The sequence below is a fragment of the Mytilus edulis genome, chromosome 9, assembly GCF_963676685.1.
Source record: "Mytilus edulis chromosome 9, xbMytEdul2.2, whole genome shotgun sequence".
In the NCBI taxonomy this organism is placed as follows: Eukaryota; Metazoa; Mollusca; class Bivalvia; order Mytilida; family Mytilidae; genus Mytilus; species Mytilus edulis.
The window spans coordinates 6848449-6992627 of NC_092352.1; the positions used below are offsets into that span (position 1 = coordinate 6848449).

Here is a 144179-nt window from a genome sequence, read left to right on the forward strand (position 1 = left end):
TGTAGTTCATTATAAGATACAAGGTAGGTCATTTAAATATTTATTGATCACCTGAATTGAAATGTTTACCTGAATCAGGTATAAACATGTTCTAACTAACTTCCTTGTAGGACGACATTTTGAACAACAGTAAAAGTGTCATAAGAACCGAAAGGATTTTTCCTGACACCAAAAGGTATCTAGTTAGTATATATTATTCATTACTAAGAGAAATGTTGGGAATATTGCAATTATGATTTAAAGGGTTGAATGAAACTTGGGTTATATAACAATTATGACTAAAAGGACAAGGTTGGGTATATAGCACATATGATTTAAAAGAAACGTGCAGTATATAGTAATTTTGGCTAACAGAAAATGTGGGGTACATACATGTAGCAACTATGACTAAACAAATGTTTTTAGGTATAAAACAAATGACTAGAACGAAATGTTTATAGCAGTAATGATTCAAAGGAAATGTGAGATATACAGTAATTTTGAATAAAAGGAAACATGGGTATTTAGCAATTATGATTAAACAGAAATGGTATAAAGCAAATGACTAAAAAGAAATGTGGGGTTTATAGCTGTTGAGGCTTAAAAAGAAAAGTGGGGTAAAACAAATGCAAAGAGAACACAACAGCGCGAAAACCAGAAGACATTTCATCAACATATATAGGTTCCGATGAAACAGACACACGCTAGCAAAATCTTGGCAATCAAAATTCTCATAAACTGTTATCACAGAGATATGTCTCGTTTTTTTGTAATTTCAATATGACAAATGTTGAAATTAATGAAATGGCAACGCTTTAATATGTAAGTTTTGCAAATATTCGAAGTCATTGAACCATGACTCAAGGTACAAGGTGAAGTGCCAACCGTTATTGTAAATAGTTGGCAGATATCAATTATAAAGTCCAAAGTTATAAAACTGTTTTAAAGCCAAAACTTTGAATAATCAAGAATAAAACTTGTTTGAATTAAATAAAAGCAGCTTTATTAAAATCTAATATCATTAATCATAGTTATGAATCAATTACAATATATGTGAAAGAATTACAGTGTGTGCTAAAACTGAAAATACCTGAATAGTAAAATCTAGGTCACTTGCTAAAAATCAGCTGTTCTGTCTGGGATCTAATTTGAAACTGACTATACTTTTCTCCAAACGTTTAAAAGATCAAGTTAATCAATACATCTAAAAATAGTACGTGTGTACACAATATGAAAGTAACCAAAAATGGCCATAAAGTTGACAAGTTCTCTTTGGGATAATTCTAACATTATGAAAGGATAAATATGGATTACATAGGATGCATTAATAACTTCTGAATAAGGTAATTATGTTGTAACTTTAGAAAATCATTCCGCATAACAAGCAAGTGTACAAAAGTGAAAGTATGTATGACCTAGTTTCGCGGAAAATACGAATGAATGAAAGTTATTATCAGATTATTAAAAGAATACTGCAAATAATCGTGGCACAACACTGCTCCTCTTAAAGAAAAAATAATTCTGTCCCTAGAATTGACATAAAATAAATGAATATTCAAATTTCAACATAAGAGGTATACATACATGTAAAATGTATTTAAACAGTTAAACAATAATATATATATATATAAATCTCATTCGTTTAAAGTTCAATATGATTACAAAGTTCTTTCCTATTTTCTTGAATTAACAACACAAACGGAACTTCTGATCTTCTTATCGGGATTACATGTAGGTTGAGACTCTGTTAATTTATTTTTAAGTTTTCTGACTTCTTCTTTCAGATCTGTCTTTCTTTTTTCCAGTCGCTCAATAAAATTACCAAAACGAAGGCACTCATATCTATGTTTTTCTTCTAATTCTTTAAGTTGATTTGCATGTGTTGAGCGTAACTCTATTAATTTATTTTCTAATTCTACAATTTGTTCATCGTTTGGATCAACCTTTACTTCTACAATTTCTATCTCTTCTTATTGTATGAATATTTGATAATACATGTTGAGTCCTCAATTTCTGTAATGTCCTCACTTACTATCACCACATAAGGATTACTACTTTTCATACAAATGTGTTCTTTATTAACGTGAGGGTTTTTAGGATCTTTTATGTGTCTTTGCCACTTAGCATTGCTAATTGTCTTAAAATTACATGTTTTGCATAAAAATGGGACTCGGTCATCTGAAGCATGTTTAATAATAAAATTTTGAATGGTGTTTTTCGTATTTCCTCGGAAAGAACACTTGGAACATTGAAACAGTACCATAATTCTGTAAGAATAAAATTAATCAATACTTAATACTTTATAACATTAACAAGTATAAAATATTATTTTTTGTTTTTAAAACAGGAATAAATACATGAAATAAATACATGTATAAAATATTTAGGTTTACTCTTAACATAACATTTATTCTAATTGATTGAGTTTTCTATTAACCCAGTCTGGTATGTCATTTACATACGGTTTTAATTTATCTATATGAACAACTTCAGTTCTAGATTTAAAACAGATTTCATAGACCACTGTGCTCAAAACTTTTGAAATTAAATACCAAGCCATGGGGATTTAAATTTTTGTCTTATAGTTTTGTCAAAATATACAAGATCCCCTTTCTTATATTTATATTTTGTTAGTCTAGTTTCATGATTCTTTTTAAGTCTTTCAGCATTTGTCTTGAAATGTTTCCTGGCAATCTGATATACATTTTGAAGATCTAGAGCATATTCATTTTGCCCTTCATATTTCTTGTCTGGTAGTGGATATATCAATTTTATAGGAATACTTATTTCTCGGCCTAGCATAAGAAAAGAAGCCTGTAGCAGGATGTGGTGTACTACGATAAGCTGCCAATAGTAGATTGATGTTTACATCCCAGTCTGTAGCATTCTTGTTGATGAAACTTTTTATCATCCCTGCTAGGGTTCGATTAAACCTCTCAATAAGTCCATTTGAGGCAGGATGGTAAGGTGTTGTCCGGGTCTTTGTCATTTCAAAAATTCTACAGACAGCCTTAAACAATTCACTCTGGAAATTACTGCCTTGGTCACTTTGCAGTTCTAGAGGTATTCCAAATCTTGTTATAAATTCCATTACAAATTTATGTGCCACAATATCAGCTTTTTGGTGTGGCAAAGGATAAACTTCCATCCATCGGGTGAAATTATCTCCTATTACCAATAAATATTTATTTCTTCTCTGTGTTTGTGGTAAGGGTCCAATTACATCAATACTCACTCTGTCTAAAGGGTAACCCACTCTATAATCAACCAACCCAGCTTTTGACTTTCTACTTTTACTTTTAGTACAAATTACACAATTTTCTATGTGTATTCTGACGTCTTTTGTCATTTGATACCAAGTAAAATAATTTTTCATTTTCTGGACTGATTTCGTTATACCAAAATGACCAGAATATGCAGTACCGTGACAGCTGATTATTATTTCTTTCTTTATAACAGCTGTTACCAGAAGTTGTAAATGATCTAGTTCACTTATAACGTCTCTCCATTTTTGGTAATTTCTCCACCAATACGGACAAGATTACTCCAATTCAGCCAATAATGTCTTACTGCTGGGCTGAAACTGGCACATTTATCTCTATCTGGTGTTTCTCCAGCATCCATCCATTTATGTAAAAAGCTGTAATCTTGGTCTTCTTTCTGGAATGTACTCATTTCTTTTTCTGTGTATTTAGTTAACCAACTGGAACAATTATCATCATTTGACTGTGTTACATTCCTCATCATAGATTTATCAGTTAAATTCTTTACATTATCAACCTTTTTTTCTAAATTCTGACCATTCTTGTTTCCATTCAATGCATTCAGTCCAACTGGAATTAAGATTTCCCTCTTTCAAATGTATACAAAGATCATTTTCATTAGAATTTCTAGACATTGCATTAGCATTAGAATGTTTTGTTCCTGGACGGTGTTGAATGTCAAAATTGTATTGACTAAGACTTTCAATCCATCTTGGTTACTGTCCCTGAGGGTCTTTAAATGCAAATATCCATCGTAATGATCCATGGTCTGTTCTCAGCAAAAATTTTCTTCCAAGCAAAAAGTGTCGAAATTGCTGTATAAATGTGACAACTGCAAGTAATTCTCGTCTTGTGACACTATACCTCTGTTGTACCCTGTCTAGTTTCTTTGGTGCGTACGATATAACCTTTTCTTTGTTTTCCTGGATTTGAGACAGCACAGCGCCAATAGCTATATTAGATGCATCTGTGTCCAATATAAACATTCCGTCTGATAGTGGGTATGCCAATATTGGTGATGTTGTCAGTGCGATTTTTAATTTTTTCAAAAGATTCTTGACAGGGCTGTGTCCATTCAAAAGGTACATCTTTTCTTGTAAGCTGACTGAGTGGAGCTGCAATGTCACTAAATTTGTATTTATAATGCCTGTAATAATTACATAGACCAAGGAATTGTTGTATTTCTTTTGCTGTTGATGGGGCTTTCCAGCTATCTACGGACTGTAATATCTTTGGATTTGGCTTAATTTCCTCTTTACCTACAACATGCCCTAGGTATAGTATAACTACTCTTAATATATCACATTTAGATGGTTTAAGCTTTAATCCTACATTTATAAGTCTTAAAAAAACTTCATCTAGTCTTTTAAGATGTTTTTCTTCATCAGAACTAAAATTTATAATATCATCGAGTATATCAGGAGTGTTTGCCATTGAAGTCCTTTAAATATCAACTCCATGCATCTCTGGAAAGTGCTAGGGTCATTGCAGAGTCCAAAAGGCATCTTTGTATACTCATACAGACCATACTTGGTAATAAATGCTATCTTTGGATGGTCTGATTCTTCTACCATCAACTGCCAATAACCACTTTGAAGATCGGGACATGAAAATATGGACGCTGACACTAAACAATCAAGGCACATATCTATGCGGGGAATAGGGTAGGCATCTGTAATTGTAAGATCGTTGACTCTGCGAAAATCCACAAACCAGCGCATAGAGTTGTATTTCTTCCAAACAAGTACTACTGGTAAATCCCATGCTGATTTTGATGATTTGATAACTCCCGTCTTAAGTTGATCTTGTAAGTTTTCAAATTATTCATTCACAAATCCTATTGGTGTCCTTCTAAGTGGTTGTCTTACTGGTGCTGCACCAGCTGTATCTATTCTATGTTTTATAAAGGGACATGTTCCAACATCAGTTTTAGAATGCCTTGCTGTTCTTGAGGAGCATATCTGCAAGCTTTCGTTTGGTTTCTTCATTTGCTATGTTTATGCTACTTCTTTCAAATAAATCCTTAAGATGATCTGGTAATGCAGGAATTTCGGTCTCATTTCTGCATTTATCATTCATCTCCCAGGAATTTTCTGCTTTACAGTTCTGAATGGTGCTATTCCATTCATCAGGAATACGTACTGGTTCATCTGTAAGGTTTATATTCATCTTCAAATTGTGCAACTTGCAGATATTCTTGGTATTATCATCCAAAGGTTGTATTGTTTTGGATGTCATCAAATTGTGTAATATTTGTAACCGGATGTAATTCTCCTATTAAGTAATTTCTTTTTAACTGTACAGGGTGGTCCTCCATATTCACCAGTCTAAAGGGAATGCCTTTTTAAAAGGGTCAACAAGGATTTGTGCAACCATAATTTTACGATTATCCTCAACCACTGGTTGTAGCATGGTATATCTGGTATCTATAGCATTAGTATTATAACTCCCACCTAATAATATCATCTAAGAATTGGCTGGAACGGTTACATTTTCAGTTACAATCACTCTTGCTATCTTGTCATCCCTCTTCCTCTCAGTGTAACACTCTATCTACTTGCCGTCCACCTGCATTCCCTTCTTGGAGTTTATTGTAATGTCAAGTTCATCTACAATATCACATCCAAGAAGAATTATACTATCACCAATAGGGGCAATATACATATCCCAAGAAAATTCATGGTTCCCAAGTTTAACATTCATCATAGCTATTCCATGGGTCTCTATACTTTTCCCTGACTCAGCTACTACTTAGTTTCTGGTCGCTTTCTTTAATATTGATCTCTTTTCCTCAGGAATCCCAAAATACAGACTGCTATTAAGAACCGTCACTTCCGCTCCTGTATCCATAACAGCTTTGGTCACCTGCCCATTAATACGTATGGGAACTTTAATTGTTGCTGACCTCACTCTGTCTATCTGGATAACACAACTAGATTGCCGTCTGCTGTCCATCTTCTCCGTTTTCATCATAGGAGTCATTACAGATGTCGAGGTACTTTGTTCTGACGTCAACTCAGACATTACCTCTACAATCTTTGTTTCTCATACAGGTGACAAAGGACTTAAATCCTTTTCTTGTTCTTTATTTCCCTTCTGCATCTTGGATTCTTTGAAAAGTATATCAATATTAAAATCTGCTGACTCAGCATCTTCATTTCTCATCTCTAAGGCTGACACTTGGCCGACAGTCCCAGCCTCTACTTGTTTAAATAATTCTCTTCAGTGCTATTCTTATATACTGTTGTTTATCATTTTTTCTTATTTGGGCAGTCCCTGCTGTAATGCCCTGCTTGGTTGCATGAATAGCATTTATTCGAGTTGGGTTTCTGTTGTTTTTCCCTAGGAATCCATTTATTACTTACTGCTCTCTTCTCTGGTGCTTGATTCATTAGCTTTTTATCTATCATTTCTCCAACTGACTTAGTTATATCTTTTGTCATTGACTCTCTCATGTCCCGCCCAAACTGATTAAGTATCTCCTCAGTTATGAACCGCTGGCTGAGCTCCTGCTTTTCTGCAGGTGAGGTCTTCATAGTCATATTCTTCTTCTTCTTCCATTGTCTCCACCTGACGAATCTGAGTTTTGCCTTTCATTCCATTCTTACATGTTAGATGCCAAGTCACCAGGTTTATCGTTTCTTCCATGGTTTTTGGTCGTTTAGTCAAATCATCATATGCCAGACTCTTATCAGGTTATCCAGACAACATATATTCAACACTGATATTATTGAACAGCTGTTTGTGTATTCCGGGGTAAGCCTTTCTAACCATGCCTTCTATCCTAGCAGCATATTCATGGATGCTTTCTTTATATTGTTTCTTGATGGTCAGTAATTCACGTCTGTAGGTCTTTGGAAAATTGTTGTTTTCAAAACGTCTTTCCATTTCTGAATTAAATAGCATAAAGGAAGTGCGAACTTCTGGAGCTAACTCTGTGGCAAAAGTAAGGGCCTCATCCTTAAGGACTAGACGGATTTCTTCTGTTTGCTGTCTTGGACTCCAGTTATTACGTTCTGCAATTATTTGGAACTGTACCATAAAAGTTTTCCAGTCTACTTTACCATTAAAAAAAGGAAGTCTTGACTTGCAAATGATTCTGTTCGATTTCGAATCGGATAGGCTGTCTCACTAAATCTAGTGTCAGGGTAGTATGTGGAATTTTGTTGATTCCATCTATATGGTTGTTGTTCACCGTTACCATGGTTACCATAATTTCTATATTGTGACTGCATACTATGTGCTGAAGGTTGGGACTCTGTAGTCATTGTTTGCCTTGTATTAAATTCTTTCTCTCTTTCAAGTTCTTGTATCCTTCGTCTAAGTTCCATCACCTCATCTGGTTGATGATTCACGTGATATGTTGATTTGTTCAGATTGCTGTCACTCAGAGAAGATATTCTGGGCCGTGATAGGTTTTTCATGGTATTTGTCTGATTTGCAGTCATTGGTCGGGTCAAATTAGCATTACTATTTATTGGATTTGAATAAGTACTTACATTTATACTATTATTACTAATATTTGTATGTAACCCCAAAGTAGGATATGACTGACTGTTTAATCTAGTTCTAGTTGATCTTATAGTATTAAAGTTTGAAATGCTGGGACCTGAAATGCTGGGACCAGACATTGAACTATTAAAATTATTAAAACTTGTAATTGAAGGGTAAGTATCAGAAATAATACCACTAGCCCCTGGTGCACTATTCGAAACAATCTGTGTTTCATTTTCTCTTGTTAAGTCCGAAAAATTGAAATTAACACTACATAAGGCAGCTCTTGGGGACCCTCCCCCTCCATTATTTAAAAACATAGGAAGTGGTAGTTGTCTGTGTCTTAAATTCTTATTTAACATATACCAGCTGACTGACTTAATACTTAATTTCAGTTACCCTTAATGTTATTAAAATATTTTAAGGAAAAGTACACCTTGAGTTTCAATAACTCTTAGTGCTCAATAATTTATTTATGGAAAAAATACACCTTGAATTTCAATAACTCTTGGTGTTCAATAATTTAGTTATGGAAAATACACCTTGAATTTCAATAACTCTTGGTGTTCAATATTTTATTTATGGAAAAATACACCATTGACTTTCAATAACTCTTAGTGCTCAATAATTTATTTATGGAAAATACACCTTGAATTTCAATAACTCTTGGTGTTCAATAATTTATTTATGGAAAATACACCTTGAGTTTCAATAACTCTTGGTGCTCAATAATATCATATGTAAACCACAGTTTGAGTTTCAATATAAGCTTCTTTGTATGTTGTTGTTCTTTTTTGTTATGTATTACTTTTTTCCTTTTTTTTTTTTTAAATGTTCTTTTTACCGCTGCCACCAATTGAAGTGCCAACCGTTATTGTAAATGGTTGGCAGATATTATACAAATATCAATTATAAAGTCCAAAGTTATAAAACTGTTTTGAAGCCCAATCTTTGAATAATCAAGAATAAGATTTGTTTGAATAAAATAAAAGCAGCTTTATTAAAAGCTAATATCATTAATAATAGTTGAATCAATTACAATATATGTGAAAAGAATTGCAGTGTGTGCTAAAACTGAAAATACCTGAATAGTAAAATCTAGGTCACTTGCTAAAAATCAGCTGTTCTGTCTGGGATATAATTTGAAACTGACTATACTTTTCTCCAAACGTTTAAAAGATCAAGTTAATCAATACACCTAAAAATAGTACGTGTGTACACAATATGAAAGTACCCAAAATGGCCATAAAGTTGACCAGTTCTATTTGGGATAATTCTAACATTATAAAAGGATAAATATGGATTACATAGGATGCATTAATAACTTCTGAATAAGGTAATTATGTTGTAACTATAGAAAATCATTCCGCATAACAAGCAAGTGTACAAAAGTGAAAATATGTATGACCTAGTTTCGCGGAAAATATACGCCGGGAAATACGAAGGAATGAAAGTTATTATCAGATTATTAAAAGAATACTGCAAATAATCCTGGCACAACACAAGGCTATACAATCTCCATGGAAATGAGATGATGTTCCTATGCTAATACAACTGCATACCAAATAAAATTGACTTATCATAAGTATATCCCTTTAAGGTGGTACCTAACACTACAGGGAGATAACTCTGTGAAATTAGCAGAACGTTTTAATGACGTTGTGTTCTTAAGGGAATATTAAGCTTCTCAATGATCAAAATGAGTGTTTTTCAAACTGCTATATAACCAGTGTAATTTTTCTGATTAAACGGTTGGTTCAATTTTTTTTAATTTTTTTTATATTTTTGTCAAAGGATCAAAGTAAATACTTTGTCAAAATTTTAATAAAATTAAACGAGCCAAAATAATTTTAGTTCAGGTGTTAGGTACCACCTTAAGCAAACTTAAACACAAGCTTATACATGTAAACTAAGCAACATATCAAAGACAATAGACCATAACTAAGGGGCCGGGGCAAGGTCAATTGATCCCTATGGCAATGAGATGTGCCAATGCTATTACTACTGCATACAAAATATTATTGACCTATAACCAGTGATTCCCGATAAATTAACCGATCACAAACTTATACATGAAAACTAAGCAAAAGTGTCAATGTCAATAGACCATGACATAGGGGGCGGGGTAAAATAATCTCCATGGAAATAAGATATGCTGATGCTTATACAACTTCATACCAACTAGATATCATTGAGATGGGAGCCATCTCTGTGGGCCACCCTGTGAATAATGTGCATTAAAAAATTGTATCTTTACCATAGGACATGGGTTTGTCAACTGAAATCAAAGTTTATGACCTTGACCTTTGACCTAGGAAGTTGTAAATAAATTATGACACACCCTTTGGTGTTGGTTTATGAACATGTCAAGTATAAACTTTGAAATGATAACGGTTATCAAGATATAGAGCGGACACGATCTTTACCATAGGACATGGGGTTGTCAACTGAAACCAAAGTTTTTTTACCTTGACCTTTGACTTAGGAAGTCGTTCATAAATTATGACACACCCTCTGGTGTTGGTTCATATACATGTCAAGTATAAACTTGGACGGACGGACAGACTGATCACTATAGGGCGACCCGCCTAAAGGCGGGGCCCTAATCACCATTAACTCACCACTAGTGGTTCCCCATAAACTGAACTAATCCCAAACTTATACGTGAAGACTAAGAAAATCAAAGTCAATAGACCATGACTGAGGGGGCTGGGCCAAATAATCTCCATGGTAATGAGATGTGCCAATATTTATACAACTGCATACCAAATATCTTTGACTTACCACTACTGGTTCACCATAAACTAAACCTTGTCACATACTAATACATTGTTGAAGGCGAAGCCGAAGCTGGACAGAGCTTACCTTTGTCTCTCTTTTTGACTCCATCAAGCGAGACAATCATAAAAAAATGTGAGAATGAATCAAAACAAGAATCTGAATTCACTGACTGTTTTTAAATTTACAACAACAAAGGTTTTTTGTTATTTTTATATGTAAACATGTAGTTTGTCATTGTTACAGCAATGAAGAGCAATAACTTGTCAATATTGTATGACACCCAATGTTTTCATCAGTACACCTAAGAACCAAATTAAGTTTTAAAAGCGCGCATAACCGTATTGCATATTCTTATATTTATTTGCAGAAAATGTACAAGTTTTCAGATTTGTGCAATAAGCTTATGTAGTATAGGTGATTATATGCAGGTATGAATAATATTACATAATTTATGAAAACATCGAAGGACAAGGTATGATAAGGCCCGTTTTATGGCTGCCCCCTCCGCTATTTTCTCATTTTTTAAAGTCTGGTTCGGAAAGCTACTTATTATGTTAAAATATTCCCTGAAGTTTGTTTGGATGAACTTTAAAACCACTAATATTTGCAACTGGGTGAGGTGAGGTGGGTAAGCTTTCTGTTATTATTCAAATACTGTAATTATTTTTCTCTTTAAAGGTATTCAGTACAAATAATTTAAGTTTTTAAGTGCCTGCGCTAACGTGACCCAGGATTTTTTTTATTCCACAGTCATGAGAACTGTTTATGCTGTCTCAATCGCAATAATTGTCCTCGGGTCATACAGGCGCACGCTATTAAATTTTAAGAAACAATGGCAAAAAATCTCTACTTTTGACGTTTTTGAAGCTCTTTTACCCCCTCCACTCACCCATTTTCTGAAATTAATGGTTTTGAAGTTCATCCAAACAAACTTCAAACTAAGGGATTATTTTAACGTGATAAGTAGCTTTCCAAAACAACATTTTAAAGATGCAAAAAATAGGGGGCCAAAAAACAGGACTTATCGTACCTTGTCCTTTATACTAGTTCCTTCCTACATATTAGATACAATTCTTTACCTTTGTTTTCTCAAGATCATGGCATCCAGTAAACCTATACCATGTGGGCCTTGTCATGAAGGGCAATTAAACACAAAAGCTGAATTCTGGTGTTACAACTGTGATGAAGGATTATGCTCAGTATGTTCTGGTCATCACAAAAGATCTAAATCATCACGTGATCATAAAACCATTGATATTAAAAGGTATAAACCATCCATACAGGCTATTAATACAGTATGTGACAAACATGGTCAACAGTTCAACTTGTATTGCCCCAGTCATTTAATTCCATGCTGTGATGAATGTATTCCTACTAGTCATTCAAAATGTACAGAAATAACAAGTTTATCTAGTGTAGTAGAGCAAACCAAAATGGAAAAATCAAAAGAATCTTTATATAAAGATATAAATTCCATCTTACGCATCTTAAATAGAATAATAACCAACATATCAGGAAATATCAAAAGTGGTGAACAACAACGGGACAGCATCAAGAGCATGATTGAAGAATATCGAAAGAAAATAGATAAACATTTAGACAAACTACAGAAGAAGTTATGCCAAGAAACAGACACCATGTTGAATAAAGAAACATCAAATGCATCAGATTTAATTAATGAAATTGAAGAAGAAAAAGAAAAATTAGATGGAATGAAGGAATATCTCCAAACCGTCACAACATATAGGTCAAAACTACAAGCATTTCTAGGAGTACATCAGATTGAACAACAAGTACACCAATGTCAGCGATATGTTGATGATCTGGATGAAGATGACAGGTGGAAAGAATTTGACATCAAAATGGAGCAAAATGATGAAATAGAAAAGACCATCAACAAATTAAAATCGCTCGAATCCCTAGGAGAAGTGACAGTTGTTAAAACAGAAATCCCTATGAATCGTGAAATAGGTATGAAAAGGGAAGCACAAGTAGAAACTCGAGAAAAAACAAATTTACACAACATGAACATCAAAATTGGCACAAATATAAATATCAACATTGGGAATTGGATAGTAGACACGATTTGTCTGATGGATGGTAGAATCTTAACAGCTAAACAGTATGGCACAGTTAGCAGTCAGAGCTCAGACATAAACAAGTCGATTTTTGTTTTTGACTTAAATAAGTCGAAACATGTATTTATTATAAAAATGTAGTTTCAATTTTAGACTTATCTAAGTCAGAAAATGACAGACTTGTTTAGGTCTATTTATGTTGGTGAAAAAACTTAATGTTACTTTGTGGCCAAACTACACCACCTATGACAGCAAAAACCTGTATGAGAGTTCACAAGGACTTGAGCTATCTATATCTAATAATTTAATTGAACATCCTTACTAAACACAGATGTTTTTCCTCATTAAGTGTGATTCCAGGTGGTTGCATTGTAAGGTTAATTAACATTATCTCCGATTTTTTAGACTCTCATTCATATTTTTCTTTAGAAGACAAAGCATTGGCTTTCAATGTTGTCATTATTTGATTTAGATGCATGACCTCCTTATAAGTATGCGTGGGTCTTGAAGTTAACCAATTTCGATCACTCATCGACTTGTAGGAGTCGATATTTGCAACTTTTTGATTCTGGTCAATTATTTCTTGTTTAACAATATTGGACTTATTCAAGTCGTAATTTGTCTGACATTAAAGGGAGACAAATCCTAAAACTTACAAGTTTAGACCTCTATGAGTTAAAAGCAGATTCAGACTTATTTATGTCTGAGCTCTGACTGGTTAGTCTACTCTCTTTTGATGGCACGCTTAAGAAACATTTTGCAATATCTGGTAAAGCCTGGAATGTCACAGAGATCAACCGGGAAACTATTGCCATAACTTATCCTAAGGAGATGGCCATTAAGATCTTTAATATGGAGAACGAAACAGTTACCAAGGTTATCAAATTAGACAAAACATGCAAGGGTTTGTCATTCTCCAATAATTCGTTAGCTGTAGGTTTGGATACAGCAGAAGTCCGTATCATAGACGTTGAAGGAAATACACTAAAGTCAATACAAGTTAAGAGTAAATCACCACTGGATCACCTTATTTATTGTAATGGCAGAGTAATTTATAGTGACTGGAGAGGTAAAGCAGTATGCTGTGTTGCTGGATCAGGTGAACACATCTGGCAATATACACACGATTTATCAGAACCAAGAGGACATTGTATAGATACGTATGGTAACATTATAGTAGCAGACAGAGCAACAAATAGAATGATAGCAATATCAAAAGATGGACAGAGTAGTAAAGTATTGATTAGTGGAAAAAAGGGTGGACTGGAATTTCCGGAGTGTATTTGTTTTAGTAAGGATAGTGAGTCATCAGGTTTTATTGGTGGTTACTTAGGCAGATACTTAATAGAATTCAGTTTGTCTTATGAATAAGATACACTGAAGAATATTTTGTATCAAATATTTTAATATGACGTCATGGACGTGCTTTTTTCGCTTTGTAAACAACACCGTATGAAAATTCTCGATATATCTATACTTAGCGCAGACTCAGATATACATAATAATGGATGTTACAATATACCTCCCGCGTAAATCCACGTTGAACCTGTTTGCAAACGCTTTGCCGATTTTATTGTATTCGAAATTGTAATAAAACAAGAGCAAAAGAACTATTATTCTTATTTGGATGCATAATAAAAAGAATAAATATACTGGAACTAGTTGTGTTTATTTTTTAAATATATTAACACAGCTTTAGTTTGTTCAATGTCAATTTCATCATGGAATACTTTCTTCACAAGCAGGGGTTCATTAAGAGATGAAAATATTAAGCTTGATATTTGTTACGATTTTAAAAGCATTCAATATACTTATTTAAGTTGCAGAATAAAAACAATATTAAGTCAATGTCACAAAAATAAAAACTTGTTTTGTAACCATCGAAGTTCGTATAATATTGTATTAAAATTAAATTCTGAGGTAGGATTCAACATGGCAGCTCCTTCGTTGCGAAATGTCAATTTTGGATTTGACGGTAGCTTACGAGAAAACATGTAAATTAAAAATCGCAAATATTGGGTTATTTGGGTGAAATGTTTAGTGTATAAGTTTTAATTAAGGCGAAGTGTACGTAATTAAACTACACAATGGATTTTTTTTAAATTTCACATATGAATTCTGCTTGTAAAATTACACCAGAAAATAAAATAAAAAAACGGGTAACCGTTTTCGTTTTTGAGATACGAGCCGTTGAAATTAACAGCATGACACTCCAAAAATACAAAGGATACATAGGGAAAATCATCAAAATTAGCAGATATTTTTACATTATCAAGATTTTCTATTTTTTTGGTCAACAGATTTTTTTTTAAATTGATATACGATTCAAAAATGAAAGACGAATCCATCGGTGCAAAGAAAGTCCTTAGCAACCGTGCTAGTTTTTACGCTACTCCTTGTTAAAGTTTGTTTTTTTGGCCGGCACATTAAAATTATACGGCGACGTCATTGTCTACAGTAACGTCGTCAAAACATCTACGTCGTAACTCTATTATACCGTACAATGTCGTAGCAATGTTGTGCGTGTGTATAATTTATCTTCCTATGTTTTACAAATGATCTAGCGTAATACATTGATAAGGAAATAAACTAACTAATTTTAAAGAATATTTCTGTCGCAAAAGGAAATACAAGTTTGTAAATAAATTTACCGCAAATAAAAGAAATTTACCGTAGACTTTAATTTTATCTTTTCTATATTAGAATGATTTCCAAACCTTTTTTAATGCTTGCATAGATTGTTTAATTCTTTTATGAATCAAATATCGAGTTTGAATTTGTCCCGATTAACACAGTGTTGTCAGAATGAATTTATCGGTTTTAATATTAGGATCGGGTATACACCTCGTTTTCAATCTTACTTCTGCATGTTTGTATTTAAAAAAGTAGAACTATTTTCTGCATATTTTCATGTTCGTCAATTTTGCATGTTGTTAATATGAGGATTTGCACACAATATAGTCTACATTATAAACTTATTTTATAAGTCTTGTTTACACACATGCTCATGACGCATCTCTGCCAAAACATATTTTATTTTACAAAATTTCCCGTCTCGATTACTTTCCCTTTTCTTTAACTAAATGACAAAGAATGATGTAATTTTTACTGAATGAAGTTTCAGTAACATAAGAAAATATTTGTTTGTTCCATGCATTATTTGTTAAAAATCCACATACAAGGATTTAAATTGATTGATTGATTGGTGGGTGCTTAACGTCCAGTGGCAAATATTTCATGCATGTTCAGGACGAGAACAAGTTAACAATAAATAGAATAGGAAGTTTTGTTCATAACAGAGGCCATCTGGGATGATGGTCAGGGACATTTGGTGTGCCACTGGAAAATGAGGGTATATTGGATAGGGACAGAAATTTTGCTATGCAACCCTCAAATTATAGTTGTTGCAATGGTTCTCTACACGAGGCGTCGGATTTAACGTCCCCATTCTTTCCGGACGTGACTGCGATCTTAATACATCCCGCACAGCCAAACGGACGCCCCACTTCGGCAAGTGTTTTACTGCCGGTGGGGAGAAGTCCAAGTGACCATATTTCGTTTCCGCAATGAGGTTAAAAAGAAGGACTCGCTTATGTATACGTTTTAACAAAATAGAAAAGATCAGAGTATTTGGTATAACCTCCCGTCGCAGATATTTCATACATGTATGCAATAAGGACCGGAACATACCCAGTGTTATGCAATAAAATTTGTATAGGGAAATGCTTTAAATAGCAATGTATTTAGTGTAATGCCTTAAATTAACTGGTGTAGTGGCGTACGAATATAGCCTCTGCATAATGCAAATGCATAGCTTTCCTGTTTATATAATATAAAACAATAAGGAGATGTGGTATGGCATCCAATGAGACAACTACCCGCCACTGGTTAAATGAAGTCGATGTAAGTAATAACTTTAAACAACCATACTGGTTTCCACAATTAAAGGGACAAAAGCATAATGTGTAGGCCATAAAATACTCCGACATGAAAAATGCGAAAAATGCGAAAAAAAAGATACGACAGTCCAGGGTTTGCGTTTCTTTTCATGATATCCTTTATAGTGTGTTGCTTCGTGCATTGAAGCTATATTGCAACAGGGGTAAGGTTGAATCAATCCTTTGGAAACTTTTTCAAATTCTGGTTCGGAAAGCTGACATCCTTGCATAAACAGCGACAGAGGAAGCAAGAGAACTACCACCGGAAAATAACGTCATAATACTGCAGGGACACTCCAGAAGAAAATGGTGAGGCATTTCAGGTGCTTTATAGTTGCATGACTCTATGGCGTTGGTTTGGCCTACTCGGTTATTGTAGTAGTTGAGTTCTGTATAGCCAGTTCTTAGTTGGGTGAATATACTGAAATGTCTTTTTTTGGGGAAATTATACATAATTGAGTGTTTCGTAGTTGGTATTTTTTCATAAAGGTCCCTGCCTCTCTCAGATATTTCCCATCTTCTCTGCCATTTATTTCCTGTACTTTTATATGCTGCTTGTTTGACGTCCTGCAGTGTTGACGTTATTTTCCGGTGGTAGTTCTTTTGCTTCCTCTGTCGCTGTTTATGCAAGGATGTCAGCCTCGTCTTTGTCAGCTATGTTGGCATGTCCTGCTGGCCATGATATTATTACATTTAGTTCCTTTTGCCTAAGATGTTCAATGTTTTCTTTTATTTCTCTTATTACGGAGATGTAGCTGTTTGGGGCCCAGTTCAGTGTAAGTAATTCCACGGCGCTTTGACTGTTACAGAAAATTTTGATTTTTTTGTATTGCATTGTTCATATTTTTCTGTAATGCAGTATTCCAGGACCATGAGAATTGCTATGAGTTCCGCCAGAAGGATGGATCCTCTTTGTGCCACAGGTTTAAGTAGTCTTGCAGCAGGTTTAATGTGTTCAGCATAGATAATTTCTCCTGCTCCTCAGGGTCCTGGGTTCCCTAAGCACGATCCATCTGTAAACAATATTGCTTGTTCTTGTGTGCAATCTCCCACGACTTGGTTTATGGTTTCCTGGCAAAGTTCTTGTTGCTCATTTGTCCTTGATTTTGAGTTTCCTAGTCGACTCCAATATAAAGGTTTTGATTGAGTCATTTGAGTTTCTCCCAGGTTTGTAGGTAAACTCTGGTTCTATGAGATAGATGTTAATCTTCGTCTGTTTTTCCCTTTCTGCTGCTTGGCTTAATGCATTGGTGTTGGATACTTGTCATATGTGTCATGTTCTTCATACCTCACAAGTTGCTGTTTGGTGTGTTCCTGTACGTGCAGATTTGGATTTAATCTTTGCTATCTCTTTTATGACTTTTTGTTCTAGCCTCAGGTCTATTGGCATAACTCCTGATTCTATCTCTAGTGCTTCTCTGCCAGATGTTGTAGGCATATCCATGCATAGGATCAGGGTTTTCTCTGTACTCTGTCAAGTTTTTTTTCGGTCTTTTGGTTCTGCTATTTGCCATGCTGGACTACAATATTCCATGACTGATCCAACTAGACTGTAGTATAGTTGTAATAGCTTTTCTGTCCTTAATTTACTAATCTGTCTCACTTCTCTCAGAATAGTTAAATTCCGGTTTGCTTCTCTTAAGTTTGGTTACATGTGACCTAATGGTTTCAGTAGTTCAAAGGTACAGATTCAGAAAAGATTATTTTGACGACGAAATCGTAGGGGTCCTACGACAAAGACGGACGTCAAGTGATAAGAAAAGTCCAAATGGCCTTTTAGGCCAGGTGAATTGAAATTAAAACGATGATGTATTATTGTTGATGAGACAATAAGTAAAAGTTCCATCCAAGACCAAATGATTTTCAAATTACCAACTATAGGTCAATGTAATACTTGAACAATGAACAAAACCCATACTGCATATCAATCTAGCTATAAGAGGATCTGAAATGAAAAATGTAAAAAGATTCATTCTACGGCCTGATTTTCAAAACAATTAAAAAATAACAAATTCAGCAACAAATTCCTTACATTGGACAGACACAAACAGAAAATGGCGGGTTAAAACTTGTTAACTAAACCCTCCCAGTTGACTTTGGCAGTTGTACGGTGTATCAGTGCAACATAAAAACATGTGCCTTGTGTACGATTGAAACCATTAGGAAAAAATAATTGCGGCATATAGGAACTGTTAAACCACGAGGTTATCGGTTCATATCAAGGTCAAACACATAAAGAATGTGACAGGGGCTTCATGATCATGAACAGAGGTGTTCTCCATACACTAAACCACTCCAACAGATCAATGAGAAGAATGGACGTCTGAAATCGACACTAAATAAATATTACGGTCACCATCACACCTGATTTGGTTGGCTGATACGATGTCGGTGTCTTCACATACTAGTCACATATTTTACCTGTCTAAGATCTGAAGGTTCCAGCAGTCGTCTGATCTGTTATTTCACCAATTGTGTTTTGTTCCGGAATTTGCAATTTTGAGAGAAATCGCAAAACAGATGATGCTTGTACAGCTGTCAACACATTCGGTTTGTTAGATTCCCTGTTTATTTTTGTTATCTTGATTTGTCTCTTCTCAATCAATTAACGTGAATTATCATCGGTGAACTACTTAATATGGTTTCATTATTATTCGTGGAACCAATTTGTTCGTGTATTTCGTATACGTATGTATGCGAATCAAATACTAGTATCCACGTAAACGCAAGCTTTTCTCAATCCGAGAAAATTGGCAATTAAAATCAATCAGCAAATATCAAATATTTACAGTGTAAAGACAGTAGTCATAAACAGTCTGCGAAACAGCATGACCATACATGATGCCAAAATATGTATAAAAAAAGTATCAATAGGACACAGGACAAGTTGTTGTCATGGCTGTATAGCAATACATATTATCTCAGAAATACTAAAAGCTAAGGCAAATCTTATATAAATTTACGGAAGATTATCGAAGGAAATTCAATTTAGAATGCTTCGAAATCTAGCTTAAAATAAGGCACTATTGTGATAATGGGTCCTGATATCTAATGAACCATTGAAATAACATTCCTTTTCATTCAATTAAAATGCATGATATTTAGAAACTGGAGGCTCTCAAGAGCCTGTATCGCTCACCTGACTCTAATTGGATTTTTGAAATCATATCAAAAAGATAAGGTTTTGCTACAAAGTACCAACACTTGGTAAGCATCTAATAAGGAACGTTCATTCTATGTTTGGTCTCATTCCATTCTGTGGTTCTCTAAAAAAAAGTCATTTGTATGCATTTCCCATAGGGTCCTTTGTTAAACTAAGTCCCCATCTGGCGGTCATCTTGGTTGATGGATCGGCTACAAAGTAACAACACTTGGTCAGCACCTCATCAGGAACATTCATGCCATGGTTGGTTTCATTCCATTCTGTGGTTCTCTAAAAAAGTCATTTAAATGCATTTCCCGTAGGGTCCTATGTTAAACTTAGTCCCCAGCTGGCGGTGATCTTGGACTTTGGATCGGCAACAAAGTAACAACACTTGGTTAGCATTTCATTATGACTTTCATGCTATGTTTGGTTTCATTCCATTCAGTGGTTCTCTAAAAGAGGACATTTGTATGTATTTTCCATAGGGTCCTATGTTAAAACCAGACCCCCGCTGGTGGCCATCTTCGATGGTGGATCGGCGACAAAGTAACAACACTTGGTCAGCATCCCATAAGGATCATTCATGCTATTTTTGACTTCATTCCATTCAGTGGTTCTCTAAAAGAAGTCATGTGTATGCATGTTCCATAGGGTTCTATGTTAAACTAAGTCCCCCGCTGGCGGTCATCTTGGTTGATGGATCGGCTACAAAGTAGCAGCACTTGGTCAACACCTCATTAGGAACATTCATGCCACGTTTGGTTTCATTCAATTTAGTGGTTCTCTAAAAGAAGTCATTTGTATGCATTTCTCATAGTCCTTCGGGCCAAATGAGCTAAAAATGAAAAGATGCATAAAATTCTGAAGTAAAATTGTCTTTGATTTTTATTAAAAAAAATATTTCTATAAAATCAGAACACATCTGTGGTGGTGTCTAACGTTACACTGGAGTCATCTTGGAACCATATTCAGGTTAATTAAATGTCTCATTGTTGGTCTTCCATGTGGACAATTCTGTAAATAAAATATTTTTTAACAGCCTTGAATTTTGAAGTTACAATTTAGTTTAAATGCATATCAGTATCCAGTATTTATCTTAATATCTTCTATAAATCACCTAAAATTCGTTACATTTCTAACAAGAGTGCACACGCTGAAATGTCTCGCCTTCTTTACTAATCATTGATATTATGTTGATAGTCCTAAATAGAAAGCTTTATTACAACTGTCTCTTAAACTTAACATTAACCAAGAAAACTTAACATTGACCAATGAATCATGAAAATGAGGTCAAAGTCAGATTAACTATGCCAGGCAGGCATTTACAGCTAACAATTCTTCCATACAACAAATATAGTTGTCCTATTTCTTATAGTTTTAGAAAAACAGACCAAAACACAAAACTCAACACTGAGCAATGAACCGTGAAAATGAGGTCAAGGTCGAATAAAACCTGCTCTGCTGACATATAGATCATAAAATATTTCCTTACACCTAATATAGTTGACCTATTACATATAGTATTAGAAATTAAGACAGAAACTTCAAAACTTTGACCACTGAACCATGAAAATGAGGTCAAGGTCGAATGACACCTGCCAGTTAGAAATGTACTCCTTACAATCATTTCATACACCAAAAATAGTAGACCTATTGTATATAGTATAAGAAAAACAGACCAAAACACAAAAACTTAACTATTACCACTGAAAATGAGGTCAAGGTCAGATGACACCTTTCAGTTGGACGTGTACACCTAACAGTCTTCCCATACACCGAATATACTAGACCTATTGCTTATAGTATCTGAGATATGGACCTGACCATCAAAAGTTAACCTTATTCACTGATCCATGCAATGAGGTCGAGGTCAATTGAAAACTGTATGACGGGCATGAGGTGCTTGCAAGGTATACATATAGTCACATACCATATATAGTTATCCTATTACTTATAATAAGAGAGAAGTTAACATTACAAAAAAATTTAACTTTTTTTTTAAGTAGTCACTAGACCATGAAAATGAGGTCAAGGACATTTGACATGTGACGGACGGAAACTTCCTAACATGAGACATTCATTTACAAAGTATGAAGCATCCAGGTCTTCCATGTTTGAAAATATAAAGCTTTTAAGAAGTTAACTAATGCCGCGGCGGCTGTAGCCACCGCCTTCAGATCACTATCCCTATGTCAAGCGTTCTAGGACAAAAAGCAAAGGCTCGACAAAAATGAAAAACACATGTTTACAGTTACTAAAACTTCAATGTGAATCCAGACTTTTGCTTATCCTTAACACTAGAAGTTGCACTAGAGCAATCTTAACCATACTCTACTGTACTGATTTGTATTTGACCCTAAACTTTGTCATTGAAATAAAAGTTTGAACAAGTCCTCGACCAGTCTGAAACGGTCTTAAACTATTCGTGACAAATAATCGACCAGACCTTGACTAATTTTTGTCAGTCTGAACAATACTCAACCAATTTCTACCATCTTTAATCTAATAATTGCTCCATTTGTGTTTTTTTTAAATTTAACTGTTAATATAAGTAAACTATTTTTTTAACTGACGGGTCAACAGTCAAAAAATTTTAAGTTTTATTCAAAGGATTTTACATTCTTACAAATCTATCGTGCAATAATGTGCAATAAATATTTCTTTTAAAAAATTTGGAAATTTTTTTTTAAAATCCCCCCTAACTTTCTGAACCCGTCTTGGAGTAATTACCCCCCCCCCCCACACACACACACACACTTGGTTCCAGCCTTTCCTTTGTAGTATGGAACCTCGTACAATTTCAGAGAGATCCATACACTAAAACACAAGTTATTGTAAGGAAACTAGAAAAATGCTTGTTTTTGGCCCTTTTTTGGCCCCTACTTCCTGCTAGACTGGAAAAATAATCCCCAAACTCAAACCCAGCCTTCCATTTGTGATATAGAACTATATGGTACAATGCCAGAGAGATCCATAATCTTTTTGAAATGACAAACAGGAACGAATACGGTTTAGGAGTTGGTTTCTCAATCTTTTACAAGTTCTCAAAACACACATAAGAGGATGTGAGTGACCCTAGGGACTATCCCTATTTTTCATTTGATTTTTTATATTGTCCCATACATGAATATATATGGTTTAGGGGTGGGGGACCCCAGTGACTTCCCCTATATTTCATTTGATTTGGTATATTGTCCAATATATGAATATATATGGTTGAGGGGTGGGGATCTCATATGTTTCCAAGTTATCAAACATGATTGGGTAGGGTGACCCTTAGGACTCTCCCTATATTTCATTTGATTTGTTCTTTTGTCCCATTCATGAAAATATATGGTTTAATTTAAGGTTAGGATCTCGACTGTTTCGAAGTTGCCAAACAACAGGAGGGGTTGGGTGACCGCAGGGACTTCCCCTATATTTCATTTGATTTGTTATTTAGTCCCATACATGAGTATATATGGTAACGTGGTGAGGATCTCGACTGTTTTCAAGTTCTCAAACATGAGGGTGCAGTGACCCTAGGGACGCCCGCTATAATTCATTTGATTTGTTATATTTTTAAATACATGAATATATATGATTTATGGAGGGGGTCTCAACCGTTTCCATGAGATCAAACAGGAAGGGGTAGCGTGGCCCCACGAACTCCACCTATATTTCGTATGATTTGTTATATTGTCCCATACATGAATACATATGGTTTAGGGGTGGGGATCTCGACCGTTTCCAAGTTCTCAAACAGGAGGGGTGGGATGACCCACAGGGACTCCCCCTATATTTCATTTGATTTATTATATTGTCCAATACATGAATATATATGGTTTAGGAGTGGGGATCTCGACTGTTTCAAAGTTCCCAAACAGGAGTGGTGGATCTCATCCGTTTCAAAGTTATCAAACAGGAGGGGGTAGAGTGCCCCAAAGGACTTCACATACATATAGTTTGCTTACATTCAGGTATCATATAATCTAGTTGCACTATATGTGTAAAATAAGAAACTTCCAGCTATTTTAACTGACCCATCAAAATTGAGAAAAAAATACCTATTTAGTAATATATTTACACTTTAAAAGCATCTAACTTGCTTTACCAACATTTATTACTGATAAAGAAAATTTATACTGTCACCAGGACCATATATATTGTTAGATATACTGTTCCCAGCTGACACAAAGACTCATATTGTTTTGGATTTTGACATTAAAATTTGTCAAAAAGTAATTTTGAGTTTCCTATGGATACCTATGGATCTTCAGAACGCTGGCACTGTTGCAACATTATATTCCGTTCTACTTCATCACCATTGTATTTAATTGTACTTTTCTCACATTTTCAGTACAAAATATTTTCTGTTTTTTTTCATTATTTTACATATATCTTTTGGTTTTCAATTCTAGTGTTTATATTTATTTACCATGCAAAGATGTATTTTGTCATCTGTCTGATTTTTTTAAAAGTTCAAAGATCGCCAAAATCCGGAATTACCCATATCCGCTTCCGGAATCGGATCCGATATTAGAATTTTCTTCTTATGTCAGATATTGATAGGGCCTAGATATTTTTACCTTTTATCGCGTAAATTATTTTATCAGTCCTTAAATATTTTAGATTTTATCCGTGTACAGTGAATTTAAAATTTTTAAGTTGTTTGTGGAAAATATTTAGTGTATAAATTTTAATTAACTCCCGTCTGGATGATATCCGTTCTCAGGAGGTGTTCCATAATTTGAAGGATTTACGTATAGAAGAAGAAGAAGAAGAAGAAGAAGAAGAAGAAGAAGAAGTCAGCCATTTTGTTTTCAATGTTGTTTTTGTCAGATACGATTTCACTCGAATTTACACACTATTTGTCGGCGATTTTCTGTATAAAGCTAGCGGTTGAACAAAATGAACATCGCTGTCATGAATAATAATGCTAAAAACAATTTTTGAGATCGTTTATTAGGAGACTTTGGTAAAAAGGTTTGCAAAGTTATGTTTTTATTTCCTCTGAAGTCGTGCATGTCGAACGTAGCAAGTATCCAAGTCGAAAGTCCGACTGCAAAAGTGGAAGTTTGCAGACCTCGAACAACCGCTAATTGAACCCCTGCCTCCAAATTGAAAAGATACAAAAATTCGTCTTATAATTTAAAATTGCCGCCAACAGCATGAACAGTGGAACTTATTTTAAGACTACTGACGTAGTCGACTACGTATTGACGACAAACAATATTCCTACGACTTTTGCCATTTGAGAAATCTAAACTACTTGTCTTTAGAAATTTTCGGCGATTAAACATTTCATACATTTGTTCTTTGACAGCTTAGCCAAAATCTCAGGGGATAATAAACTACATAAAGATTCCTAATGTGCCCTACTTCCTATGTGCAACTTCAAAACTTTTGGATAAATCGACGATCATTTAAGGTTTTTCTGATCATATTTTTTGTAATCAAGAATTAAAAGTATGAAAAAACTGTCCAATTAGTTATGAATAACATAATATCCAGCTAGATAATAACAATGGCACATATTTCAGCATTTATTGGGTAGAACACAAATCTAGGGTGCTCGCATAAGGCAGCTTAACTGCCTAAAAATGAATCCAAACCGTCTCTTTGAGGTATTTAAAAACATTTTGGTACGATTACAGAGCAATTGCAAAACTAATACACAAGTTATTATCCTCAAGTAGAAAAATGCTTGTTTTGGGCCTCTTTTGAGTCCCTAATTCCTGAAAGGTTGGAACCATGATCCCCAAAATCAATCCCAACCTTCATTTTGTGGTACTGAACCTTATTACTCCATTTCAATGAGATTCATTCACAAGAACTAAAGTTATTGTCCGGAAATCAGTTGTGTCTTCGGACGAAAACAACGACGACACAGACAGCATCATAAAATGTTTGCGGTCATATAAAAACAACATAGGTTTCATGGTAACATACAATGTTTTTTTTTTATAATTATTATTTTAACAGCCAACAAAATCCCTGAAATAGTTAAATTATATCTGATATATATATTTCTATTCTTCTTATTATTTAGTATCTGTATAAATATGTACATATCTTTAAAGGATAACAAATTAAAATAATGCAATGGGAACATGATCATGTATACAAAAACATCATTCAACAGGTTTAACTGAAAACAAAATTTATTACATGCTATTATTTTTTTTATTCCTTTGATTGTCTTGATTTTATTTTTGTTTTAGAGGATTTCTATCAATATTCAAACCTTGGTTCACCATATGTAATAAAATAGATCTTATAAATTTAATATATATATATATTATATAAGAGGGTTTGGCTAGGGGTTTACAGAATAAAGAATAATGGACAAAAAAATTAATAGTGAGTATTGAGGCTCAAAATGTCCTGTACCAAGTCAGGAAAATTGCCATAGTTTGTTTTTGTGTGTGTGACATTCTAGTGTTGTATTTCTGTTGTGTCGTAGTTCTCTTATATTTGATGTGTTTTCCTCAGTTTTAGGGGGTCATTATACCGCATGGTATTTTGAACCCCAGTGTCATATGGTATTTTTTAACCCCATAAAAAGTGAAACCGGGGTAAAAATACGATGCAGTAAAATTACTGCATGGTATTTTGACCTCGGGTTCACTGTTTAGGGGTTCAAATACCATACGACACCGGATTTGTTTTTTCTTTATTTCAATTTATGAATTTCGAACAGCAGTATACTACTGTTGCCTTTATTTAATATATGGAATAATGGTTTTTGGAAATAGAATACAGAATAGGAAATCAATTCAAAGAGCTGATAGCTCTGAGGTGGAAGAAGGTGAATAAAATGTAACCTGAATTACCACAAAAGCAGCCCCACTAACCCAGGCTGCTTTGTTCCATTATCATTATGATGTTTTTTTTTCTTCAAACAAGAAAAGGTCATAAGTACATGGATTTCCCATCCGTACAATCATTTTCTATGTTCAGTGGACTGTGAAAATTAGGTAAAATCTTTAAATTGGCAGTAAAATTAAGAAGATCATATCATAAGGAACACATGTGCACTAAGTTGCAAGTTGATTGGATTTCAACTTCATCAAAAACTACCTCGACCATAAACTTTATAACCAGAAGCAGGACGAACGGACAGACCAGAAAACATAATGCCCATAAATTGAGCATAAAAATAGTAAGGCTTGTTACATACCCGCCAACTTTTGAAAGTTCCCATAGGGGTTTTTAGTGCACAACAACAATTTTAAGGTTACAATTTTAAGCGGAGTATTTTGCACGATCTGGATTGTCTAGAAAAAGTGTCATATTTGTATGATGAACTTACATGTCTTTTTCTTAAGTCTGTTTGCATGATTCTAGTTATTAAATCGGTAGAAGAGATGAAGCTAGCAGATAGGTTGGGAACAACACTCCAAATAAGGGGTAACCTTATTGGAAGAACATTACAACCCACTGTAAAATCAAAGTGCTGGATAGCACCTCTGGAAAGTTTGCAACTGTAGCTGTGTATTATTCCAAAAAGGTTATAGACGTGTATTATTTCAAATATGTATTTCATCACAGCTTTGATGTTTTAAACTAATCCATTGTCTCGTCAGTAATTATCAAAAATCACTTTTTTTATGTTTATCATAAAAAGTTTTGATATTTTCTTATGATTGCAACCTTAAACTGTAGATCTAAAATAATGAAATATACATGCAGAAAGCTCTGTGTTAATTTTTTTAAGTACCCATGCCATGTCAACTTCAAGGGCCTGTGAATTAGTATTTTTCTATTGGTTTAGGGCCTTCATATTTGTTTTTAGTAAATTAACACGCAAGTTTTTTTTGTTTGAATTGTTCCACATGTTTCATATCGGGGCCTTTTAAAGCTTTCTACATGTATATGGTACAAACATTTCTCATTATTGACAACCTTTCATTATGGACTATAGTTATGAATACATTTTCATTCTTTGAACTCTTTTGGATAGCATTGGTTCTTTGCAAACAATACTGCATCCTTACTTATAAATAAGACAGTTACAGTAACTTAAAGCAATACAACTGTAAAGAAAGTGAATTTATATTAAAGGCTTTTATAAAAAAAAAAAATAGGGAACATGTCCATGGGTCTCAAATGATGCCCTCGCTAGCATTAACGTTATAAACTCAAGAACTGTAAATGTGACACTACCAAAATTTAATTTTACTTGATATGAGTAATGGGTTAATAAACATTGTGTATTCATTCTAATTATAAGTGTAGTATTGCGCAATAGAATTGTAAGATCTTGACATTTGTTTTGTGTCAGAAAACAATATGTTATGTCAACAATTTGATCGCAATCCAAAGTCAGAGCTGTATCAAGCTTGAATATTGTGGCCATACTTGTCCCAAATGTTCAGGGTTTCGACTTCTGTGGTCGTATAAAGCTTTGCCCTGCAGAGCATCTGGTTTCATTTGTAACACGGCACAACCCTAGAGCAGTAAAAATAAATCCACCCAAATTCAAACTTGATCAGTGTTTGTGGTAATGAGAATTGTATATAAGTTTCATAACATTTGGTTAAGACAAACTATACTTAGAGAACAGAAACCTAAATTTACAGCAACTTTTCTCTTTGGTAAAGTAGCATTAAACGCTAAAATGGTAAAAGTTACGCAACTAAAATTCAAACTTGACTTGTGAATTGTGGTTATAAGCATTGCGTATCAGTTTCATACAATTTGGTTCAGGCAAACTAAAGTAAGAGAACAGAAACGAATTTTGGGATACATACGGAGGTACTTATAAGTAAGGGAAGAATGTACATACTTACAGAAGAACAAGGATAAAACTCAATACGGTGGGAGCATAACAACAGCAGTATGACCACAGGAATAAAAAGTTTATATACGCTAGATTCATAATTTTTGTTGTTGTAAGCCATTCGTTTGATATATTATGGTAATCATTGCCTCTGTGTTTGGATGACAAAGCAATAACATTTCTATTTAAATAGGGCATACTATGCACGTGTTTGTCTGTAATCTATATAAATTTTGAGGTGAAAATGCAGCCATTTTAGCCAAAGGGTACACATCATCATAATTTCATGAAACTTAATCATTTCTACAGCACTTTTCTTCATATCCTGAGCTATGTTATTCTAAGAAGTAGATGCTGACTCGGTTGTTTTTAATATGGATGCTATATGATACGAATTTGCGAGAATACACCAGAGGTGGTATGATGTAAATTATTGGAAGAAGACTGAAGAAGAATTGACGTTGGGTCAATGTTTTTCTGCTGTCAGTTTGATCCACTTGAGCATGCTGAACGAGCGAAGGCTCTTATATCCACATTGGAATGTATTTAAATAACGGAATTAAAAGTTTTCAAATGATTTTTGCCGGCATCAAAACCTTTCGATCGAAGTTTAGACAAACACAATGTATTTTAAAACTATTTTTTTTTATGAAAGCCCGTACCGTATTTACCTGTACTCGTCTATTACTGAGACATTAGACATATAATTATCGAGTATTTTATATTCTATCACCTGTGTTTTGTTATAACAAACCATTATCACTTGTCAATTATCCGACGGCTTGGTCACTTCATTCCCGATTTTTTCGATACTCTCGGGCTTTTACCACGTTTACGTACGTACATAGTAAACAGGTAAAAGTAGAGCGAAAAATGTTCATTCATGAAATTTTCATGAATGAAACTGACGCAATCTGGCGTAGATTTCTTGTGATTTTCTCTTCAGCGTATGGCAGATCCGCGAAGTAGTGTTTGAGATACTCATTTTCAAAATGAAGTTAAATTCATCTGAATCGTCGGTGAACATTCAATTCTTTTTTATTAAAGCTGTAATCTTTTCAGTCAAATGAAAAGTTACTCAAAATTTTAAAAGAACCTTCCAAGAATCAGAAATCAAACACTAGTACTAGTACTAAATTATCTCGGATCAGAATAAATGGCGATAATCTGTCACCATAAGTTTGAGGCCGATGGCTATGGAAAGTAGCAATAGCAAGCTATAGCAAACTTTCCAAAAATGAGCACATTTTTATTCATATTACTTGATGAAACTTTCCCCCAAGAACTATGCATATATTAAGTACTAAATGGTCAAAATATGTCAAAAGAATTTTCTGTTGTTTCTAAACTTATATCTTCTTTATTAATTTGACCCCTCATTTAGAAAAGTTGTTGCAATTATAAGAATTTTCCGACATTTGAGTTTAATAAAAATCTTTAAAATGTTCTTTCTTTTCTTTTCAACAGTAAAATGAAATGTTATTTCTTTATTTTCAACAGTAAAATGACCCCTTGTTTTAGGAACAGTCCCTTATTTAAGGGACACCACTCATACTTGGGGGAAAAAGGGGGGGGGGGGGGGTCCCAACCTGAATACAAAAATAAAATATGTTACAACCAGTGTCAATAAATTAGTGAAAAAAAATACTTTTTTCTATTTTTATCATGTTTATGGTAGTACAGTAGACTCCGGACAATCGGATACCCAAAATGTCAGCTAAAAATATCCGATTATACGATATATTCAATTAGACGATGAATGTATATTAAATGAATATTCTACAATAATAAGTATATCTATTGCTTAATATGTGAAAGGGCTGGAGGATTGATGGAGTGATTTTTATCAGTTACATCACCACGATGTTTGCGAGAAAAATTATTAGCTGATTATGTAGCTAATGATTAAATTTGTTTCCACTTGCAGTTTTTAAATCCTATATTTATTAAAATCAATCAAATGTCCTGAAATATTTATGTAAATTATTATCTTCCATCCATAGTTTGTCTTTACTTGTTTAGTAAACAAATTATTTACATTTTTACACAGGTAAACTAATTTGGCTATAAATAGATCAAAGCATGTCTGAGTAGAATCTCTAATCTAAAATCGTAATTGTTATAATTTATTTCTTTAAATAATAAAATTTAAAGAGGTAGGGCCAATATGCCGACGATTTTTTTCACAGAAGGGCCAATTTCAAAAAGTGCCAACAGAGTAAAATTTCCTATAAAAACCAAAAAAAAATGCTTTTTGATCAATATCTCGATTTACATATAGTATGATATGTGTGATCAATAGTTAATTTAACCCTAAAAAAGGATGAAAGTCCAATATCCGGATTTTCGGGTGTTTTTATGTGGAAAAAACAGGGAATCCCCCAAGAAGGACATTTCAAACCAAAGAAAAGTTATGCTTTTTATGACTGTTGTTATTCATACTACTTTTTACTTCAAAAATGAAATTGGTTTAGTGTGTCCTTATTACATAAAAAACAACTTTTTAAAGAAAAAATTGTAACATCGATAAATTGTACCAATATAGTTTCTAAATAAGAGTCATAATGATAAGAATCGCCGTAGCTCCACCAGTAGAGCACAGAACTACTCATAAATGACGGTTTTGAAGAAAGGGTTCGAACCTCGCTTAGAACTTTTGCATTTTTTTGTGTTGTTATATTAAATTTTAAAGTTTCTATCATATTTTTTCGGTTGTTTGCTTGATTCATAGAGTCATTTTGGTTCATTTTGACTATTCAGTTAGTGTACTAGTAAATAATTTTACGTGTATCAAAGAAAAAACAATGTATCGCTTATTGTGTGCAATCCTATGACTGTCCATACTCTTGAATTACTTTCTATTCATGTGTTTACGTTATTACATATATCCAAGGGACAACTGCCGTCAAACTGATGTAGGTGCCTGTACATAACCAATAACACGAGAATTAATTCTATAGAAATTAAGCCTACATGTTGCGGGTGTAATATACACATAACTTAAAATAAGGCCATTGTATACAATTTTTATAACAACAAAACACATTTCGTCGAAACCTTTTTTGAACATGGTATTATATGTAACAAATGCAGTCAACAACAATTTTGGCGCCAAATCACAAACTGTAAAGATACTAGTACTGAAATTTTTACCACCGTCTATACACGGGTACATAACTCATCAGAAAAATAAAACAACATAACAGAACAAATCAATTACACTACAAATCGTGATTGTAGGTAAAACATCAAGAAGCTGTTGCATCTGTATCACAACGAAGGGCCGATTTGTTAAAATTACAGAAAAGGCAATACAACATGAAGTAGTAACACAGGGTGATCTATGACCAACTGATGTAAGATGTTCTGCGGTTAAAATACATACATGCACATGTATTTTCTTGTCTAATCTTATAGACGATAAAACCTTTAAAGACCAGGACAAATACTGTGTAACAGATATACATATTCAGAATGAGAAAATCACGATTTGAATTAGTTCGATATCATTTGGCTCCTTGAGAAGTTACATGGTATGGCACCTTGCATAAAGGATGTTAATAATAAAATAAAATCAATATTAAAAAATCAATAGTCATGGCCTTGTTTTTGTAGGAATACCTGTTCAAGGTATGAAAATAAATGATGTGACGTATTTTTATGTACTATAAATAGCATCTATCGGGCTATTTAAAACATTATTTACCTATCTTATCGAATGAAACAAATTGCCGACAAATTGTCCCTACCTCTTTATGAAAATAATCATGATTGATGAATAGTATTGCATAAAGTTTACGCTTTCAGAAACTATTTATGTTTAGGACATGGTTCTAGAGGCTTCTTCACATATTTGTAAACAAACCAATATGGCCGCTACACGTGATTACCTTTGCACATGTGAAAAAATAAATCTGACAAAAGTCAGATTTCTCTTGTCAAAAGGGATTTATATTTATATTGCAATAAATTATTCAGAAGGAGGTACATTCAGTTTCAATTATATTTCTTATTCTATGAGCATTTAGAGTTTAATCAAATTCTCCCAACAGTAACGTACTGCTCTTATCAACTGAGTCTTGAATAATTTTATAAATAGATTCAAACCATTTGAAGTAGAAAGGCATCTAATTCACATGACAAGGAAAACAATGAATAAAGACACCAATTTAATAAGAAATAGATCCTTTTTATTTATTAAAAACAAAATCTTCTTGTCTGCAAGATTGCAAATTCGTAACTTCAAGGGCGAACTTGTAAACGGGGCGAGTTGTCCCGATACCAAATTCACGCATGCGTACTACAAATATCTACAGTAAAAACATCCGGTTACAAGTAAACAAATAACGTTCATTGATTTCATGTGGATGAGATGAAATCTATTAATTTACATAAATAAAAAGGTCATATTTACGATAGTGATTGTTTTTCAATCCTAATTTACAAATTAAATGATTCAGATGCTTAATCATGTGTAAAAATCGGTGTCAGGAATCTTAAGTTGTTATGAAAATCAAATTTTTAGAATTAAAATTTAGTTTTGTAAATTAAATACTCACCTTCATAAATTTAGATACCAGTCCACTCCTTAAAATGCTAGGCACTAAGTGAATGAAGGGGAGGGGGGAGGGACCTCTGATTTATGAAGGTGAGTATTTAATTTACAAAACTAAAATTTAAATCTAAAAATTTGATTTTTATTACATTAAATACCTCACCTTCATAAATTTAGATAACAGAATTTAACAAAGCGCTGAATCCCCATCACTAGGAGGAGGGAAAACAACATGTTGAGCAGCAACTAAAGGCCCTAAAGAATAGAGGTTGTCACAATGAAGAGGCATTGAACGTAAATAATGGTTATAAAAGGCACTATCAGACCTCCAAAAACCAGCTGACATGATTTCCGACATAGAGGAGGAATTAAAAATGTTCAAAGAAGAGGCTAAAGCTCTAACTTCATGTGCTTTAACTTGATGTTTAACTAAAACTTCAGAAGAAGCAGACTTATAAGCCAAAATGACAATATTGCAAATCCAGGTAGAAATGATTTTAGCAGAAATTTCAGAAATTCCTTTTTTATAGGAATGAACAACCTAGAAGAACCAGCAGATCTTAATTTAGCTGAAGAAGCTAGGTAAACAAGCAAGGCTCTCACTGGACACAAAACCTGATTATCCGCCGTGGGAAGTAACGCAGGAATAGTAATTTGACCAGAACCTTTATCAGGTAACTGGTTCTTTGCTAAAAAAGATGGATCAGTGAGAAGAGTAACTGAAAACTTATCAGCCGCAAAGCGTAGACAAGACTCAGAAATTGACAAGGCATGAATCTCACTCCTTCTGCGACCCGTAGCCAAAGCTATCAGAAAACAACATTTATAAGATAAAAATTTCAAGGAAGCTGAATGTAAAGGTTCAAAAGGTGGGAACTGAAGAACCTTCAAAATTAAACCTAAGTCCCAAGAAGGAACCAAACGCCTTTGACGAGGTCTATTAAGGCAAAAGTTTTTTTATCAACAAAGACAAAAACTCATTGTCACCAAAATCAGAGCCTCCTGAAAGTGATATTGTTCTGGCTATGGCAGATCTATATCCCTTTATAATAGAAGGATAATAACCCTTTTCTTCAAAAAGATGAAGGAAAAAATCCGCTAACTGTTGGACAGTAACTGTGATGGGATCAATCTGTTTCGACAGACACCAAGTACAGAAAATTGACCATTTGGAGTCATACACTGCTCCTGTAGATTGTCTGACTGATCCTGAGATACGCTTGGTTGCTCCCTCAGAAAAGCCTCCCTTTCTGAGGGAATTCCTGACAGTAACCAAGCGTGCAGATGGAGATTCTCTAGACCCTGATGCAGTTTTCTTCCTTTGAATTGAGACAGTAGATCCTCTCTTAGAGGAAGACGAAGAGGCTTCGCACAACACAGAAGTAGTAGTTCTGGGAACCAAGACTGTCGTGGCCAAGCCGGAGCAATAAGAATGGTCTTGCAAAGATCCCTCTGAATCTTGTGCAAGATCTTTGGAAGAAGACGAAAAGGAGGGAACATGTAACTGAACATTCCCTTCCAAGATAGGGTCATAGCATCTACTGCCCAGGCTTTCTCGTCTGGAATGGGAGAAACGTAAGTCTCCAACTTGTGATTCAGACTGGTGGCAAAAAGATCTATATGAGGACGATCCCAACAAAGAATGATCTCCTGAAACACTGATGGATGAATTTCCCATTCTGTGTTCACTGGAACACGGGAACGGGAGAGAGCATCCGCCAGAAGATTTTGACTGCCTGGAACATGTCTCACTGACAGAATTATATCGAGACTGACACAGAAGAAGAATTTCCTTGCTCAGATGATTCAGAGAAAAGGAATGGGTCCCTCCTTGATTCTGAAGATAAGTCACTACTGTGGAGTTGTCCGTGGCAACCAGTAGTGACTGACCCTGAACCACAGCCTGAAACTGATGGAGAGAAAGGAACACAGCTCTCATCTCTAGCAGATTGATGTGTTCCTCCAACTGAACACCTGACCAAAGGCCTGATGCTGTCCTGCCCTCCAGATAAGCTCCCAAACCCATCAGACTTGCATCTGTGAACAGAGTTAGGCTGGGGTCTGGAGGATCCAACAAAACTCCCTTCCGAAGATGTTTTTCCTGAAGCCACCATTGAAGATGAGGTAACAACCGAGGAAAAATTGGAACAGGTGCCTCCCACAACTGAGAAATTGGGTGCAAAAACTCCGACAGATACCACTGGATTGGACGAATATGTAGACGTCCTAGTGGAATGACGTCCATGATCGAAATCAAGAAACCAACCAGCTGAAGCAATTGACGAGCTGGGACAGATGAAAACTGAGTCAGAGCATTGACTAACTGACGTACCTTGACTACCTTCTCTTCTGGAGGAAGCACTAGACCCAAATCTGTCCAAAAATGTTCTCCCAGGAAATTGAAACTCTGACTGGGAATTATCTCTGATTTTTCCCATGAAATAAAAAAACCCAGTCTCAGGAGCAAAATGATAGACAAATTGGTGTGTTCCTCCAAAAGAGATCGGCAATGATTCTTGATAAGAGAATCGTCTAGGTAGGAGTGAATGAGTACTGCCTGAGTATGAAGATAAGACACCACCGTCTGAAAAATCCTGGTAAAACTAGGGGTGCAATAGCCAGGCCAAAAGGTATAGCCTTGAAACTGTAAACCTTGTCTGCCCAAACCAGTCTCAGGAAATGACGAAACTTCCTAGATGAATAGTCGACCTGATAGATTCTTTTGAGAATCGTTTGTCACTGACAGATTGATTGGAACAGGAGAAAGAGGAGGCTGTTCCAGAAACTGAAGTTCCAATCCCCTCCGTAAAATCGAAAGTACCCACTTGTCTGAAGTTATCAGAGCCCATTGATCTAGAACGTGGGACAGCCTGCCCCCCACTGGAAGAAGAGGAAGAGGAGAAGTATACTTTTCCTCTTCCAGTGGGGAACGATTCAACGGAGGGGACAACACATCACTTACCCTGCTTCTTTCCCTTAACAACTTTAGCTTTCTTCCCACTAGAATAGTTGGGACGAGAAAAAGCTGGTCTCTTCGTAGGCTGTGAATTCGAAGAAGAAGAGGTAGAAGCCTTGGGTTGATGAGAAGAAGGATTGTTAACCTGAGTGGTCTTGACAAATCTTTTCCCATCAGTGACCTTCACATCCACCTTGACCACAGGAGGGGCCTTATTCAACTCCTCCTGTAACTGCTCTAAGAAAACAGAGAACAACTTGTCCTTAGACAAAGGAGAACTGACAAGTCACTGCTGAAGTGCTTCAGAGACAGTTGATTTATCAAGAATCTCCTGTCTCTTAGCAAGAGTAAAGTTGTCCACAGTACCAAGAAGAAGGAATTGAGACATTCCAAGACTCTTGTCTACCTGAAGCAGCATAGACCTCAAGTCTGAAAATTCCTCCCCTTTGTCCTTTAAAAGAGACCCAGCTGCTGACAAAAAGTGCTCAGCTGTCTCAAGAACAAAAGTTAAACACCTCAGATTATTCTCTGACTTGACATAAGAAGCTTGAGAAAGTCTGAGGCCATCCAAAGGTTTCGAACCAAGTAAACTAGAAAAAGCCCTGTCACAATTAGGAGCCGACATACCCAAGGAAGATCCATGGATCTCAAAGTCCTTAGATCTACATCTCCCTGGGTAAGAGGCAGGTCCGAAACCAGAGAACTTACTACCACCAGTTTTGCTAGTGTTAGCAAGATTCTCAGCCAGAGAAGAGTTTACAAAAGACAAAGCAGTTGTAAAATGCCCCGACTCAGGAAAAGAATAATACCCCTTAGACTCTGGCTTGACTATACCTGAGCAAGCCATGAAATCCGAAGGAGTAGAAGAAACCCTAGGTGGAGACGACATGGGCATATCTGACATATCCCTGCGAATCGAGTAGACCAGACTCCTAAGGCAATCAGAATTGCCTGAAGAAGGCTCCTTAGGAATGAAAGCATCTCCCTCTGTGCTTACTACACTGTCAACATCTGAAATACCACCTTGGTCATCCAAAAAGTTACCCTCCTGACTTCTAGGAGCCAAAGACACCGAGTCGTCTTCCAACAACTGTCTAGGAGGTCTGGGAGGGTCCTGTACAGGATCCTGAGACAGACCCCTAGACTCCATCAGATCAAGCCTGTTACCAAACTCCATAAACTTAGCATTCACAGTAGCTTGAATCTTGTGTATGGACATGGTAAGACTCCTCATCTCATCCTTAAAAGAGGATGACTCTGAAGAGGGTCTACCACCAAACCCCTGACCAGACCAAACTGATTGAGCTGAATACGGGTCAAAGGGCTGGGGATAATGCGGCAAGTTGGGCATACCCATAGGCATGGGAGGGTAGGCAAAATTCATGGACCACCTAGTCCTGGAAAAGGGGTCACTCCTGATGCCAGCTGGTAGAGTCTCCTGCCTGCTTGTCGTGCAAGACACAGGAGACGTTGGTATCTGTGCAGGCCTAGTAACGGTATGTGATACCCTGCTAGGCCTAGATAGCCTCAACTGACTGGCACCGGGAGTGAACGGCAAAGTCCTGACAGGAACATGTTCTGAGTCATGTTCCATACCAACACCTGAAACACCTGGAAATTCCAGACTTCTATCCCAAAAGTCATCAGAATGGGTGGCCGAACGCCAAGGGGACAACAAATTACTGTTGGAAGTGTGTATTTGACTGTCACTTACCTCTTGGGTAGCCGAAGCTGGAATTTTATCCATAATATTCAGATAAAATTATGATAAATTATCTAAATATACTTATAATAAACAAAAATATCAATTTAAATTTCAATATATATAATAAACAACTTGTTTGCAAAAAATAAACTTTTTCCTCCTCCACAAAAGCGTGCAGCATGCGTTGTTGAACCGGAAAAAATGATATAGGTTTAGGAAGCACAGGTGTCAGGTGGGAGAGGTTGTCACGGGGTCATGGTTCTTTTTCTGGCTGGTTTCCGGTTGAATAATGCAGCGAGTGGACTGATATCTAAATTTATGAAGGTGAGGTATTAAATGTAATAAAATTGTAATACACAGAAACGAATGCGGCATACGGAGGCTCGATGAGTTAAAGTCAGTCCCATAGGTCTTCAGAAGACTTGACGTCTTCTTCCACCAAAAATGGCCTCAAGAATTTAATACAGAAATGAAGGACCCTCTCTCCGATCCTAATAAGATGATAATTGTATATTATTTCTGTGAATCTTTTGATTTTGAAAATAGTTCCTAAATTGATGAAATACAATAGATAGATATAGAAACAGGTCTAGGTTGGTCCAGAATAGGTTGATAATGTATCAACTAGATCAAAAGTGGTAGAGAGTTGGTTTAAGTATATGGGTCAGACACATATAAAACGGTTAAGTACTGGTCAAGTAAGGGTTGAGTACAAGTTCAGACTACAGTGGAGTAATAAACCTTAACACCCTCATCAGTTCAGATGAGTAAAGAGATAGGCTGCTTCAGACTTCTACTAGTTGTAGTACATGACCATTCCTGGTACATACATGGTGTGAGAAGATCAATGTTGAATTTTTGAGCAGTGTTTTGAAGACTCATTGTTTTGCTTTAGCCATGGTTTTGTGCGTCATTCTTTTACCTGTTTTACCTTATATGATTAAGAGATGGATCTGTTTGTATTTAGAATCAACAAGTACTAAATTATAAAGTTGAAATTATCAGAGACACTAAGCTTATAATCAATATGAAATAACCGTTTCACAGCTGATATGGTATATGTTCCTTATGTTGAACTACAATCCCGTTCCCTGTTCACAAATGTGACCTACTGAATTAGACTATTTACCAGGTTTGTTATAACACAAGCAACACGAGGGCAGGGTTCTTGGTAAGGCGAGTCCATGAGTCCTGGACACATCAAAATCTGTCTGGACTCACCATTTTCAAAACTGGTGAGTCCACAGATGCATCAAGATTGAAACATTTTGTATAAACTGAACACAGTTAAACACAAATATCATCATTTTATAGCAAATGTTTAAAAGTGATCTGAATTTAATATCATTTCATTGCTCTGTTAGGCCATGGAGACTAAAATATTACATTATATTGTAGACTTGGGGTAATTGTAATTGTAATCATTAATCAGCTGTAATTGATTACAATTTTTCAAGTAATCATTGTAATCATTAATCAGCCAAAAAACTGATTACATGTAATTTAATTTAATCAATTACTTTTCAAAACACCCTGTAATCCTGATTACTTTTAGATTACATTCTGATTACAATGCATTTTTTTAACTGTTTATGGTCAAGAAATGAACCTTTTTGTTATTCTTATTTAATAAATATTAAGCATGTTAAGATAGTTTTGTTTACTTTATAAAGCATGTATATCAATTTGTATACTTCAGTAAAAAAATAAATTGTTACAGCATTAGCCAAAGAAGAGACATATAAATACAATTATGTCTTTCGCCTTAGTAAAAGATATTGTACATATGGACCATAATTTGGTATTCGGCCTTTGGTTTCTTTTTGTATCCTTTTTAATAAGTTCTAAAACTTTAACTTTTATTCTGTGGGTTGTGTTGATGTTAGAATAGTATTAATGGAACAATTGAGTTTTTTAAGAAAAAATTAATACATTTTGATTCACCGTTTACTTGACAGGAAACCAAACAGGAAACCAATCTTTATTTTCTTTATTTTGCACAATATATTTCAAAAGACATAAATGAACACAATTACTAGTGTTACTTGCTTCATGTTAATATTTAAAATCTATTTTCAATGTTAAATTAAAGGGTTTTTTAAACGCGACAGGAAACCATAAGAAACAGAAAGCATTTTTTTAGTTTTATTTTATTGCAAAATCTGCTTAAAATAATCTGAACAGTATACTTTTTCTTAAAATCCATTTTAAATGTAACAGTATTATAAAACTCCTAAATATGTGCTTGTTTTGAAAACAATTAGTACAATTTATTCAGAAATTTCCATATTTTCTTCATTGATACAGGATACCATAATCGTTGTATCTTGATGTTTTAGCCAAAAAAATGTATTTATATTTGGTTTTGAAATTCCAGTTATATACAATTTATTCCAAATCATTGGCAATGTAAAATTCTTTAAATCCAGTAAAGAAAAAAACTTTTAACTTGTAATTAAAACCTTTAAAATAGGCACCATGTGATATTTGTGACATGTACACCATCTACATGGTTTCCACATTTTAACCTACTTTAGTGGGCTAAAATCAATAAAGTACTTCCTTTCAAGTCATGCATGGTAAAAGTTTACTTCTCCTTTGACAAGTTTATTGCATTTCTGAAAAGTGTTTGCAGAACATGAATAAAAAAAAAATAATTAAAAATTATGACAAAGATACCACTTTTGTACATTCCAAGTGTAACGGTATATTAACATGTATTTTTTATTAAATTATCTTTATTCACCTAAAATATCCAGTTATATTTACTGCTGAAGCAAAATCAATCCAACGAGCATCGGCACAATGATAAGAGACGTAATGTCGATTGAATTTTCCAAGGACCCTTTACATCGTTATCGGGAAACGAAGTGTGTTATAACGTCTGTCAAATCTGAAATCGATTTTGTCAAGTCATTGGGCATTTATTTTCAAACAAGATCGTATGTAACATTATGCACATAGGAAAAATAATAGACCCCCGGTGCAATCTCTTTGAAAATTGTATTTTCCTTTTTTAAACAAGACAAAACAAGTCTACAGATTATGTTTGCCAACATCCCGTTGGAAACAAAAACAATGTTTAGACCTAGTATTTCATATATCCGGCCGTAAGGGCGTGATCACATGTTAGTCACATGTTTCACATATGACCGGAAATGATTAAAACTTAACGACAAAAACAATTTTAATAAAAAACAAGAATGTGTCCAAAGTACACGGATGCCCCACTCACACTATCATTTTCCATGTTCAATGGACCATGAAATTGGATAAAAAATATAATTAGGCATTAAAATTAGAAAGATAATATCATAGGGAACATGTGTACTAAGTTTCAAGTTGATTGGACTTCAACTTCATCAAAAACTACCTTGACCAAAAACTTTAACCTGAAACATGCACTTTCATTTTCTATGTTCAGTGGACCGTGAAATTGGGGTCAAAAGTTTAATTTGGCTTTAAAATTAGAAAGATCATATCATAAGGAACATGTGTACTAAGTTTCAAGTTGATTGGACTTCAACTTCATCAAAAACTACCTTGACCAAAAACTTTAACCTGAAAAACTTTAACCTGAAACATGCACTTTCATTTTCTATGTTCAGTGGACCGTGAAATTGGGGTCAAAAGTTTAATTTGGCTTTAAAATTAGAAAGATCATATCATAAGGAACATGTGTACTAAGTTTCAAGTTGATTGGACTTCAACTTCATCAAAAACTACCTTGACCAAAAACTTTAACCTGAAAAACTTTAACCTGAAACATGCACTATCATTTTCTATGTTCAGTGGACCGTGAAATTGGGGTCAAAAGTTTAATTTGGCTTTAAAATTAGAAAGATCATATCATAAGGAACATGTGTACTAAGTTTCAAGTTGATTGGACTTCAACTTCATCAAAAACTACCTTGACCAAAAACTTTAACCTGAAAAACTTTAACCTGAAAAACTTTAACCTGAAACATGCACTATCATTTTCTATGTTCAGTGGACCGTGAAATTGGGGTCAAAAGTTTAATTTGGCTTTAAAATTAGAAAGATCATATCATAAGGAACATGTGTACTAAGTTTCAAGTTGATTGGACTTCAACTTCATCAAAAACTACCTTGACCAAAAACTTTAACCTGAAGCGGGACAGACGGACGAACGGACGAACGAACAGACGAACGAACAGACGGACGAACGGACGCACAGACCAGAAAACATAATGCCCCTACTACTATCGTAGACGGGGCATAAAAAGGAAATAACTGGACTTCTGTTTCGTGTGAAATGTAACGCATAACGATAACGTCATTTTCTAACTTAATTATTACGAAGAACAAAACTAGAATGTAAATCATCTCTGATTTACCTGTTTGAACATCTCGCGGAATTCATATTTGCATATTGTTATAAAGAATTCTATTACAACAAAGCAGATTACATCATCTAAAATTTGCGTTACGAAATCGGAAACCGAAGTAACGCTAGTGTTCTTACACCTGCTACAGAAATACTTATAGTTCTCAGCATTTTCTTCTGACTATTCTTATTGGTCGATGTTCTTTATTATTTGAAAGCAAAAGTTACGAATTTGCTGGTGACGATTATCTATAAATCAGTCAGCGTTATGCACTTCGGAAGCGAAAAGTAACGCGAGAAACAACACAAAAATACGGTCGTATAATCTTTGAAATTTGTTAATTTCAATTTTTTTTTCTAGGGAAGAGTAGCATACACTTGTATGTTGATAAAAATAAAGGCATCTTTAGATGTAGTTACAACTTTTCTTACAGTAATACACATTTTTATCACTTTTCTATCGTTATAGGAAACGAGCCCAATAGCAAATTATGGTCCATATATATATTGACAATTTAAGATGTACATTTATATTTATTTGATAATAACTGTTATATTCTAGTTATTAATTCTCAGTAACCCTGAATTATAATCTCTTGTTAATATTGTGATTTTTGTCAACTTTGAATTGACAGGTAGGAAACCAATTAAGGTTTGTTTTTATTGCAATGACCAATTGAGTATAGCTGTAGGACAAAAAAATCTCTAATTAGCACAAACAAAATTATAAGTTGGAAAAACATTATTTAAAATAAGCAAAATTTTATATGTATTTGGACTGGACATATAAAATGCAATGCATGATGTTTAGTACTTGTGTACAATTTGAATAAACAATTTTATTGAAATTTACATAGATTTTTACTGGCAACTTTATTTCATCCATATTTCAACTTCCATAAACTGCACCTTGAAACACATAAAGTCTGGAACAGGTTAGAAGACAAAGAGCAAACTCTTTATAAAGCTTTGTTCAATTGAAGTCTCAAGGATGACAAAGTGTAATGAATTAAAACCTGTGACACAATGTTCATGTATGTAGTGAACTTTGGTGCTTTATTAAATAGATGAAGTTAAAAGTTATCATTTTATAATATATGAAACATAGTCCTTTCTAAAAATGCTATAATAGTATATAAAACGTTTATTCATTCACTTCATTCAAAATTTTTTGTTTTTAAAATTCATTGTAATCAGATGTAATCATGATTACTTTGCCAATGTAATCATTAATTTAATCAGACACTTTCAGAAATGTGGTAATCATTAATTTAATTTAATCGTACAAATGTCAAAGTAATTGTAATTTAATCAATTACATTGAAAGTAATCGAACCCATCTCTGTTATATTGCAATAAAATATCTTCTTCTTGCTGTTGGACTCACCATGGCCAAAAATGATGAGTCCCTGGACTCGCCTTCAAAAATCCTTAGCGAGAACCCTGGAGGGGTGCCACATGTGGAGCAGGATCTGCTTACCTTTCTGGAGCACTTGAGATCACCCCCAGTTTTTGGTGGGGTTCATGTTGCTTAATCTTTAGTTTTCAATGTTGTGTCTTGTGTACTATTGTTTGTCTGTTTGTCTTTTTCTCTTTTAGCCATGGCGTTGTCAGTTTATTTTCGATCTATGAGTTTGACTGTTCCTCTGGTATAATTTTAGTATTCCAAATTTTTTTTTTAAAGTTAAAAGTGAAAGATTAGATTCCTTGCCAAAAGTCTAAAAATAATTTCATATCAAATATTACCAGTAAAATAATTATTAGTTACTTTAAAACACTTTTTTTTGTCATGAAGAATATTTCATACCATGATTTAGTGTCACTTAATAGTGAAACATAAACTACTATTGTATATCAGAATTCATTCAGAATTAATTATCATACTGAAATTTCAAGTCTTTAATTATTGTCTAAAAATTGGGGTCTATTCCTGAGGAATTGGAAGTTTAAGTCATCCGAATCAATTAAAACTCTTCAAGTATAATCAGCACAAGCCTTTCTTAACAGGGGAATTGAAGAAAAAAATTGAAGTAAATTGATGCAACTTTGGTTTGTTTCAAGTTGTCTGCTGATGTTTTCTTTAATTTGTAGTAATCTACCAGTTAAAGTTTAAAAAACTTTAGCCATGCATTAAAGAAAGTGTATGTGTAATCAATATTCAGTTGCAGTTCAACATGATTTTTTAATGCATTCAAAACATCATTTTATTTAAATTTGAACACCACCAAATTAGATCTAAATTCTCTTTGAGGGCAACATCTGTAATATAATTTTGACAGACTTATCATTTTTGCAGGTTTTAGTTTCTCTCTCTCTATCAGTTCTAATTTGCAAGATTATTTACAACACATGTGTCAAAATTGTCTTTGAATGGCTATAACTCTTATAAAATAATCTAAAAACAAAGTCAGCTATGTTGACTCATTCTGTATATCTTGTCTAGCTGTTCAACTTTGACAGTACTTGCAGTTATCCCATTTTCTATTTATAGCAGGTTTAAAAAGACATGTTTTCTACACTACATAATTCTATAATGAATATAGCAAAGTTCGGTTGCAATCAGCCAACTAAGAGGAGTGATAACTGACAACAGACGTCAATTATTGGCAATAAGTCACACAATCAGTTCGTTCCAGGTGTGATTAAACTATATAAGTTATATATTAAATTCCTTTCCTATGTGAATCCTTTAAAATTCAATCTTATGAGTTGTGTGAAAAAAATTCTTTTTTCTTTCTTTTCAATTTTAAAATTAGAATTGATATGAATGGTACCAAGCATACAAGGACAAATTTGCATATTATACACTTAAGTATGTAGTCGGTGAATAATAAATAATAAAGTTTCTTGATAACAGTTTAAACTTTTATTCATATTTAATTAATGTGCATTACCTCCAGTATATTGTGTTCATTATTATTGTGTTCTCGTCCTGAACATCCATCACATATTTACCACTGGATGTTAAACAATCAACAATCAACCAATCAGTACCTGTGTATTAAAGTTCTGATTTTGATTTGTTTCATTGATGTTTTTGCACAGTGCCTTAATATCATACAGTGTCTAGACATTTGTTTAATAAGCAAACAGCAACAAAGATTAATGTAAACCTACCCATGGTTGGTCAATTTGGCCCATGTGCTCCACTAACTGTAAGATAACAAAAAATAACCAGTTAAAGGTAACACACACACACACAATTGTTTAAAATTTGTGTGTTTTTATAGTGCCAATACATGTGACATTATGGTAAATTTTTAAATGTTTCCTAGGAATTTCCCAATGTAGATTCTTTCCTTCTAAAAAAGTCTTGAGGAAATGAAAACTGGTAAATAATTTTATTTCAACATAATGGTTACAACTTTTTTATCTCTTTTTTGCAATTTTCTAAACGATACACTCTTTATTTAACTTTCTGCTTGAAAGTGTAAAACATAAGAATGTCTAAATAAGGTATAATGTTGCTATGAAACCCACTGTATACAGCAACTATACTTACCTTTTTCATTTCAGCTTTATTCAGTGCTGTACCAATCATTATGGACTTTCTACATGATCTAGAGGCAAACATCTGTCGAACTCTGGATGGACGACACATTACACCCTAAAAACATACATTTAGTATAAGTTTTATCTGTTGCAAAAAGTCTATACATTGTATCTTCAAATTATCATGGGTAGTAAAGATAAGTCATAGTTACAAAGTCTTGTGAATTTAAAAAAAGAACTGCCATTATAACTTAAATTTACATTTATTAATTGATTAGTATTCAATAGGAGTCCATATTGGCTGTATCACTGCATTACAAAACTGGAGACCTCTTAGATTTCTAAGGTTAAAAGAGGGATAAATTTAAGTTTTTATCATTAGATAATTAAAATATAATGGCAGCATATATATAACAATGCATGTTACTGTCATTTGGATAATTCCTAAGCACTTAATTTTCTTCTTTCCTATATAGAAACAATAATCTATCTTAAAATATTTTCCAATTTGATAAACAAATATAGACTAAACATTAAAAGTATGTTATCAAGCTTGTAAAAGACGACAAAACACACTGCAGGATAGTCAAACTAATCAGTCAAAAAACACACTGCATGATAGTCAAACTCATCAGTCAAAACAAACTGACTTTTCTATCATCTATTTTGCATACTGTTATGGTTGTTTGGTTTTTTTTTGCCCTGAAATTGAATGGTACTATATCTAAGGTTTTTTCAACAACAGAATATACATTTGATCAAAGCCATCACAAAGTAAATCAGCCTCTAGTCAACTTCACTGACAGTGGCTTGTACAATTCTCTGGGCAAGAGCAGTTAAACTGCAGTCTGGATCTCCCGAGAAGTGATGGTAAATCTCTTATTGTAGTGAATAGGACATGAATACATGTAGAGCAGGATATGCTTACCCTTCCAGAGAACTCGAGATCATCCCAATTTTTGGTGGGGTTTGTGTTATTTTGTCCATAGTTTCTGTCTTGTGTATTATGTTCTGTTGTTTGTCTGTTTGTCTTTTTCTTTTTTAGCCATGCATGACATGGTCAAGTTTATTTTCAGGTAATGAGTTTGAGTGTCCGTATGGTATCTTTCACCCTTGTTTTCCCTCTTGAATTAATTAATTCTATCTAAATTGAACATATACTCACAGGTGAATCTGTTAACATGAAGATTAGTTCCTCTATATCTGAAAATAAATCAATATCTGTTTATATGTTTTTAATAACAAAACAAATTATAACTAAATCACAAAAATTATCTTTAAAATTAAACACAAAATGTCTGTTCGATTCAACAACATGTGGTCTGTATTGGCTCTAAAGTTAAATAAATAGGGTCAAGCTAATGCTAAACAGTTGAATCCATATATGGTGTTTAATTGTGATAAGTTTTGTTTTATTTATTTGAAACAGTTTCTGAAAAACAGAATTTAAAAAAAAATGGTATTGATTGCAATAACAAATACTGCTAAACATTATGTCATTAAGATACTCACTTAATTATTATTATACTCATTGAATTATTTTTATACTCATTGAATTATTTTTGCAAAACTCTCTAAATAAGACAATAATGGAAAATTATTTGATATTTTTTTTTTTTATCTATAGGCTTTTAAGACTGATGTATGTGTATAAAAAAATATACTCCTGTTAAACCAGATGTCAAATCAACCAAGACTTCTCATTTAAAGTTAAAATACATTGTAGTTACATGATTGTGCTAAAATATATAGAGTTTCCACGTCGTAAGTAGCAACTACATTTCTAAAATTTATCAACGACGACAAATGGGCTGGCCCAAACAAAGCAGCCTCAAAACAAATGGTATTTTCCAATGCTAATTATGCAGACAATTATATGCATTCAGTGAAATCAACATCTTACCGACTGGCCTTACTTTCTTTTTTGTTGTAAAATACTATTTTTGAAGAGAAAACAATATAACAACATGTAATATATTACTGACTAACCATCTTTCCCAAATGTCCAGTTTTTACTGACAGGTGTAGAAATTAACTTGACTCTCTGTGTAGGATCACCTGTCAACAAAATAATATACAAATACTTTTCTTTGTTTAATGATATTAAATAATGTAGTTAATTTTAATGTTACAACACCAATTTCTTTTTCATTCTATATCATGTATATCATTCTATCAACAACAATAATCTCTGCAGGTCCAATATTTCATAATGTCATCACATCAATGCTAATTTCCCTGATGTCAAAGTCTTGGACACTGATGTCAGAATGCCTATTCATTTCATCCTCTTATGAAAGATAACACAAGAAAATTTATTTTTGATTCAACATATATAAAAACTATACAACACAACCTCCAGAGAGCTTTTGACCGAATATAAAAACATAAAGACAACATGAAAACAATAATAAATACATGCATTAAGGTGGTATGGGAGTCTAAAATAAAAATGATAGAATTTGTTCATACTTTGCCAAAACATAGCATCTATTGATATATGTTAAAAGTTTAATAACTAGAGGCTCTCAAGAGCCTGTGTCGCTCACCTTGGTCTATGTGCATATTAAACAATGGACACAGATAAATTCATAACAAAATTGTGTTTTGATGATGGTGATGTGTTTATAGATCTTACTTTACCGAACATTCTTGTTGCTACAATTATCTCTATCTATAATGAACTTGGCCCAGTAATTACAGTGGAAAATATTTTCTAAAAATCTACAAAAATTTATGAAAAATGTAAAAAATTTACTATAAAGGGCAATAACTCCTAAAGGGGTCAACTGACCATATCAATTATCTCTATCTATAACAGTACTTTCTGTGGAAAATGTTATTGAAAATCTTCAAATTTTAACAAAATTGTTAAAAATTGACTATGAAGGGCAATAACTACTTAGGGGGTCAATTGACTATTTTGGTCATAGTGACTTATTTTTAGTTCTTACTTTGCTGTACATTATTGCTGTTTACAGTTTATCTCTATCTATAATAATATTCAAGATAACAAAAAAACAGCAAAATTTCCTCAAAATTACCAATTCAGGGGCGGCAACCTAACAACCGATTATCCGATTCATTTGAAAATTCCAGGGCAGATAGATCGTGACCTGATCAACAATTTTACTTCCTGTCAGATTTGCTCTTAATGCTTTGGTTTTTGAGTTATAAGCCAAAAACTGCATTTTACCCCCATGTTCTATTTTTAGCCATGGTGGCCATCTTGGTTTTTCTAAAAGATTACTAAGATTTACGAAAAATGGTTAAAAATTGACTATAAAGGGCAATAACTCCTAAAGTGGTCAATTGACCATTTTGGTCATGATGACTTATTTGTAGATCTTACTTTGCTGAACATTATTGCTGTTTACAGTTTATCTCTATCTATAATAATATTCAAGATAATAACCAAAAACAGCAAAATTTCCTTAAAATTACCATTTCAGGGGCAGCAACCCAACAATGAAATGTCTGATTCATCTGAAAATTTCAGGGCAGATAGATCTTGACCTGATGAACAATTTTACCCCTTGTCAGATTTTCTCTAACGTAACGGTACCCAAATTGCACCGAGTACCCAAATTGCATCTATTAAGCCAAAATAGTAAAAATAATCTAACAAGATTTCCTAGAGACCGTAAACAATTTGTATTTTTATGATTTGATACTATGCACATCTTTCAACATAGGTAAAACTATTTAGATATGCACAAAACGTTCACAGTATTCATCAACAGGTGAAGTGTTTACTAAAAAAGCAAAATGTACTGAAACGTCGCCATGCGACGTCATCAAAACGTCATCTTTATAAAATGATCAAATACAATATGTTACAAGTATCCATTTAAAAAAAAAATAAAGAGTAAGCATGGACTAACATCCAATTGTTCAAAATATTTGAAGAAATTAAACAAAAGCTCTGTTATTAGAATTTTGACAGTGCGAATTTAAGCATGGATGCAATTTGGGTACTCTTCATTTCAGAATCATTGATGGTTTGGAGGTCAGTTTAAACCCATTTTTCTATGATTCCATATGGATTAAAAATGAAATTGGTGGTCTTCTATAATAAAGAAGGATACGGCTACAAAATAAACACAGAATGGAAATTTTTGTCTTTATCATAAAAAAACGTAGGTGAAAAAACTGTCAGAATAGGTGCAATTTGGGTACCGTCACGTTAAATGCTTTGGTTTTTGAGTTATAAGCCAAAAACTGCATTTTACCCCTATGTTCTATTTTTAGCCATGGTGGCCATCTTGGTTGGTTGGCCGGGTCACCGGACACATTTTTTAAACTAGATACCCAAATGATGATTATGGCCAAGTTTGGTTAAATTTGGCCCAGTAGTTTCAGAGGAGAAGATTTTTCTAAAAGATTACTAAGATTTACGAAAAATTGTTAAAAATTGACTATAAAGGGCAATAACTCCTAAAGTGGTCAACTGACCATTTTGGTCATGTTAACTTATTTGTAGATCTTACTTTGCTGAACATTATTGCTGTTTTCAGTTTATCTCTATCTATAGTAATATTTAAGATAATAACCAAAAAACAGCAGTTTCCTTAAAATTACCAATTCAGGGGCAGTAACCTAACAACGGGTTGTCCGATTCATCTGAAAATTTCAGGGCAGATAGATCGTGACCTGATCAACAATTTTACTTCCTGTCAGATTTGCTCTTAATGCTTTGGTTTTTGAGTTATAAGCCAAAAACTGCATTTTACCCCCATGTTCTATTTTTAGCAATGGTGGCCATCTTGGTTTGTTGGCCGAGTTACCGGACAAATTTTTTTTAACTAGATACCCCAATGATGATTATGGCTAAGTTTGGTTAAATTTGGCCCAGTAGTTTCAGAGGAGAAGATTTTTCTAAAAGATTACTAAGATTTACAAAAAATGGTTAAAAATTGACTATAAAGGGCAATAACTCCTAAAGTGGTCAATTGACCATTTTGGTCATGATGACTTATTTGTAGATCTTACTTTGCTGAACATTATTGTTGTTTACAGTTTATCTCTATCTATAGTAATATTCAAGATAATAACCAAAAAACAGCAGTTTCCTTAAAATTACCAATTCAGGGGCAGTAACCTAACAACGGGTTGTCCGATTCATCTGAAAATTTCAGGGCAGATAGAACTTGACCTGATAAACACTTTTACCCCCATGTCAGATTTGCTCTAAATGCTTTGGTTTTTGAGTTATAAGCCAAAAACTGCATTTTACCCCTATGTTCTATTTTTAGCCATGGTGGCCATCTTGGTTGGTATGCCGGGTCACCGGACACAATTTTTAAACTAGATACCCCAATAATGATTGTGGCCAAGTTTGATTAAGTTTGTCCCAGCAGTTTCGGAGGAGAAGATTTTTCTACAAGATTACTAAGATTTACGAAAAATTGTTAAAAATTGACTATAAAGGGCAATAACTCCTTAGGGGGTCAATTGACCATTTTGGTAATGTTGACTTATTTGTAGATCTCACTTTGCTGAACATTTTTGCTGGTTACAGTTTATCTCTATCTATAATAATATTCAAGATAATAACCAAAAACAGCAAAATTTCCTTAAAATTACCATTTCAGGGGCAGCAACCCAACAACGGAATGTCTGATTCATCTGAAAATTTCAGGGCAGATAGATCTTGACCTGATAAACACTTTTACCCTGTCAGAATTGCTCTAAATGCATTTGTTTTTGAGTTATATGCCAAAAACTGCATTTTACCCCTATGTTCTTTTTTTAGCCGTGGCGGCCATCTTGGTTGGTATGCCGGGTCACCGGACACAATTTGTAAACTAGATGCCCCAATGATGATTGTGACCAAGTTTGGTTAAAATTGGCCCAGTAGTTTCAGAGGAGAAGATTTTTGTAAAAGTTAACGACGGACGACGACGGACGACGGACGCCAAGTGATGAGAAAAGCTCACCTGGCCCTTCGGGCCAGGTGAGCTAAAAATGATAGGTCACCACACATTTTCTCAAACTACAGGTTGTGACAAAATAACATGTTTTGTATAGATTATACAAGGAAAAACACCATTTTGTGATTACAGTAAAACCTGTATAAACCGGCCGGCTACGGGACTATGAAAAAGGGCCGGTTTGGACAGTGAGCCAGTTTATTCAGGTTTCCGTGTTGACCGGAAGTTAATGACTTGTGACGCCCGACATTTTGCATGTAAAAGTTCTCTATGATTGTAAATTATATCTGATTTAAATTAAAATACTTTCAATTTTTTTTTCATTGTTTGCATTTGCATCAAAATGCTCGCGTTGTTTGGATTATGTAGGACGAGAGTTTCAATTTACTCCCATGATCAATAATTTGAAATGTTGGAATGGTCGATTAAAAAGCCAGAATATTTTCAAACGTAATTTCATCACTTTCGAAACTTTGTCGTACAGTGTACAATATCCATTGATTGTTGTCATCCGGATGTTTTTCATTATCAAGGTCATTTGTTTAGGGGTTCACAACAGGGAACCCAGGATTTCGAAATCACGATGTGAATTTCTTACTCCGCGATTTTAATTTGTTTATCTAAGTTAAAACGTAAGTTCAATCCGAGATATATTCGGTGTGTCTTTTCGTTTAATTGACACGTTTATAATGTTTTAATAAATAATGCAGCTCACTACTGTACGATTGTAGGTTCACAGTTTGACACCTAACTAATTAATTGATTATCACGAAAAGCCATGTTGTATAAACAGATATGTTTTGATTGCATATCGATCATTGAAATTAATTAGACAAACCGGTTTTGACAGGTAATAATTAATGTAATTAAGAGTATTGGGACTTCATAATTAGACCGGAATTCGGAATATACAGGGTCCGGTTTACAAAGGGTATTTTAACAAAGATTTTGAATGGAAAAATATGGGACTTTCGTTTTCGGCCGGTATGGACAAGAGACCGGTTTATTCAGGGTCCGGTTTAATCAGGTTTGACTGTATAAATTAAACTAAATGATAGAATTGTGTAATAAATTATGCAAAGATAGCTTTCAGACAATGCTTTGAGAAAATCATTAGAAAAGATAGGGTCACAATACGTTTTTTCCAGCTAAAATATAAAATATGAAAATTTCATGAAGATTCCTTTAGAAAATGCACTGTTTTAGAGTTACATCCCCTTAAAATGCCAATTTAAAAACATCTAAAAACAACCAAAAATAATCTACACATGTAACAATATTAATATGTATTAGTTATATTCTTATTGACTGGTTCTTTTAAATTAATATCTATATTATATATCTGCATTCCTGCATCAAACTTGATGCCAACTACTGAACTTATTTGTAAAGGACTTTTGACCCGAACAAAATATCTCTCAATTCTTTGAATACATCAAAGTAGATACATGTACAAGGTTATATTTTGAGGGTACACTATTTTGTTTTAAATATTATGAAATAAAATTTCTATACTTATGTTTTGCTTAGAAATTATTGACACTAATACAATCAGAACCGAAAAACAGATATTTTGTTTCTTTTAACTTTTCAAATACAGAACACTTTTACCTTTGAAATACATGCCCATCAAAAACTCAGTAGATCATTTCTTTTATATATTTTGGGTTAACGCATGTTAACTGTGAATAAAACATTTTTTTTTTTTTTTATTATTACCTTGTTCATCTACAATGAAATCAAATCCATTCTTTCGGAATACTTCGATACTCTCCATTAGTATAATTTCATTACTGGATGTCAGTTCTAGACTCTGTGGACTACAAGACAAAGAATAGGGTAAATTGTTTGCATACTCTCTTCTTTTTTCAGGAATTTTGTTTTAACATTTTCAATTTATTGTATAAGCACAATTTGATAAAAAAAAATATATAAACTAAAGCACATAGCACATATAAATGCCTAAAATTTCTTGAAAGGAAAAGATGAGTTGGTGCATATATATATAAAAGCAATTGCATAAAAAATTTTAATTGCAATAGAAATAAAAGTAAGGGGTCACCATATGCCTGCCACAAATGGTAAGCAACTTTGTTGCCCTAGTATTCCTGACTTCACTTTACAGAAGCCTCAAGGAAAAGTTTGTTGCACTCGATTTTCAGTTAAATTCCCAATGTCAAAAACAACAGGTCAAGGTCAGATAAAACCTGCTAGTTTGACATGTACACCACACATAACAATCATTCCGTATACCCAATATTTTTGACCTATAAGAGTATCTAAAATACAGAATTGATCACAAAAATTTAATCTTAATCACTGATCCATGATTTGAGGTTGAGGTTAGATGAATCTTGTCTGACAGACATTTAGACCTTTTAATGAACCATATATCAATCCTATTACTCATATGTGAGAATTTCATATGATAAACAAGAATGTGTCCAAAGTACACGGATGCCCCACTCGCACTATCCTTTTCCATGTTCCATGGACCGTGAAATTGGGTAATAATCTAATTTGGGTTGAGTATAGTTGAGATTGGGGTCCAGGAATATTCAGTTATAAAATTCAGACAATTCAGACTAGTCAAGTAAAATTCAGTACAGTCTAGTACTAGTACCAGTACGTACAGCTAAAGGCTATCTCAGACTTTTAATAGTATATGGTGAAGTGTAAAATGTTGTGCTGGAGCCAAATATAAATAACAGTTTCAACTTATGAAAACAGCATATCATGTGACAAAGTTGATGTCACAGGGTCATATTTTTATGTTCAGTGATGAGAAACAAGACATCCTTTTGTTATTGACCATGTACAACCTTGAAATATTTCACATAAAAGACAGAGCTGCTGTTTCTCTTTTAAACCCCCACACCTTTTTTCATAATTTTTACAAAATTGTGTCCGTAATGCAGCTCCACTTAAACATTTCATATTACTTAATAGTTTCAGGTTTTGAATGGCTATGTCTCTGTATAACTACAGTTTTAGTTTCTGAATCTGAATGACTGACTGTATGTCCTCATAACATACCACATCACTTATTGAATCAGTTTCTGAATCTAAATGACTGTTTGTCACTGTAACATTTCACATTACAGTAAAAACTGTATAAACTGGCTAGATATGGGACTATGAACAAGAGCTGGTTTGGACAGTCAGGCGGGTTTTCGTTTTGACCAGAAGTTAATGACTTGTGCATCTAATATTTTACATGTAAAAGTTCTGTCTAACTACATATCCTTTTATGTCAGGTAGACCTTGGTAGCATCAGTCCCTGACTTGTCACTTTCACTTTGTGTTCATTGTTTTCATTTGCATCTAAATCCTCGCGTTGTTTGAATTGTAAAACAACAGTTTTGTTTTACTTTCATCGTTCATTTCAGACATTGGTATAGCTGATTAAAACACCAAATTTTTATCAAACACCATTTCATCAGGATCAAAACATTTTCATACAGTGTATGATACCAAGGATTTGCCTAGTATACAAACACTTGATTATACCCATGAATTGTTGTAATCCAGGTGTTCACAGTGATCTGGAAGGATTTTTTCTCTATGGGCCCAGGGCCCCTCAAAATTAAATTCAAGGGGCCATTTCAAAAAATAATGGGCCATGTTGTAAAATGAATGGGCCATTTGAATTGACTACAGTGAAAAAAGTAATCAAAGAGCTGAAAGCTCTGAAGAAAAATGACGCCACTGTCTCTAATATTGGGATAGTTTTTATGCAAGTCTTGATTTTCACATACCGTAATTAGTTTAACAGTGCAACATGTCTCGTAAGCATATAATTGATATGTGTGTGTGTGAAGTGAAGGTGCCAACTGGCTGGTTTTTTTTTTAAGACAAATGAATAGGTCAAGACTACCTGAATTGTACAAATAAATACCGTAGAAAGGCTTCTATATTTCTCACTGGTACATAGGCTGAATCCGGGTCCGTTCGCGCCCATTCACGTTTGCACCAACTCATGTTCGCCCCCTTTCACTTTCACACCCTACATGTTCGCAACTAATCTTAATTGGTTTTGTGTTTAATAACTCTGTAAGCAAGTGTTTTCTTATAAGTATAATTGTTGTCATTGTCTCAAAATAAAGTGAGACAGCATTTTTTTTTTGTGTTGAATAAATCTTAATCATGTTTTGGATAGCGTATTGTTAAAGATAATAATAATCGTTTCTAAATAAAGTGGTATTTTGTCAACGTTTTATTTAGCGTTGAATAACTCTTAATCATGTTTTGGTTAGTGTATTGCTATACTTTGTTTCATTGACCTCTTTCATAATGAAGTGAGATTCTGACTATTTTTTTTCTGTGTGTTGAATAAATTTTATCATGTTTTGGTTATAATAGTGGATTGCTATATTTTGGTTCCTATATTTTATTGTTTTGTTGTTTCAGATCAAAGGGCTTAAAAACAATTATCTTTTGTGTTTTTCCTTTAAAATCTTCAATGTTTTACTCATACCAAGCTAAAAATACATTCAGTATTTACACCAAAGCAATTTAAAACAACAATCATGATTTTCCAATTATTCAGCTTGAATTTGAATTAAAATTGGGCGCGAATGAGTAGAGTGCGAACGGACCTTGGGTGTGAACGTGCGAGGTGCGAAAGTGTATTGGGCGCAAACAGACCTGATACCACATAGTCTGAACCCCCTTCTCCCACAAAATATGATGTAAATTAAAAACAAATTGTTCAGAGAACAATTGAAGTCTTTCCACTAGAAAAGATCTATTTTTATATTGAAATATGAAAAATCAGTTTAAAATGTTAGTTCCTATGGCTTTATGACGTCCCACAAACCATGGACCTTGAATCAAAATATCCTAGGTCTTTAATATGTTTGGTTAATGAGTACTACCACTTGACGCGTAATTTTAAATGTAAGATGGACAAAAACTCCCTTTTATTGTATGCGAATTGCGCAGCCTTTCAACCAAAATATACAAGTAAGGACATGTCGCAACTAATAATTTATGAAAAATTATTTGTCAAAATGTCATACAGTATTTGAAAAGAAGTGAAAATAAGCCAAAATCAAAATTTATAATATGACCTTGACCTTTGACATTGACCTCATTTTCATTTTTAGTACCAATGACCTCATAAAGACCCTAGGTCTCTATCAGTTATGGTTTACCAGTTGAAAATGCATATCGCTTGAATCAAATGAAAAAGGGGGAATAACTCTCATATGGAGTCCCCATAGAGCTATGGTTCAAACGAATATTCTTATCCTAAATATGTAACGAGCAATTTGGTAAAATAAAAAATAAAATCTTTTACGGTTACGAAGGAGAGGTGGCCACAAGAAAAACAGTGTTTGGGGAGATAACTCTTACAACGTAATGTATTTTGTTATAATTACATTTGATATATGTTTCATTATAATACTTTATTCTGATTGGCTAACTGCACATCACATGTTATTCCTCAAGCAATTGCATCACTCAATAAAACTTTTCATTCATGATAACACGTGGTCCCACAATAAAGTGCACAGATGAATTGAATAAAAAAGTTATAAAATTCGTGTTTTCATGATCCTAGCTAAAAAAAGTAATTATAAGTATTGAATGTTTCTTTTTGTAACCTCATAGGGTTGCAAAAGCGTTGACCGTGTGCACATTTTTAGAATGAAGCGCTTACACGCTTCATACAAAAAGTACTTCGGTCAACGCTTTTACACCTCAATGAATTTACAAAAGAAAGCATTCAATACTTAAATGCAGTTGTAAATTTTTAAAGCAAAAAGAGTTAATACTAACTTTCACTTTTTTGGATGTTCATGTACATTTTGAATGTATTTATTTTTCTCAACTACATGAATTTTTTGGTGTATTTTTAATGATATATATGAGTAGTCCAAATAATTATTACGTCTGGCAAGGCTTTTTAAATTTTATTCTGGGACACCTTCCTATGACCACAAGGCTTATGTTAATTTTTTTCTGGGACGCCTTCTTAGGAAGCCTTCCTACGAACGTCTTAGGAAGGCGTCCCAGAAAAAAATAAAATAGCCTTATTGGATATTTTTATGCATTATTTAACCAGTTAAGTCTTTTACAGGATTGTTTGTTTAATGCTGTTTAAACATTACTGAAAAAAAAACCACCTTAAATTTGCTAATTATTTGGCATGAAAGTTTGATTTATTGAAAGGGACTCATAGTTTTTCATTTAATTTTAATAATTGTCTAATGGTTAAAACAATAGCTTCGTTGTTTACTTTTATACACAACAACATATTCACTTTGGTCTCGTTGTTTACCTAATATTCACTATGTACTTGGTAACAGTTATTAATTAATTGAATAGAAAATATTATAATAAATATTATTGGAAGCCGAATTGACGTCAAATAGGTGCCGATTTGACTAGATGCCAATTTAACCAGGTGCCGACTTGACTTGTACGTTTCAATTCCTCTGCGATCGTTTGCGGTATTTTCTTGAGAAAGCCTATTTTCCATCATCAAAGAGAAGAAGAAACTGCTTGAAATGATTCCCGAACGCTTCGTGATTGTTAAAATAAGTTTAATTCACTCAAAAAACAATTTTAAAACTTGCGATGTTTAAACAGGAAGTTTCAAAAGCACGTGTAAAAGAAGAAATTAACCGGTGAGAGTGGAAATCCGTACATAACATATATCACTATAGTACGACTTTTAAAGCAAAACAGTTTCATCCTTTTGTAAAACAGTCTTTAATATACCTATCACATTAATGTTTGAAGGGTCTTAAGCTTATTCAAACCATATAAGTCGGTATGAAACACCAAAACGGAATGATAATAACCGATTACGTTTTGTAGTTTACAAAATTCTGGACTGGTTCCTGTCAAACTACAACACTTTCTTCGACTGTAGTGGAATACAAACAGAAACCAGTTAGTTTGTAAACTGGTTCCTGGCTGATTACTACACAATGCTCATGCATAATGATAACACAAGCACATTCCTCCAGTTTGTATTGAAATTAGTAAATACGAAACCAAGCGCGGTAGGCAGAGAAATCAGGTCGGCAGTTATGGAACAATGACTGCGTCATTTTCCAAAAAGTGTATATCTCGGCAAAGAGATGGTGGTACTTCCCTTTATGATTTTAAATAATATTATAGATATTGTGCCTGTGATTTTGTTATTTCAATTCAACAAAGAATGTAAAATAATTTCTTCCAAACCAGATAATATTTAAGATATCCTTTATTTACAATGTTTCTACAACTGCTACTGTTGTCTTGTTCATGTGCACGGTTTTTTTAACATTAAATTTGGGTCTTCGTCGATACCATACTTATTCCCGACGTTCCGTATTAGAGGACGTATTAGGCATTTCCTCTGCACTTCTTGTATTATTATTATTTCATCACGATGACAACAATAACAGTAGAGAGTATCATTAATTGATAAAACAAAACAACAATTCGCTGAAGGCATGTTTACAAAATGTTAAAACAAGCCAAAGACCAAAAAATGACAAGGACAGTTAGTCGCCTTTTATGGAGACAAAAACTATATTCATAAAAAGGCTTTGGGGTTTTTCAACGAAAAAGTAGCAAGCTGAACTAAGTTAAAAGATAATAATTAGAGACAAATCTCGTCTGTACTAGCCAAATTTTACAAATTTAAGGTTGTAAAAAATCATATCATGAATGATGGTTAATTACGTTTTTTGGGTAATCAGTTACACCCATGGTTCTATTATTTCCATAGGAAAACACCCGAGACGTCCCAAAAATATATAGGTGCTCCTATCGTTGGAGGAACATTACACAGTTGTGTACACACACATGACAACGGAACACGATCGGAAATTCATTTGACGATATCTAAACGTATCGAAACGAAGTGAAAAATATCGTGCGCCACGTGGGCGCTTACATAAGTCACTCTATGCGCCATTTCTGGTCGATATGCGCTATAGGCGCAGGGCGCTCGACTTTCCCGATCACTGACTGTTCATCATTATCATGGATTTAGGGGTTCACAACAGGGAGCCCAGGATTTCGAAAACACACTGTAAATTTCTTACTCTGCAATTTGAAAAAAAATCATCCAATTTAAAACGCAAGTTCTATCTGAGATACATAATTGACGTATCTTTTAGTTTAATTTACATTGTTATAGTTATTCAATAATAAAGCTCAGTACTGTACTATGTGTAAGTTCACATTTAAACACCTGGTTAAATGATTATCCTGAAAGGCTATCATTTATAAATAAATATGTTTTGATTGCATATCGATCAATACTGTTGTCATTTCAAATTATTTAGACAAAACAGTTTTCACAGGTAACAATTGATGTAAATTTAAAGGAGTGTTGGCACTGCACCATTAGATCAGAATTGGGAACACACAGGGTAAGGTTTACAAACGGTATTTCAACAAAGACATTGAAGAGAAATATATGGGACTTCAATTTTTGGCTTGAATGGACAGAAATCTGCTTTATTCAGTGTTCTGTTTTCTCAGGTTTGACTGTACTTACTGAATCAGTTACGGACTCTGAATGACTGTATGTTGCTGTACTTACTGATTCAGTTACTGACTCTGAATGACTGTATGTTGCTGTACTTACTGATTCAGTTACTGACTCTGAATGACTGTATGTTGCTGTACTTACTGATTCAGTTACTGACTCTGAATGACTGTATGTTGCTGTACTTACTGACTCTGAATGACTGTATGACGCTGTACTAACTGAATCAGTTTCTGGCTCTGAATGACTGTATGTTGCTGTACTTACTGAATCAGTTTCTGACTCTGAATGACTGTATGTTGATGTACTTACTGAATCAGTTTCTGACTCTAAATGACTGTATGTTGCTGTACTTACTGAATCAGTTTCTGACTCTGAATGACTGTATGTCTCTGTAACATTTCAAAGTTATATTTCTCGTCTGTAGCATGCTGATCCACAATAAACAGGTCATCTCTCAACTTGGAGATGATAAATCCTAGGTTGAACTATGAAAAAAATAATCAATATTATATCATATTACATTTTAAAGAAAACAAGAATGTGTCCATAGTAAAGAAAACAAGAATATGTCCATAGTACATGGATGTCCAACTAGAACTATCATGTTCTATGTTCAGTGGATTGTAAAATTGGGGCCAAAACTCTAATTTGGCATTAATCATATCATATGGAACATTTGTACATATATAGTTCCAAGTTAATTGGACTTCAACTTCCTCAAAAACTACCTCAATCAAAAACTTAAAACTATAAAGAGGAACAGACATACAAACTGACGCACAGACCAAAAAAAATAATGAACATAAATGGGCATAAAAAGCGTTATCATATACTTAGAACAAATAACTTATTTTTTTACAGTATGATAATAGCATTAATTTTCAGTGAATTCCACATTTTTCTGAAATGGTGTTTAGCAGGCTGATATGAAATATTTATCACATGTTTCAAATATTATCACATGCTTTTTTGTAACGTTTCAAAACAGTGTGCATTATGTTTTGTTGATTTTTTTTATCGTCAATATAAAAATATATCATGTTGTGGTTCTTTGTCCTGTTGAGGCATAATTTTTTATGATAGATAGATTTCATATTGGATGTACTACATTTGGCATTCGTAAACTTTTCCAAAGCACTTCTATCTAACAACTAAAAAGGATCAATATATTAAACTGTTTCTCTCCATTATTGAAGCATATGATAAAAAGATCATAACATGTCATTTTTCATATCAGGTGTATAATCAGCCCTCGAGTCTATGGCTCTTGGACTGATAATACATCTAAAAATGACATGTAATAATCTGATAACATTGACTAAAACTTTTGGTCTTATTACATAGTTTTATCTAAAAACAACAAATAGATAGTTTTAATTTAAAAGCTTCAATATAAAGTCATTAAAGATAGTCAAAGGATCATTCTTTTGTACATCATAGAATAAAACAAGTAAATACCTGTCCAAGTATTTCCATCTGTTTAAACATATCTTTGCTGTAAAGACAAACACATAACTTGGTATATTGTTTCATATAAATTAAAACAGTTGATCAAGATCTTATGTAGAATTCTCTAGATGTCTTTAATATTTTTTGTGTTGTTAGGTTGCTGTTTCATTGATGCATTCCCAAAATTACTTTGTTTCACTCCTCATTAAAAATATCATCTGGAGACTTCAGTGGATTCAGAATTTGCTCAGCGTTGTAAGCAACACCTCACCTTTGGGCTTTGTAACAAGAAGATATTTTTGACAAGATATCCATCTATTTTGGGGTTGCTTTCCCATAGATGTTTAACACTTATCTAATCAATCCTTTTACAAAAAGAAAAACAATACAGCCAATCTGTTTTTCTTTTCTGTAACTTGTTTGAAATATCAGAATACTTCTCCGGTTTTCAAAAATTATACAAAGTACTGTGGATTAAGTAATTATTAGTGGATACCAAGTTTCATGGATATCATGGAACGATTTTCAAATTTTGAAAAGGGGTGTTTGCAGACTTTACATCGTCTTATCTGGGCCTTTTATAGCTGACTATGCGGTATGGGCATTACTCATTGTTGAAGGCCGTACAGTGACCTATAGTTGTTAATGTCTGTGTCATTTTGGTCTCTTGTGGACAGTTGTCTCATCGGCAGTTATACCACATCTTCTTTTTTATATTTACCAAAATCATGAAATTAAATATCCATGAACATACAATATAGAGCAACTTATCCTTAATTCATGAAAATTGGAATCAAGGAATATAAAGAATCCATAGTAGTGCAATGATGAAAGAGGATATCAAAAGGAAGGCAGAAAGATTACCTATAAATCTATGTGGACATTTGATAAAAAAAAAACCCATTTAAAATGGTAAAAGTTAAGAATGTAAAAGATTGGTTTTGGTTTTTATTGTTGATGGATTGCTGACCCACTGATAATAACCTACCTTAACATTTGATTTAATTTGTATTACCTAATTTCTTTTTGTAATTCCTCTTCGGCAGCTTTGTTATCTGTCGGTGATATCTTGGCTCGGAATGTACGACAAAAACTTTCTTCACTCTTTCCTTAAGTAAAAAATGTAAATCTCAAACATTAAAAAGAACATGTTACAAAGATTTTTGTGTAAGAACTAGGTACTATTGCAAAACAAATAAAATTATCACAAGCAAATAAAATTCGGTAAATTAATAGAATTCTTAGTTGAATTCTCTAAAAGTGATTAGGCCTTTGTTAAATTATCAAAATCAATTGTTCTTACTGTTTTTCCTTTTCTGTACTCGATCTCTAAATCCATGAAAATCAAAGGTAACTGTTCTTTCTGATCTTTTGTGGTCTTGTTTCTCATCCTTAAAATATAAGGTTGTTTGAAATTGATGAAGCAAAGACTTGGTAGATCTATTTCCATCAAAAACATTTAGAATAAACAAATATACACAGTGCTTATTGTTGGTCTATAAAAAAAGCTAAAATCAGTAATTTGCAAAAAGTGTTCCATGTAATAGTATGACTTTTCTGTTTTGCTTTATTTTATTAAGATCGAATATTGAAATGTCTATCTTTTCAAAATCGTGCAGATTGGAAAAATGCAATTAAAGCTACTAACATGACAAAAAAAAAAAAAAATACAAAGATTACTTTATGCAATTTTTCAAGCTTACTTATTCACACAAAAAAACTGTCTAACTAATTAAATGTATTGTTTCCTTGACTAAATAACTTACAAAGCAGGTCACTTGTAAACTTGGTTCTGGTTCTTTATTCATATTAGGACTTAAACAATCTACTTCCAAAATATCTGGATCAGTACACATAGTAGCTTTCAATCTTCCATCAACTTCATCATTAAAACAGTCTTCTTGAACACAACTGGTGGAACTTGAACACAAATAATTTGCCTTAGATTCTATTTTGTCTGATTTAAGGCCTAAGCATTCAACATTATTACTACTGTCTGAATACGGGTCTAACAATATCACCTTTTCTGTTTCCAATCTTCCTGAATGATCTTCACATATTTCCTGAGAGAGATGTTGTACATCACTGTCTGATGATATTGTCACACAGGCTGATGACTGGGAATCTGTCTGGTCCTGTGAACTACTGATTCCTGATTCAGAATCTGTCTGAGTTAATTCCCTTTTCTCATGATTTACTATAAATGAGTTTTGAGATTCACATTGGTTGTCAGTGTGATCAAGTAAAGATTTGTTTGTTTCAAATGTAACAGATAAGTCTTCAGAGTTCTTCAGTTCCGTAGTAATGGTTGGTTTAGTTTCAATAAGAGATTCTTTCAATTCTTCTGTAATGTCTGAAGTTTTTGATTTAATGACAAAAGAATCAAGTCTTCTCTCTATAATAGAAATTTACATTCAAGTTAAATATGTTAAACTATAAAACTTTACTTAGATTTAGGTGTAAGCCAAAATATGATATCTATAGATTCAACTCTTAAATACATTTACCTGAATTATTTTGTTAATCTAGACAAAAAGAATATTTTCACCTCTCTTGATCATATAAATATTCTGCATGGTCAATTTCAATGAATTTGTTTTTACACATTCATTCAAGCATTCAAGAGAACTATCAAGTGCAGAAATTATGACATATGTTAACCGTTATCTGGAGTATGTGTATGTTTTACTTAATACAAAGTGAACATAAATGAGCAGCATTTTAAATTATATGAATTTGTTAAGGTGGCTCGGGACTATTCGACTGCGCATAATTTCACGCATGAATTGCAAAAGTATTTGTCGTAAATTCGACATAATTTTCTAAATATTTTGATTGATTAGAAATGTTAAATCATTGTTGTTATATGACTAAAAGAATATTTTTGTTATTATCCGTATTTTTTAAAGGGTCAAAGTGACATTTCACCCATTTTCACCATTTTTTCGCCGAAATTTGGGTTTTAAGGCAAAATATTTTTTTTTGCTTATCGGTGACCTATGTTTTTTATTGGCTCATTCTTTGAAGCTATATTCCAGCTTTTCATATTGCAGTTTTGGACCAATTGTCATAGAACGTTTTTTTGATATTCCGATAAAAATATGTCAACACCTCCATTTTCCCTATCATTTCATGGAAAAATGATCCCTTTAACATACCTGTTTAAAAGTAAAATTTTGAGCTTAAATGGTCTGTGACCCCCTATTTTTTTTCAACCAATTTGATTCATTTTTTTTAAATAACCAAAAATACGGCACTTCTGATAGAAACTTCGAATAGGCCCGAGCCACCTTAATGCATTAATTAAGGAAGTAATTAAACTGCATCTGAATATCTATAAATTAATCAGTTTATTTTTTATCTGTGAGTTTGACTGTCCATCTGATATATTTGTCCCTCTCTTCTTTTACACATATATATGTATGAAGCTTTTTTGCAAATCTATTATTAAACCTAGTATTTACTTAAACAAAAATGTTCACAGCAATAACTAGATAACATATCATTTTAAATAGAATTCTGTGGATTCAATGTTTAGTTTTGATTTAAAGTGAAAAACAAAATTTACAACTTTTTTCCCTTTTTAGATCAATTTGTATTTCGATTAAAGTAAGAAATTTTGGTTCTTTGACTTGATAGATGTAATCTGCTGATAACTTACGTTTACTCTGTTGCTCTTTAACAGGTGATATTGAACTTTCCTCATCTTTGGTGAAACTGCTACTAAATGTTCTCTTTAAATTATTAAATGCACTGCCAACTGAACGCTTAAAAAAAAAAATAGGTCTTTAAAAATTGTCATCCTGAATTAAACATTATTCTATGCAAAGTTCATAATAATTCAGATAAAACAACAAAAAGGAAGTGTACAATGACAATATATGATGATGTTAATACTTCAATTTTTCAATTTGGGTCCGAGGCTTAGCAGAAAAAGTGTACAGGAATTTGAACTGATTTGGGCGGACATGACAAAGTCCATCTCTTGCCAAACTTAACCTCTCAATCATTTGGATGAAGAAATGAATTAAGAGGTGCAAAAGATTTTTATTAGAGTAAGATTCTGAGGAAACGACTTATATATTAACATATAACTATAAAGTATTATGTAGTTACCTTTGTCAAAACAGGACTTTCAGTATTTAACTCACTACTTTCCCTGAAAAAAAATCAGAAAATAAAGTCAAGCTAACGATTTAAATCTGTCACTTATATGGGAGGTCAAATCTGTCAAGATAATTAAATTTCATCCCTGTATTCTTAAAAAATATTTAAATACTATACAATTTTGAATTAAAAAATCTTATTGTAAATATCATGCCAGTAATCTCCACCTTAGTAGAGCTAGAATGAAGACCATCTTTCCCTTTGGCATGTATGTTGCTATCTTATGAATTTATACCCTATAAATCCTTTTATTCACATTCATAAACAAAACGGAACTCCCATCATGCAATGTTAAGTGAACTACAAAAATGGATTCAACACCATTATTTGGAACAAAACTAAAAATTTATTCAAAATGAACTTGCTTACTAAGGTTCAAGTTAATGTGTGACCAGAATTTCATGAAAACTATGTTATCGAAATTCTTTTACCTGACATGCAACAAAAGAAGGGACAGATGCACAGACCAGAAAACATATAACAATAAACAGATTATTTTCAAGCTACAAACCTTTGTTTAAAGGGACTTGTTTTCACCTTGTTGCCTACAGAGAAAAAGAAAATGTAATATCATTCATAACAACCTCTTAACAAAAGAGAAAAGGAAATCCCTAAAATTTACCATTTATTGTAACAGTTTGTATTATTACAAATTGGGTATACAAAAGATTTGAGCTGAAAAGAAGTCTTATTAAAAGACTGGACATGATATGTCTGATGTTAAATGGTGAAAATATAAGACTGTTGAGCTAGCAACAATATGTCATATAGACAGGAAAACTGAATTTTATAGAATTCTTAGAAATCTCTTATCAATTTTGCTGGGCAGTCTTATACAATATCACAAATTAAAAGTTTAACCCAGCAATATTGATTGTGTTACACAGACATTCATTTTCTATTCACTTGTCATTGTTCCAATTTATATCAGTAATTTTTAATAATTGATATTACATATCTTATATCAATTTCATTTATTTTTTTATTTTCCAATACTTACCAAGGTTTTGTAAAGTGCATGTATTAACATTATATACTGATGCTGTTGGTTCAAACATTTCAATCAAAGATGTCTAAAAAAAAATTAATATAAGATTCGTACACTCATCTACATGTAACTTGCTGTTAATAAAATCATGCTTTCTTATTATTGTTGTAAATTTTATTTCATGATGTCATGTAACATTTTTCACCTGTTTTGAAACACATATAATCTACACATACTTAGTAAGAAAATCAATGGGTGGCAAGGGTATAAAAATATGCTTGTTTTCAAAATTCCAATAGGGAACATACCTTTTATAAATACTTTAATATTTTTAAATATGAAGAAGGCCAATGGCCGAAACGTCTGAACAATTGGTTTATTTATACAATTATAAAAATATGGTTATATGGACTTCCCTTGTGGATATAAGAAATACATGTTTAAGAAGCCACACTCTGTATGTGCCTTTTTCAAGTCAGGAGCCTGTTATTCAGTGGGTTTCCTTAGTTACTGTGTTTCGTATTAGTTTTTCTTTCATTATTGTATATATAAATTAGGCCGTTAGTTTTCTCGCTTGAAATTTTTTGTCATTTTGAGGCGTTTTTATAGCTGAATATGTATGCAGTATGGGCTTTGCTCAGGTTCTTATTATTGAAAGCCTTTCAGTGACATGTAGTTGTTAATTTCTGTGTCATTTGGTCTCTTAAAGAGAGTTGTTTCATTGGCAAGTATACCACATCTTCTTTTCATAGAGATAGGATCGAGTAGGCTGTGTCTATGTCCAAATCACATCAATATATCTGTTCCAAATGGTGATGTTATATTTGACACTTGATGTAGGAGTATCATACTATTAGTATTTTAAAAGAAACCTATCAAACACTGTTCACATATCTTGCAGACAATACCCATTTGATTTGTTAGCAATGATTGTGTCCTGAAAATTCATCAAGTATATATATTGGCCATCAAGCTTTATTTAAGAATTGAATGCTTCTTTTTGTAAATTCATTGGGGTGTAAAAGCGTTGACCGAAGTACATTTAGTATGAAGCGCGGAAGCACTTCATTCTAAAAATGTGCGCACGGTCAACGCTTTTACAACCCTATGAAGTTACAAAAAGAACCATTCAATACTTATAATTACATTTTTTAGCTATGATCAAGAAAACACGAATTTTATATTGTTTTTATTTAATTCACCTGTGCACTTTATTGTGGGACCACATGTTATCATGAATGAAAAGTTTTATTGAGTGATACAATTGCTTACGGAAGAACATGTGATGTGCAGTTAGCCAATCAGAATAAAGTATTATAATGAAACATACATCTAATGTAATTATATGTCAATCAACCTATACATAACTCAACCGCCGGTTACCATATCTATATAAATAGGGTGCAAACATTAATCAATCATTCTGCCTCTGATGATGGTCCTTTTCGGACCAAAACCGGTCAGGCTATAAAACATCACCAGGCGCTGTTAATTATGTGTATTGGTATATATACTATATTTTTATGCTTTTAAATTTTTCTCACTGATACACATAGTTAATATGGCTTCTACTAACGAAAGCTCCATTTGGAGCTAATGTGTTTAGAGACTACTTATGTCAGTACACCTTTCCTATATTGCCAATATATACGTACTTACTTTAATGACAGCTAATAAAATCTTTTCATTTTCTATAAACACTTGTCTTTTATCAGGGGTCACATTCACGTCTACTGATTCTGAAATTCATAAACTTTTAAATATGTTTGTCTTTATCAAAAAAGTTTTACAAGTCAAAGCTACAATAAATGCTACATATTGTTATGATCCATGTTCAATATCAAGTTCATTCTTCTATTTAATCAAAGAGCTGAAAGCTCTGAAGAAAAATGACGCCACTGTTTCTAATATTGGGATAGTTTTTATGCAAGTCTTGATTTTCACATACCGTAATTAGTTTAACAATGCAACATGTATGGTGAGCATATAATTGATATTCGTATATGTGTGTGTGTGTGTGTGAAGTGAAGGTGACAACTGGCTGGTTTTTTAAGACAAATGAATAGGTCAAGACTAGCTGAATTGTACAAATAAATACCGTAGAAAGGCTTGTATATTTCTCACTGGTACATAGTCTGAATCCGGGTCCGTTCGCTTCCATTCATGTTTGCGCCCACTCATTTTCACCCCCTTTCACTTTCACACCCTACATGTTCGCACCCAATCTTAATTGGTTTTGTGTTTAATAACTCTGTAAGCAAGTGTTTTCTTATAAGTATAATTGTTGTCATTGTCTCAAAATAAAGTGAGACAGCAATTTTGTTTTTGTGTTGAATAAATCTTAATCATGTTTTGGATAGGGTATTGCTAAAAATAATAATAATCCTTTCTAAATAAAGTGGTATTTTGTCAACGTTTTATTTTGTGTTGAATAACTCTTAATCATGTTTTGGTAAGTGTATTGCTATAACTTTGTTTCATTGACTTGTTTCAAAATGAAGCGATACTCTGACTATGTTTTTTTCTTTGTGTTGAATAAATTTTATCATGTTTTGGTTATATTAGTGGATTGCTATATTTTGGTTTCTATGTTTTATTGTTTCGTTGTTTCAGATCAAAGGGACCAAGCTGTTAAAAACAATTATCTTTTGTGTTTTTTCCTTTAAAATCTTCAATGTTTTACTCATACCAAGCTATAAATACATTCAGTATTTACACCAAAGCAATTTAAAACAACAACCATGATTTTCCAATTATTCAACTTGAATTTGAATTAAAATTGTCAAAGAATTCTAGTCAAACCGCACCTAGTTAAATTGGCACATGGACAAATCAGCACCTGGTTAAAATCGACACCTGATATAGTCAATTCGTCACCCATGTTAAATATATATTTTTAACAGTATTTTAAGCAATAGGGTAAAAATAAGAAAGGGGTTGCCAGATTTTTTTTCAGTATTTAAGCAAAAAGAGTTAAATACTAACTTTCACATTTTTAGGTGTTCATGTACATTTTGTATATATTTATTTTTCTCAACTAAATGACTTTTTTGGTGTATTTTTAATGATATATATATATATGAGTAGTCCAAATAATTATTACGTCTGGCAAGGCTTTTTTAATTTTATTCTGGAACACCTTCCTATGACCGCAAGGCTATGTTAATTTTTTTCTAGGACGCCTTCCTACGAACGTCGTAGGAAGGCGTCCCAGAAAAATAATAAAATAGCCTTGACAGACGTCATAATTATTTGGACTAATACATGAGATATTGGGTATTTTTCTGCATTATTTTAACCAGTTGAGCATTTTACAGGATTGTTTGTTTAATGCTGTTTAAACTTTACTGAAAAAAAACACCTTAAATTTGCTAATTATTTGGCATGAAAGTTTGATTTATTGAAAGGGACTCATAGTTTTCCATTTTATTTTAATAATACAATTAGACAAATTGTCTTATTGTTAAAACAACAGCTTTGGTAAGGGCTTCGTTGTTTACCTTTATACACTTAACATATTCACTTTCGTTTCGTTGTTTACCAAAATACACAACAACATATTCACTATGTACTTGGTAACAGTAATTAATTAATTGAATAGAAAATATTATAACAAATATTATTGGATGCCGAATTGACGTCGAATAGGTGCCAATTTGACTAGATGCCAATTTAACCAGGTGCCGACTTGACTTGTACGTTTCAATTCCTCTGCGATCGTTTGCGGTATTTTCTTGAGAAAACCTATTTTCCATCATCAAAGAGAAGAAGAAACTGCTTTAAATGATTCTGGAACGCTTCATGATTGTTAAAATAAGTTTAATTCACTCAAAAACAATTTTAAAACTTGCGATGTTTAAACAGGAAGTTTCAAAAGCACGTGTAAAAGAAGAAATTAACCGGTGAGAGTGGAAATCCGTATATGACAGATATCCCTATAGTACGACTTTGAAAGTAAAACAGTTCAATCCTTTTGTAAAACAGTCTTTAATATACCTATCACATTAATGTTTGAAGGGTCTTAAGCTTATTCAAACCATATAAGTCGGTATGAAACACCAAAACGGAATGAACAATAACCGATTACGTTTTGTAGTTTACAAATTCTAAAACTGGTTCCCGTCAAACTACAACACTTTGTTCGAGTGTAGTGGAATACAAGCAGAAACCAGTGTAAACTGGGTCCTGGCTGATTTAATACTACACAATGATGCATAATGATAACACAAGCAGATTCCAGTTTGTATGGAAAATAGTAAATACGAAACCAAGCGCGGTAGGCAGAGAAATGTAATGAAGTTCAGGTCGGCAGTTATGGAACAATGACTGCGTCATTTTCCAAAAATCTTAAATGTAGCTTCATCCTAGTGTAACAGACGGATGGCACATAGAACCAATACTCTCATCAACTGTTTGCTACATCATTTACATTGGAAATGTCATGTGTTCATACCATCCATATTGAGATTTACATATTTGTTACTTTCTATACAATCTTAAAGAGCAAATGCATATAAATAAAGACAAACTGAAATTTTGCTCACAGTTATTATCTGATGGTCATCTTAAGATATATTATTCTTTTATTTAAGGGCATACGATACAGTTTCAGGGGAGGTAATGACGTTGCTAACGCAAAATGTTATTTTCGAGACGTCAAACTATGACATATCGGGAAAAGATGCATTTTTTGACTGATTTTTATCATTCAAACTGATTTAATTTGAAAACGAGTGCATGGACCCCTATTTTTTAAAACAGCAATTTGTTTCATTTTGCAAGGACATTATGTGACCCAAATTTTATAAAACTGTAAATAGAGGATTTTTTTTAATTTTGATAAACATTCAGCAAAAAATGACGTTTGTTCCTCTATTCATGAACATTTGATAAATATGAGTTATTTCTGAATAAAAATTGCATAATTTTTAATGATACTTATAAAATACAGAAATTACCGATTATTTAACAAAAAACCATTTGTGTTTATCTTTTAAAACAAAAAAGTTATGTCTTTCTTTCGAAAAAGAAAATACGGACACAAATCTGAATTTTGAGCAAATATACAAAATTTCGACCTCATTTTACTCAAAAAGTAGCACATGAAGGTATATTTTTTATTACATATTTGATTTAATCAGGTAAAAAATAGCCTATATGCAAATTTTCATCAACTTGTAAATACAGGTTCAAAACTGTATCGTATGCCCTTAATTAACTGAGAAAAAAAATGATAAACAGACACCATTTTCTAAAAATATTTACCTTTCTGTATAGTAATACTGAGGGCCACAAAGGGATACTGATGTCTGTTATACTGATGATAAACTTCATTTACAAGTTTTGATAGCTGGAAAAAAGAGGGATAAAAAGCCCCAAAATAAATGTTTAGTATCCAAAAATTAAGCAAAATAAAATAATTTCAGGAACATTTTGCTGTATAAAGAATTCAACACAAGCATATTTTTCCTCAGTGAAAAAGCAAAAAATAAACTCTTCCTGTAAGAAATGGATTTTTTGCGGCAATGGTTTTTTTCTCTAAACCTTTGTCAAAGATTTCAACTACATTATAACCCGTAATTATATAACTGAAATTTAATGATTTGTATGACCAATTGTAACCCTACTCCACAGGAAAATAAGACAACACTAAAGTACCTTAGAATGATCACATGGTCTTTTGTTAATGAAGTAAAACTGTCTATCTGCACTGCTTCTCCCCTGACCATGTTCACATTTAGATATATGGCCCTCTATCCTAAAACATTACAAAACATTGTAAATATATTGTGTTATGTACAAATATTATACCTGATTCTTTTTAAAACGAAATATGTGGATATTTTGGCTTATATGGTCCAGCAATTATTTTAAAAACTAGTCTACTTAGAAGATAGGTAAATAATTTCAAGTTTATTTCTTTTAAATTAACATTTTGAGTGCCGTTAGCACTGTCTAACAAAATTTTTACCGTCCTGCATAATTTAAAAAATTTAAGAATGTGTCCATGGAACAAAGATTTCCCTGTTTGTAAATATATGGCAAATACTCCAATTTCTCAATCTACAAAGTGACATAACTCAAGAACTACAAATGTGACGCTACCCAAATTCAAACTTGACACATATATATCATAGAACATAATTCTGCTCTTCTATTGAAAGAAAGGCATAAAAATATCAAATGTGGTTTCTTCATCATTGTTAATTATCAAAAATTAAAAAAAAACTATATAAATATTAAAGTAAGAATTTAGTTATCGCTTTTGAACCACATAAACAAACAACTTCTGAACATCAGATTCCTGACTAAGGACAGGTGCAAAGAATTGCAGCGGGATAAAACATTTTAATTGTACCAAACCTTCTCCCTTATCTAAAACACTGCTAATGGAAAAGACCCTTTTTTGCTTAATAGTATGACTATAAGAAAGTTGATAACTGTAATACAACCAACTTGAACAACTGGGTCTGTCCTTCTGTCAGCTTTATTCCATACTCTGTTGATACCTCCTCAGTTGGCTTGTGTTGCTTAAACTCTAATGTACTCAGTGTCTGAAATGTATAATAAATCTTTGAAATGAACAATCGCTAGAACTATTTAAGAAAGGACTAAAGACGCATCTATTCAAAGTTGCATTTGTGGATCGCTCATAGTTAAGACCTGGAACTGAGATTGGTTGTATTTGACTGATGTTGATTTTTAATATTTTGTGCATTTTAGTCTGATTTTATGTGTTTCTGTATATTTTGATATAATGTTGTTTTTTGGTGTTTTTTAACAAGCTGGAGTATTTTAGTAACTTATTTTCAAATACAAAATTCAGCACATTTTAGAAATATTTAGTTAAGATAACAAGTTTTCAAATTTTTACTAATTCATTAATAATTCTTTTAAGTCATTATATGTATTAGAAGTTACTCAGGTATATTAAAAGGGCATTATGCCAATTATTTAGTCTTATTGCCATAGGACCGAAAAGAGCAGATTCCTCCAGAGAAAAAAATACACCAAAGGGTGAAATAATGTCCTTAAAAAAAATCTGCCGTACTGATGACAAGAAATAATGTAATTTTTTTACCAGGCAATAAGTATGCTTCAAATTGGTGTACACAAATAATCATCTTCTGTTAGATTAGCGAAAGCTGCAGAGTCACTACCCATGCTACAATATATGTAGCCTACCTGTTTTGGACCAAATATATTTGAAATATTTTCCTTTACTGTCTGGTTACCTTTACTGGATACTACTGTTGTTCTGTTCCTATAGTGAGAAAAAAAAAGATGTAATATAATCAATCAAATGCTGTGTCTTGCTTGCAACTGCCGCTATCAGTGTAATATCGTAATGTGACAAATCAAAAACTAAGTCAAATGATTAGTGAAATACAGAAAAATGAATTAAAATAAATGGAGAATGTGTCAATTGGACACAGATAGATGATGTCCGGGACATAACTCAAAAACGGTAAATGTGACAAACCCATATTCGAAAAGTATCTGAGTTTTGTGGTAATTAGAATTGTGTAATAAGTTTCATAACATTTAGTTGAGGCAAACTTAAGGTTGAGAACGGATAAAAAAAATAATTCAGCAATTTTTCAATATTTGTAAAGGTACATACTTGTAGAACGGTAAAAGTGTTGCCACTTGAATTGAAATTTGATCTGTGTTGTGTAGGAATACACATGCATTGTGTATAAGTTTAAAAACATTTGGTTGAGGAAAACTAAAGTAAGAGAATGAAAACCAATTTGAGGACATGCAAGACGGACAAGGGTAACACTAAATGGCAGAAGCGTAAAACTTTTTTTAAACCTATATTACGGAAAGCTCTAAAGATGAAAATATCAAATCTCATTATAATGTACAAGTTTTTATAAATTCATTTTAAGTTAAGGTACATGTATGTGCAATTTTTTCTTTACTTTTATGCTTATTTCATATCATACATAGCCGTTTGTTTTAGTTCTATCAAATTATCTTTTTTTTTCTGCAATTTAGAGCATGATGCATAGTACAAACATGGGTCTTTTGTAGAAGACTAGCTATGGTAGGATTATATCAAGGTCTCTTCTGGTCTAATTTTAATATTGGTTTGCCTGTCTCATAGATGTTTTCCCCAACATTTACTTCTATGCATTACTAACCCTTAATTTATATATAAGCAACATCAGTTATTAAACATAGTAATTACATGTCAAATATTATAAGCAGCATATGTAGGGGGAGAGTCCTTGGTCCCCAAAACCCTTTTATGGAGCTACATATATATAATGAATGTAAACACTTTTTTATAATTATCACTCAAAATGTTTTTAACATTGCTGGATCTGGAGTGCTACATAATCTATAAAATATAATAGTAAAAACAAAAGGGCAGCATCAACCAAACCTATGCAATGCTGTACACTCCAAAGAGTCCTATAGTAAGTTATCATGTTACTGCGGCAGCTCAACTTAAGGTCTCCACGGAACATTTGAAGGTCCCCACTATGTATTGTTTACCTTAACTACACAAAATACCCATAAAATATTGTTTTATATCTTGGCCTCTAGTAAATGTTCTACTTCTATAAACGGTTGCCTATAATTGCTTACATCCACTGCTTTTCAACTTTGGTAGATATTTGTCTCATTAGCAATCATACCACATCTCTTTTTACATTGAGTAACTCTTAATATATTTTTATAAAGGAGGATAATACATCTTGCAAGAAACTGGAAATAGTTTCTTAGATACCTTTCCCTTACAATGTACCTACCCTTTGCCAGTTTGATTTGTACAAGTTATTCGTACACCTGTATTGATGAGGCAATATGCATTCAGGACATGTACCATCTTTACAAATTCCTTCTTCAGATTTCGTTGGAATTCTTTATGTCTAACAGGAAGTGTATAAAATAGGTTCTGTAAGGTTACTGTAGTACCAATCTATAAATAAGATTATCGTATAATATAAAATCCTGACTGTAACATTAACTACAAATGTCGAAAATGTTTTGGAATGTTTTTCACCAGATTGCTGTATAATCTTAGGGCTTCAGTTCAAAACAAAAATTAATCATCTTTGTATCACTATATATGTTTATATTTGCTAGAAATTGAAAGTCTAACGTCTAAAATTGAATCACGAAGTTATGTTTAATAATAGTGTTTTGTGTGCTTCATGGAAATTCCAGATTTTAAGTATTACATTAGTTGCAGTGCTTTCAGTAGTAATATGGTGCTATAGAGCAATCAACTAACATCTATAGCTAGTGCCGATTTTTGAAGATGCAAAGATTTTTCTTTAAACCAAATTTAGACCAAAACAAAAAGATACATGTGTTGTGCTAATTCTTTTGTAATTCAAAGTATCAGAAAACAGGAAGTAGGTGTCTAACAGACACAAAAAGCACTCACACCTTACTTCTCATTCCTGTCAAGCTGTTGGTCAATTGCAAATAAGATGTCTATCTAATCAGTAGTATTTACCATTCGATATATTTAACCTTACCTGTCTAGCCACTGATGACCTACTATTGACCTTGCCATGGTTATCATATTCCAGTTTAGTACCTACTTCTACATCTTTGTGTCTGGTTACAACACTCATAATACTGTAAAGAAGGACTAACAATATAATGCTATAAGAATATTTATAAATTCAGGTATTATTGTGATGCTTTTACTATTGCATAAAATGCAAAAGGGTTATAAACGCATTAATAATTTAAACTCTCATTTTGATTTTTTTAATTCAAATTAAGGAGGCTCGCGGGTATAAGATTTTCCAAAAAAAAATAAACATTTATTTATACCTTTAGTACATTTTTGTAGTTGTTACTTAATCATATGGTACAAAAATCATTCCAAAAAAATCAACTTGTGTTGGCCCCAGGTGACTTTTAAAATGTAGATATCATTGAAAAAGCTTCAAATTATATCTCCCTTTGGTGCAAAAATGCCATTTTTTGGCATTAAAATTGAAATATCTTTTTTAACTCATCGGTGACCTATATTTTTTATTGTTGTTTTCGAATGAGCTGTACATGAACTTAATAATTGTAAAATCTAAGCGATTGCTGTAATTTTGTTCATTTTTTATTTCGATATTACCTCTATTTCTACTATTAGTTCAACAGAAAAAAAGGACATTAACAAAAATGTATGCTTCTTTCGAAGGCAGATTGTGAGCGTAAATGAACGGTGATCCATGTTTTTATTTAATTTTTCTATTAAGTAAAAGATAAAGTTCATTTATAGCAAAATATAGCGAAATCCTATATTAAATAAAAAAATTGATTTTGACCTGCGAGCCCCCTTAAACAGGATTTTTCTCAATATTGCAAAAACTAAAATTGCATTTTAGTCAAAAATGACTGAATCGCAATAAAAAATGCATGCAATAATTTCTGAATTTACAGAAACTGAGAATAAAAATGCAATTGGCTATAAATTAGCTTTCTTAAAAGGTGAGTAAAAATTCTACAGCAAAATTGTTTTGAACATTTATTTTTTCATGTGTTTTCTGTTCTGTTTTACAAGGTACAGTTTGGACTGGACCACTATCCACTGTACAACAAAAGCATAGAAGAGTTGTCTTCAAAATTTATCAATCAAATAAGGAGAGTAACTACATGTACATTATACCAGACTGAAATTCTTTCTAAAATCTTTGTCCAGATCAATACTTCCCCATCTTTCCACTTAGCCAAGATTTTGATAGATGGAAGTTTGTTTCAGTGAACTGTTTTCTTTATTCCGTTTAAATGTTTTCCTTTCAGGGTATTTTTGTGAAGTTTTTACCTCAAAGCACACAAGGAACTCAATGCTTCTCCTCTGAATCCAAATGTTTCCACATTTATCAGGTCTGAAAAATCTTCTAACTTAGAAGTATGATGTTTCAAAGCTAAAGAAAGAAAAAGAAAACATAAGATAGCATGTGTTAAAAAATTCAGAGTATATATGTAAGACTCAGATCGACGTCTAGTCTCTAATCGATGTCCGTTACTCAAATCGACATCCAAATCTGACGTCACATTAAAATAACATTCCAAATCGAAGGCCAATTGAATTGTATTCCTATCTAATCTACGTCCATTTTTTTTGGCTTCTTTAATCGACGTCAGATTTCTAGCGCCTCTAATCAACGTCAGATTTCTAGCGTCTCTAATCAACGTCCGTTTTGGACACATAATACAAAATTGACTAAATTTTTGACTAAAATGCTAATGCTCAGGATAAAATTTGAATATCACGGCCCAGGCCTTGTGTAAATTTCCAACAATCTATGGCTTCCATGAATTATTTCTTAATTAATGCCAAAATATGCAATCTTTAATGACCTGACAACAGTATTGTAACTATATCCCTTCTTAATAAGTCTATTTAAAGGTTTTGTTAGCTTCTGAGGTGAATACTGACATTTTTGTGCTTTATAAAGAATATTTCCATAAAAAAATTGGATGTGAAATACCTGAACGTATAAGAAGTCTGCATGTTGAGCTATATTTACGAATGATGTCCTTATACCAATGATAAAATTTAGTAAATGTTTTGACTAGTTTGTGATATCGAAAACCCTGGTGTAATAATTTTTCAGTAATACATAAATTTCTCTCATTAAAATCTAAAACATTGTTACATACACAAGTGAATCGCACAAGTTGAGATATGTAAACACCATAAGATGGTGACAAGGGAATGTCACCATCTAAAAATGGATAATTAACGATAGGAAATGAAAAATCATCTCTTTTATCATAAATTTTAGTATTAAGCTTTCATTTAATGATATAGATATCAAGGTCGAGGAAAGGGCAGTGGTCATTGTTAGTATTAGCTTTATTTAAAGTAAGTTCAACAGGATAAATTTCTTTAGTATATATACTGAAGTCGTCATTATTGAGAGCCCAAATATCATCCAAATATCTAAAAGTATTATTAAATTTGTGTATCAGATGTTGTTTCGATGGGTCTTTGCTGATTTTTGTCATAAATTGTAACTCATAGCAATACAAAAACAGGTCTGCAATAAGTGGTGCACAGTTAGTCCCCATTGGAATTCCGATAACCTGACGATATACGGAATCTCCAAAGCGAACAAAAATGCATGTCCAATTGACATAGTTTTTTTGTTCATTGCTACTAAAAAATTACATAAAAGAGTTTGAACATATATATTCACATTCTGACTTTTTAAATGCCCATTTAATTAGGTGTGTGAATTTTTTCTTAATGAGAATGTGAGGCAATGTGGTATATAATAGGGTAGAAAAATCAAAATTTTGAACAGATTCAAAATCACCAATATAAGCATTCAATTTATCAAGTACTTCTAACGAGTTCTTGACACTCCAAAAGTAATTAATTCCACTATTTTCGAAGGCCTTATTTGAACAATTTATTATCAGGTTTTTGATTGTACCAAGTGTACTGGTAAAAAGAATAGACAATTTAGTAGTGGAAACAATGGCTTGAAGACGGAATAAATCTATATTTGTAAGGTGTTTTGTGTAGCTTTGAAAGCCAATACCTAGTTGGGACTTTCATTGTTAAATGTTTGAACCCTACAAAACATGTTCATGTTTAAATGTAATTAAGTCCAGTAATTTATCATTTATTGATATTGGACATCGATTAAAGACGACTACAATCAATTGGGCATAGTTTTTGGCAATACATGCCGTCACATTGGACGTCGATTAGAGTATCAAAATATTGGACGTAAATTTGAGAATGTGAAGTCCGATTTGGACGTCGATTTAAGAAACAGATGTCGGTTAGAGGCCTCACGTTGATCTAAGTCTAACATATATGAAAAGGTTAACCAAACATTTGACATCAAGTTGTTATTTCAATATTTCAAAAGGTAGAAATGAAAATTTTAAAAATACAGTTTGATTCCAGTTTGGAAAGATACAATGGAATTCACACGAAACTTTAATAATGCATTTTAGTTCAGACTTCAGAGGTATACAGACCTGTTGGTGACCTTCTGCTGTTGTTTTTTTCTATGGTCGGGTTGTTGTCTCTTTGTCACATTCCCCATTTCCATTATCAATTTTATTGTACAAGCTCATGAAGCTGTTCTTAAGGCACATTGGTTGATTTGAACAAGAAAGTTATATTGATTCTTTTAAAAGAATAGACATGCAGCGCCAAAATAAGAAATTCTTTTAACATAGTTCATTATTATTTTTTTCAACCTATTGTGCCTCACCCATGCATAGTTGTTAACTTTACATCATTTGTCTCTGGTTGAGAGTGGTCTTATTGGCATCATACCACATCTTCTTATATCTTTATATTTATAAAAACTTAAGTCTTACTGAGTCCTTCAAAGTTCTTCTCCTCAACACCCAATCCATTGTCACTGACATCAATCATCTCACTCCCATATTCTCTCAGTTTGACCTCTGTAAAATAGGATTTAAATACTATATATAGATACATGTACAACTTCAAGGCTTAACAGTTTATATGCCATTTTATCCACAAAACAGAAGTGATGAGAAAAGCTCACTTGGCCCTTCAGGCCAGGTGAGCTAAAAAAAAAAAAGGGGGAAAGGGGGGGTTCCAGCCCACAGAACCCTCCCCTTGGATCAGCCAATGCATGTTTGGTAGACCCAAATGACAACCCTAGGGGAATAATATTGGAGTGCAACTGGGTTGCTGATTGTTAGAAGAGATGACAACACATTAATTCCTGAGATCTGGGTCACAGTTCAAACCACTTAGAGTAAAACAAAAGAAGTTTTAAAACATTTAAATATACATGCTCAATCTCTTTCAGTGATACATGTACACATAATGCTAGCAATCATACCTACAATGGTGGCTCCAGCATCAATACTATTCTCTACCAGTTCTTTAACTGCTGTAGCTAATGTTAATACAACTTGTCCTGAGCATATTCTGTGTACAGACCCTCTGTCTATAGCCTTTATCGACCCAGCTTCCATTACCAGGATTAGATTACAATCCTGAAGAAAAAAATCCTGAAAATAAATTACATCTAGAAATCCTCAGGGTTCGGCCAATAAAAGAATACATGTACTACCTCTAACCCTTCCTATCCTGATTTTTAGTGCCTGGAATAACCCTAGGCCTATAAAGCTATATCTCTGACTGTGAACTGAGGATACGAAAATATATGACTTACGAAAACATATGACACAACGATATAATGCATTTCGAACTCTAGATCCGGCCCCTATACACCTTATCGCTATTTGTCCACCATTACTGGATATCACACAGGTTCCCGTAAAAATTTGACGTCATAAAACAAAATGTCTGACGCCACAATTGAAAAATGATTGTTGTATGCATCAAAAGTTCAAGCGGCCGGGTCAGCAGGGATTAGCGATAAGGTGAATAGTTGTTAATACAACTTGTTTTGAGCATATTCTGTGTACAGACCCTCTGTCTATAGCCTTTATGGACCCAGCTTCCATTACCAGGATTAGACTACAATCCTGAAGAAAAAAATCATGAAAATAAATTACATCTAGAAATCCTCAGGGTTCGGCCACTTTTTATACTTTGAGGACTGAGCGAATCAGGTGAGTGTGTGAGTTGGTTGGTTTTATTTTTGTTATATTGTATTATGTTTAGGGAAGGTTAACTTTCTGGTAATAAGACCCGTCAAGGCCTGGCTCAGGGAATTGGGTAGGCAAATGCTCACATTAATCTGTACTGATACAGGCTCCAAATGCCTCCTTTATACGCCATAACTCATGGTGGTGATCCTTATAAAGGATGCTTATATACGGAGACAAGAAGAAGAAGTATAGATCTGTAAACTAACACTAACACATGACTGACTAGTCCAAATAATTATGACGTCTTGAAAGGCTATTATAATTTTTTTCTTTGACGACTTACGTCGATGTAAGGCGTCAAAGAAAAAAATTATAATAGCCTTTCAAGACGTCATAATTATTTGGACTAATGACTGACTAAAGTAAAGAACACCGACATCATTTCAGACATTTGGAACTCTAGATCTGTAAAATTTCATATTACCACATCACAATATGGTTCTCAATTAATCTTGATGTTTCTTAGTCTGCAGGATAAGTAAGCGAAAATCTTCCAGTAAGACATAAACAACAACAAAATATAAAATTTCAATTTGGCGCACTTTTCGGATTGTCTCGCCAACCTTCCTTTCGGAACACTAAAAGTAAGACACGAACTAATGTCGGACACTATCCGGGAAAAGTTTTCGATGTTCCTCGAGTTCAATTTTAATCATAGACAAAGTTAAATTAATTAAAATGTTTCATACAATGTATCCTATTTCACGTACAGTTTTACTATTACCACATAACTGGTGAGAGTAGTATGTGTTAGTCATTTTAGGAACAACCCATAATATGAGAAATATTTTCAGTCCGGTGTTTAACCAGAGGATATAATATGAGGCTAATATCTCTTTTAAAACGAAAAAGAAAAAAATTAACACCTTCCCATACTTGAAATGGCACCAATCAATTAAAAAAAAAGCATACGCCCAAAATATGCTAGTCCTAAACTTTAAAAAGATACAAGCCTATTGGAACTAGAAATTAAAATGAGCTAATTAATTTTCAAATTTGAACACACTGATGTAGCGGCACTTTTCTCGACTATAAAAAAAACCCAGCTATAAACTTTAATTTGTTCAAACAGGGACCCTCTATAAAGTCAAGTACATACTCGGATATTTTTTTCAAAGAGATGTGCCTGTGCCTGGTTTCTAATTTATCTACAACCCAAATAAAAAAATGCTTCATCATTTACCATAAATTTGTGCAATTTTAAGTAGATTTTTATTCAGCTAAAAATTAAATGTAAGCACTATCAAATTGTCACAGTTCTCAATTTAGGGATTGTTGCACAGTTAGGGAATGGATGTCTATTAGCTGAAGTTGTCCTAAACATTGAAGTTATAGTATTATGTTTAGCTGAGTAAACAAAAATTCCAGACGGTCTGATAGATGAGATATTCCCTGCAGGCACACTTTGTTGAATCAACGTTGAATCTTTGTTGATTTTAGGTTATACATTGATCAACAAATATTCAACATTGATTCAACGTTGACAATGCAACGTTGAAATTAGTACATTGTTTCAACGTTGAATTGACATTGTGTTGAAATACCAACGCTGAATCAACGTTGGCTAAACAATATATAAAACCCAGTAGTTGTGGATACCAGAATTGTCAAAAAAGAAATATTTGACACATCACACAATTATTTTCAAATTGAAAACGATATTCACATTAAATAAAATATTTTAAATTAGTAGATTTATCAGTAATTGTTGTGGTGATTATAGAATAACACATAAAACAATCGCAGTGTATATATAAGCATTACTAATTAATCATATTGAAATAATAGAAAATTCAAAAATTTCACCCCATCCCAAAACATAATAAAAGAACCAGCGTGTATACAGGATCATACAGTAAATATAAAATTAAATATTTGTGAATAACTCCTTCCCCTTAAAAGATCCCTCCACCTTTTTCCTTGACTTCTGATGTCAAATATCTTGTTTTCATTTTTTTTTTTTATTCTTTTTATTAATTCCAAGAGAAAGACGTTTACATCAATACATAAACAATGGTTGACAACTTGAAATATAAACAACGGATAGATCTATTTAAATAACAATTTAAATTTTCGCGGCATTGTAACATTTCTATTTTAAGACTTCAGGTATGCGCATGCGCAGTTGTTTTTGTTGCCAAAGTTTGAATATCCGCCAACGAGACCACAAGTGATTTGTGCGGAGTTTTTATCAATATCTTTCCTCTATACAGCTTTTACATTTTTATCGTAAGTATTTATATTAATTGTTGTGATTACGTTATCGTATATTAGAAATGTGAACTTATCATGTTGTTATGAAACTGTACAGTACTGAAAAGTTGAAATTTTACACGTGAAAAAGGGGGATGTTAAGGACAATCTATGGATTGACCTTAGGATCAGGATCAGGATAGCATGTTACCATTCCCAAGATATCTTGCAACGTCTCATGAATTTTTATCATTGACTATTTGAAATCATATGATTGAATCAAAAGTGAAAAGAAATTTTAATCGCATAAAAAGGGTGGCTTGTTTACAACTTTGGGATGGAAAGGTCAGAAGCTATATATGACTCACCAAGTTGAACCTTTAACTTTACTGTCAAAATTGAGGTAGAGTTTGGACAAGGTAATTAAACATAAAGGGTATATGAGGGTGGTAAAAAGTTATTTGCATTTATGGCCTTTTTATTTCACGTGTTTTAGCGTTTTATTTCTCGTAATTGGTTTCGACATGCATTATTTTTGTTTCCTCTTATTTATTTTCCGTGTTTCGTCTGGGTACTCTTTAATTTCTCGTGCTAGTCCAACATTCAAGATAAAAAAAAAAGTAAACCAGAACTAAATTCGAAGTCCAGTCAGGAGATTGTTTTAAATTATGTGTTCCCAGGATATTAATTGCGATCAAGTTATCTTTTCCACGATTCGGATGCAACAAGCGGAAGCGAAAAGGTGACTGCAGGGTCTTCGTGTTCATTATCATGACTGTGTGATCTCCAATAACGACTGAGTATTAACTTCTAGTACTTTTTTCCTTAATAATATTCATGATTTAATTTTTCGTGCGTCCTTTATCCAAATTTTTATTTTCAGTGCAGTGTTTTTTTTTAGTTTTATTTCACGTGTTTCCGTGTTAAGAACCCCCTTTACCATCCTCTAATATGTCAATTAGTCAGATATCCATGCCGCAGCACAAGTAATACAGAAAAAGACATAAGTGGATAAACCTTCAATTTGTTCAAATTAAAATGTAGTAGTTAGGATTTTCTTGCAGATTATACCTAAGTCATTCTAGTCTATCTAAAAAGAAATGTAGTTGAGACTTCAAAGGACAACTGTTATTTACTTAAGTTTTCACCGGTTGTTATGCTTTTTATTTATACTTTAAAGTAATATCATTATGAAGTTAAAATAGTTAAATGTGTTGAACAGAATACAACTTTACAATGTTATAACTTTTGATTTTGTAGATGTCATCATGAAGACCTAGATGGAATCACGGAACAGCAATTCAAGTGTCTGAAAAAACAATAAACTTTCTAAAACGGCTCCAAAAAGACAAGGTGTGAGAAAAAAGAAGTTGAAGTTTCACTATTAATAAATAAAAAGTTTCAGTATTAATAAATAAATTTATTTTAATTTTATCGTATTGAATATTTCTCTATAATCAGTGGTTGGACATTAGAATACATAGGATAGAAAGTGTCCGAACAGCAAATTTTGTTTTATATTTTGACCACTCAGATATTTCAAATAGACATTGAGCAAAATTTGTGTATTAAGGGTTGTGCGCTTTCGAAATCAATAATTCTCTTGGATGATAATTTGTGTTGTTGTAAGCATGTTGTTAAATGTTAAAAAAATCTTGGTGGTTAAATTATGGTTCGTAGGATATCCCTCAACACCCATATTTGTTATTCAGTTGATTGGTTGTTATTATCATCATTGTCAAGCCATGCTCTCATCACACGAATGTGGTCACTCAGTTTTATTGTTGAAAATTACTGATATTTTACAAGTAATTGGCAGTCAATGGCATCTACATTGTAGTAAAAGTTTTGTGCACCCAAACACTTTTTATTGTTGTACCTATTGTTAACAAGACAACCATCAACCAAAGAACATTATTTATATATCTTTGCGTTACCATACAGTCTTCAACAATGAACTAAAGAACACACCATGTCAAATATAACCAGACAATGACTTTATTTAAAGATAATCAATTTTGTTTTGAGGTTATTTTTCAAACTTGAGTCTAATGTAGCAGTTATTGGATCAGGTTTCCTGAGGCAGAATGTTGCTATGGCGTTTGGCATATTGAGCGCCTAGAGAAGACAATAGCTTGCATATTGCTACAGTATAAAATTATGGACTGCAAGACAAAGAAAATACAGGATGAACGAAACATATTAGTTTAGGTGGAAACACAGTTGAACACAATCACTAACCAATTTTGATTCCGTGTTGAATACTAGTATTGTATTCACCCTGAATTCAATCTGAATTCAAATTAAGCTATTGGTTGAAACAATGTTGAAGCAACTATTATTCTATATAGATTCAATGTTGAACATCAACGTTGATTCAACATAGGATTTCAACGTTGATACAAATTTGCAAAATCTAATAATAATTCAACATTGATTCAACATAGAAAATAAACATTGATTCAATGTTAAATCAACGTCGTGTGCCTGCTGGGATTATATCTAATTCAAAGTCTGATTTATACAACAAAGAAAACGCAATCTTTCAAAAGATTTTGTCAGACAATTAAAATAATCTTTTAAAAAATAATGTCAAGTTAGTAACAGAAAAACTCAAGAATTGGCAGGAATTTCTTCAAAACATATTGTGCCTCATAGCTCTAGAGGCAGGTCTTTCTAATACAGAATGATATAAATTGTCTCTACAATTCATAGAACAGCGTGTACAAATACGATTTGAACTAGCATACAACCACCTACAGATGTCTATTTAGACACTACTTGTCTCTGGCTTGCAAACAATGTACTATTAAGCACACACACTCTAAGATTCAACCAATGTATTTTATTGCATCACACAAGTGTGTTGTTACGATACATACAGGAGATTAAGAACAACAAAATGTACAAATCAATAGAATAATAAGTCTGTGCTTTAAATAGTAAAATTGAAATGAGTTGTCAAGAGACAATAATTTGTTTGCAAGAATAATATTTTCATACAGCTCAATCTCTAACAATTAAATTGACAATCTATGATGAAAATATGTTTATTACGCAATAATAAGTCTTTTATTTTTAAGCCATGCAGCAATACACCTTAAGAAATTTACATATATATGAATATAATAGCATCATTGATTAGTTACATATGTGGAAGGGATCTATTTCTGAAGTTCTTTGATTTGGATTATTCATGTTATTTGAGAACCGAGAAACGAGTGCCTTGCAAACTATTGGTAAGATTTATTTTTCATTTCAGACAATGAGCTTCTGTTGTAAAGTAAAACAATAAAGCTCCCACAAGAAAATGTTTAACTTATTGTGATCTGACAATATTCCACCAATTCCATTTGAGCAATACAGTCCGAAGGAAAGTCCACGAGACAACAACCAATCAACAGTAGGTCGTAATTGTATAACCACAAAATGTTACATTCATTTAACGGTTTTTGTAATATTTTGAACCTTTTGATAACTGATTTTACAATAGCTGCGGAACAATAGCTCTTATGTCCTTATGATATATTTTGACTTTGTGGGTCAATGGTCTGCAAATAGTCAACAATATCACAAGGACCTAACAGCTACGATTTCGCATCTAGTTTTACAATTGTTGATATTATAATTATGACAAATTTTATTTGTTGAATTTTTTCAGTTCGGATAATTAAAATTATGTACTTATCGGAACTTAACATAAGACATGTTTGTGTCTTATTGGCAAACATTTTAGCTTATTACATGAAAAGAGCTGTACATCTTTATTATTATTCCTAAACAACATTATGGCAAAAGACTGTCATGAAAATACTGAGATCAGTTTACCAAAATTAACATTCATCGTTAATAAGTTGATTCAATATTTTTTATAAAAGACGGATTCAACTGTTTTGAGGATTATAGGATTCATTCACTTTTAGGAGGACTTTTAGTGTATAATTGATTAGACTGTCAGCAAATATTTTAGATACAAGGTTACGTCTTTGAATTAGCCTAGGATTTTTACAGTGATTGGGTGCAGTACTACATATACACAAAACACATCTGTCACTGTTGATTCAATATTTGTCAAGCTAAATCAAACATAATTTACTACCAGATCTATATTAAACTTTAACACAAATCTATTAATCATTAAATGTCTTGCTTATCTTTACACATTTTTATCACTAAAATGCAGTTTTATCAGTTATACGTTAATTAAACACGTGTTATAATATGCAATTTTAGAATATGCTACAAATAACTTTTCTGCATCATCAAAATCATTGGTTCTATCAGTTTTCTTAGAATAATAAGCTCAACTCTTTCATCGAACTAAACAATACTGGCTCTATTAAAAGTTTACTCTAAATTCATGAATTTGGTAATACGTCTTATGATTCTATACAATAGTAATTTATCGAGTACTTCATCTTGCTATACGTTCTCACAAATTAAGATTTTATATACCAATTTACTGTGTGAAGATGCTACTTAAAATCTTATTGTATATAAGGATAATTTGTTTTCGTCCTGAATATGCATGAAGTATTTGTCACTGGGTGGTACATGTGGTAAGCAAAGATCAGTCTATCAACTCTTGTTTAAAGACGTTATATATACTGGTATCTAGAGATATTTTTCAAACTTATCTTTATTTACCACTTTCTTGTTGACAGAGTAGAGCAATTGTAGTTTTTATTTCTGTTATTCTGCTTTCATAAATATTGGAAGATGTGGTATGAGTGCCAATGAGACAACTCTCCATCCAAGTAACAATTTATAAAAATAAAACTATAATAGGTCAAAGTACGGAATATGGCAAATTGAATACTAGTATTTTATCCTGTTTAAAACCCAGAACAGTTATTACTTTGAAAGAAAGTAATAAATAAAGAATACAATGAATGATGTTTACAAGCAAGGACAAGGACGAATATAAACTGTATTGGCATAGAGATCACACTGCAACTCAAGAATCCTGAAAAACTACAAGCTTACTTATCAAAATGAGGTTACCTGTATGAATAAACACATTATTCATATAGGACACCGAAAGCTATAGATACAAAATAAGGTATGTTAATAAGGTTATGATCTAACGGCAAAAAAAATATTTAGATAAGAATAATAAATGATAATAATAATGTTAAATCAGACTCACCTGCAATATGGGATTTGGTCATCAATTGATACACGTATTTACCTTTAATTTTCAAAGATATTCCGCACTGAAACACTTGAAACCAATTCAACTTTGTGTTATTCATCCTTTGGGTATAGAATAAAGTCTTTTTTTTCAATTTTATATGACATCATACCCTGTGATTGGTGGGGTTCGTGTTGATCAGTCTTTAGTTTTCTATGTTGTTTCTTGCTTAATATTATTTGGTCTGCTTGTCTTTTCATTTTTAGCCATGGAGTTGTCAGTTTATTTTCAATTTCTGAGTTTGACTGTTCCTCTGGTATCTTTCGCCCCTCTTTCAGGATTTTTGCCTCTTATCTTAAAATTTAAAATAGAAAGGTAGAAACTGAAAACAAGGAACATTATAAATAATTCAAATCAACATTTTTTAAATTAGTTGTTATTGGCTTTGAACTAACTGTCAGTAACTGCGAGTAAACTCTCAGATTTGTACTTAGTGTCTTTTTGTTGTTGGGTTGTACAAGTACCCGGTCACTCTGTCAGATTTGTACTTAGTGTCTTTTTGTTGTTGGGATGTACAAGTACCCAGCCACTCTGTCAGATTTGTATTTATGTCTCTTTTGTTTTTGGGATGTACAAGTACCCGGCCATTCTGTCAGATTTGTACTTAGTGTATTTTTGTTGTTGGGATGTACAAGTTCCCGGCCACTCTGTCAGATTTGTATTTATGTCTTTTTTGTTTTTGGGATGTACAAGTACCCGGCCACTCTGTCAGATTTGTTCTTAGTGTCTTTTTGTTTTTGGGATGTACAAGTACCCGGCCACTCTGTCAGATTTGTACTTAGTGTCTTTTTGTTGTTGGGATTTACAAGTACCCGGCCACTCTGTCAGATGTGTACTTAGTGTGTTTTTGTTGTTGGGGAGTACAAGTACCCGGCCACTCCGTTTTTTGTTTTTGTTAGATGTATTTCTATTTGTATCCATCTGATGAGCAAAAGTCTTTTGCAACTGATTTTTATAGTTCGTTCTTAGGTTGTTCTGTTATACCACTGTCTAAGGTTAAGGGATGGTTGGGATCCCGCTAACATGTTTCAATTTATTGATAACATAATCAATGTTTGTACCTATAACACCAATATTTTAAGATCTGATTACAGTGTTAAATTTGTAACCTTTTAGAATTAGTTTCTTTAAACTGTAAAAGATCGATAAGTTTGCACGAATCGCATCTATATTTCAAATTCGACCGGTACAGTCAAACTTGCAAACCAAATTCAATAAAGGTTTCTAGAAATCTATGAAATTCCTGAATTTACGGTTAATAATTTACCAAAGTAACATAGATTACATTGTAAGTTCATAGAAATCTTAAACGTGACTACGAAAACGGACAGAGCGAACTAATTAAGGTATATAAACACCATAGGATTGAACCGAAGAAACATCATTGTGAAAGTCTAAGAAAAGAAAAATTAACAATAAGGAACAATTAATCTTCCTTTTTTCGTTTTTCACTGTTCTTCAACTTTGCACTTGTTTGGCTTTATAACTATTTTGATCTGAGTGTCACTGATGAGTCTTATGTAGACGAAACGTGCGTCGGTCTGGCGTATTAAACTATAATCCTGATACCTTTGATAACTATTCATTGAGTTTCCCTTTGTGCAACTAGAATATCTAAATGCAGTTATTGCTGTTTATGTAAGATTTATTTCAAGTGGGTCAACCGAATTGGACGGACTACCAAAAGCACGTAATTATTCGAAGCATCCAACGAAATTTTCTATTCAGTGTCATTGACCATCTCTTTCATTCCATTTATTCCTAGGCAATACAAAAACAGGATTCAAATATAGGTGACGAAGTGAATAATATTCGACAATATAACATGTATAATACGATGTATGAAACAAGTTATTTTATAGAGCAATTCGGTCATTTAAACCATGTTTTCAAGTCAAAGTGAAAGGTATGTTTTATTCTTATTTCATTTCTATAATTTAATATATATCGTATTAAAGTCAATTTAAATACTTGCAAGCTAGACTACTAAATTTGTGGAGAATGTTTAATGAATGACACGTTGATATGAACGGTTGCAACAAAATGTAGAGAACGTTATAGGGAAAGACCCGATTGATAAATTTCCGTAAATATGTATATAGATACTGCGATAACGTATGGCCACTAAATTATTTAAACTTTAGAAATTGATCTGTTATGTAATCATGTTTACCTACTTATTTAATTTATCTATTCCATTGAACTTGACATAAAAGGATACCACATATACAGGTATGTGCCGTATAATGTCCCTGTTGAAACCGACACTGCTGGTTGATTGTGAATAACTCTTTATGACAAAAGATTTGACTCAATTTTAAAATCTGTACTTTCAATTTTCATTTATAATTACTACAGTGCACATCAGCTACATATTGATAACCTGCATATGTCACCCAAATTGTACGATTAGTTAGAGCTTGTTATAGACCTCTACTCATATATCATCTAAATTGTACGATATCCGGGAGATTTTTGCATTGATGTTTTTATACTAACCATAAAGAAAGGTTTTGACACAATGCTCCTAACCGTATTGCATAATGTTGATGTGAATACTTTTTATTTATTTAACGAACGCATGCAATTATGACTTTAGGGTGCAATGTCTCTCTCTCTCTCTCCCTCTCTCTCTCTCCTTCCAAGTCATCTTAACCTACATCCAATTTAATCGGATCGATTCTGTAACGCATGCAATTATGACTTAAGGGTGCAATGTCTCTCTCTCTCTCTCTCTCTCTCTCTCTCTCTCTCTCTCTCTCTCTCTCTCTCTCTCTCTCTCTCTCTCTCTCTCTCTCTCTCTCTCTCTCTCTCTCTCTCTCTCTCTCTCTCTCTCTCTCTCTCTCTCTCTCTCTCTCCTTCCAGGTCATCTTAACCTACATCCAATTTAACCGGATTGATGCTGTAATGTATTGTTTGCTTTTTTTTATCGTGTTTATATCAATCTATAAAAATCACCTCCTTAAATATACCTATATATACGATTCGCTTTATACAAATCTATATTCATCATTGGCCATCCTTGGCAACAGACAAAGTTAAATACATATTGCTAAACTTTTAAAAGTTTATACGGGGAAATAGGAAGACAAGTTAAGTAAAATAACAACGAAACCTAGATCCGAGAACAATTTTATACAGGAAGTCCATAAGCAAATGACGAAACACATCAAACGAATGGATAACAGCTATAATACTCCTGACTTGGTACAGGTATTTTCCTATGTAGAAAATGTTGGATTAAACCTGGTCTTATAGCTAGCTAAACCTCGCATATGTATGACAGTTGCATAAAATTAACGATGTGGAAACAAAAAACCCCCAGACATAATAGGTAAAAATGTGTTGCGTGTTGATTTTGTATTGTTATTGTTGTAATGTGTAAACTTATTTTTATTGCACGTTCACCTTTGTAACCTGCACAGTAATTTTTTTAATTGAGCTGATTATGATAAAAAGGATGTTAGTGGGTAGTCGTTGAGGTCAACATTAATAGAAAAGTTGCCATATAAAAGTACCTGACCGGAAAATTGTACTTACATGTTAGATTTTGTTCTTCAAATGGTAATTTTATGTCATAACATATTCTTTTTAAGTTGAAAAGTATTTCTATTCTAATTGTTGAAAATGATAGTTTCAAATCGTTTACGAGGTATATTTGGTAATTTAACACAATGACAATGTAAAAGTTGGTTTGAAGTTCAACGATTTATTTTTTTATTTTCTTATACACAGCCGGAAAAACTGTTGAGTGTACTAACAGCCCAGTAGTCAGCACTTCTTTGTTAAAATGCACTACCATTGAAAATTAAAATTTTACAAAACTTTGATTTTTTTTTACCTCAGGACTAGATTGGTCCCATCTTCTTGCCGACGTGTTCCTTTATTATTATGAGGCTGACATCATACAGGAACTTCTTAGGAAGAAAGATTGAAGTTAGCAATGTCTTTAAACTTTACTTTCCGCTATATAGATGATATTCACTCAATAAATAATTCAAAACGTTGGTGTCTATATTGAACGCATCTATCACATTGAACTAGAGATAAAGGGTACACCAGATACAGATAAGTCTGCCTCATATCTTGACTTACATCTAGAAACTGACAATGAGGGTCGGTTGAAAACAAAACTTCACGACCAAAGAGATGATTTCAGTTTCCCAATTGTGAACTTTCAAATTCTATGTAGCAATATACCAGTAGCGCCTACATACGGAGTATATATCTCCCAATTGATATGATACTCCCGGGCTTTTATTTCCTATCATGATTTCCTTGATAGAGGTTTGCTGCTCACAAGGAAGGTATGAAACCAAGAGTTCCAAATGTTGAGATTGAAATTATCCCTTCGTATGGACTCAGTCGAGGATTATGCCAGGCAATGGGCTAAACGTGAAAAGGAAGACGTAGACACTCTATCCGAATGGATTAAGGCAGTGAGGTCGTTAATACAAATCAGAATCAAGAAACTGAATGGGTCCATCAATGCCCATGCAACGTCAATCTTTAAAGACCCAAATGTTGCTAAACACTTATCCGACCTCCATGATAAATATGTTGTTGTCCCCGCAGACAAAGCCCCAAATAACATCGTTTTTGTCTGTAAAAGTCACTACATTAATTGCTTGATAAACGAATTAGGTATAGATAATTCACTTGGAAACTCAACATATACCCACCCTCACGACACTTACCAAAGAGGAAATCCTGGATAATCATAGGTCTGTTCTTTGTTCCTTTGGTATTTCAACCAAAGATGAAGAACTGGATCTTCCATCACTGTATTGGATACCTAAACTACATAAGTGTCCTTACAAACAACGGTATATTGCTTGGTCTTCCAAGTGCTCCACGAAACCTCTTTCTAAATTATTAACATCTATTTTATCAGCAATCAAAGACGGGCTTCAAAGTTATTGTGAAACTGCCTATTCTAGAGGTGGCGTGAATCAGATGTGGATACTAAAAAATTCCAAAGATCTTTTAGAGTACATACAATCTAACTCTCTTTCATCTTGTAACAGTATTAAAACATTTGACTTTTCTACTCTTTATACAAGTATTCCACATTCCAAACTAAAAGACAAATTAAAAGAGTTGGTATTACTTTGCTTCATAAAAAAGAATGGCCAACGTAGATACAAGTATCTTGTCTTAGGGAGGGATAAATCATACTTTGTAAAGAATCACTCTGATTCAAACAAAAAATTCTCTGAAACCGATATTATCAAGATGCTTGATTTCTTGATTGACAACATATTTGTAACGTTCGGAGGACGTGTTTTTCAACAGACTGTCGGCATCCCAATGGGAACAAACTGTGCCCCTCTACTTGCCGACTTGTTTCTTTATTATTATGAGGCTGACTTCATGCAGGAACTTCTTAGGAAGAAAGATAAAAAGTTAGCAATATCCTTTAACTCTACTTTCCGCTATATAGATGACGTTCTTTCACTAAACAATTCAAAATTTGGTGACTATGTGGAACTCATCTATCCCATCGAATTGGAGATAAAGGATACTACAGATACAGTTAAGTCGGCTTCATATCTTGACTTACATCTAGAAATTGACAATGAGGGTCGATTGAAAACTAAACTTTACGACAAAAGAGATGATTTCAGCTTTCCAATTGTGAACTTTCCATTTCTAAGTAGCAACATTCCAGCAGCACCTGCATACGGGGTATATATCTCCCAATTGATACGATATTCCCGTGCTTGCATTTCCTATCATGATTTTCTTGATAGAGGGTTACTGCTCACAAGGAAGCTTTTAAACCAAGAGTTCCAAATGGTGAAGTTGAAATCATCCTTTCGTAAATTTTACGGACGCCATCACGAGTTGGTTGACCGTTATGGAATAACCGTTTCACAAATGATATCGGATATGTTCCTTACGTCGTAACTACAATCCCCTTCCCTTTCATGAATGTGACCTACCGAATTAGACTATTTACCGGATTTGTAATCACATAAGCAACACGACGGGTGCCACATGTGGAGCAGGATCTGCTTACCCTTCCGGAGCACCTGAGATCACCCCTGGTTTTTGGTGGGATTCGTGTTGTTTATTCTTTAGTTTTCTATGTTGTGTCATGTATACTATTGTTTTTCTGTTTGTCTTTTTCATTTTTAGCCATGGCGTTGTCAGTTTGTTTTAGATTTATGAGTTTGACTGTCCCTTTGGTATCTTTCGTCCCTCTTTTACGGACGCCAAAACGAGTTGGTTGACCGTTATGGAATATCCGTTTCAGAAATGATATCGGATTTATTCCTTATGTCGTAACTACAATCCTGTTTCCTTTTCACAAATGTGACCTACCGAATTAGACTATTCACTTGGTTTGTTATAACATGAGTAACGCAACGGGTGCCACACATGGAGCAGGATCTACTTAGCCTTCAGGATCACCTGAGATCAGACCCAGTTTTATGTGTGGTGTCTTGTGTACTATTATTTGTCTGTTTGTCATTTTCTTTTCTTTTAGCATTGGCATTGTCAGTTTATTTTCGATCTATGAACTCCAGAGTATATCTTTACCCCCTCTTTTATCTTAGCTGTAGTTGACAAAAACATAATTATTTCGGGTGTCAATGCTCTTCAATTTCGTGCTTTATTTTGCATTTTTTTTTATTGGAGCCTTACTTCGTGATCTTTTGTATACAAAACGCGTGTCGTGCATGTATAAATATACGATGACTATACTTACTTAATAATGCTAATTTAACATAAAACATTTGTGATTACTTTTTGTTAAGCTAAAGTGACATGCTTATCTCTAAGAAAGAATTAATATCTCGAAATTCCCTTTTTCAAATACATGATATAAAAAAAAGCGAAAAAAAAAAAAATAACATGAAATTATCACGTTAATAAGTTAATTAGTTATTGTGCTTACCTGTTTTAAACTGTATTTGCAAACGATAGAAAAGTCTTTTAGGAAACCCTATTTATACCGTGTATCAATGTATTAAGACACTATAATGATGCATTCTTCATGTATACTCTCATATGATTAAAAGGATTAAAACTGAAATTTTATAATCAAACTCAAATGCTACCTCAAAAAAATTATCAGAATTTAGCTGAATAAAAGTTTGCAAACATTGTATAATAATTAAAGAGGCAATACCGTATTAATGAGTAGTAAATTATAATCCTGGTACCTTTGATAACTAGTACATAGTTTTCTGGTCCGCTGTTCATCACCTGTGATATTATTATTTCGAACTCTAAATAACTTTCTCGTAAAAAGAAACTCGCTATCAACGGATGTATACTCCCTAATCAGGAGCTATTGTGATTTTGTTAGTACATAGAAATGGTAAGTAACTATTGGGAAGCCAAAATCCATCTGTTTAATCGTAAAATCGAAAAAAAGTAAAATCACAAAATTATTAAACTCCGAGGAAAATTCAAAAAGTAAAGTCCCTAATCAAATTGCAAAATCGAAAGCTCAATCACACCAAGTTAAAAGAATAGATAAGAACGGTCATATTCCTGACTTGGTGCAGGAATTTTCTTATGTAGAAATTAGTGGATTAAACCTGGTTTATTGCTAGCTAAACTTCTCACACAGTAGCATCAAATTCCAAGTTTTGTTCTCAATTTTTGTAAACTCTCATTCTAATTCAAATAGTGAGCATAAACTCGCCACACATCCAATTTTCTTAAAAGTAACAGTAGTATACCGGTGTTAAAAGGTCATAAATCGATTGAAAGAAAACAAATCCGGGTTTCAAACGAGGGAAATATGTCAACTATAAGAGGAAAACAAAGGAACAACAGGAACACTGAAGTTTTTATATAGAAACGAACTATTTGATATCAACTATCAAATAAGTTATGAAACCTATAACTGTACACGTTGCCGTAAAACTATTCAAGCATGGAACAACTCCCGATTTACACAAATCATGAATATTTTGTCGTAGACACATCGATTGAGATTATATAAGAATTATTTCTCGCTAATGGTGTATTTATTGAAATCTAAAGATAAAAACAGGAAGACATGTGCCGGTAAACTTGACCTACCTTGTAATAATGTCAGATAAGATAGCAAACATTTGACTTTTTAAAGAGAGTTACATGTGTACTTGACACGACGCATATTTCAATATTTTCATCTGTGAGTAAACTCTGATTCTATATTTCATTTATAGTAACAGCTATGATAGTTTTAGATCAGTTGTCATTTTTCCATAGTTTGTTAAGATACGGAATAATTTATCTGAGAAGCATTTAATGTAATACATCTTCCCTTTTATATAAATGTAGCGATAATGTATCGATTTGCATTAAATAATTATTTGTTAATTTGAAGAGGGATGCTCTTGGTTTTCTGACAACTATCTGTGTATATACCTTGCAAAAGTGAATTTGCTCTTGATTTGTTATGGTTGTATTTTAGGCATTGACAACTATTTCTAGTAAATTAATGCTTTAGCCTTTTTTTTTTAAACAATATATATATATATATTGCTGGGAAACTGGTAGTCAAAGCAATTTGACCTTTTCGTTACTCCGCATGTCAGCCTTGACAAAATAGTTTTTCTCATTTTATTTGTCATCAGGTGGCTCAGTCGAGGCAAACGATTCCTTAAAAGTCCATGTTAATGCTACATTAGATTAAAACTTTGCTACATTTATTCTAGAGGTTTCCATAGTTTTAGAATTATATTCGATTTGGTCACCAAACATTGAACATGACAATCTTTAATATTTATAGTTGTATACTTTGGGAGCACCTATTGGAAGAGTGGTTGACTGTGTATTTGTGTCACATCTGACGCCTATTATTAAAAGAAAAATATCAATGAAACTGCTTAAAATAGGTCCCATGCATACAAAGAAATAAATATAGACCCTCCAATGTCCGCACACCAAAACAATACCATGGTCAGTCCCTAGAGCACTTTACCTTTGATCATATATAACATAATTTTAATGCTTAACAACTGAGCATTTTATTATTATCTCCCCTTTTTTAAAATCTTGTGATTTATGATGAATTGAAATAGTTAAAATGAGTGATTTTGCCGATTAATGTATTAAAGATATTTTGTGTTGCATAAATCTTAAAACCAAATAATATTAAAAACATATTTTCTGTAATGTTAATTCTAACAAAATATTGCCAAGTGGGTTTTGAAAAATTGGGCTCACCGGCAAAAAAACTTTAGGATTATGATTTATATAAGATGTCTGTACATTATATATAAAAAGTAAAATAACTTAAATACCAGTCTCTAAGTAAAATTCAATCCGAAAAGTACCTTTTTTTTTAAAGTTATTTAATGGCAAAATTAATGTCTGTATAAAAATCAAAAATCAAAATCAAACGCTGTATAAATGTTCCTTTATGATGTTGCAGTCCGCCATCCGCTTCTATAAATTAGTCTTTGTTTGTTAAATGTTTGGTCATAATTTGTAAATATAACGGAATTTGATAAGACTATCGTACAAGTGCGATGTTTAGCGCTATGTAACCAGGTACAATCCACCATTTTCCACATTTGAAAATGCCTGAACCAAGTCAGGTATATGACGGTTGTTGTCCATTCGTTTGATGTGTTTTATCATTTGATTTTACCATTTGATTAGGGACTTTCCGATTAAATTTTCGTAGGAGTTCAGTATTTTTGTGATTTTACTTTTTACATATTTCCAAGCTAAAAGAATTATTATAAAGATAAATATAAATATTAAATGCAAAAATATTTTTTATGATTTCTGATTTTACACATCTCTTTCATGTAACAGTTGTTATTACAACTATATCGGTGATACTCTATGCACACGAATTATCCTAATTAACCTTCCGTCTTTTTTTGAATTTGACGTTTTGACTATCCCTTTGGTATCTTTCGTCCCTCTTTTAATCTACAACAAAGGTCGTAATAATTCAGTAGGTATCATTTTAAATGGTTATTATTGATCTTTTTTATCAATGAAATGTTGTATACATAGGAAATAGATATGATTATCTGAGTAAGTTCTTCAAATTTAACGTTTAAAGGAAAGAAATGAGCCTATTCACAAATGAATAGAGCAACTATTGCATGCCAATAAAAAGGCTTCTTTCTACAATTTGGTCAAATTGTTGTCGCTTTGACACATTTCCCATTTCTATTCTCAATTTCATCAAACACAATGGTGTAAAAAAGGGGGGGATTTGGATATGGGGTACACAAATTACACCAAAATTTAACGTTTGATGATACAGATAAGGAAACAAGAATTGGTCAGCTAATCCCTGATTCGGATTTAGGCTTACATGTAATTAAGTATCATTATTTTGTATGGTTTTGATAAAATGAATAATACTGTGAAACTGGCATTATACGAAAAAAGTCATTTGCTTTCCTATCATACCGTTAAAAAAGGACCTGGTCATTTGAAATAAAAGAATCCGTCAAACCTTTCACTTAATCGGTAGTTTTATGGTTTTTGTTTTGTCTTTAAATTCTTGTTTCATAACCGGGATACAACCATTATATAAATGTCGTCTTCGTTTTTTATTTGACTGTTAAGTTTTGACTGTTCAAAAATATCAAATATATACACACAAAATTCCTAATCTTTTCCTTAACCTTTTAACTTGTGTATATATCGACCTTATATGAACTTGGTTACATTATGGCCCGTCCAAATTTCAACTCATTTCACCTATTAGGTATTTATTAAAATATGGAATAGCGGAAAGATGGAATAGCAGAACAACCTAAATAGCAGAACATTTGAAAATAACAGACCATATTAATTAAGTGTTCCAACATATATCTTAATCGTGTTAAGTAGTTATATATAAAAGATGAAAGCATTTAAACTATATGCAAGTTCATTTGTAAAGCCAAATATTTTCGAATGTAAGAATGTCTTTTGTATCATGAAAGTTTGCCCCCTTCTACGAATTAATGTCTAGAGAAGGACTTATATTTTGCCAAATACAGACTATATGTCATAGACAGATAGTATGCAATTTATCTTGTTAAAGGGAAGTAAGATTATATATATGGTGTAGACTGAGACTATATTTCGTCCTCAATGTTATTCAACTTCGTGCTTTATTTGGCCTCTTTAACTTTTTGAGAGTTGATCGTCACTGATGAGTCTTTTGTATACGAAACGCGCGTCTGGCGCAAATACAAAATTACAATCCTTGTATCTATGATGAGTTTCTTTATATATAGAATAATCATGAGATTTTGTCGAATGAATTTATAAATATTGACGGTTTTGTCCGATAATTACACTCTGTCTGTCTCCGTGTTTTCCGCAACAAGATCAATTTACCCCCTCCCCCTCCCCCCGGAAAACACGAGAGCAATAGATTTAGGGTGGAGTTGATTTATGTTGATCAATCTTACTTTTCTCTGTTGTGTGTTGTATACTTGTACTTATGTGAGTCATTTTTGTCTTTTCTTTTTATGCCATGACGCTGTCAGTTTTATCTTCGTGTTTTGAATTTGAATGTTTCTTTGGTATATCTCCATTTTTTATTCATCATTAACGATATGCTGTATACTAGCAATGTGTTCTGGATTATACATCCTTTCATAAATAATGTTTGTCATTATTACATTTAGCATAGAAATATGCTCTTTTCTGAATCTGGCCCAGCTAATTTGCAAGAAAGAGATGACAACATTTCAGGGACAAGGAGATTATTGCATAAGTTTTGGTGGGGTTCGTGTTGCTTAGTCTTTAGTATTCTATGTTGTGTTTTCTGTACTATTATTTGTCTGTTTTTTTTTTTAAATTTTTAGCCATGGCGTTGTCAGTTTATTTCTAATCTATGAGTTTGACTATCCCTCTGGTATAATTCGTCCCTTTTTCAAATAAATGAGGGTATTGCGCACTGAAAATAATATTAAGATAGCTTAAGAATAATTTAGGCCTCAAAGTAGGATAGTATGAATATCAAGATATGTTTTGCATGTTTAATAGGCTACTGTTTGTTTGACATCCGTATCGGCCGAGGGTCCAGCAATAATTTATAGTGTTTTCCGATCGAAATGCATATGATTTTTGAATAAACCTGTTGATAGATAAATGTCAATGGTATTAGCAAAAATGCCGCTTAAATCTTGAAATGTTTATAGTGATACACAGATTGGGTCCGTGTTTCTACAACTGTTTTTATGCACTGATGTATTATGTTGACAGTTTTGATTATGTTGTTTGTTCTTCTTCCATAAGAGTTTGAATGGCCCATTTGTAGCTTGTCTCTGTTTTTTTCTGAGTGGTGCGAGTTTGATAAAGTGATACAAGTTGTCTTTTTTAGGGTGTTTGAGGAGTGCTAGTTGGCTGTGCGACGAGTTGTCATAAGTTCAAGTCAAATTGCACAAAAATTTAATACAAAACCGTTTTCGCCTGCTTACAAAAGGTAGACGATAAGGAACCAGCTACGGAACTTTATTTTTGGGTTTTATTAATTAAGCGACGGCAATTAAAACAATTAATACATTACGTTATAAAGTCCATTACATACACTAAATATTTATTATTATATTAAACTTCTGACGATCGTCGGCTCGGAGACAAACTGGCTAAAATATTTTGGTCTACAAATTTAACAGTATATAATATAATTTTTAAAACGGATTAAAAACACACATATATAGGCTTACAAGCCCCGTTCACATACATATAAATTTAAACAAACTAAATCTAAGTACCAATGTATTTATACACACACTGCTAATATTCATCAAACTATAATATATGGAATATGAATACTTTATTGTAAAAAAACCCATTAAATATGCTACATATTTATAATTATATATTGAATCGAAAACACATATGATAAACTGAAAAGAGCAATACTTAAATCTTTATTTCTACTAAAGGATGGTAGTGACATTCTATTTTCAAAATACCTCATTTCCATATTCTGATATTCCTAACCAAAAATTTGACATTTCTCTCATTTCTAAGTTTCAAATGTATAATTCTCAGTTCCAACAAGTACGAACTTTGAAATGACAATTTGGAACAAAGGAATGTGAAGTGCGAACTTAGAAATGACATTTTCGAAAGGAGAAATGCATATATGTCTAGTGCGAACTTAAGAAATGTTAACAAGAGTGTTCCTACCGGTTCTTCGTCTGGTTCCCTAGTTAAACAATTGTCCAATCGTAATTCTCTAGCCATGTCAGTATTTTATTTCAATGTTTAGCTTAGTCACATTGCTTAACGATGTACGTACCTTGTATAAGAACATTTGCTATTCATTTGTTCACGTTTTATTTTCAAACTAAATACTACTGGTGAATTTGTGTTTTAGCTTTTGTAAGAGTATACAAGTTTATTGTTTATGCTACTTGGTACTGGAAATTATAATAGTTATGCTTTTTTAACTGTTATGTTCAACTATCCAAATATAGATGTCTTCCTTCTTTCTTTCTTTTTATAATACTGTCGCCTTTATTGTCATCATCGGGTGTCAATATAAAAAAAGAAGATGTGGTATGATTGCCAAGGAGACAACTCTCTGCAAGACACCAAAATAATACAAAAATTAACAACTATTAGTCACTGTCTGGTGATAAATAATGTCGATTCCTAACCGATATATGAGATTTCATCATCGCTCAATCAATTATCATATCGCACAACCGTCGCAAAACGTTTCTTAAAACCTGTATATTGATACAACATGGTTAGTTGTATCAACACTGTGGTCACATTTATTCTAGGAGATTACCAAGTTTTAGAATTATGTCTGATTTGATCACCAAACAAGTAACATGGCGTTTTGTATTTGTTATATTTTTTTACTACGAAATAAGCCATTAGACGAGGTTAGAACGGTGTCCTGTTATACATCTGCCATCTAGTATGAAAGAAAAAATGCATAACATGTATAAAAAAATAAAAGTTTTAAGAATACAAAAAAATAAGAGGAGACTTATTTCGGATTTTTTTTTAAATGGCCCTACAAAATAGGTCCCCAACAGTTAAATTATCTCTTTATACCTTATAATAGGTCATCGATGTAATAATTCTCCCGCTTCACAACTGTGTCTTTTTATTATTATCTTCCAATTTGAAGGTCTTGTTTGCTCTGTCATTGAATGAAATTGATGAAATATTGATTTTGCATATGTAAGCATTAAATGTACTTTAGGTTACCTGTGAATTTTAAAATATATTTTTATTCCTCGGCGTATGGTATTAAAAACAAAAGATACTGAATGTTTTCGTTGTTGACATAACATGAATTGATTAATACCAAACAGATTGAATTATGCTAAAATTGTAGTAAAATATAAAATACAAACATAATTTTTACGATTTCTGATGATGAATTTTCATTTCAGCATAACATAAATATTGTTAATACAATACAAACTCGGTGATACTACTGTAAAGGAAATGATCATATTAATCTTCCGTCTTTTAAATTTAATAGTGTACCAGTTAACAAATATATATCAAGGTGATTTAAAATTTCAGTAGGTAACATTCTAAAGGGTTGTTACTGGCATCATTTGTCAATGAAATGTTGTTTAAATATGAAATAGATATGATTATTGTTCACTTTCAATTGAGCATAGTCAATCACTACATTATAACCAAATATAAGATGCCTATAAATAAGCATATACACAAAATACTTTAAAATCGTTTTTAAAAAGGAATAAAAAATTACCTCTCCATTACTGTGTAATTATATAGATTAAGCGTTAAATAAGTGAAACTCAATTCCCATCAGGAACTGACAGGATAGAGAAGGTCCACAAAAAAGTTCATTATGTTTAGTTTAAGTATTTTAAGATATTGACTAAATAAATTACCATTACTCTACGCACTAATTGTCACTGAAACGATGGTGCTTTATTTGACACCTTTCTTTTAGTAGCGATAAATGGAATTTTATAAGATTCAAATAAAAACGAAAAAGATACAAATCACTGGCACAAACAGAGCACATAGCTGGTTTTTTTTTATCATACAGTATATTTATCAGGGCATATAATATAAGCGCTTTATAAAATAATATAAATTTATATATACAAGTATTATAGATAAATATGAAAGCTCATGAAAAGAATTTTGCATAACAGAAAACGCACTGATAACTTACAAAAAAGGAAAAGAAAAGTTAAAATTCATAAAAATCTTATATCAAACATGTGGTATATAAAACTATACTATTTTTACTAATTAAAACAAGTTTTCAAAAATTGGTATGTTAAAGTCAAAGGACAATAACACTGTTTAAATGAAGAGTTAAAAAGTAGTTAGACATTCAAGATATTTGATTAAAATTTTTAAAAAAATGCAATGAGGTAAATTAATGTAAGAACTATGAAAAAGCATTTCTGAATGAAGGAGTTTTCCTGTTTAACATTCCCAGATTGCATGTTTCGTAGTTTGCATAAAAAACATTCTACAGAACACCGTCTGCTTTGTCGAACCTTCTTTCCTCATGCGCTTTAGTTCTTACATTTGGCGTCATAACCAGTACGAGAGATATCACACTATAAAAATAGTGATAATAAGCGAACAAGCAAACTATGGCATACAAAGTGGCGAATCCGCGAATTTTTATAGTTGCAAGAAGCAAATTCAAAATACTTGCATTGCTTGGTATGAAATTGTGCCATCATATAAAAAAGAAGATGTGGTATGATTGCCAATGAGACAACTATCCACAAAAGACCAAAATGACACAGACATTAACAACTATAGGTCACCGTAACTGTTATATCTGAAGCTTTTTTTTCTGAAAAGTTTGTTAACGTCAACGAAAAGAAACAAAAAATGAAAATAACACTTTATATATTGAATACGTCCGAAGTCTTTTGTCAGGAACACACAAATCAAAGAAGACGCAAGTCGAAGAAATATATTTGAATAAGAAAATGCAGTAAAAGTGCCAATAAGACAACTCTTTTTCCATGTAACAATGCATAAAAGGTTAACAATAAAAGTCAAAATATGGCCCACAACTAGGATCGTTGGCTCACACCAAACTGCAAGATATTAAGAACCACACAATGGCTAGTGTAAAATAAAGAGGAACACCAACAGGCGAATCTATTAAAAATAACCACTTATGAACTACTGCTACTTAACAACGGGTTCTTGATTGGGGAGAACTGTATAGAAATACAGCGGGTATATAACACAAGTGAATAGCTTTATGACCAAGAAGACTTGAAAGTAATGGCAAATTATAGGACGACGTGTTTAAATAAAAATGTCAATGGTTTGTAAAGAACTTTGATGTTGATAAATAAAAAAAGAGATAAAAGCCGATAATATAAATATTACTATATCAATAAGTCTATTTGACCAAGAGGAAAGGTTTCTAGTGAAATATATTGATATTTTTGTAAAACATATTACTATTAAATTCGGTCAGTGGAACGCATTTTTTCATCAAACGTCTGCAAAGTTTGATTTGATTTGATTTAGTATTGTTTAACGTCTTATTGTATTCATAACAAGTATAAAATACTTAAAAGATCTATCTGACCTGATTTGTTTGTATTTGTGTTAGTCTATTGATATTAACAGAGGAAATCAATCATTACCACATTTTTTTATTTGTATATATGAATGAAATATTTTGTATGTTTTTACTAACAAAAGAGATGTTTATTTATGATTTCACTAACTGGTTTCCTCTTTAAACTATGTTTCATACTTTCAGAGTTCTCATAAGGCAAATACAATTAAACTATCATAGATTAATCTTAACGCAAACTGTAATATGACAGCCATAGACACAAATTTGCTTTATAATTCTCTTTCATAATATCAATTGAATATTAATATTATAATAAGTGTTATGTAAATCAAAATTTAATGTCAGTATGATAATCACTTACACAAACAATATTACTTAAGTTAAATTACACATCACCCAATCCATTTAAACGGTCATTTTCTCCAATGATATCTATACACCATTTATAAATGCTATAAATATCGTTATTATAATTGCAGGTTGAGTTTTCATTGGGAAAGGGCACCTGCTTCAAGGACTTATCGTGTTGGATATGAAATATAAGGAAAGAATTGTAATAGCCACGATTGTAACGTTATTAGTTTTATTTACATTAACATTATTTAAGAGAAACGATATCTCATTAAACAGTGAACAACGTGAAAGAGATATATGTGAACCTAAACATTCTTACATGACCGCCGACTGGACGGTAGATTCGATTTACGATAATCTTAATTTTACTGTCAATTCTAAAGACGGATTATACACAGTGGTTGAAAAGCCAGGTTTTAATACTGGCCACCAAATAAAACATTCGGAACCCCTTAGGATTATCGTTGTTCCTCATTCGCATAATGATCCAGGATGGCTGTGGACGTTTGAAGATTATTACACTATCAGAACACGGCAGATATTAACTAACACTATAGAGGCTCTGAACCGATTTCCTGATTTCCGAATGATTTGGACAGAGACAGTCTTTCTGGACAGGTGGTGGAAAGAGTCTCGAGAACCCCTAAGATTAGCTTTCCGTGATTTAGTACAGAAAGGTAAAATAGAAATATTATCAGGTGGTTGGGTTTCTGTTGATGAAGCCACGACTCACTATACCGCAGTACTAGATCAGATGATAGAGGGCCATTTGTGGATCAAAGAACATTTTGGAATATATCCAAACATAAGTTGGTCAATTGACCCTTTCGGGTACTCTTCGACGTTACCATATTTGTGGAGGAAAGCCGGTATGAAAGATATGGCAATTTTGCGAATTCATGGAGCTGTGAAAGGATTTATGGGTAATAGAAAGATGCTTACGTTTAATTGGCGTCAACCATGGGACAAACATGGAGATCATGATATCATGTGTCACGTTGAACCTTTTACATTGTACAACATTGAATGTAGTTGTGGTCCGGACACGGAAATCTGTAAAGTTTTAGATTTTTCTAGTGTGGGTAGTTTTCCCGATAACGACCAACCAATAAATTTTGGTAAAAACAGACGGGCACAAAATTTTGAAGATTTTGCAGAATTGGTAGTTGGACAATATAAACAAAAAGCAGCGCTTTACAAGCATAACGTCATATTAATGCCTCATGGGGATGACTTCAGATACATCGAGAGTTATGATTTTCAGACCAATTACGAAAACATGAAACGATTAATGGATTATGTTAATAAGAAATCTGAATGGAATATTAAAATGGAATTCGGAACAGTGAGTGATTACTTTAATATCCTTCATGCTGAAATCAAAAAATCTAAATTAAAAGATGTCAGTTTAACTGGAGATTTCTTCACATACACAGACAAAGATAACGAGTATTGGAGCGGGTATTTTACAACAAGACCTTTCGACAAGCGTATGATACGAGAACTGCAAGAATATTTAAGAGCAACAGAAACCTTTATGTCACTGATTTATGTGTACTTATTACAAAATACAGATTCAATGCCGCTTGACTTAGACAGTGATTGGGAAGCTATACAGTTAGCTCGACGAACGCATAGCTTAGTACAACATCACGACGCAATAACCGGAACATCGACAGAAGGAACAGTTATTGACTTCGAAATTAAAATATACGAAGCTATAAATTCATTGATAGAAATTATCCAAAAACGTGTGACTAATATCTTGTCGCCAGGAACACGTACTAACGTAGCGGATCTCAAACTCACGCGAGAGTTACCATCTCCAAAAAATAATCTGGAAGTTAAAACTATATCCAGTACGTCTGACACTAGTTCACTGGTTGTATTAAACTCGTATTCAGTACCAAGGACAGAAGTAATAATCGTTTATATTGACACGTATGATGTTGAAGTGTTTGACAGTAAAAATAAAGTTGTTCCGTATCAAGTAAGTCCTGTTTGGTTAAATCATTATACCATATCTCAACATGAGTATCAAATCATGTTTGAAGTAAATGTTCCAGCAATCGGATGTTCTGTATATAAGATTCGTAGAAGGAGTCTGGTTATCAACCATGTGGTCAAGCCTAATAAAAAAGACAAATCAGTGTTTTCTAATGTCATCAGTGTTAAAGGAAAAATAGATGATAAATATAGGTTATTTTCCATAAACAAGGATGAGGAAAATTCGAAAGTGGATTTTATTGTAGAAAATAATTTCTTGAAATTATCTTTTATAAAAGCAACCGGTGCCTTACATGAAATGTGTTTGAAGACTTCGACAAAATACTGCACGAAAGTTGCTGTTGACTTTTTCCGTTATTTTGGAAACAACAGCAATGCCTACTGCTTCAATTCAAATAAATTGGAAGAGGATTTATTTTTAAAAGCCGATTCAGTAACGCTTATAACAGGAAGATTTATGTCTCAGGTTAAAGTTCACCATAAGTTGTTTTCACATAGTGTGACCCTTTATCATAGCAACAGTATTCAAGGTCAAACTGTCCACATAGAAAACAATGCAACATTGCTGACACCCGAAGAAGAAAATACCGAATTAATGATGCGAATATCAACCAACATCCAAAATAAAGATATATATTTTACAGATTCAAACGGTTTTCAAATGAATCGACGAAAGCCGAGAAAGAATTTACCAATAGGTGCCAATTTTTACCCATTTACAACAATGGCAGTTGTTGAAGATACCGATACACGGTTGACAATACATACAGCACAACCGCTTGGTGTTGCAAGTTTTACTCCTGGCTCATTAGAGATTATGCTTGATAGGGTACCTATGTCATTTGGTAAAGGGTTGGATGAACCTGTGACGGACAATAAACCTGCTATAAGTAAATTCATATTACACCTAGAACAGTTTCGTGATCACCACATCACAAAGGATTATAGACAGTACCAAATGCAACCATCAATGACCAGCTACATCATAAACGATTTGCTGCAGAACCCAGTAATATCTTTGTATTCTTTCACATCTGTTAATTTTAAAATCAAAGAATTGTCATTTCTGAATTCTGATAAGCTACCTTGCGACATTTCAATTGCTAACTTCCGGTCTTTATTGACTGAGTCAGGAAAATTCATTGGAACTGGATTAACATTTCACAAACGTGTTACCTCTTGTAACATTCATCAAAACGAGAATATATGTTCGGGGACGCATGCGCTTGATCTCAATTCATTATTTAAAGATTTAACTTTAGAAAAAGTAAGTCAAATGTCACTATCACATTTACATGAAGTGAGAAACGAGATAAGTAGGGTAGTCATTAAACCCATGGAGCTAGAATCATTTCAATTCAGATGGAAAACGTAACATGATCAATGTTAGAGATCAGATCATACTTTTATTCAGTTGGTAATGATGAAACAGCCCCGCGTTCGCTTTTCACAGACAAACAATAAAATGAAAGCATGAAGAAGAAGAGAGCATTACTAAGGACATCTTCTGTCTGTAAATAGAAGTCAAAAACCGTATTAATAAAAGATCAAAACCTGAAATTAATGTTCCTATTGCCTCAGTACGTAAAAATGAAGAGAAATGTGAAAGACAATCAAGGCACAAAATTAGTCGTATATCTGCAGTTACCTTATTAATTTCTATAACAAAAGTTTGAAAAGTATGTGCCATGACAACGAAAGTTTGCTAACGACAATGTTTGTATGCTTTTGTTAATGTATATACATACTTTGTCGGCGCTAAAGGAGAACGTGGTCAACTTTTTGTAGCACTAAATCTCTTTATGATTCTCGGCTGCATTATATTTGTTAAGTAGTAATCATTTATAGGAATACACATGCAATGATTATAGAACTGGTCAATAGATGAATTAACCTTTTATATACATACTGTATACTGTACCAGAAGTAGGCCAAGTCGATACATATAAATGATATAAAGGGGAGATATGATAAGAGGCTTATGACAGGTGTTGTTTTTGATTAGTAAATAAACGCTGCATTAAATTATTTGTGATTCAATTTGAAAAATATCAAAATTTATAGTTTCTAGTGCAATACGTATTTCATTAACCCAATACCATTACATTTTTAATATTCAAAACGCTCGAGTGGACAAATGTCGTATGAGGGTGTGGATGCGGAATTAAAAAAAAATAATTAACAATGGCAAAAGATGGCATAAAAAAGAATAGAGACTAATAAGATTCTAGAGTATAACTAATAGAGAATAACGGGTCAAAGTATAAAAAAAAGAAAAAATGGCTCAAACATAGAATAATACAGAAATGAATGACCCAGCATCACCAAGGCGGCCATTTGTGTATCATTTTAGCTGTAATTAGACATAGTTCTGGAAATTTCAAATCAAAAGGCTAAATTTCTGTTGAAAAAATATGGTAAAATATAAGGTCCTTATGATAAAATGATATACCTCAAAATAGTGATTTATACATGTAAGATGACAAGATTTTTTCCCATGTAGCTAAAGTCGAATTATTTGTTGTGTTCATGTTACTCGGGCTTCATCTTTGTTTTTAGTCTCTTGAATCGTTTTTGTTCTTTTTTTTTAACATAGTGCTAATTCTTTTTATTTAACATATGAATATTATTTTTTCTCTTTTTAAGCTGTAAACCAATAATCAAAAAAAAAAAAAAAATTAAATGATGTATAAATAGAGGTAAATGAAAAAAAAGTGTATATTAAATACTGGAGGCTAAATATTGAGTTTTATTTTTTCAATCTTGTAGAAATTAAATAAAAATCTAGATGTAGCTTGACAGGTATACTACTGTTTAAATTGTTACGTATACTTTTGATTCTTGTATAGTTTTAAAAGTTGTTTATTCTGTATCAATATAAAATAATAAGAGGATATGATATGATTGCCGATAAGACAACTATCTAACATAAACCAGATAACATAAGTCATACGGATTCAACAATCATCAAAATGCATCCCACATAGTCAGATATAAAAGACCCATAAAAAAATACTGTACAACAAAAACTAATAGACTTAATTATGACATCAAAAATTAATTGAACTTTACATAAAGCTTCTTAGGCCGTGTTCACATGTTTACAATTAGTTTAATGTAATGAACACTAGTTTCACATCAAATTTGTTCACATCTATACACCTGGTTTAATATTCTGTACATGAGATTTGTTCACACTTGTAAACTATATGTAATTTAAATGCTCATTACATGGAATCGATTTCATACTTTGTAAATTTCTGTGTAATTTGTTCTCTTGTGGAGAGTTAACTCATTGCCAATCATACCACATCTTCTTTTTTATATTTGCAAAATAAGTTAAACTAATAAAAACAAAGCAGGACGGAATAGAGGGAAAAGAGGCAAGACAGAGATTACAACTAACGATAATAATGTTATCACAGTCCCCCCTTTACCCTTATAAAAATCAAATGGTAACTCCCTTACGATTGCGCAATAAAACAACGTGGGTTTCACCAGCGTGTTCAGAGACGAAGAAGAAGGATTGGCATAAAATAACAGTTCGCACATTGCAAATTAATGCAGACATCGGCATGTGATAATCAGTTTATTGTATTATAAAAAATTATAAAACATTTTGTCGGATTCAACAGCTATGTACTTTTCTGACTTTTTTTTTCTTGAAAAAATATCAAAAAGGTTTTACGTTAGGCTTGTGATCCATTTGGTGACTGCAGTTTAGAAATAAGGATAATTATGCTTTGGGAAATGATTGGATAATTTAGTATGGGAGTAAGAGGAGAAGGAGTTTGCAAGTTGGGAGTTTGGGGATAAAACAGTGAGAATCAGGAACTCCTGAGTTCACCCTCTCAGCTGTAGTGTTTGTGTATAGGTCAGTGTCAGCGTTCTCTGGGGGTTTGAATTGGCAGCTATACATTTCTCGTTTTTAGCTCACCTGGCCCGAAGGGCAAAGTGAGCTTTTCCCATCACTTTGCGTCCGTCGTTCGTCGTCTGTCGTCCGTCGTCCGTCGTCCGTCGTCCGTCAACGTAAACTTTTACAAAAATCTTCTCCTCTGAAACTACTGGGCCAAATTAAATCAAACTTAGCCACAATCATCATTGGGGTATTTAGTTTAAAAAATGTGTCCGGTGACCCGGCCAACCAACAAAGATGGCCGCCATGGCTAAAAATAGAACATAGGGGTAAAATGCAGTTTTTGGCTTATTAATCAAAAACCAAAGCATTTAGAAAAAATTGTTTATCAGGTCAAGATCTATCTGCCCTGAAATTTTCAGATGAATCGGACAACCCTTTGTTGGGTTGCTGCCCCTGAATTGGTAATTTAAAGGAAATTTTGCTGTTTTTGGGTATTAACTTGAATATTATTATAGATAGAGATAAACTGTAAACAGCAATAATGTTCGGCAAAGTAAGATCTACAAATAAGTCAACATGACCGAAATGGTCAGTTGACCCCTTTAGGCGTTATTGCCCTTTATAGTCAATTTTTGACCAATTTTCGTAAATCTTAGTAATCTTTTACAAAAATCTTCTCCTCTGAAACTACTGGGCCAAATTAAAACCAACTTGGCCACAATCATCTTTGGACTATCTAGTTTAAAAAATGTGTCCGGTGACCAGGCAATCGAACCAAGATGGTCGCCACTGCTAAAAATAGAACATGGGGGTAAAATGCAGTTTTTGGCTCATACATTGTACCTCAAAAACTAAAGCATTTAGAGCAAATCTGACAAGGAGTAAAATTGTTTATCAGGTGAACAACTATCTGCCCTGAAATTTTCAGATGAATCGGACAACCCGTTGTTGGGTTGCTGCCCCTGAATTAGTAATTTTAAGGAAAGTTTGCTGTTTTTGGTTATTATCTTGAATATTATTATAGATAAAGATAAACTTTAAACACCAAAAATGTTCAGCAAAGTAAGATTTACAAATAAGTTAACATGACAGAAATGGTCAATTGACACCTAAGAAGTTTTTGTCCTTTATAGTCAATTTTTAACAATTTTCATAAAATTTGTAAATTTTAACTAACATTTTCTATTTAACTACTGGCCCAAGTTCATTATAGATAGAGATAAGTGTAAGCAGCAAGAATGTTCAATAAAGTAAGATGTACAAACACATCACCATCACCAAAACACAATTTTGTCATGAATCCATCTGCTTCCTTTGTTTAATATTCACATAGACCAAGGTGAGCGACACAGGCTCTTTAGAGCCTCTAGTTATTGATCGCGAAAGTAAGTAACTGATTGAGTTCTCAGAAATAAATCGAACTCGGCCATAAGTAAACTTACCTCATATACGGTCAGGATTGGTAACAGTGTTTGCAGATTGTTTTTTTTTTTCTTTAATTGATTTTGCATATTAAACATTTACGGACGAGTACAGATATAAAAAGGGGGAAACCCTAAGCTCAGTTAAAAGGATATGTGACTGCAACCAATACCATATATTTCCTTATCGACAAAGAAAGATATAGTCAAAGTTTGTATTGCTGACCTTGTAAACAGATAAGAATAAAGTTGAGTGTAAAATCAAATTTTAAAAGATCAATTGTTTGTTTTTCAATCATATTGAAATTCCAACACTGAAATAAGTACACTCACAGCTTATTTGAATTTGCGATTAAACATACAATCTTGAAACTTATACAACCTACAATGTAAATCAAGTAAAAATTTGAAGTGTCACGAGTACATCCTTATATAATGAATTGGGTATTTAGAGTTAGGAATCAATATTTGCCATTGCAAAACCAAGATGAATATATCTCCTTGTTAAACTATGACATATTGTAAAGTCATCTGGTGCACGTCTGAATAGATTGTATACGTACACTATGATCTAATATAAAGATTTTGAGCGAAATTAAAATCAAATTTGTAGAGATCAACATAGATAGATTTTCCCTTTTGAATTTTCCTCGGAGTTCAGTATTTTTGTGTTTTTACTTTTTATAGATACATATAAGAAGATGTGGCATAAGTGCCAATGAGATAACTCCACATCGATGTCAAAGTTTGTAAAAGTAAACCATTATAAATCAACGTATAGTCTTCATTCTAAATTGACGTGCTTCTTTCGCTATGTAAACAACACTGTGATAAAATTCTCGATATATCTATACATAGCGCAGACTCGGAGATATACATAATTATGACTGTTACAATATACTTCCCACGTAAATCTACATGTATTGGAACCTATTTGCAGAACCTTTGCCGATTTTATTGATTTAAACAGTGCAACTAGAAAAAGACAAAATAACTGTTATTCTTATTCGGATGCATGATAAAAAGCAGTAATGCACAAGAGCTCGACGAAATCAACAAAATAAAAAAAAAAATTCGCGAAAGTCTATTAATGTTTTTGGCGCATTGAAGTCATTTCAAAACATGACGTCATACAAATGAAACCGCTAAAGTTAAAAGTTTTCTGTTACGTGAACCATCGAAATTCGTATGATATTGTATTAAAACTGATTTTTATAGTAGGTTTTGTTTTATTTTCTATTCTATTGCATTATTTATATATTTAATAATTTCAGCAGCTCCTTAGTTACGAAATGTCAACTTTGGATTTGACGGAAGCTAACGAGAAAATCATGTAAATTAAAAATGGCAAATGTTGGGTTTGAGAATTAGAAGAATTAAACAGTTTTTTTTTCTAAAAAAATGGATGTGTATTCCTCAGAAATAAAATAAAAGGAACTCAAGTATTAATTTCAATGGTATATGTTTACCCGTATCCATAAATTTTTATAACCCAAATAGAAAAATCTTAATCTTTTTATTTTGCGTTATAACTGACATTTCACACAAATAATTTGGAGAGATACTTTTGGTAAAATACATGTATGCCTAGTATTATTCTATATATGCTAAAAACAGATGATTTTTTAATAACCTTACATTAATAAATTCTAACAAGGGCCGAATATGATACTTCAACTACACATATGACTCTTTCTTTTTTTTTTTTTTTTTTTTTTTTAATAAAAAAACGAGGGTCAAAATATAGCCTTCCAGATATTTATTCATAAGTACGTTTTCATAAAGGTCCCCTATCCAACTTATCCAATGCCGATTACAGGTTATAGCTATATGGTTAATAACAGTATAGAGAAAAGCGACATATAGTTGATACAAGAATAACAGAGAGAGAAAAAAACCCAGGAGTCAAGTACTTCAAGGGAAGTGAAATACTAATGTTAAATATGGTTGATAAAGAGGAACAAAATAAGATGCCATGTAAATGAAATTTAAAATCATAAGTGATTATATAAGAATGATAAGAAAAATGAAGTAAATACAGGTGATTGCTTAAAGATTCTAAAGGAAACATAAAATTGAGGATGGAAATGGGGAATGTATCAAAGAGAGAACAATCCGACCAAAGAGCAGACAACAGAAGAGGGCTACATATGGGTCTTCAACACAACGAAAATATCCCGCACCCTGAGGCGGGCTTCTGCTGGTCCCAAAACAAAAATGTGTGATAGTTGAGTGAAAGTGGACGTCATACTAAACTCCAAAACATATAATTGAACTAAAATTTAAATAACATACAAGACTAACAAAGGCTGGAAGCTCCTGATGTGGGACGGGAGTAAAAATGCGCCGGAGTTAAACATGTTTTGTGAGATCTCAAACCTCTCCTTTACTTCTAGCCAATGAAGATTGAAAGTGAAAGAAACAGCAGTATAATAATAATAATGAAAATTTATAAAGCGCCCTATATAAAAAATAAAAATTACTCTAAGGCGCTGTACATACACATGGTAATTAAAACATATCAATGACAATAACATAAAACATAAAAAATACATCGTGTCAGATTCAAATGCTGAAATAAAAAATGCCTACCATGAAATAAAAGGTCAATACGAAATACATGTTAAAACAAAGAATAAAAAAATAACAATATAGGATAAAAGCATGCAGAACAAGCAAAAACTCAATACAAAGAGTAAAAAAAAGCCCGTAAAAGAGAAAAGAATTCAATCTAATTAAAAGCAATACGATAAAAATGAGTTTTTAACTTATTTTAAAAGAGGGACGAAAGATACCAAAGGGACAGTCAAACTCATAAATCTAAAACAAACTGACAACGCCATGGCTAAAAATAAAAAAGACAAACAGAAAAACAATAGTACATACGACACAACATAGAAAACTAAAGAATAAACAACACGAACCCCACCAAAAACTAGGGGTGATCTCAGGTGCTCCGGAAGGGTAAGCAGATCCTGCTCCACATGTGGCACCCGTCGTGTTGCTTAAGTGATTACAAATCCGGTAAATAGTCTAATTCGGTAGGTCATATTCATGAAAGGGAAGGGGATTGTAGTTACGACGTAAGGAACATATCCGATATTAAAACACTCTAGGGACTTGCATTGTCTTAAACTGTTCGGGAGATTGTTCCATAGAGATGCCGCTACCCAATCAAATTGTCTTTCACCGTACGTCTTCGTTCTCACTTTTGGAACGGTGAGTAGTTTTGTGGAACTTGAACGCAAAGATCGGTTTGGCACGTGTAGATTGACTAGTTCCCGGATGTAAGCAGGGCCAATGTCATTCAAAGCGCAGTACATATAAGTCAGTATTTTGTATTGTGGTCTATATTGGACGGGTAACCAATGTAAAACAGGATGTTACTATGGCAGAAACTTGCCGTTCCATCGTTAGGTGTTGATCAAAATATACACCTAGGTTTTTCACGCAGGATACACTACTTATAACAGTATTGCCGACTTTGAGTTGGAGATTTGGTACACCAGTATGCGCGGTAAAGCTCGTTTACATGTTCCCTATTGTGTGTTTCAGCAAAGGATCACCTGCCATATGCTTTATATGCCCTGATACGGAACGCCACAGCTGTCTTATGTGGAACTCTGATATTACTTTATGTTGTTTTATCATTACTTAATGATATTTTGTCTTTACTTGATATGGTTTTGACATTACTTAATGATGTTTTCAATATAACTCAATATGGAATAGTCATTACTTAATGATATTTCGATATTACACGATATGGTTTCGTATTGACTTGATATAGTTTTGTCATTACTCAATATGGTTTTGTCATTACTCGATGTGGTTTCACCATTATTTAATATGATTGTGTCATTAGTCAATGTGGTTTTACCACTACCTGATGTGTATGTGACTTAATGTAATGTAGTTGTTTCATTACATGATGTGGTTTTGTTATTTCGTAATGATGATTTGTCTATTCTTTATAAGGTTTTAACATTACGTAATGATGTTTCAAAATTTGACCATTTAACACTACTCGATGTGTTTTGTTTCATTATTTGATGTGGTCTTGTCATTCTTTGATGTGTTTCCTGTCATTCTTTGATGTGGTTATCCCATTACTTGATGAGGTAAAACCATGTGACCAATTCGGAAAAACCTGTTCTATTTTTAGATAGATTTCCATATTGTATGTGCCTTGAATGCGTTTGGCCATCCATCTAATTAGTGTTCAAATCAAAGTTCGGGTTACTGTTTTCGAATGAAGGTCATACTTATAATTAAAGTTCTAGTTAGCATTGAGTTTCGAGTTGGACTTCGAGTTTGAGTCACATTTAAAGGCAGAGTTCTAGTTACAACTTTGAATTTTAGTTACTTCGTGAAGTAAAGTTTGAGTAAGATTCGAATTTATGTCTCATTTTTATTAATTGAGATTTCGAGTTGAAATTCGAGCTATTTTATACGTCTTTTTGAGTTCGTAATTAAATTTTCCATCGCGGAACAAGGGCTTTACCTCGGGCTTCTGAAAAGAGGGCTCCGGGATATGCATACTAAATAAACAATGTTGCAGTATTCAAAACGCAACATAGGAGTTGAAATAAAGTTAGATGTGGTGTGATTGCCAATGGGACAACTATCCACCAGAGTTTAAAGGCAGTGGATGTAGAAAATCATATATAGGCAACCGTACAGCCTTCAACACTCCGTATAGTCAGCTACAAAAGGCCTCCATGCACTATGTGAAAAAAATCTATTTTTTAACAGATTTCAATATGTCGTTTGTTTAATGTGCTTTGGATGGGTATCTAAAAAATCCGAAAAATTTTACAGTATTTCGGACATAATTGGGATATCCCCAAACCACTTGGTCCTGTTATTTGATCCGAAGTTTTCAAATAGAAGCAGTATTATAATAAAAAAAAAGTTTTTCTGTAGTTGCTTTTTCTTGATATTGAGGAAAAACTCCTATACAAGTTTTAAAACACTTCATGGAGGTAATAAATTTATCATGTCAAAACAGTGTTTAAATGTGACTCAAACTCGAAGTCCAACTCGAAACTCAATGCTGACTAGAACTTTAATTATAAGTATGACCTTCATTCGAAAACTAACTAAAAGTTTAACTCAAACAGTAACCCGAACATTAATTTGAACACTAATTAGATGGATGGCCAAACGCATTCAAGACACATACAATATGGAAATCTATCTAAAAATAGAACAAGTTTTTTCCGAATTGGTCACATGGTTTTACCTCATCAAGTAATGGGATTACCACATCAAAGAATGACAGGACCACATCAAAGAATGACAAGACCACATCAAATAATGAAACAAAACATATCGAGTAGTGTAAAATGGTCAAATTTTGAAACATCATTACGTAATGTTAAAACCTTATAAAGAATAGACAAATCATCATTACGAAATAACAAAACCACATCATGTAATGAAACAACTACATTACGTTAAGTCACATACACATCAAGTAATGGTAAAACCACATTGACTAATGACACAACCATATTAAATAATGGTGAAACCACATCGAGTAATGACAAAACCATATTGAGTAATGACAAAACTATATCAAGTCAATACGAAACCATATCGTGTAATATGGAAATATCATTATGTAATGACTATTCAATATTGAGTTATATTAAAACATCATTACGTAATGTCAAAACCATATCAAGTAAAGACAAAATATCAGTAAGTAATGATAAACAACATAAAGTAATATCAGAGTTCCACATAAGACAGCTGTGGCGTTCCATACCCTTATTCAGAAATAGGATATAAACTGAACCGCCTTTTAGTCGTCGAACGATCGTTTCGATAAATGTTTGTAGTTGTCATGCAGTTTAAAAGAAACTAATATATTATGGTAAAGTTTTTGTAAATTCCTTACTTACTCGAAATTGTAATATTTGTGAAAACAATAACAAGCAAGGCAAGTTGCAAGTAATAGATGTAAATAGGTTCGTTATCTTGAAAACGATTTGAAGGTATACTATTAATCCCATGTACCTAGAAACGACACTGCTACTAAAATATTTACGATACTAACGGCTTACTTATCTAAATGAACCTATGTGTTGAAACAAATAACGAACTAGTAATTATTGATAACACTTGATAGAAACTGTAACAGAGGTATACTGATGTATCTAATTTAGTTGTATTAGAAAATTCCCTTATGCCATATCTTCGAGGGTGTAATGTCTAGTACAGTACGTTAACCTTTTAAACTTCGTAGTTCGTTTGTATTTTTGTTTTTGTCTGATGGATGTTATCCGGTATTTTTCGCTTTCCTCTTTTCATTTGTACTTTTTTTGTCTTTAAGATCTCCGGATCGTTTAATAGACTATCGACTTGTCAAATAAATATTACTTATTGAAACAACAATGCAGGAAATTGCACTTTGATACAAAATGAACAGGATTCCTGTCGTAGTTTCTATAAATTGACCAGGTTGCACCGAGAACAGTGAATACTTGACAAGCGCGTGGGCATGCTGTCGGAACGGGAATTATGATAGAATTTCATGCACTCAACCATAAATGCAAATCGTCTAACAGTTTTCTTTCAACTTCCCAGAATGTTTGCAAAAACACTGGACATGTTCATCTTTCAATAGATATCTCATGATTTGAAGAATTTTCCCACATCGTAACATTATGAAATAGCAACGTCATTGTTAGAGGACATTATATAGAACAAACTCACCTTGTTCCTCATACACAAGTTATGGTCTTAGTTTCTTCAATAATAATAGCACACACCTATTTCGGGTGATAGTCCTGCATAAAATAAAGGAGATGTTATCTTAATATGTTATAATTTTCAGTTCTTGTATGTGTTAAAAAAAAAATAATCTCAAAATTAAATCATTACTTTATTCATAATGATATTACACCATCTATACTGCAAAGATAATTTAGACAACAAATAATAATATTGAAATGGCCTAAATAAAGACAACAGTAGTATACCGCTGTTCAAACTCATAAATCCATGGACAAAAAACAAAATCGGGGTAACAAACTAAAACTGACGGAAACGCATAAATATAAGAGGAGAACAACGACACAACACTACAATGTAACTAACACACACAGAAACGGACCAAGCATCAGACAAAATCCCACGAGAATAACAAATATAACATCAAAACCAAATACATGAATTTGGGATAGACAAGTACCGTGACACGTCTTATCGCAATGTCAATTTACACTAAAAAAAAAGAGAAAACAAACGACGCAACGTTAAATTGTAACTAAGAAATTTATTGCTATCCATTTTGTTGTTGTCTTTCTTTGATTACTATTCAAGTACCTGTATTTTGTCAGTAAGAGTAAAGTTTGATTTTTGTGACAATAGATTGATACAAGGTTTGTATGATTTACTTAAAATAACCAGCATTGAATGAAAACAAAATATGGTGGACTCAGAAAGAGGACTGTTAAATGCATTACCAATGGTATTATACTCCATATAAAAAATATTTCAATATGTATACATTGTCTTTATTTTGAATGAAAAAACAAAGATTGTGACAGTCATGTTCAACCGATAAACATCTTCAGATCACAAGTGATTTTCAAAAAAAGTAAAAAACATCATTTGAATATTTCGCCCTTTCAATCGTCAAGCATCTTTAAAAGTATGCATTAATGTAACTAAGATTGTCTAAATGACAATGACATTTTTAATTGATCTGATGAGGCTTTGTTCGTGATCTTTCGGCTCCTACCAAATATATTTATCATATATGAACTGACATGGTACTGCAATATTTATACCAAATAAAGATTGATGTTTGCTTAGCGTATAAGGGTCATTATAAAAAAGTGCAAATTTCGACGCGGTAATATTTTGAAAAATGATGTCATCGTTTAAAACATTTAAATGTGTCCCGCTAGTCTATAGTATTGTTGCAACGATATTCAGAAATATGCAATGGCGAAAATGAAGAGTTCCTTCAATTTTAACAATTTTAGGTCATCCTTTGATAGAATCGTGTCAATGGTGTTACCAATTTAAAGCATACATTTCGGTACTAAATATTATTGTTTAACATCAAACAACTCCTATTTGTTGTTTATGTTTAAATTACGACTTATTGACATTATTCATATAGCTGTGCATTCTAGTCAAACATAAATTTCAGAATACATTGTCGTAAAAAAGTTGGCTGTCCTAATTATGGCCGTTGTAAATACTAAAAAATGCACTTATACTGAATATATGTGAATTGTATAAGATTAAATGATAATAATATACCTAATCCTTCGTACACGACCTAAAAACACTTTCATTAATGAATAAAAATTAAAAAATGTCGCATTTTTATATATGAACACCACTGACCCTTCAGTAACTCCAATGACACAAAATTGTCACCATTGACATCACATTTCAAATTTTACCTTAATAAAGTACTGAACACAAAGCCAAGAACACCGAGCAAAAGAAAAAGATGAAAAAATAATTCTTAGGCCAAAATTTCTCAAATTATATAACATAACATCAATAACTAAAAATGTCAATAGTGTTACTAAATAGTGTCATTGGTGTTACCAGCATACATCAGCTTGTGAAAACTTTATATATGTAATACATTATATTGATAAAACATTGTTAAATAAGTTTTGTTTTTCATAAATAATATGATGTTTCGCTTGTTAAGCATGAAAGAAACACAAAACAATGCTGATTGTCATGATATATTTAGTGGTGTTACCAAACTGGTCAATGGTGTTATTTTATCAAAATGGTCTCACCATTGACAGTAACACCAATGATTTAAGGTGTATTTTAAGATTTAGTTACGAAATAAGTACTCCATTCCCCAATTTTATATGGTGTTACTGGTGCATTTTTCTATAATCAATATATTTCATAATTCAAAGTTCAGGAAATGTTTTCAAAAAATGATTTTTATAAGGACGATTTTCAATTAAGATATAGCTTTTACTTACTTTTAAGATTTTTCACTAAATTTTCAACATAAATGTTTGTTTTCTTTTGCATAACATGCTTACAGGTAACATTGCTAAGAGGAAAAACTATTGAAGCTGCTGAAATCTTGAGATGAATAACCCTTACCCTACCAGTTACACCATTGACTTTAAAAATGAGACTTTTCCTTCTGGTGAAATATTTTATTATGAAACCAACATACACCTCCCAAATCATTAAAACAATGTTTGTATGTATCAAAATGCAGTAACAAGTGATAAATCCTAATAACAAATGGTATAAATAATAGTCCTATTTCAGGTCTGAAAGGATTTATAGTAAAAAATAACAGCTGATTTTTGGCTATATCCAAGGGTATAAGAAAACATTAAGGATGTTTTTATAACATTTCATACTTTAAACTGTATATAGTGTATCACAAAACATTCATATCTAACATATGCAAGTGTTATTTTGATGCATTTTGATATATTTTCATGTCATTTGACTTAAACATACCAAATAACATAGTCGTGCATGTGTTTTTATAATGACCCATAACGGAAAAGAATAAAGACAAAATGGGGAATTTCAAAATCATTAACTTTCTATGTTCTGTTTTTTGCTATTGTGCAGTCATCCAAAACGACCAACAGATATATCATAAGTTCTGATTGCCAACAACGAAATAAGGGCAATATACCTTATTCCTCTTATTCCTCTTTCATATGCAACACAAGCCTCATATAATCCATATTCTACACTAGATCACGCCAATTTTATTGAGTTAGCTCACTAGGTGTAAGTCCACAGTGAGATTTATCATCTTACTATTCACCCCTTATTTTTTACTTTCAAGCGACCAGTTTCTGCTTGTGTGAATGACGGTGGTGAGAATCAAACATTTCAGTATTTGTTTTATCTAGCACTGGGTCCATCTGTATTTCTCACACATGCAATGGGAGTACACTACAATGAGACACCTTAAAAAGTTGAATTATGATATTGTACCCATTAATAACATGATTTCCTTTCAAGAGCAACTGAGATCATCACAAGTTGTTGGTTGGGTTCCTATTGCTCATTCTTTAGTGGGTATGTAGTGTTTTATGGAGTTGTTTGTCTTTATATTTTCTTTCATATTTTGACATGCTGTTGTCTATTACCTTCCGACTTCTAAATCTTGAAAGTCTCTTGCTATCTGTCTCATATTTTACAAAGTTTTTGGAATTTTCAGTAGAATTGTTATGAAATTCATTTCGTGCAGTTTCGAATGATTTACTTTTTATTGTCGTTACCGTTGTCAAGCACTCGGTTTGCATTGTTGTCACTAGTGTCAAAATCCTCTGCTTTATACTGTCGTAACTTGTGTCAAGTTAAGCCCTGCTTCACATTGTCGTCACTTGTGTCAATTTTAAGTCAACTTTTTTACACTGTAGTCACTGGTGTCAAATCACCTGATTTAAATTTATGCCACTTATCTCAAATCACCTGTTTCAAATAGTTGAAACTTGTTTCAAATGACCTTCTTCTTCTTCACAATGTAGTCACTTCTGTTAAATCATTTCATTGCAAATCATTTTCTTTTAATTACATTGTCGTCACTTGTGTCAAGTTAATTCTTTTTTTTTTACAATGGCATCACTTGAACCTGCTTCAAATTGTCGTCACTTGTGTCAAATTATCTGCTTTACACTATCGTCACTTGTGTCAAATTATAACCTGCTGTAATTGTCGTCACTTGTTTCAAATTACCTGCTTCACATTGTTGTTTCTTGTGTCAAATTACCTGCTTTACATTCATTGTTGCCACTTGTATTAAATCGCCTGTTTCAAATTGTCGCCACTGGTGTCAAATTACCTGCTTCACATGGTCGTCACTTGTGTCAAGTCAACTTCTTTACACTGTCATCACTTGTATCAAATTACCTGCTTCACATTGTAGTAACTTGTATTTTAACACTGTCGTTACATGCTTTAAATGAATTAAGATTCCTTTTCATTTAAGAACTACGCTTTTAAAGGTAACATTCCGCAATACTTGTTAGATAATACAAAAGAGAAGATGTGGTATGATTGCCAATGAAAGACCAACATGATACACAAATTAACAACTATATGTCACCGTACGGCCTTCAACAATGAGCAAAGCCAATAACGCATAGTTAGCTATAAAAGGCCCCGAAATGACAATGTAAAACAATCCAAACGAGAAAACTAACGGCCTTATTTGAGTACAATAAAGAACATAAAAACAAAAAGGTAACATATAAACAAACGACAACCACTGAATTACAGGCACCTGACTTGGGACAGGCACATCCATACTGAATCGAATGTGGCGGGGTTAAACATGTTAGCGGGACCCCAACCGTTCCCCTAACATGGGACAGTGGCATAACTGTTCAACATAAGAACGAACTATAAAAATCATTTGAAAAAGGCTTAACTCATCAGATGGACAAAAATACAAGTGGACGTGGCCGGGTACTTGTACAACCCAACAACAAAAAGACATTATGTACAGATCTGAGAGTACTCGCAGTTAACTGACAGCTAGTTCAAAGCCAATAACAACGAATAAAAAAATAATGCATTTTAGACTAAATTATCAATTCGTAGACATCCAACATCCAATGGATTTAGTGTAAAGACGTCATGAACACTCAGAGAAAAACATGACCTTGTGCAATACTACCAAGAAAAAGGTATCGACAGATTGTAGATCCATGAATGTGTATATGTATATAACATATTAGTAATATTTAGTATGCTTTTATTTTACTGATAACAAAACCAATATTTATACCAATAAAAATAATATTCAAAGATCGTTATTCAGTGTTGAACTGGTAACCTTTTAGAATAAGTTTATTTAAAGAAGCAATAAGTTTATCAGAATTATTTCTAAATTTTCGGGGACGATGAACAACATTTCCGTAAAAATAAGGATGTGCTATCCCGTTTGAAATACGTTTGCTATAGGTTAACCAAACTTCAAACCCAATCTTTATATCTATGGAAAAATTAGTAAAGGTTTTAAGTAATTTCTGGTAACGAAATCCCTGGCTTAATAATTTACCAGTAATACATAGATTACGTTCATTAAAACCAAAAACGTCACAACAGACACGGGCATAGCGAACGAGCTGTGAAATTTATAACCGTAAGATGGTGCCAAAGGGACATCACCGTCTAAAAATGGACAATTAATAATAGGGAACGAAAAATCGTCCCTTTTGTCGTAAATTTTAGTGTGGAGTTTCCCGTTTAAAACCGAAATATCTAAATTTAGGAAAGGACACTTATTATTGTTTAAAATTGATTTATTTAATGTTAGTTCCTTGGGGTAAATTTCAGCAGTGTATTGAGAAATTGTTGATTATTTAACGAAAAAATATCTTCAAGATAACGGTAAGTGTTGTTGAATTTATCAATTTTAAAAAATGTAATTTCGACGGGTCTTTACTGTGTTTAGCCATAAACTGTGATTCATAACAGTGCAAAAACCAGACTGTTGTTAAAGGGGCGCAATTAGTGCCTATAGTGATACATACAACCTGTCGATAAACTTTGTTGCCGAAACGTACATAACTATTATCAAGGAGCAAGAAGAAAATTAACAGCTTTAATCATCTCATCACACAACTTTCAAGTATATTTAACATATTTACCTGTTTCATGAGAGAAGAAGGCTTTAAATGAGTTGCAGCTCATATATTTGCATTCAGATTTACCAAACGAACATTTAATTAAATAAGAAAACTTTTGTTTGATAAAATAGTGTGGAAGTGTAGTGTAAAGAGTAGAAAAATAAAAACTGTCAACAGAATCAAAAGGAACATCAAAAGCACGTTATTTATCTAAAACATCCAAAGAATTTTTTTCACTGCAGAAATAATTAATTCCACTATGTTCATATATTTTATTACAATAGTTTATGATAAGCTCTATAATAGTAGTTAAGGAACTTGTTAAATGTACTAAAAGATTAGTTGTAGAACACTTTCTAGAGGCGGGTGAAAATGGTATTTAAATGTTGTTTTTTTTTGTATAGTGTAGGTAACCAATACATAGTAGGGACCTTCAAATGTTCAGAAGAAGCCTCAAGCTTTGATGTGGTAATGTTATGTTTGTTTACTATATGACTCTGTGTGGAGCGCATGGACTTGAATGTAGATGAATTTAGAACGTCCGTGTAGTACTTGCGGCTTACCACCACCACATTGTAATAATGTTTACTTTTATCTTCAAAGTAAATGATTCTATAAAAGCCAATATTGCCATTGGGGAAAATAAGTAATTTTTACAATTTACTTTTACGGGCTTAAATGGCCACAAGTTATGTTCCTTTCCAGCAAATGAGTGATAATTGGGTTCAATATACCAAAACAAGGCAATTTTATGATAGGTGAAGTGTTTCCAGACGAAACTATATAAAATGAAGTTAGCAAACAATACTTTATCATTAGCAGTTCAGTGGCTGTATTGGAAACGGTTTACTCGAACATTTATTGCAATCATTACTGTAACCTTATATTATCAAATTATTTTATAAACCACTGGTATACTACGTCAATTGGTCTGCGTGATTGGTTAAGTGGTCCATTATAACTTCCTTGTTGATTATCACATACAAATCTCAGTATCTAATCCAGTTTGAATGTATTTGATTTTGTTTGCCATGTTCTGTCCACAAAAATGCCAGACATCGAAATAATTGTTAAAATTACAGCGGTATAATGAAAAATAAATAGTAAGTTTTTCAATTTAGATTGATCTGGGCAAACTATAATTGGCTTTTTTACACATGCTTGATACATGGATGACCTTAAATTTTTGCTGACTCCCAATAGTCACGCATAAAAACTTCACTTCTTTAGTATTTCAAAAAATATTGTCATTTCTTTGCTTTGCATTTGTCCAACATAATATCTACAAAATGGCAATACCTTAGCGTTTGTAAATAGTAATAAAATATCTGAGAGTACTATCAAGTAGAATATGATCTTTATTGACCTTTTGATAAACGTTCGGTTCTTTGCCCTGGATTATTGTTATAATTGTCATGGAATATTAATATATCACTTTATGAAATCAATCAACTGAAGTGATATTTTACATGATAATAAGTGATTATAAGTGATGAGAAGTGATTTTACTTGCTTAAAACATCTCTTGAGATTGTTCCGAGAATCATGTCTAGAATCCACAAATTTATATTAGTATGCAGCTGAGGAACGATGTCATATGCGGTAGGATATGAAATAAATAAACATATGGATCATTTCTGTCAAAAGGAAGATCATAAAAGAAATATCGTCAGACTTCAGTTTAATGAAGAAAAAAAATTAATTACTCATTTATATTCTAGATGAAGAGTAGAAAACATCGAAGGTCGAGTTACAAAAAATGTAAGTCATCAAAACAAAACACTAAAGACCTGCTCATCTCAATAAGATTGTCCAGAGGTGACGTAAACAAACGTATTCGGTCATTGTTCTACATTTTCACAATACATTTTGTAATTAAAATATTTAACTACTAATTCGAAAACGGAAACTATGTTTTGATCGATGCGATTATTTGTTTATCAATTTCCGGAATCCGAATGATTTTGGTGGGTTTGTTTTTACGGAGTGGCGTTTTGTCAGGCTAGCCGGACAAATAGTGCTGAGATTATTTGTCCGGCCATTGCAATGCGCATGTCATAAATTCATCATATACTTGCGTGTATGACGTAATATTATCTGCAGCAGCAGCAGGGGTCAGCGTGAAACCCGATCACTGAATTGCTGGGATAATGTATGAACACGGCGGTATTAATGTCGGGGATAAATTTTCCAGTTTTTCAACTCTTTACACGCGAATTCGACAGCTTGAAGTACAAAAAAATATCGAATTCATTGAGATCTTATCGGTCGTCTCACTGTCTATATCACTCTGTTCAGCTCTTAATATTATTCCGTCTCATGTCTTTGTGACGTCAAATACGTTGACCCGGCCTTAATAACTTTGACCCGGACATATCAGCGACGTCATAATGTTTGAACCGACGTTAATAACTTGGACCCGAACTTATCAAGTCATCTTTTGTGTGCTGGTGAAACAAAGAAAACACTTCTGAAACACGCAAATATAGCCCGATAAATCGATTATCAGATTATCTGCATATTGATATTGTAAAATATCAGCTGCTTGACATTATATGAAGGCTTTTTGATCTCGTTCGCTACGCTCACTCGACAAAAAGCTTCATATTATGTCTCGCAGCTGATATTTTACGATATCAACATGCAGATAACCTGATAATCGATACTTATCAGTTCCAGAAGCAACAGTTAATAAGACCAAATTATGAATTCATGTGAAAGAAATTTCACCGTTGTAAAATAGTCGAACCATAAATTGCAAAAGTATTTGTCAAACAATTTAGACTGTGTGACTTAAAACTATTAAGAATAATGTAGTGATGGTCATTTAACATATTTTTCATTTAATGAAGTGTTCTAAACACATACCTTTTTTTTTTTTTTTTTTTTTTATAAATATAGACAAATCTGTAGAACATAACTCCTGTAGATATTTTTGGCACTATTGCTTTCAAAAATCAAGGATACTCAATTTTTCTCTCTATCAAATATCTCCATATACTTCACTAACAATAGTTATCCATCTTTAGTTATATATTTAATTGATTTTTGAGTATTTTATTTTTCATAGGCAAAAAAAACTTCAAGAAAAAACTGTTCTCTAACCAAAGGTATAGAAAGTAAAGGAAATAATAGGAAAAGGAAAAGGGACGTACCAGATCTTGAAGACAAAATTTGTAATGATAAGGATGGCACTATTACTTTCTTTCCTGATGTAATGGAAACCATGCAAAGCTTGAGAGGAGAAATTATTGATTTTATTAAAATGTATGACCCCCAAAAAGTACGGTTTCAAATACCATGATGGGACTAGAAGTTTGAGCGATGATCAAAGAGACAGTATTACACAGTATTTATGTACTTTCCAAGAAGTTTGATCATTGTCTCATACAGATAATGCCAGTCTGATCCACAGCCTCATTGAGTTTATTATCAAAAGAAAAACAGAAAATGATCTTCATCAAAACAGTATGTATAACATTTGAATGGAGCAAAACACAATTCTCAGATTAAAGGAGTATTATTTGAGCACTTTAACATAATAATATATAACTCTTTTTGTTCTGCTGGGTGGCAGGCTAAAAATCATTTCTGAAAAAATGTTTACCTCATCCATTTCAAAGTTAAATGACGTTCATCATTTCTGTTCCATAACATAAAAACCATTCTTTCAGGTGAAAATTTTGATATGGTCATTGAAATGGAGATTATATATTGATTTTTGTCTATTGTGCTGTTTATGACTTTTGATCCTTGCATACTTTTTACAATGCCAATAACAAATGTAAGTATTAACGGTTTGGGTTCTTTTAAACAGACTACATTGACCTATAATGGTTTACTTTTATAAATTGTTATTTGGATGGAGAGTTGTCTCATTAGCACTCACACCACATCTTCCTATATCTATTCTGATCTCCCTTGACACCATTTCCGAGTATGGTCTTGAGAAAACGATGATAGACCCGTGTTAAGAGAGAGTCCTATCTCTTGTACGTACAAGACACCCTTGTAGACATCGAAAAAGAGCAGGCAAATCCCACTACAAGGCAGCACTCGAACCCGCAAAGTGGAAAGGGATTAATATAAGTTCATATAAAGTTGGTTTCAAACATTTTTTTAAATTTTAGATGGAAGCCTTAGTGATTTTAAGATGCCAACAAAACTAAAAAGAAAAGGAAGGCAAAAAAAAAAAGCCAACAGACTGTAATTGGTTTACCAAAAAAAAAGAGGAAAGAACAAACATGTTCCTTTCTTTAATAGAACAGTTGATGAAACAGAAAGAGGTTTGTTTTCTTCACCTATCAATACTAAATTATGTTAGAAATTTGCCAATTGTACTCAAATATCCATTTTTGATAAAGCAAAATACTTTGTTCATAAATAGTTAAAACAGACGTAGAAGACAACAAGCAAAAAGTTAAAAACACAAACAACAAGACATCTTGGCTTAATAACACACTAAAAATAGGGCGATGTAGTATGATTGCCAATGAGACAACTATCCACCAATAACTTAGTTTTGGATGTAACGCGTCTTCTGATTGGCTGACGTTATTTTGTTATCAGCCGATAGACATAATTTAGTCATGTGACCGTGATGTCATCAACGTTTTTTCATGGTTTTCTACGGTTTAAAAATAAAGAAAAAATGTGGTGCACACTGTTAAATAACCCGCTACGCGCGTTATTCAGTGTGCACTATTTTATTTTGTTATTTCTTCATAGACAGAAAAAATATTACAGTCATTCCTTAATTGTTCAAATAAAGTTGATAAAAGCTTTTTGGTTTAATGCTTTGATTATATTTGAAATGATATTACACTAATTCTTGAAATAGTTGTTGCAATGATTGTTTACACTCAATGAACCGTATGTTGCCTTTTGAATACATATTGTGCATTGTGTATAACTTACTTAATTTTCTTCAGAAATACTTAGTTGGTTAGTTAGTATAGATAGTATAATGAAGGCATCAGGAGGGACATTACTGGATGAAGAAGATTTGGTTGGGTTATCGGAGGACTCATAACCTTACCGATGTTTAGATGATTATGTTGATTTGACAATTGTTCAAAAAATGTTCACTTCATCTGCATGGTTGTATTTATTATCTATTGTAAATGAAAATCAACAAAAGGGTGTATATATTCTTTGTACATACTGTAATGTTTTTATTACTACAGAAAATGATGATGCTGTTGAATGTGACTTTTGTTTGTTATGGTGGCATATAAGTTGTATCAAATTAAAGAGCAAGCCAAACGTTAAAGCATTAATGGTATTGCAAATCATGCAGATAAAACTGAACTTATGTGTCAATATGTATTTGTAGTTTTGTTTAACATGTATTAAATATTATGTATAGTTTTCTCAAATGTTTTGCAATGAGATAAACTGGGATTTTTTCAGAAGGTAGAACACCTTGTATGTAGATACATTATGCTTTTGTTTGTTATATGTTTATTGACTGTGACCTTATTTTCATGGTTAAGTGACTGGTTGAAAAAGATGTAGTTGTTTATCATGTGAAATACTGATTATGAGTAAAAGGATAAATATATTTGGTATATGGGATCCTTGTTAGGTCTACACGTCTTTCAGACAGGGTTCATCTTACCTTGACCTCATTTATGAACATGTTGTAAGCACTGTATCTGATATTTTAAAATTGGTGAAAAAATATTTAATTAGAGTTATGCCACTTAGAAATAATAATTTATTGAATTTTGCATTGTAAGCTCTCACCAGCCTGCATTTTTCTCTGAATTATTGATCAATTAGAGACATTAGACATTAGAACAAAGTTATCTTGTATTTATTTAAAGGGATCCAATCTCAACTGATGTTACATTGATATTTTAGCATTGTTTTTAATACAGATATTTTGTAGTTTTATGAAATCTAATTTATTCTTATGTACATACAATATATTTATTGCTGTTATATGAAGTTCAATTTCATTTTTGAAATTGTATAATAAATAAATGTGAAAAGATATTGTTTTAAAAGTCTTTTAATTTCATGATTTAAATATGGTGACTGTGCATCTATATTTCTTTGTTTTAATTTATAATGTCTTTGTTTCAATAAGTGAAAATATAATTCATATTAATATTAATATTTCTTTTTATTTATTCTGGTTTGTATCCTTTTTCTTTCAAAGAGTCTTGTCCAAGACAAAAACTTTTTTATCATTTGACCTAAATTTATAATATTTGGCATTAAGGTGTATGATAACAGAACACAATTTCTGGCACAACACCATGACTTCTGAACCCTGAACTATGACATTAAGGTAAAATAATTTATTTCTGGGACATTTTTGTGTAATATTGAAATGGCTGCAACAAAGGAAGACCAACTATCAAAGATGACCGTTGAATTGATACAAATATTTCCAGCACTATTCATCAGGCTAGCCGGACAAATATTCTTAGCAATATTATTGTGACTATAGCCGGACAAATAGCCCCAGCACTATTCATCCGGCTAACCGGACAAATAGTCCCAGCACTATTCATCCGGCTAGCCAGACAAATAGCCTCAGTACTATTTGTCCGGTTAGCTGGACAAATAGCAACTGCCTTGTTTTTATCATATTTTCTTTTTTACTTTGAAGTGGGTTTTTTTTATTGTTTTTTTCTTTTTGCCAGTTTTTATTTTCGGCCATGATGTGTTCTGTTCTCTTATTTTTTCTACTTGTGAATTTTGATTGCCCACTTTGTATCTACTCTCCCTCTTTGTTTAAGATGCCTTTTTATTCATGACTTCTGCTGTTAGAAAATGAAAGATCTCTTTGGCAAAATATATAATACTAGTAGTTGATACTTAATACTGTTCGTTTGTCTTAACTTAGAGATTTTCGAGGAATGCTGATTGCTTCTTCGTGGCTGTAAACATTTTTCGATTCCTCTGCTTTGTCGTTTTCGCACAGGAATATACGACAAAGAGATTTGTTTTAACGCATTCAGAAATATTGTTCGACCACTAACACAGTTTTGATTCCTTTGCCAATTTGTGAACATAGTACTATTTTCTTCTCTTTTGGTCGGGCTGTTGACATTTCCCCATTTTCATTCTCAATTTTATATATGTGCTTAAAGTAAGAAAGCAATCGAGGGTGAACAATATGAAATTTACGGATACATGAGTAGTTTAACATACAACTGATTACCAGAAACGAAAAAGTTCGTATATCTCAGTTGCAACATTCTTTTTAAGTTACAGTGCATAAAACTGATAGGTTGATTGATTGTCGGTGATTAACGCCTGCTTGCTCTTTCCGTACTAATGGGTACATCGAGGCGGTCAATTGTTAACGATGATGTAAGCCTGAAAAATCTCACATACCCTCGGCAGGAAAACTGACAATCCTACTTAGGGGATTACCCCACAATTAAACGATAATTCATTCTGCTCGTTTAATTTTTTGTCGTCTGCAACCTTGCTGTCATATTTTGAATAGACCAAAGCGAGGTTCCGATCAAACTAACCACAAAATGTTAAATACCCAATAGTGAACAGCTAACCACCCAAATTAAGATATTGAAGTTTGTATACCCAATATATAACGGGCTTAAAATTAGTAGATTTCAAATCCTTATGTTGACAGTCTACGGACAAAAATGGAAATGGGGACTGTGTCAAAGAGATAGCAATTCGACCAGAAAGAGCAGAAAACAGCCGAATGTCATCAATGGGTCTTCAACACAGCGTGAAAATCCCGCATTCGGAGGCGAGCTCCAAAAGTTTTATCTTGTTTATTTAGTTTAAACAATTGCATATTGTTTTTAGTAGTACTGATTGTTCTTCTCGGCGATTGGTGCCATTTTTATTTTTTAGTATCTAAGACTTGAATCTTGCACCTAGATAAAAGCATATTGTTGCTATAAACAAGAACAATAAATGAAGCTGAAATAATAAAGATTTAGTTTTTTAAATATTTGTAACTAACAAATTATTTAATAGATGAATGCGTTAATGCATTTATTATGGAAATTATGAATATGATAAATGATTGTAAAAGGGAAAACGGACGAGACAAAGGGACTAATCGTAGTAATTTGAGAAATATAACTATGTTTTATAAGTCGTTATCCTTAGAATTGTCACTCATTATATCTAACTGTTTTGCAATTATTAATCATTATAAGTCGAAAAACCAATCCGTTCCTTGGTTTTACTCCGTAAATTTGATTTCTACTTTGTCATTTTAATTAATTTGTTTGTACAATTTAACGAAGATACCAATACTATTGTATCAGAGATCTATGGCATCAATTAAAAGTAGACGTACAATTGAAATATGTTTTAAACTAAAACATAAAAAAAAACATAACTAACCATAATATTACTAGTGCAAAAAGGTTGATTGTCTGACATGATGATTGTCTCAATGCATCACTTAATATAAGGATAATATCGACAATATCTTTTATATGATATCATAACAAAGAATAAACTTGTGGTTTCAAAATTGAACTTATTTGCTGGGATGTATTATTTCTATTTTCAATTGAATTATTTATATATTACTTTGTTGTTAAATCTCTATCCTTACATACACAATAAAAAGAAAAAAATCTGCTTCTGTCTTTCAACTGTTTTTATAATAAATAATTATTTCTACAATTTAAAATATATATATTATAATTTTGTATTCAATTCTTTTGTTTAAAAAAAATCCCATACATATCACTACAACTTTTCTATCTAGTGTAGGTTTATTCCTTGAATGCCAACATCCTTTGTTCTACCGACAATTTACCTGTAAAATTATGTTGGCGTTCAAGGAATAGGTGCAAGTAGTTATCACAACAAAAGTGCATGCTTATCAAAACAATCATACTGATTAAACGAATAGGTAAATACAGGTAGCTAAATCTAGTTCATGTTTGTTAAGCTGTTAAAAAAATCATATTTTGCTGCTCCTGCTTGAACAAATATGGATTCTCTTAAAATGAAACTTTCAAAAGTGTTGCATCACAAAGTCAGGACTGTAAGGATTCCAGTTTGCACAACTTCTACAATAGACTCTTTGGACTTTGAAGGTTTTTTTCAATATTTCTATAGTTGTGTGTGCTGTAATATCCTACCATATTACTGATTAAATTTCTTGAAACTTTGTATATGTGTTAGATTACTATTTTGTTTATTTCAGTTTGTTGAGGATATTTTTCTTGGTTATACAATCACACTTTTTTTTTTTTTTATTGTAAGTGATTCCTAAATAAACATTGTTTAGTTGTTTGTCATGTTCGCAACTCATCTGAATTCTTTTTACCATATTTCATGAAATTTCTTGAAACTTTTGTAGAGTTTCGCGCTTAGAAGTTATCAAATTAATTTAATTATTTTTTTAATTTCATTAATTGTACAACTGAAATCTTCATATAGTTTATATCTACTTTTTTTTTTTATGCTTCGGCTTTTTTTTCTCATCATTTTCCCCACCGTTCACTATTTCTTGATCACACTGAATTTTATCTTGTAAATGGTTATTTACTGATTGGGCTTTATCTTTGGCATGAATAATACTAAGGACGTCAACCGAGTTGGAAGGTTGAAGTGCGTCATGTGCATGAGCAGGCGGGACTTCAGTGTCTTCTGTGTCGGCATCATTAGCATCTGATTCCTCTTCACTAGAGGAGTTGGAAGTGTTTAACTCTTCAGGACAGTCAGCCTGCCTGTGGCCAGGTTTTTTGCAGTGTAGGCATATCCAATCATTAGGACACTGCATTACCTTGTGTCCTGTCTGTAGACACTTTCTGCATACGATTTTGTGACCTTCTGAAGAATTCTGATTAGCATGCAAGACAGTAGCAACATATTTGCCTATTAACATAGATCTTGGCAATGGTTCACTAACAGGGTCACATATAACTATTCTGTCCCCTGTTTGACAATTAGTCAACTCACCATCTACCCGAAGGCGTTCACGATAGGATTTGTGCACAGTGCATCCATAGTATTCTAGTGCACGTTCAATTTGTCCATCCTCAGCTGAGCAGGGTACATTTTTCACACGTACTTTTAGATGATTAGGATTTTCATTTACCATGATTCTTGGGTTGCGTGTGTACACTGGGATTATTTTGTCTCTAACCCACATCCCCTTTGAAATCATGTATTCTCTGTCAGTATCATCATCGAAATAAATTCTCCAAAGACCTCTAACTCTTTGGAGTGCTTTAAGATGGCTACCTGGACATATATTGGCATCAATTGTTTAATAGAGTTCTATATGTGTTATGAACTGCTCTTTGTTTGGTTTTGTTGATCCAAATATATCATTTTCTAATATGAATACAGGTTTAACACTAGAAAGCACGCTCTCAATAACAAAGTTTTTTTTTTACTGCAGATGAGTATGTTTCCTCTTGAGTTTTTTGGTCGGCCATCTTGTCTTCATTATTTAAAACGGATTGTTCTTTTTGGTTTTCAGTAGACATTTGTGACATTTTTTTAGACTAAAAATCATTCACATACGACACATAACCATCAATATGTATATCTTACTAATATCCACTCCCGGATATCATTCGAACTTCAACTATTATCAATCTTTTTGGAAGGGACAAAAAACACCGCCGTAGCAATTGAAAGCCCCTTCTATCCTCTATATTTACTAATAAAAACACCTATTGTTATTATATAAACATCTATTGAAATATTTTTGTTGGCATTCAATGAATAGGTACCATATAAAATGTTTGCATTCGAGGAGGACACCCTAGTGTATACTGCTCTAACTACAGAAATGCATTCATCATCTTAATTAGCCGTTTAAACGTGAGCTTTGAAACCATATAACTTTCTTTAGTTTTGTTTTGGTAAAAACTTACTCTAAGGAAAATATTACATAGAAGACAAGAAATGAACTGTCAAATTGAGCGCAAATCGGTTTATTTGTGTTTTGAAGGTATACACCATGGATAAACTTTTAAAGAAGACATAGAGTAGGAATGAAATTGATGTATAATATATGGCGCTTCCAGGCCTGCCACGTCCTGTGCCTATTTTATAGTCTTTTGTTATATATGTCTGAAACGGTAAATGTAAAACTAGCGAATATTTAACGTGCGTCTTGTCACAAGTTACAACATATTAAGATTTGAAAAGCATTGGCTAAAAAGTTTATAGGTTGATCCACAGAGAGAACATTAATTGCTGTTTGTTAATCTATCAAAAGCATAACTCTTAAATGGCAAAAGTGTATAAAAATTGTCAATTCAAATTTCATCACGATTTTGTCATCAGTAACAACATATTTCAGCTTTAAATTGATTAGTTGAACGGATATGAAGTTATTGCACGGTTGCTGTCAGTCGTACTTCACCATTACCAAATCATTTTTTCCTTCAAAAAAAAAAATAGGTTATAAATGAAAAAATAATTTTGTTTCAATTTCATCAAAAATGAAGGTGTACAAAAAGAAAGTTGTTTGATTTAAACAATATTTTAATGCGCGGTCAACATTTTAGCAAAGCTGTTTTGTGTGTTTTTTTAAAGAAAAATATTTTGACTGACAATTTGTATCATGCAAGCATTGATAATTACAAAACATTTAGCTATTATGATAAATGATTGGAATTATTTATTACCATATAAAATATTACAATGTTACTGTTTGAACGTTATTGTCATGGAAATAATCCGATAGAAAATAGAACAAAGCCGAATGAAAAATACAATGTCTGACCATCATTCATATTGTATCTTATAAGTGAATATCATAAACAAAATCAGTCGAAGGACATTGTTTACACGAAATACAAAGTATAGCACGAACATTTAATGGACTTAAAAGTAATTATAGGAAATTATAAACAATTACATTTAACGAAATTATCACGCTTAATCGAAAACTTAGAATACAGAATGATTATCTATAATGGATATATATATAGGTTTATTCATTGTCAATGATATTAAAAGAAGGTAGATTATGAAAAATAAACCCATAAAAGGAAATACAGGAGCCAATCATTTCTTTTCATAATGCACGGAACGAGTTCTCACTATTTTGTTGTTGATGAGTCTAGCCCTTTCCTATCATTTTTTTTACTGTTTGAACTGTATGTACTACTGTTACACCAATGTCTGAGGTAAGGCGAGGAAATAGCGCATAACGACATGTTAAACCAAGCTACTTTCTATTAGTGCCTGTAATTCAGATCTTGTCGTAAGTTGTACTGTTACACCAATGTCAGAGGTAATGAGAGGTTAGAGCGCAGACCGACATGTTAAACCAAGCTACTTTCTATTAGTGCCTGTAATTCAGATCTTGTCGTAAGTTGTACTGTAACACCAATGTCTGAGGTAATGAGAGGGTATAGCGCTCATCGACATGTTAAACCAAGCTACTTTCTGTTAGTGCCTGTAATTTAGATCTAGTCGTAAGTTGTCAATGTCTAAGGTAATGGGAGGGTATAGCGCTCATCGACATGTTTAACCAAGCTACTTTCTGTTAGTGCTTGTTATTCAGATCTTGTCGTAAGTTACCGACATGTTAAACCAAGCTACTTTCTGTTAGTACTTGTAATTCAGATCTTGTCGTAAGTTACCAACATGTTAAACCAAGCTGCGTTCTATAAGAGCCTGTAATTCAGATCTTGTCATAAGTTGGTATCTGTTTATTTTAATTGTTATTCGATTATTGTTTGAGCATGAGTCAATAGGCATTGTCCCCTTAAATTTATTAAGGTATATAGAGAAAAATACAGAGACAAGTGCCTATGCATGAATCAGGCCTTTGAATTTCCTTATTTTGACATCATTGAAAAGATAATAAAACATCTATGTATTGATCATTTAATATAAAATTTCTATGTGTCATAAATATAATCATTTTTTTTTACATACTAAAAGGTTCGTGAAATTTGGTCTTCACTTATGTTCATTGGTTGTTGCGAGGGTTTTGTCCAATTTATTTAACGTAAAGTTTAATAATGTGAGCTTATTACGGTTATTATGGTTACAATTTAGTGGTTGCCTTTTTACTAACATGAAGACAATGTTACTGTCTCATTGGGGGAAAAACAATATGGCTTTTGTCAACACAGGTAAGATCGAAACAAGAACATTACATTGAATAGTCATTGCCAAAGATTAGTAATAGTATTATTTAAATATGTAAATGATGAATTCTGGCTCGTGCGTTAAATGTTTTACCTTCTAATGTCTTCTAGTCAAATTTGACACGGTGCTTGTATGTGTTTTTATCGGGTGTGATTTTAACATGTAAGTTTCAGTCAGCACTGTGTACTCATTTCACAGAGGTTATAGTCACTAATTTAACCCCGACACTCTCATTGTTGTCTCAGATCTGTAATTTGTGTATTCAGTGTTTTTGTTATGTTCTTTGGATCGAGCTGTTGAGTTAAGTCCATACAATGTACAACTGATTTTATTGATTATTTTAATTGATATTATGATATACCAATGTCCCTGCCAAAGGAATCTTTTGCTTCAACTCAGCGATCAGTGATGGTTTTGCCGTTTGGTTGATGTCACATTTTGATGTAACATTTTTGATGTCACATTTTGATGTAACATTTTTGATGTCACATTGACGCACTGAGTGAATCTCTTATTAGCATTACTTTTCAGACATAATGTGAACACGGCCCCTCATTTACAAGAAGTAATTTGTAAAAAAAAAAAAATCTACCGTTTTCCTTCATTTAACACTTCCCAAAATATGAAATACACTGATGAGAAATGCATCGCGTTGTTTTCAACACTAAGTGACATAAGACATTTGTTTTTATTTATAAAATCACGATTCACGGTATATCAATTGATAAAAGGTGTGATTCGTTAACTAGTCTAGATGTTTGATTTTATTTTCTCTAGGAAAGCTTCCCGTGGATTTTGTTTGATATTCATCATAGACTCAGCTTGAAAGCCTTAATATGTATTTGTATTAATTTCCTAAAGACGGCAACTTAAAGGAGTATTCTTCTGGGACTTCTATGGAGTGCAAACAGACAACTCCAAAGAGAGGCCAACGAGCAAGTCTTTAATCAACCTTTATAGCGACACGAGACTTCTATGGAGTTCAAACAGACAACTTCAAAGAGGACAATGAGCAAGTCTTAAATCGACCTTTATAGCGACACGAGACTTCTATTGAGTGCAAACAGACAACTTCAAAGAGTCCAATGCGCAAGTCTTAAATCGACTTTTATAGCGACACGAGACAGGACGAATCACATTCGGTTTTGAGATCTATATGTGTATGCTTTTTATAATTTACGGCACTTTTGTTAAAATTAACAATTAGTATAGGGAAGATTAGCTGCCTAAATCTGCTTATGGGTTGTTGTACCACTTTGCTAATATTATTAGTTATATAGTGTGTTAGTGACCTAATACGGTATATATGGGATCAGTAAATTCCATATGGGGCGGGAGCGAAGCTCGAATTCCCATATGGAATTTACTGACCCCAGATATACCGTATTAGGTCACTAGCACACTATGTAACGAATTTATCTTACCGACTATCTTAACGTGTGAAATTTAGACTAGTGACCTATCAAAATTAGCAAGTCTTCAATACTGTTAGCATTAAGAAACTACTTCCATTGATCCGACAAAAACAGATACCAACAATGACAACTTGTTAGGTTTAAATGTGTTTTATGAATTTATTTCAATCTTAATCATCATTTTCGTCGTCTGTTGAAACCTTTACGATTTTTTCTAAGTACCGTTGTGTTTTTATAAAGGGACATAACACCACAACTTACCGTGTATGAAATAAGCCCCGCCTCCCTACTACCTTATAAGAAATATAAATGGACGTAACACCACTACTAACCTCTATGAGATAAGCCCCGCCTCCCTACTAACCTAATTTGAAATAAACACGGTCTCCACGAGGGCGCTTTTAACCTAGAAATGTATAGGAGGTAAGATAATATCATATATATTGCTCTGTAAAACAAACCTTGGTTAATTGAGATAAGATATAACATACCAACGCTAAATCCCCGCGAATGTTCACCATATATGGTTATAGAACAGGTAATTCTCCCCTGTATAAAGCTATACTTAACTCTCGGGACTGGACCAATAACTCAAAAAAGGGAAACTTAAAACAATCATGGTATTTTAACTGTGTTTATAAATGATAAATGGTAATATACTTTTTTATAATATTACCATAGAGTAACCCGTGCAAGTTCAGCTCGAAAGACATTTTTTTAAAAAGATAACGTATGAACACAAAACAAAAGAGTGTATAACTTCATAGTTATTGAGACAGAATGACTGATTAATGTAAAAAAAGGCGCGAATGTAATGCTTATTGTTTTCCTTTTTTTCAGTTTAAATGAATGTTACTGCATCAACATAGTTTCAAATTAAAACAACCATCTGAAGTTTAATAATTAATCAAAGTCCTTTAATAAATTAAACCAGTGATATTCTAAATGGATTAAAAGTGATATTAAAGAGAGACCTCCTAAAATAAAACATGAATCCAACCATAATGTTTTTAGTAACCTCTTTCTCATAACTTGTTATGAAATATTTCTCATTTTTCGTGTACTAGTAATTTTTTGTGTATTGCATGTGCTTATATTCTCTTCTTATACACAACCTTTACGATAAGAGTATCATTACAGGTTTTCTTCCCAATTATAAGAACTTGAATGTAATCTTTACTTTGAATTGTTGTTTCCACCAGTGGCCTCAGTGGCCAATCACTAGCCAATCAACATTAAGATTTTGAGTTCGAACCCCGCTCTTGCGGATGCACTCGACTCCAATCTTTAAAATTGACTAGGACTGTCGGTTTTCCTATCGAAGGTCTGGATTCCTCAACCAATAAAAACTGGCCGCTACGAAATAGCCCGAAAATGTTGCTGAAAAGAGGCGTTAAAACACCAAAAACCAAATCCAAATAATAAAAAAAATCCTGACTTTTCTACATTATTGATATTCGAGGAATACTGTCTGTTTCTTCGTGAAAGTAGACATTTTCATTTCTCTGCATAGTCGTTTCCACACAGGTTCATTGACAAAGACAATTATTTTAACATATTTCAATATTAAATGTACACCTTTTTTTTAATTTGTATCCCCTTACCCAGATGTGATCTGTAATTTTGTGGATAACTGAGATCATTTAACATACAAATCATTCACATAAATGAAAACGTCAGTTTATTTTAGTTGAAAGATGTCTTTCAAGCTACCATGCATAAAGCTGACTGATTGATTTTTGTTGTTTAACACCCATTGCAGTACTATTGGTTACATCGTCACGGTCGGTTGTTAACGATGATGGAATTCCGAAGAGAATCTTCCAACCTCGACAGGAACTCTGAAAATCATAGTCAGTTAAAGCATTGAGTTAAACGCTGCTGCCACGTGTGTAGTTCGAACTCACAACATCAGTGTTCACATGCTTGTAGACAGTAAAAGATCTACTTAGACCGATCGGTTACCGAAACGTACATATTGATCATACTGTAACAGCACATTACGAGAAAGAAAAAAATTAAAACTAGACAATGTGATGCCCTCCACACTCCACTCTTAAGTAACTGTTTTATAACAAAGTGAATGTAGGACTTTCTTTGGGATATAATTGCTGTTACACTACTGTAACAGTCCGATGTTAGGATAGGATTTAGCGCTCAAATACATGTTAAACTCCGCCACGTGCAGTTTCTTTATGTACCTGCCCAAAGTACAGGAGCATAAAGTTAGTTGTGTTGTCGTTGTGTCGTGTGTGTCATATTTGTTTTGTTTTGTACATAGTGGCATTTTGTAGCTGACTATACGGTGTGTTGAAGGCTCTACGGTTTCCTATATATGATTTCTTAAATCCATTGCCTTTAAACTCTGGTGGATAGTTGTCTCATTGGCAATCACACCACATCTAACTTTATTTCAACTTTTATGTTGCGTTTTGTAAACTGTAACATATTGTTTATCTTTTGTACGCATACCCTGGAGCCCGCTTTTTGGAAGCCCGAGCAAAGGCTCTTGTACCGCGATAGAAAATGTAGATACGAACTCATATTAAATAGCTTAAATTTCAATTCGAAATCTTAATTAATTTCAAATGAGACTTAAATTCGAATCTTACTCAAACTTTTCCTCAGAAAGTGACTCAAATTCAAAGTTGTAACTAGAACTCTCCCTTCGAAGTTCAACTCGAAACACACTGCTATCTAGAACTTTAATTCCAATAATGACTTGAATTCGAAATCGAAAACTAACTCAAAGTTTAACTCGAACAGTAACCCGAACTTTAATTTGAACTTTAATTCGGTGGATGGCACCACATACAACAAGGAAATCTATCCAAAAATAGAACAGGTTTTTTCGAATTGGTCACGTGGTTTAACCTCATCAAGTAATGGGATAACCACATCAAAGAATGACAGGACCCCATAAGTAATGAAACAAACACATCATGTAGTGTTAAATCGTCAAATTTTGAAACATCATTACGTAATGTTAAAACCATATAAAGAATAGACAAATCATCATTACGGAATAACAATACCACATCAAGCAATGAAACAACTACATAACGTTAAGTCACATTCACATCAAGTAATGTTAAAACAGCATTGACTAATGACACAACCACATTAAATAATGGTGAAGCCACATCGAGTAATGACAACACCATATCAAGTCAATACGAAACCATATCGTGAAATATCGAAATGTCATTAAGTAATGTCTATTTCATATTGAGTTATATCAAACATAATTACGTAATGTCAAAGCCATATTAAGGAAAGACAAAATATCATCAAGTAATAGTAAAACAACATAACGTTATATCAGAGTGGCGTTCCATATGCTCCTGTCAATTAAATGTTTTAATAATAAATACTTATTTCAACAATTAATACACATTTTTACATATGATTTTAAATTTATTGAAAGCTTCATATTGGAAATTTTGTATTCATCACTTTTGTTTAAAAAAAACCCAAAAATATCATTAGGACTTTTCAATTCTAGTGTATACTGCTCTTAATCAGAGATGTATTTATTATCTGAATTACCCGTTAAAACGTGAGCTTTTAAATAATATAAATTTGCAAAGTTTTGATATAAATCGTGACACCAAATCGTTTTTTCTGTGTTTTAAACGTATTAATTGATGGACTTTTAAAGAAGACAGATAACTAGCCATGTTCTGTACTTATATTACAGTCCACCAAGATATGTCCGAAACAGTTATTGTAAAACTAGCAAATATCTAACATCCATTTCGTCACCAGTTACATCATAGAAAAATTTAAAAAGCATAGGTCGAACAGTTCATAGAATCATAGGATGTTCCACAGAAACAATATTAATTGTCGTTTTTAATCTATCAAAAGTATAACTCTTGAACAGCAAAAGTGTAAAAATCGTGAATTCAAACTTCATCGCGATTTCGAAATCTTTAAATTTGTCAAAAACAAATTCACGGTGTATTGAATTTCAGCAAAAAAATACGTATTTAAGTTCTTTTGAGTGTTTCTTGAATGGAAATCATTTTTGACTGACAACTAAAACAATGGAAGCAGTGACAATTACGAAACATTAAGCTATTATGTAAAATGATTTGAATTCCTAATTATTAAATAAATATTACAATGTAACTCACTAAATACTATAATTATGGAAATAATCCGATGGAAAATAAGAACAAAACCGAATGAAAAATAAACTTTCTGACCATCCCTCATATTGTACCTTATAAGTAAATATCATAAACAAAATAAGTCGAAGGACATTGTTTAACGAAATGCAAAGTACAAATATAGCACGAACATTTAATGGACTTAAAAGTATTTATAGAAAATTACAAAAAAATACAATAAATGTGGCTTCATTTGCAATTATCACGCCAGATCATAAACTTAGAATACCGAATGATTTTCT

At 32.7% G+C, this 144179-nt stretch overlaps 3 protein-coding genes and 1 long non-coding RNA gene across 5 annotated transcripts; 3 read left to right on the forward strand and 1 right to left on the reverse strand.

The window, feature by feature from the left end:
• The first annotated feature begins 11614 nt into the window (after positions 1-11614).
• On the forward strand, positions 11615-13966 carry LOC139489417 (uncharacterized). Its single transcript, XM_071275736.1, has 2 exons — positions 11615-12639; positions 13318-13966. The coding sequence occupies exons 1-2, from the start codon at positions 11615-11617 to the stop codon at positions 13964-13966; spliced, it is 1674 nt and encodes a 557-aa protein (XP_071131837.1).
• Positions 13967-20561: 6595 nt separating this feature from the next.
• Positions 20562-81725, reverse strand: LOC139487551 (mismatch repair endonuclease PMS2-like). 2 transcript variants are annotated; one of them, XM_071272433.1, is made up of 26 exons: positions 81552-81713; positions 80350-80506; positions 79853-79939; positions 77328-77430; positions 76036-76138; positions 75301-75470; positions 73721-73799; positions 72992-73089; positions 72194-72293; positions 71801-71885; positions 68195-68274; positions 66548-66620; positions 66059-66092; positions 65497-65539; positions 65042-65147; positions 63147-63775; positions 62684-62771; positions 62396-62489; positions 61390-61426; positions 60286-60416; positions 53151-53251; positions 47488-47556; positions 46664-46701; positions 45509-45613; positions 45124-45159; positions 20562-20692 (listed from the first exon to the last, which is right to left on the reverse strand). In XM_071272433.1, the coding sequence occupies exons 2-26, from the start codon at positions 80483-80485 to the stop codon at positions 20630-20632; spliced, it is 2688 nt and encodes an 895-aa protein (XP_071128534.1). In that variant the 5' UTR covers positions 80486-80506; positions 81552-81713; the 3' UTR covers positions 20562-20629. The 2 variants fall into 2 exon arrangements, with proteins under 2 accessions (XP_071128534.1, XP_071128535.1); XM_071272434.1 differs by having other exon boundaries at positions 20567-20692; positions 81475-81725.
• A 1467-nt stretch (positions 81726-83192) lies between these two features.
• On the forward strand, positions 83193-84755 carry LOC139490241 (uncharacterized). Its single transcript, XR_011656252.1, has 2 exons — positions 83193-83356; positions 84581-84755. It is a non-coding gene; the product is annotated as an uncharacterized lncRNA (long non-coding RNA).
• An 11826-nt stretch (positions 84756-96581) lies between these two features.
• Positions 96582-108930, forward strand: LOC139487548 (alpha-mannosidase 2-like). The gene is made up of 2 exons (XM_071272429.1): positions 96582-96651; positions 105489-108930. The coding sequence occupies exon 2, from the start codon at positions 105542-105544 to the stop codon at positions 108743-108745; it is 3204 nt and encodes a 1067-aa protein (XP_071128530.1). The 5' UTR covers positions 96582-96651; positions 105489-105541; the 3' UTR covers positions 108746-108930.
• Positions 108931-144179: the final 35249 nt, after the last annotated feature.

Excerpts from the sequence above, each read along its gene's own strand:
- LOC139489417 (XM_071275736.1), top strand. The coding sequence starts at position 11,615 with ATGGCATCCAGTAAACCTATACCATGTGGGCCTTGTCATGAAGGGCAA. Across the intron at positions 12,640-13,317 it reads AGAATCTTAACAGCTAAACA|TCTACTCTCTTTTGATGGCA; the intron begins GTATGGCACAGT and ends CTGACTGGTTAG.
- LOC139487548 (XM_071272429.1), top strand. The coding sequence starts at position 105,542 with ATGAAATATAAGGAAAGAATTGTAATAGCCACGATTGTAACGTTATTA.
- LOC139487551 (XM_071272433.1), bottom strand. The coding sequence starts at position 80,485 with ATGGAAGCTGGGTCGATAAAGGCTATAGACAGAGGGTCTGTACACAGA. Across the intron at positions 77,431-79,852 it reads GAAGAACTTTGAAGGACTCA|CTTTGAAACATCATACTTCT; the intron begins GTAAGACTTAAG and ends TTCTTTCTTTAG. Across the intron at positions 47,557-53,150 it reads TTTCATTGTAGATGAACAAG|GTGATCCTACACAGAGAGTC; the intron begins GTAATAATAAAA and ends TTTTGTTGACAG.